The sequence below is a fragment of the Thamnophis sirtalis genome, unplaced genomic scaffold, assembly GCF_051295495.1.
Source record: "Thamnophis sirtalis isolate CommonGarterSnake01/CBP01778 unplaced genomic scaffold, rThaSir2_p1.2 scaffold_6, whole genome shotgun sequence".
NCBI classification, from domain to species: domain Eukaryota; kingdom Metazoa; phylum Chordata; class Lepidosauria; order Squamata; family Natricidae; genus Thamnophis; species Thamnophis sirtalis.
The window spans coordinates 75187912-75332090 of record NW_028261386.1 but is presented as its reverse complement, the minus strand read 5'-3'; the positions used below and the strand labels follow the sequence as shown (position 1 = coordinate 75332090).

Here is a 144179-nt window from a genome sequence, read left to right as displayed (position 1 = left end):
TATTTCGTGATTGTTTTTCCAGTTCTTTTTCTTCGATTCTGGCATCTCCTGTGACAGGGATATCAATAAGCTTCGGCAATCGACAATCATGATATCTGCCATGTTGTGTTCCAAATAACAATGAACGACAATGACGTTCATAATAATAATTATTATTATTTTATTATTATTATTATTTTATTATTATACAATTGTATCACAGCGGCCAGTTGTTTCGCCGGATTTGGCATTGGACACCCAGATTGTTGGGGGCAATAAGCAAATAATACTTACATTATGAACTGCCCAGAGCATGCCATAAAGTGCTGTGGAGTGGTATGTAAACCTAAATGCTATTGCTATTGTTTATCTTTATGTGCCTGTTGATGGCTGATTTGTCTAAGTGCCAGGCTTCCAGGAGTTGTCTAACATTTTTGGATTTGGCTTAGTCTAGAATGCTTATGGTTTCCCAGGTAAATCTATGGTTAAGTGTGTTCAGGTGTGGTGAAATTAAAGAGTTTTCATCATGTCTTTTGACTATAATTTGGTGTTCATGGATGCACTCTTTTAGCCTTCTGCCTGTTTGTCCTAATAATCTAAAATTAATCAAAGATCTGTTAGAGGCAACTTACCTATCAACAATAATCTGCAAAAACACAACTGAGACACAATATACTTTTCTAAAAGATGTTGGATATAAATAGGAGCAGGATTATGCAGAAAAGTAAAAAAAAGACACACATGGGGAAAGATAAATTCAAAACTGTGCATCCGGGAAATTAATGTAAGAGTCTCATCCAGGAAACGGGCATTTTAACAAAGGCAGTCAGCAGCAATATGAATTGAGGAAGAGAACAACTTTGTACATCAAGCAATTAAGGAAGTTATGAGATTTTACTGTTAATTAATAATAGTAAGAAAAACACAGCCAAGCTGGAATTCCGCCTTACTGACATGGATATCAAAATGAACTTTTTTGATCTACATATCCTTATTTACAGATGTTGCAGAGGCAGTCACTGAGAAAGTGTGAGCTATCATACCCCTTTTGCATTGCATTTGTCAGCCTTCCAGGACAAGGAAAGCAAGACCAGAAAAACTTTGAAGTTTCTCTTCTCCATGCAAATGAATCAAAAGTTACGATTTCAAGAGGTGAAATCTCTACCACTTATTTAAAGCAACGTCCAGAGTGATTTGGGGAGGAATGCTGCCTTGACTTCAACAAGATCCTCACTTGAATTATTTTCTCTTTCTCCCCAGATACGTAGATGGATAGATATATAATTGACTTCAATAGGCTTTGCCAAGAGATTCACACAAGTCTTCAATCTGTTCAGCACTTTTGGTTATCCTACAATCAAATTAGCAGTCAAACCAGAAGTGTTTGAGACCAGGGGTTGTAGTATAGGCAGTCCCCAATTTACAACCACAATTGAACCCAAAATGTATGTTATTAAGTGAGAAATTTGTTAAGTAGGTTTTGCCCCATTTACGACTTTTCTTGATACATTTATTAAGTGAATCGCTGCAGTTGTTAAGTTAGTAACACGGTTGTTAAGTGACTGTGGCTTCCCCATTGACGTTGCTTGTCAGAAGGTCACCAAAGAGGATCACATGACTCCAGGACACTGCAACCGTCATAAATGTGAGTCAGTTGTCAAGCATCCAAATGTAAATCACGTGACTTATGACAATGGTCATAAATGTGAAAAAGGGTCATAAGTCTCTTTTTTCAGAGACTTATGTTTAAGTTTATGTTTAACTCTTTTGTTTAAGTTCCTTAAACAAATTGTTGTAGGTCGAGGACAACATGTACACTAGACAGAGAGTCACATTTACCAATACAAGGAAAGAATGCAAGAACATACAATAATGTGAAATATAAAAAGAGAGAGGAGAACAAGGGTTAATTTTTTTTAATACAAGTTGTATTGCATTTTTTCTTTTTTCCATCATACATACTTTATGGACAGTGTTGACCAGGTCACATTTTATACATCTCATTTATAATCCTAGTTTCAATATATTCTAATCTCCCCCTTTCATCAATATTCATCTCTTTTATACATAATCTTTTATCTTTTTCCATTAATTCATTACATATCATTACTAAAACCCCTTTTCTTTTTGTCTTCAACTAATTACTATTAATTCATCTTTACAAATTAATCATTTTTAACCATAGCTTCACTATACCAACTTCAATAATATTATTCTCTTTATGTATTTATCTTTTCTTATTCAATTTTTACACATAGTTAACATCACTGTACAGCCTATATTTCATCTTTTTTACAGTTTTTTCAGATGTTTATCCTATTTCTTCTTTCCAGCAAATATCTCACGAATTCCCCTTTCCCAATCATTAACATTTTAAATTCCCAAGATCAAGAGACCCATGATGGGTTGGGATAAAACTCCATGCAGTCATAATAGTCGTGACAGAGATAGGATTGATAGTGAATGTGAGGAACGCTGTTGTTTTCCAGCCAGATTATTTAAAAAAAAAACAACAACCACTTATTCATTCTACCCCCTCTGGATTACACAGTTTAACTCAAGATCTGGGCCCTTATTTTTATCTAATCAAGCCTGGAACCCTGGATGGAAAAGTGCTCCATGGGCAGATGTGAACGTCTTGTGAAAAACTAAATTGCAGTTAGTAAAATAAATCTAAATGGTTTGTGTCAAAGGATATAGAGCACTCACTTTTCTGTCTTTCAGCAAGTAAACGAATAAGAGACACTTGACCCTTTTAAGTATCATCTCATGGCAATAATAATCTTTCATGCATATTTATGTACAGCACTTTGCTTTTATAATGGGTACTTGAAACGGTGTTATGCGAAGTGTGGCAAAAATATTCCTAGGACCCAATATCTAAAATGACTCTGGTGTTTCTTGCATATCAATGAAACCTGTCCCACAAAATTTCTGGGACACGATCCACATACATGACTTCTACATTTCTGTACATAGAGCTCTTACACCAACATACTAACATGGATTTCTGTGTCAGGAAGTATCCTCCTCCCTCTTCAAGCTTCTTTTTCTGGTGCAGAACTTTCTGTCATTAATTATGCACCCAAAAGCAAAATCATATGACTTCCTGACCTCGGTAACATAATTATCTTACTGACACTTACAAGAGGAAACACTGTTTTTATTGTTAATTAATACTGCCAAATCTGGTTATGCAAATCTGGAGACAGACATTCCAGCTAGTTAAATGTGTGTAAGAGGGAATGACTGTCCATATCACTTCCACTTTTTATATGTGGTATATTATTGGAAATCTTTATTTCCTGCAGAGGATAAGGATGTGGTCATTATCAGGAGAATGTGTGTGCAGGTGTCTGTCTGTTTGTCTAGCTATCTAGCTATCTTATCTTGATAGAGTTTGAGGGGGGGGAACCCCCAAAATACCACAAAACATATTTAATAAAACTAAAGAAAGAGCAGATGTACAGTACATGTGCTGCAAGAAACACAATCAGCTAAAGACTTTGGCGGACAGTAAAATATGAACCCTATCTGGGCTCCGAATAGCTATTTTTAATAGTTTCTGTAAAGAGCAACTGTGAGGAACGTAGAAGGAACTTCTGAATTCTTGCCTTGACCACATTTTATTCTATCTCTTGGCACAGGAAGATTCATCAGACAAAGTATTACTTCTTGATTCTTGCAGTTGTTACTCAGTGCTGTAATGAATTTAAAACCTGCTATATCTGCCATACCTCATTGTTAATTAGTTTTCTATTTATTTAGCAGATCTAGAAGTGAAAAGCAATCTATTGCAAGCGAATTGTTTGACTTTTATGCTAAGTAGGCCACATTCCAATCCTCTGATGTTAAAACTAGCAGGAGGCCAACTTTCATCTTATTGCCATGTCGAATTAGCACCCAGCAGACCATGGATACAAAAGCTCCTCTCTTCCACCTCCGCCTTTGCTGGCTTAAAAAACACCGGCATGCTCTTATGAGGCAATACAAACAGACACTAGGAAGCAATTTGCTGTTCCCATTTCATTCTTCTCTCTTTCCCCTCCTAAATTGAGAGGTTCACTTAAAATTAGAATCCATGAAGCACAAGCATTGGGCAAGAGCTATGGTTTCTATATTCCTTTTGATCTACATTTGCTTTGTCATGTAAATTTTAAAAGGAAAAATAGAATAAGAGATATACAATAAATGCTGGGTGAATAGAAGAAAGGAGATAATTCCCTGATTCCCCCCCCCCCCATACATGTTGGGGCTCTGGGAAATGCAGACCCACATGTAGAAGTCACCTGATTAGGGAAGGATGGGCCGAAACATGTAGCCTATGGTTCAGGGCTGCGATCACATTAAGCTTAACGGGGCTTATTTCTAGGTCATTTGGATTTAGAAAGACAGAAGTGGCAAATTAAAAACGTGATTCGGATTATAAAATGGAAGTCATACTATTTCTTTCTTATGTATATGCTCACCTTTGACTATATAATACGTGTCTTATCTTAAAGATTGCTTGGATTTTCTCTTCAGAAAACTTTTAAGGAGGTCACTTAATGATACAAAGGGATTTACCATGAATTTTGCTGGTACCATGAACTTAATAAATTACTGTGAGACAGCAAGGAGAGGCTAAACTGGGAAGAACTTTAGATATAAATGACTAATGGATAGGCGGTTCTAAGAAGATTATCTCATAAATGCCTACAGAGACTCTCAGTCATCCAGGTTATAGTTATCCCAAAGTTGCTGTTTCAAAAGGTAAATGGATTTTGTGTTTCCTTGAAGACATTTCACTCCTCATCCAAGAAGTTTATTCAGTACTGACTGAATGGTAGAGGATGGAAGGATTTATATTCCTTGCAATTATCTGGTTGTTACCACTCTTTCTGAGAATCGTTGAGGCCTTTTGGAGGTTTATTAGAGAGGGATAAAGTCCTTTCAGCAGTTCCAAGAAGGTTCCAGACCCATTTGCACTATTCAGGTGACCTTAAGGACACAAATAAACTTCCAAGTGATTCTCAGAATGACTGTGAACAATCAGATAACTGCAAGAAATATAAATCCTTCCATCCTCCACCATTCAGTCAGAACTGAAGAAGTTTCTTGGATGAAGAACAAAACTCTTCAAGGAAAAACAAAGTTCAGTTGCCTTTTGAAAAAGCACCTTTGGGATTTACCTCATAAATGGCATCTCCGTCTCATTACAAAAAGTCAAGGAAGAAAAGATTCAGAATGTTAGAAGAATGTATCTGCCTCAATGAACTCATTAATAAATGAGAGCTGGAAGTTAGTGCCATGGTTTATAAGATTTTGTACTTTAATGCAAATCCTTGCATTGAAACATCTTACTGAAATTAGAGAATTCTGGCTTCTTTGATTGTGCCTTGTTACAGGGGCTTGAGAGTAGGCTTAGAGAAACAGCTTTTTTAGATTCTGTTTCCCCTCCATACCTCAATATTCATGTTCTTCAGTTAACAGTATTTGTCTTCAGCAGAGTATCTTCAGTTGAATATCTTACAATAAATTAATATTTTAAATTAAGAAACCGGCCCCAAATCTATCCCAAAGAACTTATAGGATCTCACGTAATAATACCAAGTTCTCCCTTAGAATCTCACAAGATTTCTGCCAATATCATTATTATTTCTCTATTTTATTTTTTTATAGGGATAGCAATTGAAGGTGTCATGGACTCCTGGATACATGTAGATACCATAATGTCAATTAAGAATTATATTAGAGAATACACATATTGCAACTGAGCTAACTGAGAGCTATTAGCATACTGAAGATTAGAAAAAAGACACTGATTATACTTTTTGTGTCATCCAGTAAGACTGAATTATCATTAGTTTAATAATCTCTCTCTCTCACACACATACATATTATTTTTTCTTTACTTCAGATATACATCTGCATTCTATCACGCACTGACATTTTTTAAAAAAAAACACAAAGATTTCCTCCATATGCAGCAAACAGATGCCAGAGACTGGAGACCTTGCTTAATCAATGAATGATAACATATAGTATCTGTAAAACTGCAGGAAGAAATCTGAATTTCAGCAAATTTCCATCTAGCCTGGTTTTCCAGTTTGATCAACTAGAAAAAAAAAGCCAGTTGAGCATAAAACTCCATCTGTTATTATAGCCTCAATGAACATGTGCCTAGCAAAAAAAAATTCAAAGGAACATTTGAGAACTGTTACTGGGGGTGGGCAGCCCTGAAAATTAGAAATGTCATCATCTGAGTAACAGTCAAGGCTTACAATAATCAGTAAGGATTCAACTTTCTGCAGATGTCCTAAAACAGTCAAACAGTATGTGGGATAAGACAAGTACTTTGCAAATGATTTATACACCTGTTTGGATGGCATAACATCAGGTAACTTTGGATTGTTCTGTGGGTGAATGCTGCTTAAATTAGGCCTCCCTTTTGCAGGAGCAATTAATTTGCTTATACCAAACTTAGTTATGAAGATGTTCCACCAAAATGCTCAAACCAGTGATTGGTAGATACAGTCTGCTGAATGGCAAGGGCAAGAGAACTTTAGAAACAACTTAATAGGTCTTCGAATTAATGTGTGTGAAAGATTGTATGTATCCACCATTGCACATGGATCTTAATTGTCTGTTAATAATATATAGTGTTTCTGTTAGAACATTATTAGATTTAGGCATATATATATATATATATATATATATATATATATATATATATATATATATATATATATATATATATATATATATATATATATATATATATATATATATATATATATATATATATATTTTACAAATCACTATCTTTAGAGCAGGGGTGTCAAACTGGTGGCCTGTGGGCCGGATGAGTCATGCAGAGGCCACGCCCACCCCAGCTCCACAAAGGGAAAATATCACAATACATCATGTGACACCGTGAGTTTGACACCTGTGCTTTAGAGGGTAATATGCAGAATTTGTACTAGGATTTTTTTTTTGAATCAACTAACTCTTCAGCTCCAGCCTTCCAAATATTTTTTACAATGCTAGTTTGGTTCTTCTTACCATCCCCATGGCCTCATTTGCTGAACAGAAGACAAAGATTACCACCTGTTAATAGCATGATGGTGTTATTACTGACTCAAATTCAGATGTGACTCTATTTTATCCAAGAGAAAAGATCAATTAAAATGCTTAATACTTCACAAAAGCCTCAGTCAGAATAATTTCTAAAAAGAATTATGGTTTTTAGAACTATTTCATGTTGGGTAGAATGAAGGCAAATATGGTTTGGAGATTATGGTGGTTGAGTATTATAAATTCAGAAAGATTCCATTTTCCTGACTGAATACATCACCCAGCAATCTGCCAGTTTTCACCTGTTGCTTTTGGCTGACCAGGAAAATATACACTGCTACTCTTTATTATTCCTAAACAATTCTCATGAAGAGCCAGATATCAGGATTTGTCAGGGAGGTAAGTGTAGTTGGTTTATCAGGGAGTGTGATGAAGTGTGTGATTTACTGGGAAGTTATGTAGACTAGACTAGAGTAGAATAGAATAATAGAGTTGGAAGGGACCTCGGAGGTCTTCTAGTCCAACCCCCTGCTCAGACAGGGAACCCTATACTGTTCCAGACAAATGGTTATCCAATCTCTTCTTAAAAACTTCCAGTGTTGGAGAATTCACAATTTCTGGAGGCAAGTTGTTCCACTCGTTAATATTTCTAAGTGTCAGGAAATTTCTTCTTAGTTCTAAGTTGCTTCTCTCCTTGATTAGTTTCCATCCATTGCTTCTTGTCCTAATGATGAAGTCACGGGGAATTGATTGTCAGAGTAAGATGGGTAGTATATAATTTTAATAAGTGGAAAGCAGAAGAGCTGGATTGGAAGAGTCCCTTGTTGAGATTGACAGCTATAGAAATCCAATAAATAAATAAAGTGAAGTAAAATTCAAATTGAGCACTGGGTGCTTTTAGGACTCATATCCAGAGGCAATAGTAGCAGATACTTCTCCTCTTGTCCAGAATACTTTTTACTCTTCAAATATGGAGAGCTGCACCTCTCTTAAATCTACCTGATTTCCCACCCATGGCAAAGCTCTGTCACTTGAATAACCAATTTACTGATATGAAAAATTGACACCTTGGGCAAGACAGTGTCACATCTGTGGAACGTACTGAGAATGCACATTATCTTTCAGCTTTACAAAATGGATATTGTTGTAGTTCAGAGTAAATCAGGGAAGGCTAACATGCTTTAAAAGTTATAATATATAGTCTTGGCTATACCTTTTGTGTTTTCTGAAGCAGGTGTTGGAGATAACATCTATTCAATATTTTGTATGAATTCAAACACAGAATTCAAACTATAGTACTTTAAACTACCTTTGGAAATTCAAAAAAAGGTACAAGTATTGTTGTTGTAAGATCATTTATTTATTTCCATAACTTTTTCTTAAAATCTTTTAAATCTTTTTATCCTTTCCCTTTCCTTCTACAAAAAGTTTATAAAACTGAAAGTTTCTCTCACAGCAAGTTTGGGTTATTTTTTTTTCTGATACATTTGAGGTGATAGAATAATTTATTGATTTACTTATGAAATAGTATACCCAAGCTGCTCCAATCTATAACAAAAAGCTTTATTTTGTGTTTTTAATATAAATATATGACCTGTGAACTTTGAACACAATTTCAGAATGGTACAGAAACAATAAAGCTATTTATTATGGGATCTAATCACATGTTCTTTCATTTTCTCCAATAAACCTTTTGCAGAAGCATTTGTTCATAGATACTTTATAAGGCTGATGTCTCTATGAAAGGTAGACTTTAAGCAAAAGTCTAGAGTGCCCATGTTCTAGATAACTTCTGGAATGATGGTGGACACAGCACTGGTAGGAAACAAAACCTTTTTATGGGTCACCATTTACTGGGCTGACCAGATGACATATATTTTCTTTTTTCCTTTGTGTTCTTTAGTACTTTCATTCTGTGAAAATGAAAATAGTTGTCCAGTGGTGGGATGCTACCAGTTTAACAATGGGTTGGGTGAGCGTGCGCTTTGTGCACATGTGTGTTTTTGCACCCGTGCAGCATTAAAAATAGAGCATTTAGAAGCTCAGCTGCTTACCTTCCAAGTCAGCAACAGTAACAGCTTGGGGGAAAATTAGCTGTGCCGCATGATTGAGATGAGCTAGAAAGCAGGAAATAAAGGACAGGATAGAGCAGGGGTCTATCAGCAGGAGTGGGCGGGCCCAGCTGATCATTGAAGTGAACCGGTTCACTCCCAGCTGATTGTTGGAGCTACCGGTTTGCCCGAACCGGTAGAATCCCAACCCTGTAGTGGTCCAAATGGAATTTTAGCAGTAGGTTTTTTATAACATGGCATTCTTAATGAAATATTAATGGAGAAAGAGGGAAAAGCAGTACTTTCTGCCATTCTCTGATGAATTCGCGAAAGGAAGAAAGAGGAATGGCAAGGTCCCCATGGAAGAGAGAAGCACTGCATTCTCAAGTGGGAAGTGAGTGGTCGCATAACATGGCATAGGCCAGGATGATTGGGAGAACTCTCCAAGAAGTATAGTAGCCAAGGAATATTTTACTTTATGGATCAGATCCTCTTTGGGAAGTTACCTGAAGTTCATACATATTCTGTTACTTATACTGCAATGGCAGCAGAGGTAAAAGGAGTTAGGAAAGTATGCAATACACACAATACATGTCAATGAAAAAAGATACAAGAGCAACTGTATTTCTGTAATTGACAACCCTGTAGGACAAAACAGCCCACTGAGTTCAAAATTAAAATTAAATTAATTACCATTAATTTGATTACAACACATGTTTAATGATTACCTGTCATTTAGAAATTATTTAGTGCAGTTATAATTACAATTCCAGTTGTGGGCTGCTACTGCTTTAAATTAGTATGTTTATATAGCCAAGGGCCACCTCACCTACAGTTATTCATTTTCTATTATTTTAAAATTATAACCATAATTAAGATCTGAATCTTGGCACCATATACACTTTCTTTTATCATCTTCATTTATCATATTTCAGCTTGTTGAATTACACTCTATAAAACTTGGGGGGGAAATGATAGATATAGCATATGAGAACATATCAGCTGATCCTCCTAAAGGAATTAGTCATTTCATTAAATAAACTGACTCTAAACTGGCGTCTGATAATTTCATCTGTACTAAATTTTATTCATTTTTCACATTTTTGTACCACCAATCTGGCTCAGGGAAGCGCTCATAAATTAGATTCCAGAAGCATCCTTTTTTGTTATATTATGCTAGATTTCTTTTTAAAAAGGAAACACTTATTATATACATGCTCTGTATATATTAAAGCAAAGCAAATGTTCTTCTACTATCTTGAACATAACTATGTCTGAAGGACTTAATGAAGGTCTAGCACTTCTCCTAGATGAGATTTTAGTCACATAATATGTACCTATTTAAGATACTCTCCTTCCAAGATAAATATTTATCAAGGCAAAATGGTAGCTGCGTGTTTGAAAATGATGTTTAAAAGTTACATTTTTATGTGGTCCTATAACAATATTAATCAAACTATTTGTGCTGACATGCCTTACACAATTTATCAAGCAAACATTTCTGCCCAAAGGACAGTTTGAACATAAACTAAATCCCACTTGTATGCTTCCTATTACTTTTAGAAATAAGTGCTGTAAATTCCTATAAGCCAGTATGATCAGGTGCAGCACAGTTTTACTATCTTAAAACTGGAATTTTAGAAACAAAAAAAAATAACAAATCCAGATGTAAAAGGCAATAAAAAAGCAAAATAAATAAATTGCTCTAAGCCATGGTTTAATCATAATTTGCAGACTAGCTAACTATCTGTGCTCACTTAATTCATTAAACTATAAATACTGGTTTGTATTCTTTATAAGGTGCATGATTGAGTAATTAACATTACATGCTACTTCAGAACTAAAAAAAAAAAAACCTACTGGATTTATGAACCCAATCAATAAGCACAGGTGTTCAAATTTCCTTAGGACCTTTGCGAGGGAGCCCCAATTTAGGTATCTGAAGACCAATTGCAGCTACTGAATTAAGGTGGTGCATATTGAGAGGCTTGACATTTTTAAAAACAGGAGTGAGCAATCTGTGTCTCACCAAATGCTCTTGAACTCTTGGGTTATCTGGTTAAAACACAGAGAAAAGTAGGACAAAAACTATGAATATATAAAAAACAAGAACAATCGTATCCAACTATGGACTTCCTTTCTATATGAATTTTAGTGAGGGGATTTTCAAATTTATATTTAGAATTCATTTTTTTATTTAAACAAATTTTCAATAATTCTTTATTGAAGAATTAAATGCTTTAATTCTTGGTATTAACATTCTTGACATAATATATGCTATACACACTTAATATAAGGTATACATACTTTATCTTATTCTTCTAATTTTTATAGCATTTATTGGGTTTATTCAGCTTAAATGTCGTAGAAATAATGTTAAATAAACACATAAAGCATTGAAAAAAGGGGGAAATGCTTTAATTCTTGGAATTAGCTTTCTTTTATAACAAAATCTCCATAAAAGAAAAACAAAAAATAAATTATATAATTAGCACTCAGCTTCTCACCACTGACATTTGTAGAATTACATTATGCAAACGAATTCCACTTGTGTTATTTGCAAGGTTGAATTGTCTTTTGATAGAAAAATAATATTAAAGTATGGTAGTAATGCAAGCTTCTAAGATTAAGAAAAAGCATTTCATTTCAGATGTATGGAGAAGGCTAATAAAAAGTGTTGCCCAAAATAAAACTGGGAAAATTAAGAGTGTGGGTAAATCTTAATTCAAGCCAGAAGTGAGTCAATCAATTCTATATGAATTAGTGATGAAAAAGAAGAATCTCAGTACATTTTAAATATATAAATTATAAGTCATTATTACTCCAAACCATGTGGCAAATTTATTTTAAATGACATATCATATTCAAAGAACATTCAATATGCTTCATCCAATTTGGCTTTCCTGTATAGACTATATGTGAATTTCACTCCCACATTCTCAACTAGTGTGATTGTTGCTGAGAATTCTGGGAGTTGAAATCATTCATGTGGGAGCTGCCCAGGTTGATGAAAACTGAAGCAGATTATCTCCAAAAATAACTTGTTGCTTCCTTGAAAGTCCCAACCACCAAAGCGGGATGCTTGATCACTTTGTATCATCTGGGGGTCTTTTACACCTTACTTCTAACTCATCAGGAAGCTAGCTTATTGTTGCTCTTGCTACAAACTCCCTGTGTGCCACATTATACTGAAACTTAATCTAGCTTGAAGTGATTTTTCATTCAGGAAAGCCCTTAGCATGGTAAATGAAAATGGTAATGTCAATATTGAGACTGATGTAAATGATAGGGTTTGAATAAATGAAATGTAGATCACTTTAGTGGATCCAACTACATATGAAATTAGACAACTTGAAAACAAACTACAATGAAAACTGGTACATATTTATTAGGGCAACAGACTTTGAAATCCCCAAAGACAAGAATATAAACAGCAGGAGTCAGTTAAAATCCTATTGCTTTTCAAGAAGCAGTGAACATTCTGCCATATCTAACAAGTATTTAAATGGTAACACGGAATACTTGTTTTAACATTTCCTATCCTTCCAAAAAGGGAACAGTGAAATTTCCCAGCTTCTTGCTCTTAGAAGGAAATAAAAGAAATGGATTGATGGGCAGAGCTGCAATGATAAAAGATGGACAAGATTAATCTTGAACAATTAAGTACTACTGCAGTTCCAGTGTTTTAATGCAATGTATTCAACCTATCTGTACCACTCAGGTTCTGCACTGTCAAAAAAGGTTTATATTCAAATATATATGTGCAAAACCAATTATTCAGTGGATAATTATACTAAAGTAGGAAACTGTTGCAAAATCCTAATAAAATAAATACAAAATACTTCTGTATGCAGTGCCTTATCTTATCAAAGGTTATGCCCTGTGATAGAATTCACCTTAGATATAAATGAGTGAGAAGGCAATGAAGATAAACCAGTCACCTAATCTGATTGTCAAATTAGGCTACCTATGGAGCCACTATTGGAGTTTTGAAGGGAGTAGAAACATGAAGACATAGGAAAGGAAGAACAGAAAGAAGCTGAAACATTCAAAAAGGAGATGAGGACAGTAGACATATCTATTTAGAGAAATGAATCCCTTGGAAAGTCTTTTAATTAAGTGTGACTAGATATTACATTTAAGGTATGGGGTCATAATCTTTCATGAGCAAGGGAGAAGTTACATATAATTACATTTGTCCAGTGATGTTGATGTACATATCATCTTTAAAGGCAACTAAGTTATTTTAGAAAACAATCAATATACGATCTACATTATCTATGTCCCCTTTGTTTTTTAATATATTTTTTCATGCACACAACTGAATTTTCTCTGATTATTGGACAAATCAAACTAGAGACAGCTTTACCGTGTAAAGTTTCTATATTAATAGGCTGTATTGTTTTTTTTTTCCTGAACAGATTCAAATCAAAAAGATTTTAAGCTTTTACATTTGCCTGACAGATTCTCTTGGCAAAAGGTTTTAAATTTGTTTGCCTCTCTTTTTCCATGGGAACTGTTTGGTAATGCAGACATTAAAGCTGACAAAGCTTTGTCTGTGTTTTCCCCCTTTGCTTGGTTTCTGTGTCTGTGTGTGCAGGCATGCATTCATTAACGTAATTCTTCAACCTTCAACAACAGTGCATCATAAATGAGGGGGAGGGGAGGACCTCATAAATATTTAGATTCTCCTGTCTACCTTCCAAAGCAAAGGTGGGGGCAGAGTGTTTGGTAAGGACCTAATCAGAGTTAATCTGCATGTGAACCAAAAGAAGATACAAAAGGATGAAAAGATGCTGGAAACTAGTATGCAAACCCACTATCTCTAGAGGGTTATTCATCTTATTCTTGCCATCTCAGTCCCAGCCTCACTGCCTAGTTGGATTCTGCACATGACCAACAGCTTTGCAAAGAAAATTTGGCAAGAGAAATGTGTATTTTCTTCCTCCATGTGAAGCACCCTTTCCTAACCCGGCACCCTCCAGATGAACTGAAATCAGGGCACACTGATTTGTCAACCAGAACTATCTATGATAGAGGATCTAGGTTGTTTGTTTAAGGATTACAATTTGGATATAGGCAGCAATTATACATTTTTTCTAACAAGTGCCTTTGTTAATGTTTCTCTTCCCCCACCCAAAAAAATCAAAATTCATAAATGTTAAGATCCATTTAAATTCATAAATCTGAAGATCCACAATACTTAGAATGTCAAATACAATTTACAGAAGTCCATTATTTTACATCAGAATGGAAAAGATAAATAAAGCTCAAAAGGTATCTTAATAAATGTGCAATTAAAATTTTCTCATCATAGAAGTTAGTATTTTATATAATGTACCAAGAACAATGAACAAATAATCAAATATTGTCTGGAAAATTAAAATTTTCTGGAAATGAAGTCAATTAAATTATGCTTGAAGAATCTTTTTGCTACAACATTATCAAAAAGGTTTGTTAAATAGATGTTTTATCAAGAGAATTGATGGAAAATTATTTAGTCAGGAAGCTCTAATTTTATCTTTTCAAACTACTGGATTTGTTTCCATATTTTTCCATGCCAGCAGAGATATTGCTGCAAGAACTTTTGATTCCTGAGAGAAAGCAAAGTGGTTTTTGTTTTTTTTGTCTGGTGCCCTCAATTCCATCTTCTAGACTGTCTTTCTGACTGTTGGGACATTTCTGGAAAACTTAATGAGACCGTAAAAATAAAGAAGGAATTGTTAACCATCACTTCCTTTCTACACTCCAATCTTGGTCTCAGAGATAATTGTGTGTTGCATTAGAACCCTTCTGTAGAAAGAAAGGGAAAAAAATCAATTTATAAGAGGAAGGCTCTAGATCAGTGATGGGCAACCTTTTTGGCGTGGTGTGTCAAAAATCGGCAAAAAATCAAGCATAACTCGCGTTGTGTGTCACTTCGACAAAAACATAATTTTGCGCAATTTATAGTTTAAACTACAAAAATGTATAATGGCGCTCACAGTTCCCGTTGGCACTCCGCTGTTCCCTGCTGTGGTGCGGTCGTAACCGACAGTCCCAGGAGTAGACTCTCTGTGCCGGCCTGACTGGAGAGAGGCGCGCACTGTTCCCGCGCTCCTCTCCTGCGGGTCCTCCCTCGCCGCGCTGATGATGTGTGTGCGCACGGCACGCACGCCTTACCAGCAGCCCCTGCGCTCAGAAAGGGGCGGCGGCGATACAGTAAGTGAGTGTGGGCGGGGGAGATCACACGTCCCGCCCCCCCCATTCCTCCAGCACAGATTCTTTCATCCTCGGCGGCCGTGCAGGAGCCGAGGATGAATCGCATGAAATCCTGTGCGTGTCACCCCAAATGGCAACGCGTGTCAGCACTGACACGCGTGTCATAGGTTCGCCATCACTGCTCTAGATTAAAGCCAGTTTTAGTTTTTGTCTTTTCAAATGATACTTGCTTCTAATGGGGAGCAAAAGGTTATCCCTACATTTTTTGTGTGTTATTGAAACAAAGATAGAACCTCAGTGCTTATGATAGTTTGTTTCTAATGGATAGCATAGTCTTTAAACAAAACTAAACTTTTTAAAAAGTTTTTTGTTTAAAAAAGGAACTTGTTTTTGTTCAAGCCACAGTCCTTCATAGATAAGCCTTTAAAGATTAACTTTGTTTCAACATAAGCTAGAGTTATACTTTTTTCTGAATCTTCATGAAATACATTTATCCAACACAGATCTCACAGTTTTCCCCAGGAGAATCAATATATGTATAGAAAACATAATAAAGAGTTTTAATTACTCAATTCTGAATACACTTTATAACATAGTTTGGAAAAATCTTATCTATATGCTTGCATTTTAATTTTTATTCATAGAAATGAATATTTTATTGACTGATTGATGGTCTTTTAGATTGCAGTAATCTATGCTGACTCCTGGTAGTTTACATTAATAACAGCCTAAAGTATATACAATATTGATATAAAATCCAGACTATAAAAAGTGAGGTAACTCAACATGTGTAAATGAGCACCAGGATGATGTTATTCAATCTCGAAATTCCCTCAGGAACAATTCCATTTTCAATAATTTACTGAAAGCCAGTAAAGTAAGGAGGCTGGACTCTCAAAGGGAGACCATTGTAATGTATGGGTTCCCTGATTTTTCTACAGATTACTTTTATATCAAGAAAACAGTCGTATAAGCTTGGTACGTCAGTTGCGTCCCTTCCTGGATCGGGATGCTCTGTGCACAGTCACTCATGCCCTCGTCCTTTCTCGCCTGGACTACTGTAACGCTTTCTACATGGGGCTGCCCTTGAAGAGCACCCGGAAGCTTCAACTGGTCCAGAATGAGGCTGCACAGGTTATCATGGGGGCACCATGTTACACCCCTTTTAGGCAGCCTGCACTGGTTGCTGGTTGTCTTCCGGGTGCGATTCAAGGTACTAATTATGACCTTCAAAGCGCTCCATGGCTTAGGCCCAGGGTACCTGCGAGACGACCTACTGCCAGCCGTAGCCTCCCATCGTCCAGTGCGATCCCACAGAGTTGGCCTCCTCAGGGTGCCGTCAACCAGACAGTGTCGGCTAGTGACCCCCTAGGGGGAGAGCTTTCTCTGTGGGAGTGCCTTCTCTCTGGAATGAGCTGCCCCGGAGCTTCGTATAATCCCCGACCTTCGGTCCTTCTGATGCACCCTAAAAAGTTGGCTTTTCCAGCAAGCCAGCCTGGCCTGAACAAAACAAAATAAATTATTGATCACTGTTAATTTTAATTCGATTTTTTTTAAAAAAATGTCATTGTCAATTTTAATTGGGTTTGGGATATTCTATTTAATTTTTTTTAAACTTTTGTATTATGTGTTTCTTTTAATGTTGCACGCCGCCCTGAATCCTTGGGAGAAGGGCGGCATATAAATCTAATAAACCTAAACCTAAACCTAACATCAAGCACTTTTGAGTTAAAACCAGCATTTTGAATTGTACTTGGCAACCTATTAGTAACTAATAGTCACATTATAGGTCATTTAGGATTATGACAATTCTGATTTATCATACAGGCCTCTGCGTTTTGAACCAACTGCAGTGTCCAAATGATCTTCAAAGGTAGCTGAATGTAGATCTAGAAGTCAAAACGACTATTAAGTGCACGAATCAATGTTGATAGGACCTCTGGCTCTAGGTAAAAGCACATGTGACCAAAGACCCACCTGGCTTTCAACCTCTCTAGCAGTAGCTGAGAGTTCATGAGATTTTCCCAACTTGTAAATCTGATTTTTCAAAACTACTATCATATTCAGACTCATTATCAGAGCTGATGACAAGATGAAAGACATTCTAGACCAGCAATAACTGAATCTAGTTCAAGTTCGAACTTCAGCGGCTTGTAGACTCTTAATTTCCGAGACTTCTATAACATCTCCAGCTTAGCCTGCAGTGAAGATGTAAAGTTGTATGTCGTCATTATTGCAATATCACACCTCAAATTGTCACATAGCTGAGTACTGGCTGACTTCTCCCTTTTTTAAAAATTTGATTTATTTGCTGTTCGTTTGCGGAATGTTTATTATTTGACCTGCATAGGCACCCATTCTATGTTCCATAACTTTGGGCAGGTCACATAACATCAATATAAGCCTAGAAACCACAAGAAAACCTGCTTCAAAAGCAACACTTCCCCACATGTCCACTTGCAACTGTACTGAGCTCCAACCTCACTACCTAATGCTTACAAGAACCGTTATCTCTTCAAGGCCTTCTGGAAGGCTAGAAGGGTGGGAGCCTGCCAGATCTTTAGAGGGAAGGATATTCCATAGAGCAGAGGCTGCCACATAGAAGATATGCTTCCTAGGTGAGATGTGTGCCTTTAAGGGAACTGGAGTCTATCCACCTTATCAGACCTGGTGGAAACTAGATACCTCACATGGTATTAAGTCCTGCAAAAAACCTGGCTCTATACCATTCAGGGCCTTAAAAGTGATAATCAGCACTTTGAATTGTACTGGGAAAGAGCTTGGACTCCGTATCTTGCTACAGTAGCCAACTTCTATAACAGAGTTTCTAAAGCTATGCTCTGTACAACCCTAGTATTAGAATGGTCTTACATTATGTCAAAGAATTGTCTGGAAGAATTGATAACTACTATGCTATGTTTGCTACCTGAACATAACTAAGGGACATGGGTGAAAAGTTTTCTTAATTTAGGATGAACACAACAGGGATTTTTTTCCATAGGATTTTCATTCATTTAGTTTTCAAGCCCCAACAAGAATCGTATCTTTGAATGAAGGCATGCTAGCAGATCTATCTTGATATGTTACACTAAAAGAATTTTTAAACATCACCAGAAGAATTTTGAACAAAAGATCAGAGATGAAAGGCAATGGAAGTCTTACTGTTTTCTACCACATATACTTGCAAAAGTGGGATTTCACCACTCAGTACAATCCAATACTGAAACTAAATATTAATGCTAAGACTTTAATAAATCTGATATTGATGAAATGTTTTTTTAATATAATCTCATATAGCCAATTTGGTGTAATGGTTAAGGGCTCAGGTGAGAAACCAGGAGACAAGACCATCTTGTCTTAAGCATGAAGCCAGCTGGGTGACCTGGGCCAGTCACTCTCTCTCAGCCCTAGGAAGGAGGCAATGGCAATCCACTTCTGGAAAACTTGCCAAGAAAATTGCAGAAACTTCTCCAGGCAGTTGGCAGGAATAAAAAACTGACTCAAATAAAACACACTAACACACACAAAACATTATACATTTCATTAAATTTTATAGCTGTGTGAAATATAAAGAAAAATAAATATTACAATAAGTTTTATTTCAACTTTTAGGTTTTGTTTTTTTTTAAACCACATTAAAATGCTGGATATTCTGGGATGAGAGCTGATGTCGCGACAGCACGATGTGCAATCTTGGTGCTCCGAGATCGCAGTCGAACTTCTGCTGCTAGACGGTCCATTTGCACCTAAACCGTCCCGCAGAGACGGTTATTGAGAAGGGCACCTCTTGCTGATCTCAGGGACATCGCAAAGTCCCTGAAAGATCCAGGAATAGCCCTTTTTTTCTGACGATAGGAACACAGCTAATGAAGCTACTGAAGTTAGGACAGCTCCGGAACGGGAAGAAAGCGGAAAGAGAAAGTGTGTCAAATTGGTGAGGAAATTTTATTATTAGAGGAAGAGACTACTCAAGAAAAAAAATTAAGTTAACACTGAAGACAGAAGACTGTAGGCGGTGAGATTGACTTGCATTGAACTTAGTGTGTTATCCAGTTTCTAATTTTTTTTTTCACGGATGGAACTTTTGCAGGGGCTCCCTATTTTTTAAACTGAATGGATTCTTTCTTCTTCTTTTTTCACTTTTGCTTATACCTATGGATTAAAATTCTCCTTTTTTATAATGCTTGATTTGATTGTTTTTGATCTCCATTTAAGGGTTTTAAGCTTGCAATATAAAGAAGATAATAAGGATTATAAAGAGGGTTGTAACAACAGGAGGAAAAGCAGTTACACTGCCACTTAGAGGTTGGAGGCTGGACACATTGTTTTTTCTTCTTTCTCTTTGATCACTTGAGATTCAAGGTTCTTTCAGTTTGTTTACTGACAGTGATAGGATGAGCACAAGTTGTTTATACAGGTGTCTTTTGGAAGTTCTATCAGTAGCTATTGGAGGGAATACAACATTTTGACTTGAAAGATAATAAATGAACCTGTTTGAAGTTTATTAAAATAGCCTTGATCAGATTTTTAGCAATGTAGAAAACCACATCAACAGCAAGATTCCCACAATATACTGACTTTGGGTAAGTGAAATGATCAAAATGAAGCAAGACAGTTCATGGTTCTGTACTTTTTAAACTCTATTTGAATTGGTCCATGAATAAATATTTAAAATATACATAAAAGTAGATAACTCAGTACATGACGTAGCCCTCATCTACCAGCATAGTCTACCACTATTATTATTATGTCAGCTAATTGGTATGTTTTTAAAAGATGATTGCACACTAGAGCAACATTCTTTTTTAGTAAGTAAGAAAAGGAAGGAAGCTAAGAGAACAAAGCTGTGAATTTGGTCACGCCCAGGGATATGTGATCATCAGATTTGGTGCCAGTCACATGGGGAACTGTCTCCCTTTTGTCGCTATTTCAATGAGAACAGACTAATTCCCTGGCAATCTGGGCAGTTGCCTAGTTAAGAATATTAAACAATACTCTTGAAAACATCTGAATCCTCTTGAAAAGAAAATGAGAACAGCATTGTCTATGCAAATATATAAGAAGTAAATCTATATGAAAGTAAAAGAATGTGTTGATAGTTCTAATAAAAAGCAACAAATAAGTAAAAGATACCGCTTCCTAAGTCATGTTTATTAATTAATCAGCTGAAGTCTGAAATATTGTTCTGAAGATATTTTTCTGCTTGACATTTCTTTTAACAGGGCAAAAGAAAGGCCAGTGGAGTGATTCCAAAGCAGACAGGATGAGATCAGCCCATTCACTATTAATTCTTACCTTTAAATCATCAGGCAATATCCCATAGTACTTATTAAGAAGTGAATAAGTCGATTGAAGGACTAAGGAAACAGGTCTAGGATTGGATTGTGATATACCTAGTTTTCAAGATTTGAAACTAGCAAGCAGTGGCAACACATTTAATAAATCATGCAAAAATGGGGTTGCTTTATATGTTCTTTTAATATACACAATAAATACAGATTCGCTCACAACTGAGTCTGATTATGTGGATGGGTGAGCAAATACTTTTGGCAATATAGTGTATTCTCCAAAAGGAGAAAAAGGATATGTTAATTCAACCAAATTCCTTTTCCCCACTCCCAAAAAAAACCCATATAGTCAATAAAGAAATTTGATTACTCCCCCCCCCCTAAATTTTAGAATATTTAAATTAACAATAACACTAAACAACATTAGTACTTATTAGTTCTTGGGAAAGAATGACATCATTCTGATTCAGAGTCAAAACAATTAAATTATTTCTAATGGAATGTAAAAATAAACTTAAAACATTGGTATTGCTCCATGTGGTCAATTTTATCAATATCCTTGTTAAAATACAGAAAAGTGGACAAGGGAATTCATCGGAATTTGTTACAGCGTTTTTATGCATCAGGTTTCACTGAAGCACACTGTCAATAGAACTACTGATTAAGCTTCCATGGGGAATAAAACCAGGTGTTAAACAAAGTGAGCCATTCTTCCAGATAAATGAGTGGCAGGTGCTTGGCAAGCCACTTTGAAATCAATCAGATTTTATGAAATATGGGGCTAGCGCTAGGCTACACCCATAATACAACCTAGCTATATATAAATTAGATCGCCTCTTCCATATCTTTTCATAAGTCCCTTTCCTTGCTGTATTGAGTTTTGTAGAAAGAGAAATCGGGCAGCTGTAAATGACAAACTATAACGAGGATGAAAGTTAAGAACCAGGAATCAAAGTTTTTGCAAGGGGCCCATGAGAAGTGTAGTAGTACTGGGAGGGGGAACCCCCTCTAGTTATTTAGTTGAACAATAGCGTTAACAAAGGTTAAAAAAAAAGAGGAAAAAAGAGCGGAGGCACGTCTTCTTTGCAGACTATCTCGAAAACGGTGAAAATAAGGTGCAGATTCGGCTGACCCCTGCGGCCCTCCGAAGGAAAGAATTCATCCAAGTCTGGGCGGGAAGTTGGTTTCTAAAGATACTGGCGAGCACAGGGAGCCTTAGGCTTTCATGGAGACTTCCAGGCGGCTGGGAGGCTCCAGCCCCATAGCTCAATTCATCTCGGCGTGATTTACTAAAAGACTAAGGCGGCTAAGCTAAACCTCCGTCGTTTGAAGAAGAGAAGGGAACGGCCACGGCGGGGAGGCTTTTGCCCGGCTCCTTCCCGGCTAGTGAAGAAACCCCGAAATTGGGGATTTTTTGTAATACTAAAGAGAGTTTTCCCGCCTTTCTGTTCCCGGCGGTGAAGCCCTGCGGCTACTTAAAGCGTTGGAAGACCGCTTCAGCCGCCTCGGTGGAACTTCCCGCAGGAAAATGAGCCTAGGTTAAGAGAGGATCTAGAAGTTACACAGCCTTTCACGGGGGACACCCACCCCGAAGGGCACCCACGCGTGCCGCCGCGCCCAAGCCCGCTGGCGTGCAGAGGAAGGGGTGCGGGATGCCAAGCAGACGGGAAGGAAAGCGAGCCGCCCCTGCCCAACTTCCCAGTGAATCTCTCAAGAAGCGCAACGGCCCATGTCTACTCCGCGAGAGGTCCGGATCACTATCCGATGTAAAAGCATTGCCTTCCCACGTTAAGCGCTCGGATTAGGGACCCCCCCACCTCCCGAGTGCGGTAGGAAGACACCTCCCGAGTGAATGAGTGAACCAAACTTTGCATGAGAAAGCGCCTACGGCTTCTCCGCTCACTGCCTTAATAGCCGCGCACTCCTCGTGCCCTCGCCGCTAAGATACTCGGATAATCACCCTTTCTTGGTGCCCCCCCTCCACCTCCCGCGACCCTTCGTCTTGCCTTCTTCCCTCTCGCGCAAGCGCACAATGCTCATTTCGACCCCGCCTCTCCCATTTCAATCCTTAAACCTCAATATAAGGGGCCGCGGGCCGGCGCGACACAATTGGAAGCGCGCGCGAGCGCGCACCCTCGTGCGAATCGCGGAGTGTCAAGAAAACGCAGCGCGCTTGCGCCTCAGAGAGCAGCGCCACAAGATTTCAACCCCCTCCCACTAGCACCACGTGACCGTGCCCCGCCCCAACACCGGATCTGTGAAGTAGCCGGGAGTTTGTTCAGTTTCTTTCTCGTGCGGTCGCGTACGGGATTTCTGTACAAAGCAAAACAAAACAAAAATCGGGGAGGGCGGCAAACCGTGAGGGAGGGGGAAGGGGAAAAGGAGGGATCACGCGCACGCGCGCTACCACCTCGCGCCTAAAAGTAGTACGAGGCGGGTGGCGCGAGCATTCGGAGGCGCGCCCTAGCGCGCCCCGTCATTTCAAAGCCCAGGCATATCACACGGGTGTGGGTGGGTGTGAGGGGCACGCTCCCTTCCGTTACAACGCCGGCCGTCAACCGAGTCCCCAGTCACTCACAGACAAGCGGGAGGGGCGGAGCGGATCTGCCAAGTGGCGCCGCTGCCGCCACTACCGTTGCCGTCGCTGATTAACGGCCGCCCCGCCTCTGCTCCTCCGCTGCCCCCTCCCTGCCTCTGTTCCCTCCCCTGGCCGCCGTCGTTGCTTGCTGCCGCCGCTGCGAGCGCCGCCTGAACTGAAGCGAACTCCAGAGCGAACTGAAGAGGAGGAGGCGGCAGCAGGAGGAGGTGAAGGCACCACGGCGGCGGCAGCGGCGGGGCTGAGAGTCGTAAGCCTCAAGCAAACGGCAGAAGCGGGAGGGGAGGGAGGCGAGGCGGCGCGGGAGACGAGGCGGAACTGCCACAAGCAGCAGCAGCGGCGGTCGGAACAACAACAACGGAAGCACCGCCGGTGGCCGGGAACAGCCTTACAGTACACGGCGGCAGCAGCAGCAGCGGGGACTCCTCGGGAAACGGCCAAGTCCGCCGCCCCTTTGCCTGCCTCCCCGCCTCCCTCCCCGCCGTGGAGACAGACCAGGGGGCAGCAGCGCCGAGGAAAGACAGCCGCGACCAACGTCTGCGTGTGCGGCGAGAGAGAGGAGGGGGAACTACCGAAGACTGCGCCGCTTTGGAGAAAGGCATCCAGTGGGAGAGGCGACAGGAAGCGGCGGCGGTGGTGGAGGAGGATCACTGTACATTCGGGGTAGTGGAAGAAGACTAGGGCGCAACCCTCCGTGGTGGCGGCGGCCGAGGAGGGTTTGGGGTGGCGGTCATCGAGTTCTCCCCTTTTATTTTCCTCCGAGACCCGCCGCGGCGTGCTTGTGGCTTCGTTGACGAGACCCCCTTTTCCCGCTTTCTTGTTTTCCTAAGGGGGGGAAGAGGCCTCTCCCCCCCTCAACCCACAAACACACCCTGTTTTTTCCCCGCCTGGCGTGCACCCAGTGCGGTGGTTGGACGAGTGCTGGTGCGGGCGCTCGCTCGCTCTCTGTTTGGAATATGGTTGGGGAAATGGAAACGAAGGAGAAGCCCAAGCCGACCCCCGATTACCTGATGCAGTTGATGAACGACAAGAAGCTCATGAGCAGCCTCCCTAACTTCTGCGGGATATTCAACCACCTCGAGAGGCTGCTGGACGAAGGTAAAACGCAATTACAAAAACTCAAAACGGAACACCCCCCCCCCAAGTAACTCTTCTTTGTAGGTCGGAGGGTGAGGGGGAAAATGGTGGCCCCTGTCCCGGCCTCTCCGCGGCATAGATCCGCTTTGCCCTTCCCGTTCCTATCCTGCAAATGGGGGCGGACTAGGCTCTGCGCCCCCTCAATGGCGTCTTTTGGCTTTGCCTCTTTTGCCCATAAACAAAGAGAAGCGGGAAGTCTACACGCAGAAGTTTTGGCCTTTGGGGAACGGTGAACTCTCTTCGTCGTTTTATTTTTATTTTTGTGTAGATACTTTCCAATCGGCAAACTTTAGTGTATAAAATTATATTTTGTAGAAGAAAAAAGTTGGGAGAGGAGAAAGTTTTTTTTAATGGGATTATAACATTTTGAGTTCTTAAATCTTCATTGGAAGTATGAAAGGCAAAGTAGGCCCGATAGTACGTTTATGAAATACTTTTAAGCAACTTAGTCTTTCAGCCTAAACTACATGGTTGATTCTTATTTTGAGGTTGGGCGGAGGGACATGAAAAAAACTGGAGAAACTTGAGGGCTCAGTTTTTATTCAATATTGAGCTGGTTGTCGGCCTCAAAAGACAAAAATCTGTTAGATCCGCGAAAAAATATTACGAACTTTATTAGCTTCCACCGTGAAGGACATGCTGGGTGATTCTCGATTCTCGATCAAAAGCCAACGCGAAAAGTGTTTTTGGAGTCTCTGAATACCCGTTGGTAGTTTTAGGCCGTGTGCGTAATCTCGATCTCCTCCTGCCTGTAGTTGAGTTCCAAAAAGGTGCAAAGTGAATAACTTTGCAGACCGAAGTATCTGCTGATTTAGGTTTCCGCAGAATAAGTAACTTTAAGTGTTGTAATTTTTAAACAAATTATTTGGTTTGAGAATTCAGCTAGAAATATCACAAACAGTATCTTCTTAAATATACAAGTTTTGAACGTATGTTATATGTTCAGTATAAAATTCAGTCAAAATCCACTTTTTAAAAGTTCACATCATGAAACTTTCATATTTTAAGAAGATAGGGAAGCTTGCTGACTATCAGCTTTACCATTTGTGAATTAGACTGATAGTGCTTTTCAGCTTCGTTTGAGATGATTTAATCTTTACTGTTGGAGAAACATATTCACAATTGGAACTGAAATGTGACACATATTTGAAACATTTTTGGGTTCCTTTGAAGGATATTGTTCAAATAGCAGTTAATTAGAGTGCATTTGGTTAATTCTAGTTTGGATGAAACTAGATAACATATTCTGGATATCAAGTAAAGTTTGAGTATAAACATTTTATGGGAATAGTTTAGTATAAATTTGTCTAGCAGTTCCTTTTTAAAAATAAGTGTACTTACTACAACACTAACAATGACTTTAAACATTTCTGGAATCATAGGGGAATAGAAACATACATCTTTAAGAAGAGCAAATGACAATATTTTTGTGTGCCTATTTCAATAATATATTAAATCATGGAATCTTTTGAATGCTCTTGAAGCTTTGAGCTGTCAGGTTTTTTTATAAATCCAAAATAAGGACTGGGAAATCTAATAATTCAAAAGTCAAACTCTTTGCTACAACATGTTTTTTTCCTGTATTACTGTTAAATTTTGTTCGTTTAAATCCCTTTAAATCCTGTTTTCTTGTTTGCATTGGCTTCTGGGTGGAAGAACTGCAAATGTTGAAAACTTTCTGGAATGTTAAAAAAAATGTCCTATGCAAATAAGTGATTTAAATGTTTTAAGAGATGAACGCTAAGGGGCGCCAGATCTTTCTGAGAAAAAAAAAGATTAAGATGGTTTTAAACCTTAATATCAAATCAGTGTATTTGTGCTGTATTTAAGACATAAGAAATTAACTTTAAAACACAAGCGTATTCACATAACTTATTTTGATTTTTTGTTGCTTGGGTTAGTGATATTTCTCTCCCCTAAAATATTGCAAAAAGGTTTATACAATTGGAAGATGTTAGGAAGAATACATAAACTGGTATTCAGTATCACTTGCAAATAACTTGTTTTACAGGAATAACATTTTTCCTCAACAGATCTTTAAGGGTGGGTTTTTTTTTGAAGATTACATTTTTTGGAATGCTAAAGACTAATAATATAATACTGTATTTCTGTGAACAAGCAGGGAGAAAGTAAAATACCAAATTTACTTATTCTGCAATTTTCACTTAATACTATTGGTATTTACCCTAAATTATCAATATTTAGTTAGCTTATTTCAAGTTTAAAATAAAAAAAATATTTTAATGAAATCCTGTTTATAGCTATTGAAAAAAATGGATATTTTTCATATTTCCAAATGTATATATGAATGGATGTACTTTTGGAGCATAAACATTTTATGTTATGCACCTTTTTATATTCAAAAGTAAAGACGGAAAATAATAATGATTTTAATTGTTTAACATAATCTATAGCTGTTTCTATAAATGGATGAATATATCTAGAAGCAAAGGTTTTTAAAAATGAAGCAATTTCTATTGGTTTATAGTAGCCTATAGAAAGAAGAGGAGGAGTTTTTCTGAGTTTGAAGCTATAATTCCATCAATTACATCTTAAAATTATTTAAAGCATATTTTAAAGCTAAAACCTTTTCATTTTTGAAAATAGAAACCTGTTGATTTCTATTTTCTTGTGTCCTTGTGTTATGAATATTTATAAACTGAATATTAAGTTCCAGTCAATGATCCAAATCTTTCTTGGCAACTGAGAGAAAGATAGAGGGAGGGAGGGAGGGGAGAGAGAGAGGGGGAGAGAGATTGCTTTATGTGTATGATATTCTCAAATAATTAAAAAACCAACCATCTTAAGTGGGCTTTCAAGTTACTTTTTTCAGAAAAATGAGCAAGAATGCAATATTACATTTATAAATTTCTCCCCAGCCTTGAAGTGTGTGAGAGATGAATGTTTGTTTTTCATAAATTATAATTGAAACATGTCCTCTTGACCTGTAGTATTTATTTAGCTTAATCTTTATAACTACACTCACTTGCATTGATAACTAATGATATATAAAGCACAATAAAACACTTAACATCTAAAAAATAGGATTTTAACAAATTGTATGACTGTTGTGTGTATTCTTAGCTAACATTTCTCATAAATTATTTAAAATTGGTTTGTAAAGATATAACCCTGAATTTTTATTATGAATGAATCATAATTAAATGACATAATACGCAAAAGAAAAAGTGTTATTACCTTGAATATGATGTAATACATTTGACAAAGATTAAGCAGTCAAAATCACATGTTGCAGCAATTAATTTTTCAATTTAATCCAACAGCTCAATTTCCAAATTGGTACCACATTATTTCAGATCTACTGCATGTATGAATTCATGAAGTCCATTTTGAGCCAATCTCTAATATATTAAACTGAAATTAATTTGGTTTTAAATGAAATATTGACAGAGGCTCAAGTTTCCAAATTGTTCTAGATTTTTCAGCACTTTTACAGTATGTGAATTCTACAGTGTAAATGTGTAGTAGCAGTAGGCAGCCATTTTTAATAATTCCTGAAAGAGATAATACTAAATTAGGTAATATGTTACTGAGTTTGAGATATTTTAATTAGAATTTTTAATTTTATAATCTATAATAAAAAAATAAAAACTACTGTATATGTCAATAGGTAACAACTAGAAATTCCAGTGAATATATATTTAAGCACAGCATACAAGAGTTAACATTAATTATGTTTCATTCTATTACTGAAACTCCTCATTGCTAATAATATTACATATTACGGTAATTAAGTATATTACTGTCAGTTGAAAGAAAGCTATAATATTTCCTTAGCAATTTTTTCTTGAAATTTTCTCCTATATTTTTGTATTTTATATTAATATATTTATATTTGAATATCAGTTCATTTACTAAACAAGAGAATTGCCAGTTTTATGCAAGCATTCTGGAAATAAGTATTTTATTCCATTTAAGGCATTTATTTTACTTTCCAATACTGCATTCATGAAACAATCCTAATGATTTCCCTAGTGATATGATTTCTTTGATAGAATTGTTAAATGAGAGAAACAATATGTCTCAGTTAAAGCAATTACATTTGTGAAGAGTCCAGAAACATACCTATATCACATACCTGTGAAAATTGCAGTGCCCAGTGTTTCTGTACAGATTTTATGTTGTTTTAAACTTATCACCTATCAATATATATTTATAAAATACAGAATTATTAGAAAACGTACGTAGTTATTTGGTGTGCAGGGATATGATTTTTTTTCTTGATGTATACTAGTAAATTTTATTTATTTGAATGTAGTACACAACAGCAAATTATTTCCAGTGTTAATTTAATAATAGTGGAAAGTCTTGGTAGTCTGTATTCAGTATAATGTTGTATATGATAACTTCCTTTGGGTTTACAGAGGCTTCAGGGTTTTTAAATTTTAAAGTTAAAACCAGCATATTGGAAAGATAGTGAAATTATGTATAAATTGAAAATAGTTTCATTAAACCCAAATTATGTATTGAGTAAATCAGAACAAGCCATTTCATACATAATTTCTGATAAGGTTAGTAGCTACTTATTATAGAGCTATTGGAAAAAAATGTTTAATGATTATTTGGCACTTTTGTTTGAAAGTAAATAAACATTGTTTCTTTTTATAAGTTCATGTAATTTAGAATATATAAGCTTATGACAGTAATGGCAATGCATTTTAAATGAATATAGTTTACTGTAAACTATGTTCTTGCATTTCAAATTCAAGATTTGTGGTTCAGTGGCTTATTCATATCATTGTTTCCAACTTTAAGATACAAAATACTAACTTAAAGTTCTGTCTGTATAATATTTTTTAAATTTTTAATAGCTTAACATCAGATATAATAATATGCTTTACAAAAACAGGGTTAGATTAGTTTATCCTACACATATTTTTTTCTTATAAGGATTTTTGAAAAGATTGTCATTATCAATTTAAGATGAATATAAAATTATTCTTCCTGATTTGATATATCAATCATTTGATATGTCTGTTAGCTAAGAAAATATAAATAGAACTTTACCTCTTACCTTTAGATACACTTCGTGTTTTAGTATATACAGTAACAGAAGGAAGAAACAATAGAAGATTTTTTTATGAGGAAACAACTGAATAATTTGTCACTAAGGTCCTTAATTCTTAAAGCACAGATGGATGGCTACATTTTGACTGAGATTGAGAGTTGTATCTGTTTTTAGGGAATATTCACTGAACAGCAATCTACTATGCCATCCAATGGAGGGAGGAGACTTTTTCCAAAAGCATCTTAGTTTCTTATGACTTACAAAGGGAGGAAGTTAACAATAATTGAGGCATTAAGTATCATTGTTGTCAAGTATCAATTATTTGCATGAAAGATTAAGGAGGATACCAAGATTATAAATTATACTAAGAAATAACACATTCTGGAAGAAAGCAATATCGAACCATTTCTGTGCTGGTGCCAAGAAAATTACCTCCTTGCATCTATTTAATCACTAGCACTTGACTCAACTGTGATCTTAACCTTTTTTTGTTTAAAGTATGATAATAAGATGGGAAAAAGAAATTGTTAGGATAAACAATCTCACTGGGCCTTCTCAAGCTTTTCATGCTTGAAACCTCTTATTTGGTTTCTACCCATTGTATTTTGATATAGATACTGCTTTGAATACCCCTATAGAGGTGTATTGCTAAATAGAAGGAACTAAATACATATTTCTGTGTTATGTTTCTTTCCTGAATGAATTATTGGAAATTTAAAATACTATGCATTTGAAACTGGTAGATTATTAATTGTGAATTTGAACTTCAATGCAGTTAAATATTACAGACAGAATATGAAAGAAACAATGTTTGCTTAAATCTTTTTCATCTAGAATTGTAATTGTTGGTTTATTCAGCCCTCACAGAGGAATTAAAAAATAAAACAAATCAGAAGATTCTTGTGAAGCATGCAGACCTCTTCCCAGAATTGCCCAGCCTATGTAATGTGAAAAGTGTCTATTTGTTTATCCTTTTTGGACAGTTTTTTGAATAGTTTCCAGAATTTTTATTACATTGGTCTTATGGGAATAAAAAGGTAACTTTATAAAGTCTTAGCTGCATTTTTCTAGAAGCCTCCTATAAACTTAATATTTCCAATTGCATATTTATTCTTTGTGTGTTGTATAGAAATGGAAGTCAGTATGTTATGTTTTAAATTATAGAAAACAGCCTAGTATAGAAGAAAAAAGAAATCTGCCTTTCTTTGTCAACTCCCTGCATTGTCAAACTAATTGTGGAGAAAATGATTTCTCAAGTTAGATTGGAGCCCATTGTTGTCTATACAGAATCATTTCATTCTTCTTTATTAATTTTGAATTTGAACAAAATTTAACACATGTTTATCCTTTCCTTTAAAGAACTCAAGGCAATGCAAGGCACATGGCTCCTTTTTTCATTTTACCCATAATTCTAGCAAGATTCCAAGGTACATTAGGCTGAGAGGGATCACTGGTGAATGGTTGCTTGGGTTGCACTCTCATATAGGGATTATTTGGGTGTAAGTTTCCATGAGGTTAGTGGTGCAGTTCTAAGAAAACATGAGGTTAAAAAGTGAATAATTAGGGATATCCAACTAGCCCTATTCAAGAAAAACATTATTAACACTTTGTAAAAATCGACTATATCTGAAACTGTTAAGCACAATAGTTTAATCTCACCCTACAGATCTTGATTGCTTCCAAAAATATTAAATAATGAATTAGGCTCTCTTCTAAGAGAGAAATTAAATGCTTGAACATGTACATTTATATTTGTCTACAGATTTATGTAGCTATTTTTGTAATATTATATATAATCCCATTTTTTTAGAAGCTGAATACATAATACTCCTTCATCTGTTTTCCTGCTATTATGACAACTCTGGATTAAGTTGCTCAACTTACATTGCTACCCATAGGTTTATTGGCCTTATCAAAAGTTTTAGGATTTATAGTATTCCATAGCACTGAATTTATTTTTCAGAAACAAGACAGGCTTTTAATTGTTCATTGCAATGCAAGTAGTCTAGTGATTAAGGCACTAAGCTGGAAAGTGGGAAACTGAGTTCTAATTCCACCTTAGCCAACTGGATAATTTTGGATCGGTTACTATTTCTTAACCAAATTTGCTTCACAGGAAAGTTGTTGTGAGGAAAATAGGAGGAAAGTGTGTTGGATATGTTTGTCACATTGAGCTATTTATAAAATAATGAAGGCGGGAATAAATAAATGAATGAATAAATCAATAAATTACCTGATTCATTTAAATTAATGCAGGTATCATGTCTTACAATTTGCCTCTTTTGCAATTAAATCTTAAATCATGCACAAAAATGATTTAGCAAACAAGGGACAGGGCATAGACATGTATTTATAAAAGGTATTGGGGAACTAGAATGGACAAGGATGAAGGAAGATTAGATAGTAAGTTACAAAGTTTAAAGGTTGTAAACATTTTGGATTTTCCTGAAAATGTATACTAATTGAAAGATTCCAAATGAAAAGTAGACAGATTAATCTTTTGTCATAGATATTCAATAGTTTCAATTACAATCAAAATAGATTTGGGGATAAAAATGCATATGAATGGAATTTGAATGATTAGATGGGAAAACATCTTTCAGAAAAAAAGGAAGAGAGGTTTTTTCCCCCCACCTCATCACAGCTCACTACATACCAGTGATGGCTAACCTTTTTTGGTCCCATGTGGCCAAAGCATGTGCAAATGTGCGCATGTGTGAACGCCCAAAATGCAATGCAAGTGCCCCTGTGCATGTGCCCACCCCTGCACATGTGCCATGACCCACATGTATGTGCCTCATCCCCCTCACCAATTTTTGACTTCCAGGCTAATGCAGGAGGCTTACCAGGCCCAAAATGGGGCACAGTGGGCCTCATGTGGTGCCTCCGTGCCCTGTTTTGGCTCCCAGGTTGGTGCAGGAGGCTTTCCAGACCCAAAACAGTGTGTGGAGTTCTCGTGTGACACCCCCATGCCACATTTTTGCTTCCAGGTTGGTGCAGGAGGCTTTCCAGATCCAAAACGGGATGCAGAGGGGCTCATGTGGCACCCCTATGCCCCGTTTTGGCTTCCAGATTGGTGCAAAAGGCCTTCCAGGCTGAAAAATGGGGTGCAGGGAGCACATGCATGCACACAAACCCCCAAATGCACTGTGAGAAGCCCCCATGCATGCACCCCTTAATGCATGAATGCGCACATGCACTTCACTTCATGCATGCACATGCACCCTCCCACATGCATGGCAGAGATCCAAAGATCAGCTGGCCGGCAGGAGGCACATGCACAGTGGAGCTGGGGTGGGGCAACGGCTGGCGTGCTCACAGAGTGGGCTCTGTGTGCCACCTGTGGCACACATACCATAGGTTCGCCATCACGGCTATATACCATCTAAATACATTTGAGAGGTTTTCCTCTCAAATATTCCAAAATCAATTTTACTGCCAATATTCTGAAATCAATTTTAATTGATTTCGGAATTTTGGCAGTATGTTGCAAAAATATGTTTGGAGGACATTATTTAATACATTCCCCTACCTTCTTGCAGATTTACTATATTTGTAAACATTTTGTATAATAAACTGGAATTAAATACTGTAGAGAAATCTGTTTATTTAAGTTGAATTACTATATTGTGCTATGATATGATTTGCTTAAGAATGTTTTTTTTAATTAAATAGCAACTGGTAGGGAATACCCAAAGTACTAATCTATTGGTCGTAAACCACAACAGCACTTAGACTTATATACCACTCCATAGTGGTTTTATAGTACTATCTGAGCAGTTTACACAGTCAAAATATTGACCCCAACAATCTTGGTCTTCATTTTACTGACCTTGGAAGAATGGCTGAGTCAACCTTGAGCTGATCAGGATCAAACTCCTGGCTATGGGCAGAATTAGCCTGCAATACTGCATTCTAACCACTGCACCACCACAGCTCCCGCAATGATTAAATTCAACTGGACTTTCAATTAAATTCAAATTGAATTAATTATTAAAAATAATGAAAATTAGATGTCTTTTTAAATCAGATTTTTAAAACTTAGCATTTTGTAAAAAAAAGTGAAGCTAACAAAGAGATAAACTTCTAATATATTGTTTTATATTGCATATGACATGAGAACAACACTGCACATATTCCAACTGATAACTGGTAACTGATTTCTATAGAAAAATGCAAACTCAATGAACAGAGAATTTGAGATGATGAAGTATTATAATTTTTAAGAGTTGGTGATGGTTGTTCTATTATATGTCGTATATTTCACAGCAAAAATACCTTACAAAATATTCACTGTAATAAATTGGACTCAGGGTTGTTCAGTTCCTAATGATCAAATATGTATTTGCTTACCTGGTACTTATATACTTACTTTTTTTAAAAAATTAAAAGCTGAAAAATATTCTGATAAAATAATTGCTTACCTAGTATATAATTTTTTTAAAAAAAAATTAGATTTGCATACTGCAAATACCTAGGGAAGGAAGTTAGCACCCACTCCTCTCCTAGAAAAATGAAATATCCTAGGAAATATCGAAAAGGCAGAATGTTATGTTTCCCTAGATGAGAAGTGGAGAAACATGTTTTTTTAGACAGGAAGCAGACTCACTCTTAATAACCCCCACCTTCCTCAATAGTTCACAGCAGATGTCCTTAAGAGATAGCTATATCTATTCATAGGGAAATGCCCTCACCCAAGATTCAACAAAGGTAGAATTAGCCTTCTACCCATCTCACCACATGGCACCTAGGGAGATTACATGAAGATTCAACTAGCCTGAGACAGTCTACATTAGCGAAGACCCCCGCCCCCTGGGAATCTTGGGAGAAATGTATCCCACAGCCAATAGGATACATTTCTTACACAGGAACTTTAATATCAAATGAGAAGAATGTCCATTTACTAGACACTAGAATTATGTATGATGTTTTTTCAGTGTGTGATGCGGGAGGGGCTACTTGTAGGCTCGAGACAAGGCGAGATTCAGCGCGTCTGGCAGTGCACCCTACAAGTAGCCCCTCCTGTATCACACTGAAAAGCAACATTCAGGTAAGGACCAATGTTCGTTCTAATTGTTGAATAAATTATAATTTAAATCATTAAATTGAATCTTTTTGATAGGTACACTACTTTGGAGCATGTTGGAATCTCAAAAGCTCAATTTAGGTATTTGTTACACTTTTTGGATACTTGGTAGTAGAAATCCTGTTTTGGTTTGTGTCCCATTATTTGGAAACTGAAAAATAATTGCTGTATTTTTCAAAGTATAAGACACACCAAAATTTGAAGAGGTAAGTAAGAAAAAAAAGTTTTTGTCCTCCCTGGCCCCCAGAAGCACTCTGTAGGCTTCAGCAGGGCTGGGGGAAGGCAAAAATGGCTCCATTTTTGGAAGCATTTTTGCCTTCCCCCGGCCCTGCTGAAGCCTGCAGAGTGCTTCTGGGGGATGGAGGAAGGCACAAACGCCTCAGTTTTTGTGAAATGGGATGTGGGGGCAAGACTTTGGGAGTCCAGAAATGGCTATATTCGATGTATAAGATGCACCAACATTTCCATGCTCTTTTAGGGGGGGGGAAGGTGCATCTTATACTCCGAAAAATATGGTAAATACTTTTTTGAGCTTGATTCTTTATAGTAATCTACCTCTTACTCATCTATTCTATTTGGTAACTACAAAAGTATTCTGCCAAATGCGTCTGGCTATGTAAATTCTTGTATAGTATACAGTCCTGGGATTCCATGATCGTCTCCATCCAAATTGCTTAGCTTTTCAAGATGAGCCAAAGTCAGTTAGGTGTTGCTCCTGTTGGGCCAAACATAGTACATATTAAACTACTTTATATTGTCCAGTGTATGGCTGAAATAATTATCATTTTAATAGTGAGTAGTTAAACTTCTTACCAGAGGATTGTCTCTGTTCTATTTTAATTATACATGTAGATAGTATTTCAGTTCCAAAAAAGTAACCTTAGGAAATTAATGGGGTTTATTATTTAGATGCTTATATTAAAAAAATCCCAGTCCTAATTTGGGAGAATCTCAGCAATTAGTTTCTAGTGAGTTTAAAGTACATTTTACATTAAATATACATTATACATTCCCATAGTAGTACATTCCCAAAAATCTGAGTTTTCTCAGTTTAGTTTGAAATGCCTCATTCTCATTTCAGGATTGTTGTTGTTGGTGAGAAGTATACCTTCAACTTGGTGGCATATCTTGAAGTCACTCTTAAATTATCTTTATATCTCCCGAGATATTTGTAATGATATGGAAGCTGTATCTACCCAATTTATTTCAATTCAGCAGTGTATTATAAAGTTGCAGTCATCAGTTGTGAAGTATTTATGAGCCGTAGAAAATGCCAGTCATACCATAACAGTCTTTGTTTTTTAATTTGCAATTATCATGGCTAGGAGTCAGCAATCCTTTCTAATCTAGAGGAAATCCCTTAATCCAGTACATTCCCATGTGCTTGTCCCCAGTGTAGGTAATTGATATAGATCAATGTTAATTAGCATTTGAGCATCTCAATTTGTAATGTCAGGAAGAAAACTATATGGAGTCAATCTCCAACAATTGTCCTTGAGTGGAGAGTAGTATAAAGATAATAAAAAACTGATAGCATGTAACTATGTTTTACAAATAATAATATAACAGGACTTTTAAATTTCACCACTTTTTTTCAAGTTAAAAAAATTGAGCTGAAAGCAGTTGAGTTACTCTGCAAGAAAGTATGTTCAATAGTAGAAGCAACAGATTTTATTTATACAAGGATGAACAATTAAAAATTAAAACTTGATTCTCTCTTTTAACTTACATGTGACTGAATTTGGTCACAAACACTTATAGCAATAGCACTTAGTTTTATATACTACTCCATAGTGCTTTACAACACATTCAGAACTATTTTCAATATCAACATATTGTCAACAATCTGGTCCTCATTTTACTGACCTTGGAGTCAACCTTGAGCCAATCAGGATCATTAGCCTGCAATACTGTGTCATCAGGGTTCCTTATCTTGTATTAGAAGAGAATAAATTGTCCCTAAAGAATACTGGTGAATAACATTTAATTTCCTTGTGGATTAAAGTTAGCAGAGTAAATTATATGATCATTTAAAATTTTGACCGTGGCATTTCAACTTGCCAAAAAAAATATCTTAAAATACATTCAGTATTTTTAATGTTACATTTATGTTTGTTTAGACTAATTGAATGCTGTGAGACTAGGCAGTTTATTGCATTATTGGAAAATTATGCTTTTGTGAATAGATGCTACTCATTGAAAACAACATGTTTCAATTAATGGAATTATTTAAAAACTATTAGCTCAATTAAATATCTTTTATTTGAATCCTGACAAAACTTTTGGATTTTCAGGGTTTAAGACTACAATATTAGCTATTTGTAGTGCCATGATCGCAAGTTGCACAATTTTTTGAAGAAATTGTTGAAGAAATTGAATTAATTGTGAATGGTGTTTCTATGTACTTGTAATACAAACAGAATCTTTATATAGGAAGCTGTGTAAATAATTGTATCTTCCCCAGTTCACTGTTGTTGACTTTTTGTTAGTTTAGTTTATTAGATTTAGTCACTATTCAATTCAAAAATTGCTCTGGATTAGGGTTATCAAACAAATAACATTAGAAACACAATGCACTATAAACAAGATAGCATCTGACTAATCAGTACATGCACGTGTGCGCACACACATCCAGCAAGGGAAGCCCATTCAACCCCAGAGAATACTTAGTTACTTCATTTACTTGGATAAACTAAATATCTTACTGTTTTTTTTCCTGGCATTGTCCACTTGCTGAGGTGTGGAGAATCTGTCACATACACACAGACAAACATTTATGATCTATCACTAATGTTCTGCTATTTACTAATCAAAATGAAAAATTGATATGGAGGAACTTTTGTATTTTATTATTTAGACTACTTGCTGATATTAGACTACAAATGTTTTTCTCTTGCGGCTGTATCCAAAATCAGTCTACTTCAATTAGTTCAATTAGAATTTCTCCAGGCTTTTTTCAGGCTTCCCAGCTTCTTTGCAGCAGGTATGACTAATTGTGAATGTGTAAAATAAGGAAGGAGAATCTGATTTTTATCACAATTAGGCAACCCATGATCTGTTGGGTTAACTTTTCTTAGATATTTCTTTAATAGATTCCTCAATGTCTTGAACAGTGGTAGAACCTGTAATGTATAATTCAGTGAAAAGTTGGGATACATTCAGAAATGTATTTGTCTTGAAAATGCCCCATGTTGAACTGTGTAATACAGTCAACATAGGAAATGTTTTATGACATTTTATGTTAGGTCATAAACTGTTTTATGATAATTTTTATGTCATAAAAAGTTCTATAAAGTTACAACATTTCAATTCCATGGGGATCCAGGATTTTGGGCACATTCTGTAAGTTAGCCCATTTGAGGTACCTTAGTTCAAAATTGTATCTCTATGATACATTGTTTCATCCAGTTAAAGGTTAAAGGAACAAAAGTTTGAGTAGTATATATAGATACAGCAGTTTATAGCCTTATATAAACTGTAGGAAGTGTCAAACATAAGTACACCTTTTCTAGAAATGTTTAGTGTCCTGATACAATAAATTGTATTGTAAATAATTAAATTGCATCATTTTGACAGGCGAGTTCAATAAAGAGACAAATACTTCCTATGCACATCAGATCTTGCTTCTGCCCTTCATGAATAAAGTCTGGTAAAATTGTTTTCAGACAATATAGTTGTATACAATTTATAGTCATTATTATATAAAAATATTGGTTGATAACTTCTTGTGGAACTCAGCTCTTGGGCCATTTTAAGTATGCTGTATTATTCCAGCTGTCAGTCTTTCCATTCTATAAAATAATACTTATTTGTCACAAAGATTGTAAAAGTTCACCTTTAAAGCATTAAAGGTAAGAAACTGGCAGCGCATCTGCACCAGGTGCTTTTCCTCTTCAAGCCTTTTTAATAGGTTCACATACTCCCCTGATGGTGCATTCAAAATTTGCCTCTGGTTCTCCATTATCTTCAGTAAATTTGACAACTTGAATTGGATATTCTTGTGAGAGTTCTTGAATATATGAATCAAAACAGGACAGGACATGACATGGATACCCACTGTCTCTATTCCTGTTCATTTTAATTCTTGAGGTACTAAATAGAATATTAAAGAAGAAAGAATCATAGGTCTGTCTGTCTGTCCGTCCGTCCAGCCAGCCAGCCAGCCAGCCAGCCAGCCAGCCAGCCAGCCAGCCAGCCATAATGGAATTAGCAGATGTCCTGCTCTTGGTGTTGGAAAATCCACTAGTGGGAATATAAAGATTAATGGGAAAATTAAAAGGATAGCAGGTTTTAAGATCAATGATCAGAAGTCAAAGATGTTAAGAAAAATATCAAATTAAAATGTCAAAAATATCAAACTATGGCCAATACCTGTTTTGGCAACTGATATTCAAGCAATGGTGAAAATATATATCTAAACTTGTATGGCAAGGGAAAAAAGATAGATTAAGTATAAAATAATTTGCAGCTTATTGTTGGGTCTGGATTAAAGAATGGGTGTTGATGAGAAACTAACTTAGAATTAGAAAACCACAACCTAAGGTTTGGATGGCACAAATACTTATGGTATTATAAGTTTAAAATTAATATACATTTTAAAAAAATCATTTTATTAAATGTGGCATATTAAGAATATGGAATTTAAAAAAAACCAGGTTGTACCAAAAACACTTCTGTGGATCTCAACACATGGAGCATTCTGTAGAAAAGAAATAGCAGGAAAAAGCCAATGGTTAATGTACCAGAAATGTTTGGAAAACCATCAAGGGGATTATAGAAGAATATAATTGTCAATGGTTTTCTCATTTACGGTTATCAGAAAGATCCCAAAATAAAAAAGATTTATGCTAATAGAGCAAAGAGAAAACCAATTTGAAGTACAATTGTGTATTGATGATGAAATGTACAAACAAGGGGTCAGCAACCTTAAACACTCAGAGTCACAAAGATCCTAATTGGAAGCCCCCCAGTCAATTCTGGAGCCTACCTGAAGTCTGGTTCCCCCACCTTAGGGTCTTCTCCTAGTGTGATGTCCTTTTTCCTCTGCTGACCTGAAGTCCATTTCTCCCAGCATAGAGTCTTCTCCTAGTGCAGTGTCCTTTCTCCTCTACCTGTCCTAATCAAAAGCCCTATCAATTGTTGAGCTGACCTGCAAAAGGGAGCCACAGCAGAGGGAGAAAGGAGCCACATGCGGCTCCAGAGCTGCTGGCCTCTGGTATAAACCTTTGTTAAAATTTGAAACAGGAAGAACAGGTTACAGAATGTATGATAAAATGGGCTAAGAATTTTGGTTTATAATATAAAGATAAATAAATATGTAACTAAATGGGTTGAAATTTACAATGTTTTAATAGAGTTTTATAAAATGATGAATTTTTATAAAATTATGTAGTATTACTAGATAATGCCGGAGAAATTAACTAGAATGTATAAAGGCTTCTCTTTACAAACTACATTTTAGATCCGGCTTAGTGTGGCAAACGTTTGCTTCTGTAGATCTGGTGCTTAGTGGTTGTTCACATGCTGCTATGATCAATGCCTCAGTGCTGTCTTTTAGTCAGTGCTGTCTTTTGGTAGGATTTCCCAGTTTCTGCCACCTTACATATCAGTTTATGGTACATCTTATTCAAGATCTTGTTTTGCCATGGCAGTTTTCCTAGTTGATCTTTCTCCCATGTCTGCTGCTGCCTCAGGCATTCTCTCAGCGGCTCATTTTTGGATGCCATTGTACTCCTGTATGCTGTGAGTTTCATTGGTACAATAGCTTTGACGCTTACCAGATACTGCCTTCCTCTTTCTGGCTGGTATAATCTCTTGAGTGTTGGACCTGAGGTGGAAACTCCATACATTCTGAGAAGTTTCTGAGTCTTCACATTGGCAGCTTCCATGTCCTGCGATGACCATCTCACTATACCAGCAAGGTGTCTGAAGACTGGCAGGCCACACATGCTGATGGTCTGGATCCTCCTCTTTCCATTGAGCTGGTTCTTCAAGACTTGTCTTATCCTTTGATGGTACTTGGATGTCATTGCTGTCTTCTTGCCTCCCTATTGTGGTTCCCATGTGAATGTGGGGCTATCAAGCTACTTGTAGTTGGTACACATGTCTGCTTTGTGATCACTGGTAGTTCTAACCCACCATTTTCCTTGTCGACTACCATCTAAACCACATTTCTCAATGTTCTCCCTGTAGTTCTGTGTCAAGTAGATTCTTCACTCTTGGCATATAGTTTGATGCCATGCATGTAGAGAAGATAGCTAAACAACTTTTTAAAATGTTTGTAAGCTGCCCAGAGTCCAAATGGGTGGCATACAAGAAAAACAAACAAACATCCCATTGTCCAATGATATTAGTCCCTGTTGAATTGCGGAGATAGAGGACAACTGCAGAGAGCAACTACTTTAATCAAAATGATCCCATCTGAATAGGAAAGGCAACTAGTAGTACCAAGGTTGTTCACTTTTATGTAAGGCTTATTAAAGATGATACCGTAAAATATTCCTTTTTTGCAAAGAAATTATAGGGGAAAGCTTAGAAGTCTTTCGGTTATTGATAACAGGAGTGCAAATTTCCTGCAGTGATCATACTGTGTGGGAGTGTGCACCAATAGAGAATACTCTGGTGGGCTAGTATGGAGGGCTTCAAAAATTTCGTTGTTTGTATTTAAAAGTCTAATTCTGAAACTATTTTTAAGAACTTAACTATAGTTAATTATAAACACTAGTGTAATATTTCTCTGGACTAGTGATCTTTATTCACAAAAATAAGACATATATTCTGCACTTGTATCTTCATAGAACCTAGCAAAACTTCCCTGCCTTTAAGGGTGTCAATATAGTTCATTAGATATATGATTGTATTTAAAAGTTTGATCAGTTCTGAAATTATTTTTTAAGTACTTAGCAGCAAACAAATTTAATAAAATAATTACAAATGAAAGTTTTAAAATTTTACCAGTTCAAAGCATTGATTGAGAATAGTAATCAACTGTTCTATCTTTACACATTTGTATATTTTTTATTTCATTGAAAGAAATATGATTGATTTGGAGAAGCAGATTCTTGATGTGTGGAAGTGTGGATGGATTAAGAAAGCTAAAAGGCAGTAGAAATTAACTGAAATCTATTATGATAGCTTTCTCTCAGAATTCCAGTGATGTCATTCCCTGAAGTGCCATCCCCATTAAGTGGATTGGACTAGGAACTCAACTCCACAGGAAGGCTAAACAAAAGTACTTCATTGAGATTAACTATAGTAACAGACCTTTCATGTCTGAGTGGGCGGTACCTCCTCTTTCTTCTTAGAATTCACTGAGTTGAGGGGTACATCTGAGCCTTTATGGAGACTTGGAGCTGGGAGGACCAAGCTGGTAATGATCCCCCATACTATACCCCCATCAACATAAGAAGGACAAGGCAAATCCCTTCCTCACTGATGCTGTTACATAGTTGGGTAATATCTGCAAGCAAACAACCAAGCTCAGACAGCACCAAGAGACTTCACAATTCAACCCTAAACTAAATTTATTTCTGACTATTAGAAATACATTCTCTTAGATTATATGACTAATTAAGAATTAGAGTAAGGGTTAATGTGAGGTGTAGGTAAGAAAATTTATAAATAAAAATTAAAAGGGCAGATTCATTTTTAATTTCTGGAGTGGCATTTTGCAGAGTTTATATATATATTTCAACAAAAAGGCAAAGGAAGAATTTCCAAGCAATGACATCTAATTTCACTTAAAGTTTACTGAATTACTTGCTGTTGGTTGTGTGCTTCTTTTTTATTTTTTTAAAAACATACATTATTGTTTTCTATATCCTTTGTTCTCTTTTTCCACTCATTATATAATTTGGCAGACCAAAACCAACCTGAACTCATATCCCAGGCTTTAGGAGACAAAAGTAACTGAGTGGCGACTGCTTTATTTAGAAAGATGCTGTTCTTAAGATTTTTTTAAAATCTTTCTCATCATTTCCCCCCAATAGCTTATAGAGTGCAATACATTTTTATAATAAAGATGATGAATTTAACAGCAAACTGGCAACTGAATGGAAATTACAGACGTTGATACTGGGAGAAAATTGCCTATAAAGCAACTCTGGGAGAGGAGGCTTTAAATTTATCCACCCATTTCAAAACTGCATAGACGATAGGAATTGCAGGATATTTGGTGGACTTCCTTAATTTAGAGAGAGAAAGTTTTATTTTTTTCTTTATTTAAGAATTTGAGAGTATATTAAAAGATGACCTTGCTATCTTACACACATGGCATTTTTCAGTTTTCTTTGTATGATTTTAAAAACATTTAACACTACAAATAATTTTTGTTGGGATCTTTAGGAAGTCTGATAGCTTGCAAACCTAATTAATACAGAAAATATTTTTTGTTATCAATGTTCAGGTTGATTATAGTCTTACAGTAAACAATTAATGATCTGATCTAATAGGTCTCTACACTCTTAAATCTTGCTGCCCTTGGGTGACCTTTGCTGTATTCCTTCCAATTCCTTCAGGACATCGTCATCGTTGAAGATTCTCAGTCATCCAGTTACAATTGTCTGGAACTTGAGTCATGTCAATTGAACTTCTTTTCTTTTTTGGTTTGAAAGGTTATACTGCTATCCAAGTAGCTTTAACTCAGACTGAAGAAGCTATATGAATAAAAAGCGAAAACTTTCAAACCAAAAAAGAAAAGTACAGTTGCATAACTCCCTGACAAGATGCCCCTGCTAGCCTGCTGTCAAGGTTCCTTCAGCATGGCCTTATGCAAGGGAACTACTGGTGTGCCATGACTTCTTTCCAAGGCATCACAAGAACAGCACATACAATTTGGAGAACAGCATAAATGGTGTTGTGAAAAAGGCATGCTGTGGCCAGTGGCTGTCTCTTATAATATCAGGCTGGGCCTATCTCATCAGTGGAAAGATGGTAAAGATCAGTGGGGTGCCTCAGGTTCTGGATTGTAGCATGGTGATTGCTTGGCACCAGGCTGGCTCGTCACGGCATGGCACTTGAGGCTGCTCTCCTTACTGATGGTACTGGGTCTGAAGTAGAGAGTTAGGGGTGTCTGGATAAGACTGCTGAAGGCCCAGGGCCTCTATTTCAATCCTAGCACTGCCACCATCACAGAAGAGTGTTGCTATAGGAGATAGGTTGGAGGGAATTGAATTGCTCTGTAGTTGTAAGTGTGGGCAGGCTATCATGCACACAAATTTTAATCATGTGACAATGGGGGAACACGTACAGACATAACTTCAGGCACAGAGTATAAATACCATTCATTCAGTCCCAACATAATTTTGAATGATCACCGAATGAATAGTCGTTAAGTGAGACCTCTATATGAAGAAAGAAAGAAAAGTTTCCAGAATATATTAGGATATAGTAACAGCTTTAGAAGATGATAACTGGAACTCACCCTAAACAAGGTTATCTTGAGATCAGTGATACTTTCCCCCTTTGTGTCAAAATTATTTCATTTCACCATACACATTTTTTTTCTTTTATCAGTTTGTATTTTTCCTCTGGACTGTTAGTGCCTCCAAGTTAAAAGAAAACCCTGTAATTATGCACTACATCAGCAGTCTCCAACCTTTTTTGCTCCATGGACCAGTGCTGGTGATGGGTGAAGGTTTCACATGCAGCATGTTTCACTAGCTCCTAGGCATGTGCAAACAAAGCTTTACGTCCCACACACTGCTTGCATGGCCCAGTTCCCAGACCAGTACCAGTCTGTGGTCCAGGAGATTGGGGACCTCTCCATTACACAGTTTCTTCAGGAAATGTTTCTTTTGTATTTGAATAGTTTTGTCATGCTTGTTTCATTCATATTAGTAAGCCAATAGATTTAGAAAGCTTCTGAGTTATTCTTTTTCACAAATGCTTTGATCTGAAATGTTTGAAAGGAGTTAAAAAATTAAATGGTCATTGTGATTGAGATAAAATTTCATTTATTAAGGCATCAAGCTAGAAACCAGTTCTGCGTTGGGCATGAGAGCCAGCTGGATGATCTTGGGCCAGTGACTATCTCTTAGCCCAACTTGCTTTACAGGGTTGTTGTTGGGACAATAAGATGAGAAACATTAGGTATGTTCATTGCATTCAGTTTATACATACATACATACATACATACATACATACATACATACATACATACATACATACATACATACTACTGGGATATAAAGAAATAAAATAATGTGTCATTTTTATTGGAATTGTGGTTAATATATTGGCTAGATTTATGTATCAGTAAGGATATATAAGCTTGTCTTAATTTTGAGTCTATCCATTTTGGCCAGAAATGTTTAATGGTTAAGTTTTAAAATTATTTATCAACCCAAGCTATTGAAAAAAATTGACATGCTAATATATTTAGACAACTGAAGAAATAAAAATGTTATGCTTATAATCATTTGTTTCCAATATCTTTTTTCTTTTTTGTTTAGGTTATTGGCATAATTCAGATAATTGGTTATTAGTTGAGAATTTTCTTTCTGCACACTGTTTCTTTTTGTTAAAGCTGGTTATTTCTGTTATGATTGTTTCTCAGGAGTGAATGAATTTGGAAATAGTGCAGTAATGCATGTCATTTTAGTTATTTCTCCATTTTGTTTTGATTGAACTGAAAGCCTTCCAGTTCCATTCACAAGAAGCTGATACTAATAGATTTGAATCTTAATGATAACTGGACAATATTTGACTTATTATGGGATTTGTTTTACCAAGTGAGAAATGAATGTTTGCCAAATCATCATTTTGCATGCATCTGTCATCCTAGCCAATTACTATAAAGTGGCATATTAATCTTTTGTTAAATTCTGTCCTCTATGTTGAGGATTTAGAATATTGACTGTCAAATGATGACTTAGTTTGCCATATATTTGTTTTATTACTTCAATCAAATAGAGGTGATAAAGGCAAACACTCAAATTATTTTTCATTCTGTTGCCTTAAGTATTTCTAGAATATTAGATAAGCCTGGTGAATCTGTTTTTGTTTTAATAATAACTATTGACCTTGAACCCTGAACACAATATTAATGAGAATATACTTTTAAATGTTTGAGGTAATTGTGGATATTGTGCCTTTTTTTGAAACCCATTGCAAGTATTAAGTGTGTGCAGCAAGCTATTTGAACACAAAGTGGAGCCCCACTAAGTTTCTGCTGACAGTAGGAATGTGTGTGTGTGTGTGTGTGTGTGTGTGTGTATTTATTGTCCCTGATTCTATTGTAATTTCTTCAGAGACGAATTAACATTTCAGATAACTTTGCCAGCATAGTCATTGTCTTATGTTATCCAGTTAATCGGTTACTAGGGTGTTGGGAGAAAAAATTGCAAGAAACTGCAAGAAAAAATTGGGTTCACCTGCCTATTTTAGAATTTTATTTTAGAACCTGCCTATTTTAAAAAAGATTAGCAGCTTTTTAAAAAGATGCCTTATCATATGATTTAGTTTTAATAAGACTGCTCAGCATTTCATATTATTGACACTTTTTACTCACTAGTTTGCCACTCTTCTTTTGTCAATTGCTCTATTTACATACATTTGAACAAACTTTCATTTGGGGAGGAAATCAAAGGAGAGCAAATATATTATGGATTGTAAAAACTTCTCACAATAACCAGTCCTATTATCCTCTCTTGACAATTGGCTTGCCCATTCTTTTCTATATAGCCCAAAAGACTCCATGTTGCTTTTAGTGTCTTGCAAGCCTAAGTTGATTTTGCACTTTATCTTTGCTTTCCTTCTGTAAATATCATATACTGATAATCCTCTTGATGATTGCATGTATTTTCCATTTCCTATACATGATCCTTTACTTGTAGTGCAAAGAAAACTCTCCTATGTATTCACAATAGTTTTCTAAGCTGCTTCCCATTATAATTCAGGTATATTATCTGCAATAGTTTTCTAACCTGCCCTCCCATCCCCATTGTAATTCAACAACTTCAAGTACTTTGTTTTATTTGAAGAATTTATATTTCAACCTTTTAATCTAAGGATTTGTATCTATGCTATCATCTATCTTATCTAATATTCCTTTAAATCTGTTGAAAATGACTGAAATCTAGACTGCATATTTCAGATTATTTTTTTCTGTAGATGCTCAAACTGCAAGTTGATATGGCAACATCCTTCCAAAGTTCCTGCTCTGTTTACCACTTCAAATAACTTTTTCTTGTTGGTTAAGAGAAGACCTGGGACATCAAATCTCTTTGTCTCTTCTTTAACCTTCTGGAAAATGAAACAGCAAGATCATTGAATAATTGTTGAGCCTTGCAGTCATGTCTAGGTTGGTTTTCCAACAGATGTTCGGATAGATTTAAAATTTCTCATGTTTCTATTTCTGTAACATACTCCAAGTTTTGTTCCTGGCTTATTGAGCTGGAGAACACCCCTACAATGATATTTTTTGTTATACTCCCTTACATTTTTACCCAAAACTTTTAACTGAACATATCACTTATGTGCTCTGATAATTCACATAATAAAAAAGAAACTAAATAATATGGGGAATGGGGAAGATGGATTAGTTCAATAATAATTGAAGCATTGTCAAAAAAACAAAGACTGGAATTGTGTGAAAGGAATGGTAAAGCTTGGAAAGAAGAATGCAATCATTATTGAGAATGGGAATAAGCTTAATGAATTGGAAAAAAACTCCAATTGCTGGTAAAAGAGCACTAAAATATGGAATCGAAAAGGATGGGGGAACAATGAACCATAATAACAGATCTACAATGGAAAATACATTGTTACCCATCCAAAAATTAGTACTTTAGTGGCAATTACAACAATGATACTGATCCATCGTGAGGTTAGTGATTATAGAAACTGAACTGAAGTATTGTATGTCTTCTCAATTTGTTTATTTGTATTCTTTATTTTTTTTATAAATAACTCAAGATGGCAAACATATCCAGCACACTTTCCTCCTCCTACTTTCCCCATAAAAACAACCCTGTGAGGTGACTTGGGCTGAAGGAGAGTGGCTGGCCCAAAGTCACCTACCTGACTTCTGAGCTGAGGCAAAACTTGAACTCACGATCTACTGCTTTTTATAGCCTGGTACCTTAATTACTCAACCAAACTGGCTCCCAGGACTGGTGTTCACCAGATACATACTGCATGTATTTTATTTCCCTATAATTTCCAAACTACAGGTTTATAAATTATCAATAAACATCTGAAAATGTGGAAGTAAATGTCTGTTGGAAAATAAGTCAACCAAATGTGCATTATTGTGACGATAGATGGGATGGAATCTTAAAAGCCTAATCTGAACATTTTTGTTTACTTGCCAGTACCTGACTTCTCATGCAATGTTTAGTGTAAAATATCAATATTTTCCAGTGTGATGAGTAGAGAATCCAAGGAATGGGTTAACTCTGCCTTTCTTCTCAGAAACTGAGTCTATGAAACTTCCGGCCATGCCTCCCTTGCCTGTGCATATCCCCAGGTTTGACCCAGTCTGCGCTCAGAAGAGACGTGTAGAAAAGTGCTCTTAGAACAGAAGGACAGAGTTTTCCTTGGATTCTGGAAATTTCAAGAAAGGTCTCCGGCTCCGCATAAGCCTTTGTAAGGGAGCGAACGGCTAGGCTGGTTCCCCTGGTCCGTCTGGAATAACCGTTTGTTCCGACTCCAGGATAGAGCCGAGGTCTCTCATTGAGACCCGGAGCAATGGAGGGGACTGGAGTCACTGCCCAGCTAAATCCTGGTGCGTACTCAAAAGCGACTTGGAAGAAAAAGCCATAGCAGCAAAGTTCTTTTAGGAACAAGGCTGCCTTGCCCAGAAGGGCCATAAGCCAAAAATGGCAGATACTGTAACTCCAGGAATTACAAAAGTATGTGGGGAGGATCAGGGCTTCCCAATCCAGTCCCAGACTCACCCAAAAAACTCTGCAGGGCCAAAATCGGCCACTAAAGGAACAGCGGCCAGGTTACCGGCAAAAGCTCTTTCTTCCAAAAGAGCTTTAAAAGCAGAGGAGAAGGATGCCCACAGACAAAAGAATTGCCAAGGCTGACGGAAGCGGAGCAAAGGAGGGGGAAAACCATCCTGGAGAGGAAATGATTCACGTTTCCCGAGCTTTACCAGCCCAGCAGTTAAGTCAGCCAGTCGATGCAAAGCAACAGACTTCACTGTGCTCTCAAGTTGGGGCGCCAGATGGCTCCAGAGAGCAATCATCTCAGCCACTTTTTAGATCAGAAGGCAATGAGATTTTTTTTTTACTGCACTCTTGAATATACTGCCAGAAGATGGACATTGGGAGCTTCCTCTAAAGAGGATGAAGGCTGCAACAGTGACCATCTCTACACCCACAGCAGCGGGATTTCGCCCAAGGGAGAGTCAGGGGCCTGAAATTGATCAGATGAAGATGCTGATATCAGAAGACATAGCACAGGGCATTGCTGCAGGCCTACAACAGGGACGTCAGACTGATTCTATGGTAAATGAAGCTCCCATACATCAAGAACAATATCCAGCATCCCAGCATCAAAGAGATTTGGCACTCACTCACCCCCTTCCTCCATCAGAGCGGGATATTGCTCTCAGGAGATGAGGAACAAAAAGAGATGGAGCTTTCAGAGGATGAGGGGATGACACCCTGGCATTCTCAGGGCTCTTTCGTTTGGCCCTCTTTAAATCCTTATTATACAAGGCCAAATCCACAACACACTTGGGAGCTGACCCAGCTATAATGGAGTCAGCATTAGACCTAGTGGACTCGAGTGAGTTGCTCTTTTCAGAGCCAACCACAGAGAGTGAGGAAATCCCCTCACCTAAGCTATTCTGGGACGTAATCCAAAGACAATTGACTTAACCAGGAGTTTGTCCTCCCTCAAGCAGGAATGACAAGAGATTTTATAATGTGGCCTTGGACCTCTGAGGACTGCAGTCACCAACAATAGATGACCCAGTGGTGGCCTTAACATCCTCCACCATTCTGTGTAACGATGCAGAGGACACCCTGAAGACAGAAGATAGAAAACCGAATCTGACCCTCCACAAGGTGAATCAGGTGGCTGCCTTGGCGACCAAGGCAGTAACAACTGTCTCATTCTTCAATAGAGCCTCCTTGCTTTGGCTTCCCCTGGAGACCTCTGCTCCAACCAGGATCTTAACAGTCTAATAGCAGCTATGGAATTCTCGGCTGATGCCACCTTGAATGCTGCAAAATTTGCTTCCAGCTCCATTGCCTCCTTGGTGGCGGTCAGTCGCCTGCTATGGCAGGAAGACATGAAATATAAGTGGAATCTGGCCTCTGCTCCCTTCAACGCTAGCAAGGTATTTGGAGAGGCCCTAGAGCCCATTCTGGTGGGGATTAAGGAGAGGAGACAGGTCCTGCCTTCCCTATACTGGCAAGCTGACTGCCGTCCCTCACCCTATTTCCGTAGGCATTCCTTTCAGTCCACAGACATGGGGTTTGATACCCTTCACCCCCAGAGGGGGTACTTGCACACACGAGTGACAGCTTGTCAGATCCAGATTCAGGGATAGAAGTAGACAACAATTCCAAGGCAAGCAGCCATTTTGGGGCACAAGTAGTTGCCCTGTCCGCCGCTTCAAATGACGACAGATCCAGCCCTCCCATTGGTGGCCAACTAAGCCGATTCACCAACCAATAGGAGGCAACCATGATGGATACCTGCGTCTTGATCATGGTGAGACTAGGCCTCAGCATTGAATTCCTCTCCACACCCCCGAGTTTCTTCATACGTTGCCCCATATCAAAGGACAAGACAAGAAAAGTCCTCATGGAGACAGCTTTTCAACACTTTCTGAAAATCCAAGCCATTCAACCGGTCCCAAAAGGCCAACAGCGACAGGGGTTCTACTCCATCTTGTTCGTAGTCCAAAAGATCTGAGGGGTTGGAAAGCAATTCTGGATCTGAAAAGACTGAACAGACATCTAATTTACAGGAGATTCAAGATGCAGTCTCTCCAATCAATATTGGAGATCATCTGAGAAGGCGACTTTCTAACATCTGTAGATCTGATGAAGACATACCCCCACGTGCCTATTCTGCCATCTCACCGGCGGTTCCTACAGTTCCACTACGCAGGCCGACATCAGTACAAGGCACTACCATTTGGCTTATCCTCAGTGCCCAGGACTTCCACCAAATTGCTGGCGGCACACCTCGGGGCAATTCTGTCCAATGTTACCTGGATGATATATTGATACAGTCCTCTTCTCCCCTCCGGGTGACAGAGTCACAATCCAGGTCCTTCAGGATCATGGGTTTTCCATTAAAAGAGCCACCTGGCTCCGAGCAACAGATTGCAACACCTGGGAGCGGTCTAGACACCATGCTGTTTGAGGTCTCCCTGTCACAGGAACGCCAGATAATCTTACAGGCCCTGGAGAACTGGATCCTAACAAAACAAGCAGTGCCTTTGGTCCTCCTATCACTACTGCTTGGAAAGATGGTATTCTGTATCTCCATTGTCCCTTGGAGATGCTGGATCACATGTCGCATGCTGGATCCTAGCAATAGTTTCTCCTACCTTATCAAAGTCTAGCAGGAGCAACTCATTCACCAGGGTCTAGGTGCAACCGAAAGTTCTCTGGTCCTTTGTGGTGGATGTCTAAGGCGATCACCAAGGGATGCTCCTTCAGGCAGCACAGATGCCTAACCATCACCACAGTTGCCAGCCTCTTTGACTGGGGTGCACACCTTCAGTCCCTGATGGGACAAGGTCAGTGGACTCCGGAAGACCTGGAACACAACATCAATTGGCTGGAGCTCAGGGTAGCCTACCTGGCCCTCAGCAGGTTCCAGGATAAGGTATGTGGCCGACATGCTGATCCTGACAATGGGGCCACCAAAGCATATATCAATCACCAAGCAGGCACCCATTCCAGGTCCCTCATGCAAGAGGCTGAACAATTAGGTCTCTGGGCGGAAAAACATCTTCAGGGCAGTACAAATCTCGGGAGTGAAGAATGTGCAGGCAGACAGGCTCAGCAGAACCACAGTTGACCACTCAGAGTGGCGCCTATATCTCCAACCCTATTCAGGAAAATCAGAACAGTTCGGCTCCCCAATCCTGGACCTATTCGCCATCCTGTCAAACAGCCAGTTGCTCAGGTTTTTCTCCAGATTCACAACACAGGGGGCAGAAGAAATCAATGCACTCCACAGTCCATGGCCCAAAGGACTACTATATGCCTTCCCTCCTCTTCCCCTTATCCCAGGGGTAATCAGGAAAGTTCTGACAAAGAGAGCAGAGGTCCTCCTTCTGGCTCCCCACTAGCCCGACAACCATAGTTCACCAACCTAGTATACTTGTCCGTGTTCAGGCCCTGGAAGATTCTGAGGACAGAATTTCCTTCAGCCAGGGGGGCATAGTTCATTCGGAGCCATGTCTTCAACTGACCATCTGGCACTTGAGTGGAGAGCTCTGAGACAGGACAATTTTTCCAACAGGGTCATCCAGGCCTCTAGAAGGCCATCCACTAACAGAATCTATGTCACAACTTGGAAAGCCTGGCTGGTACACTAAGGGCCACATCGATCCCATCTCCGTATCGGTGGCCCAGATTCTGGAATTCCTTCAGAAAGGACTGGATAAGGGCCTGTCTCCCAATACCATACATAGACAAGTGGCAGCCCTGTACTCGGTGTTATGATGCGGAGATCTGAAGTCCCTCACTCAACATCCTTTTGTGCACAGTTTTATCAGAGACACAACTAATTTAAACCACTGGGGATTCACAGGTATCCCACTTGGGACCTGCCCAAGGTCCTGCAAGCTCTCACCTCAGTTAAGGTAGCCTTCCTCATGGCCATCACCTTGGCTAGGCAAGTATCGGAACTAGCAGCTCACTCTGTGAGAGAGGACCTATGCATATTCCATTCAAACAGGATGGTGCTGCGGTTGGATCCCTCCTTCCTTTCCAAAGTGAATTCTTTGTTCTAAAGGGCAAAGGAAATAATCTTGCTGGACTTCTGTCTGGGCCTGATCCGTACCCTGGACATTAAGAGGGCCCTCCGCACCTACATCAAGAGAATGATTTCTCTTCGAAAAACAGAGTCCCTGTTTGTTTCCTTCAGGCTCTCTTCATTGGGCAACAAGATTACAGCATTGACCATAGGTCGATGGATACAGGCATGCATCGCCAAAGCCTACAAGCTTCAGGCTCTTCAGGCTCTACCTAGACAGGTCACAGCCTACCAGAAGCATGGCCACAACAGCTGCGTGGGCAAAACAGGCCTCTATCGAGGAAATCTATATAGCATCAACATGGTCCTCTCCATCTCCATTCATAAGAAAGATGGATGCATTCACCTCATCTGAAGCGGCCTTTGGTAGAGGGGTACTCCAGAGAGTGCATGCAGACTTGGAGATCCAGGACCAGACTCCTACTGATCCTTAAGACAGCTGGATTTGGTATGTCCCATTCCTTGGATTCTCTACTAAGCACACTGGAGAAAGAGTGTTGATCTTATCTGATACACTCCTTCTCAGTGTGCTGAGAGAGAATCCAACCCCATCTTGGTGATCGTCTGGTCCAAAGTACAGGAGTGACCAAAATCTAGACAGAAATGGGTCAAGTCTATTACAATGCCTTCATCGAAACGAGGGGATATGCATAGGGAAGGGAGGCATGGCTGGAGGTTTGATAGATTCAGTTTCTGAGCAGAAAAGCAGAGTTAACCCATTCCTTGGATTCTCTATCAGCACACCAAAAACTACCAGGTCAGGTAGTTTTATAAAAGAGGTGGTGTAGTTGGTTTATTATTTTAATTAAAACTAGTCTTTTAACTCTAATGTTTAGAATTTTAGTGTGTTTTACTTTAAAAAATAGATGTGATTTAAGAGCAAACACATCTATATGAAATAATATGGGGTATTTCCATAGTTCGCAAATTTCCTATCTTTTACCTGTAGATCTGTGTATGCCGTGGTGTACCCAGCCTACAAACAATTATGTTTGTCTATTGTAGAGTTACATTGCTTGAGGTGGTATTTTCTTGTTGAAATTTGATAGCCCAGATGTAAATCTTCTGAATTCAAGCTGATGTAAACATGATATAACTTTCACTACTAAGTTCCTTTGTGGATCAGCAAAAGTTCTCCAGATCTTGATATTCTATATAATATAATCAATATTGTTTAATTCATATTTAAGGAACAGCCATTGCTAATGTTCCTATGTATTTTCTGTATGCAATGGCATATGGATATATTTGCTGGAGGTGTTTTGTTTTGTCAGTTTTGCCTTATATTACAATTTTCTTTGTCACTAACTTTGTGTCATTAGCTTTGATACATTCAAGGTAAATATTAAATCGATGTTTCTGAACCTTAGCAATTTTAAAATATGTGGACTAACTCTCCAAATTCCCTAGCCAGCCATCTTGTATATGTATTATATATTATATAAATGCCTCAGTGAAGTGTGTCTTAAAACTTTGTAAGTTCTTAATACAGTAAGTTAGAATTAATCTGGGACTTCCTATGACTGTTTCTTTTAAAATATTAGAAAAACCATAAAATTAATATTGGAATAAAATATATTTTATTTCTGCTGTTTATTTTCCTCTTACAGTTCTATATTGTTGCAAATTTTAGATATACAAACATGCATATGATAACTTATTTCTTCATTGCCTGAAGTGGGATTTGTTTAAACAAATTCTTAGAATCAGCACAGTGTATGACTAATTTTGATATTTGATCTTGGTTGCTGTGTGTGCAAAGAAAAAAAACTTTACAAAGCTAGGTTGAGAGGAAAGTTAGCAGAATCTTTAGTACATTTTTACTTGATATTTGAATAATTTTATCTGGATTACCCTGTTTCCTCGAAAATAAGACCTCCCGGGATAATAAGCCCAATTGGGTTTTTGAGTGCCTGCACTAAAATAAGCCCTCCCCAAAAATAAGCCCTCCCCAAAAATATTGCAACACAGCAGAAGCCATGAGGTGACCACACTCGCCGCCTTCTGCACCTCAAAAATAATAAGACCTCCCCGAAAATAAGGCCAAGTGCTTATTTCGGGGGGGGGGGAAAGAAAATAAGACCTGTCTTATTTTCTGGGAAACATGGTATAAAGGATTTGATACATTTTTATAAAGCTTGTAAGTTGGTGATAGAGCTTTCTATTTTAGCAATATTAGAAATCATTGGTCAAACTCCTAATCTGTTGGGTTTTGATGGAAACGTTGCACTTATATATAATATAATGTAAGAATTTAAAACTTGACAAGGCCATTTATACATAAAATGATAAAGCTGAAATGTAGTAAATACTGATCTTCAGCTTGATAATCCAATACTTCTACTAACTATTATAAATTGACATTTGAAGGGAAATAATTAAGAATGTGCAGTTATTTATCTTACAAAATGATGGGGCTGATTAGAACAACCAGCCAATGAATGGTTTAATATTTTAAAATGAAAGAAAATTATATAAGCTAACTAAAATATTCCTGTACAAAAGGTTGATAAGAGGAAATAATTAGTTTTGAAATATTTATATTTGTAATTATGTAATTAATTTAGATTAAAGTTAAGTTTGATAGAAACTATTTGAATTTTTGTTCAGTCTAAAGAAGAAAATAAATGTTCTTTCTATTCCTGCAGGGTCTTCTCAGATACTTAATTGCATTGAGAAATTCATTCATGCAAGATAGGTTGCTTATTTATTAACCGCTCAAAATGTTCATATTTGCTTACCCAGATACTTTAGACATGAGATATTATTAAGGCTAGAACAGAGATTGATTTTTGGTGCTAAGTTGTTTTATGTTTCAACCAAAAGTAAAAAACAAAAATATATTTCGCTGCCAGTTGTTGTGGAACTTTCGATCTAATTGTGATATTCAGAAATCAAGGCTACCGTAACCAAAATATTAACTATCCACAAAAATGGAAAGGGACTTTTAGTGGGGAAACAAAAGTAGCCAAAACAATACACTCCCCGTATCACAAGAAACTTGATCAAGTGCAGAGCAATCTCCGAGGGTACAATTCAAAAAATATAAAAATCATTATAGAAGAACTTTAATCAAGAAATTCAAGAAAGAATAAGATGCTCATTAGCCAGGGAGTAGAATGTTCTCTTATGTGTGAATATTTGAAAAAGTCATTTTGGAGGAATAAACATTAAATAGGAATAAACATTTTCAGCATATTTTTGTAGATTCATCATCTTCCTAAACTTGTCCAGAAACTTGTTTCTAACATTAAATATAATTTTTACAGGAATTTCTCCAAAGCACCCGAGGATAGGAGAAGAAGCAATGGGTGGAAACTAATCAAGGAGAGAAACAACTTAGAACTAAGGAGAAATTCCCTGACAGTTAGACCAATTAATTAGTGGAACAAATTGCCTCCATAAGTTATAAACACTCCAACACTGGAAGTTTTTAAGAAGAAATTGAATAAACATTTGTCTGAAGTGATGCAGGGTTTCCTGCCTAAGCAGGGGGTTGGTCTAGAGGACCTCCAAGGTCCCTTCCAATTCTGTTATTCTATTTTATATCTAAAAACAAACTTAAAATATTTGTTGAAGGATGGTTCAAAGTCACAGAGGCATTGAAAATAGAAAGACTTACCATATGCTCAAAGTTACGACTGTCACACCACCTCTGGGGTCATGTGATTGTGATTTGGGCACTTGACAACCAGCACACATTTACAATGGTTGCAACATCCTGTGATCCTGTAATTGCAATTTGCAACTTTCCTAGTCTACTTCCAACAAGCAAACTCAATGGAGAAATCACGGATGGTTGCAAATATCTAATATGTTGCTTAATAACTGGAGTAAAAAAGAAAGGTAAAGTTGGATGTGCAGTCATGTGATGTCTCACTTAAAAACCATACTGCTTAACAACACATGTTCTGGTCCCAGTTGTGATCATAAGTAAAATATTACCTAATCTGTTTTATTTAGATTCCTTTACATTTGGAGCTTAGTTGATTCTTTACCTCTGTGGGAAATATCAGCTATCAGAATAGTGTCACCAGTGTAGCAAAGGTTATTGATGTTTCTTCTTACAATTTTAAATCCATTTCTATTTTCACCCAATCCAGCTTCGTCAGAATATATTTAGCACATAGATGAGTAAATAAGAAGAATATATAGTTTTGTTTTACTCCTTCCCTAACCTAGAAACAATTTTATTACTATTTTGACCATTTTCCATTCAGACTGTCTCTTATCCAGTGTGTGCGTTTTGGATGAGGACAATAAAATGTTTTGGCATTCCCAGTTTCCTAAGGACATCCCACAGCCTGACATGCTCATTACAATCAAAGACCTATGTATAGTCAGTGAAGCACATAATTACTTCTTTTTAGTTTTCTTTGTTTTACTTAGTTATCCAGTATGCATCAGAAACAATCTCTTACTCCTCAGCCATTATTAAAACAAACTTGACTTGCTAACAGCTCCTTTCTTTGCAGGGCTGTAATCAGTGGTGGGTTGCAGGCGGTATGCCCTGGTACAGACGTACCGGAGCCTGCCCAGAGCACTGGGTACCATTCCGATACGGTGCTCCAGAGGGACCACCCACCTGCCTGAGCTCCTTACCTGTCTTTTAAAGCCTTCGGCGCTTCCACGCACACGCATGATGCGTACAGTACCTGCACGATGCTCTGCCGAGTAGCTGGAGCGTCACAAGGCTTGCGGAGGCGTCGCTGGCAGATACGACACATGCGCGTGCTGAGTGCGTGTGTGCGCATACTGGGTGCGCTCATGTGGAGGACACTGGGCCCCGTTGCAACCATACCAGTTGCAATGGGATCCTGAACCCACCACTGGCTGTAATCTACATTGGATGATCCTAAATTTTATTTTGCTAGCATGTGAAATTAAGGGCATTATTAGACGCCTTGCCTACTATTAACTCTCTCTTCTGTAGTATTGCTATGTTGACATCAGGTTGGTTTGCCATTGCGTTGTTCGCCAGGTATGTTGGACTAGTTTGTTTAGAAAAGTTGCTTGCCATATTTTTATACTATAGATACTTCATCAATCGGTGTAACTTTTTGATTAGAATATTGACATCTTTCCTGTATAGAATTTCAATAAATAATTTACATCTCTGATCTTTGAATCAGTTGCTATCTGTCCCTTAGTGTCCTTTAGCATACAAAAATAAGGTTGGAACCACCTTTTGAATTAGAAGATCTTTTGGAAAACCTTCCTTCTTTTTCCAAGTTTGTTTCACTTGTACAGATATTTATCTAAGCAACAGAAAGTGTCTGAGTGACTTTGAACTAGTCACTCTCTCATACATCAACCCACCTCATGGAAGTGTTCTGGGGAAAATCTGTATTGTTAATCTAAATAAGTGTTAGTTTGCTTTTGAATTGAAGACTGTTAGCAATGAATAAGAAATTGGATGTGCAGAAAGTGATTTTCATGCTTTACTGTCAACCTTTCCTTTTTTTGCATCACTATCATATTAAAGAGTTGTTCATTCAGTGATATTAAATCATTGATTAAATGTTTCCCAAATATAGTCTTTGCTTTATCCCTCCTGTTTATGAAAGAAACAGCACTTTTTGTTTTTCATATGCTGCAAAGAATTATAGTGGGATTTACTTTTCCTGCATAGTAGCATCTGCAACTAGACGTTTCAAAAGCTTTAATGTAGCCACATCGTAAACAACAGTAATAGGATGAAATATCCTCTTATCTTCATCAATAGCATGTTGAGTACCATCTGACTTCAGTGGCCCATCACTCAGCACTTACATCAGCAATCACTTTATGTTGTCTGCCCATGAGATTTTCTTGGTAAAATACAGGAATGGTTTATCCTGGCTTTCTCCAATGCAGTATGAAGTGAGGCCTTTACGAGCAATCATCTGCCTCCAGAATCTCCCTATATCACTGTTCTGTCCAATATGACTGCCTGCCTGCTTTAGCTAGGCAGCTGAGATGACTTTCGTGCTTTGGGAGCTTCTGCTGGGAGTGTATACTTTAGGCATACATTCCTGGTTTTCTTTGGTTATCCCACTGGGGAATAGGCTCACCCTCATCAGAATGTGACTCCATAGCAGGATTGGGTGATGGTGTATTTCTTATGATTAATATTAAAGAAAAAATATTTGTGTTTTCCATTAGACAAATCAGATTGTCCATTCCTCTAATAAAAGTTATTACCTTCTATGATTGAACAGCTCCATTGGATGAACTTGAACTTGAACTTGAACTCTTCTAGTGGCATGAAAAAAAAGCTCCGATACCAGTTCTGTTCCTACAGCCTATCAGAGCAGTTCCCTTCTATGAATGGAGGGGACTTCCATAGGCAATTCTTTCACTCCATCCACTTCAGGAGATTGCTTAAGGGCTACAATTGGAAGGAATGGGATTGCAGTAGTTGAGCGAAGCAGTCAGAATGCAATCACCTGTATTGTGAATAATTGACAGGGAAAGCAGAAAGTTCTTCTGCTGCATAACGGTGAATGGGAAGGGGTTGAAGGTCTGTAGGATGAGTGCTTTGAAAGCCTGAGAATCAAAACTTTATCCTTGTGGTTTTAAACTCAAAACTCTTCATTCGGAAGACTACAAGTGCAAAAGCAAGTTTATATAAAATCTCAGAGAATGTCTGCTTCCCAACATCCATCTGGTATTCATCTGGCTAGTGTACTTGCAGCAATCAGCAAACAGCCTGGTCAGCTTCAGCACGTTATCACAGCCCCAGCATGTGGCTCTTCAGGACTCCATTCCATTGCGCCCACCACCAGTCAACAGCTGAGCTGCTGCCCGCGCAGGGGAACACTGAAGCCTTTGCTGCCGAGCAGTTGATTAGCAGTTGGATTGGCCTTCCAGAATACTGCCAATCGGCTGTGCTAGGTGGTGGGGATTGTGGCCGCCTATTTCTGCTGCTCACCGTCGATCCCTGCCGCTGCCTATCATGTTGATGTTGGCTGGTGGCCACGATCAGTGGCAGTGATACCCACCGCCTACAACAGCTGATCAGCTGCATTTTGGGAGGCCGATCCAACCGCTGATAACTGCTCCAGTGTTCCCTGGTAGTGGCGAATGGCAGCAGCGGTGACAGGTGGTGACCGGGCAGCAGCAAACACCACTGCCACACCAACCCTCTTCCCCTCCTAGCTGCAATATTCACTCTATACGACACACAGACATTTCTACCCATTTTTTTTGGAGGGGGGAGGGAGAAAGTGCAACTTATGGTGTAAAAAATATGGTACTTTGCTGATTAAATACAATGTTCCGTAGAGATGGCAGTTAATAAATTATTGTTCCAGATTTTTTTATTTTGTTAATGTAACACACAGTATATTTTTCTCCTACAGAAATTAGCAGAGTACGGAAAGACATGTATAATGACACATTAAATGGTAGTACGGAGAAGAGAAGTGCAGAGTTACCAGATGCTGTGGGACCTATTGTACAGCTACAAGAAAAACTATATGTGCCTGTAAAAGAATATCCAGATGTAAGTACCAACTAGTCAGTTAATTTTTTTTTATGGTTCATGTGATATCTTTGTAGTGTCTTTTCTCATATGACCTCTGTTGTACAAATGTTGTGATCCAAGAATGGTGTTCAGAGGTAAGCCTGTATTTGCTATTTATGGCTTCATAGCAAGTGTGATTTTGCTTTTTTTAAATGGTAAAGTTTGCAAACATTTTACATTTATCCATAACCCTACAGTATTACTACCTTCAATGATAATACTTACAAAAGACCTGTTAACAGATAGAGATTGCCATTAAATAGCCACAGAATACTGTGTCTCAGTGACAAGTTTTCAGGCTGAATGGCCATGGTCTACGTCTGTGATGGCGAACCTGTGGCACACGGAGCCATCTCTGGGCATGTGAGCTTTCGGACCAGGTCAGCTCCACTGTACATGTGTGCGTGCCTCCTGCTGGCCAGTTGATTTTTTTGGTCTCTGCTGGGAGTTGCGCATGCATGCGTGGGGGAGGAGTCATGCACACATGCATGGGGTGATGCAGCGCACCCCACTTTTGGTCCCAGGAGGCTTCAGGGAGGCCTGCTAACACCAAAACGGTGGTGGTGGTGCTCCCCCCCCCTGGTGCTAGCAGGCCTCCCTGAAGTCTCCTGGTACCAAAAAGGGGCAGGTGATTTTGTTCTGGTATTTGTCCGGAAATTGTGGCTCTCATTTTCAGAGGCTTAGTGAGCTGTTTTGTGGCATATATCCCAGCAGCTCACAGGTACCTCAAATAGGCAATTGGCCTCTTGTATTTGAATTTGGTTGATTTGTACCTTATCCATGTTACAGGACTCCAAGAAAGCTACTTCCTGATTGGTTTCTTCTCCAATTGACCCATTTTGAAGTTGAAACACCAATTAAAATACAGTTTCTTCTATTTAGCTGTTCTGCTCTAAATACTGTATAAATAGTGTACTGGTGCATACATCATTCTTGCTCATTTTTGTTATGATAAGACTCATTTGTTTTTGTTACCATATGTTCACCTAAAATACAACACAGCAGAAAATGCAACTGTAGCCTACAGGTCCTTTACAAAATATTTTATGCCTTATTCTTGGTGTGGTTTTTCATGATAAATAACAGTGGTGTTACATTTTCTCCAGTTGTACACTGTCTGCATGACTGAGGGATGATAAGATTCTTTCACAATGGTTTAGTAGCTTTTTCTAGTTCCATAAACAACAATTTTCCAGAGCAAACAACACTTTTTCTGAATTATTCTAAGAGCTCTTGTGATCAAGCAGTCAGTTCTAGAGTCATGAAAAGTAGCTCTGTTAGTCACATCAACACATATGTATATTTTGCGCCTTCTCAAACTGACATCATATTGTCATCTCATTGGAACATCTGTCCCAACTTACTCTCTCAAGAGAGCTAATTATTATAGTCTTCAATACTTTTCCAAAAATGACAGTGAACATTTCTGAAGTATATTCAAGTAAAAATTCCAAAATAGACTATTTTGCATGGTTCAATTAGAATATCCTTATCTTGGACTTAAATGAAGCTCTTAATGCATTAAAGACCTTATTGCATTATTGCAGGATTTGGGATACATAATTCTAAAAGATTCATGAACTTTTCTTTCACCATAGGGTAAGGACAAACATAGCCTAGCCTGATAGGTAAATGGCATTTGATAACAGAATAACAGGGTTGGAAGGGACCTTGGTGGTGTAATCTAACCCCACACCATTCCATACAAATGGCTATCCAATCCCTTTTTAAAAGCACCCAGTGATGGAGCACCCACAACTTCTGAAGGCAAAGTGTTCCATGGTTTGATTTTTCTCACTGTCCTCAGTTCTAAGTTGCTAATTCTGTGATTGGTTTCTAACCGTTGCTTCTTGTTTTGCCTTCTGGTGCTTTGCAAAATAGGATGACCCATTTTTCTTTATTGCAACAGATAATTATTCACTGCCCCTTTCCCACTAATGATATAGTACTGCAAGAGCTGTGCTTCAATTGTATTGATATAATATAGTGAGCATATACAAACTTCAAAGTTTGATATCTTTAAAAAAGGGTATTGTACAGCATTCTTGATGATAGATAGATAGATAGATAGATAGATAGATAGATAGATAGATAGATAGATAGATAGATAGATAGATAGACAGACAGATAAACTATGGTATTCAGTAATGCTATCGTTTAATTAGAAAATGACACATTTAATTATATTCCTTGTTTAATATGATTCAGTTATAGAATTATAATATATTGTTACTATGTTTCAATTTGATTGAGTGTCCAGATGATGCTTTGATTAACATGTCAAATATTAATGTAGGGAGATTTTTTTAAGGAACACATACAGTAGCAGTATATAGAAATATTTAGAAGTTGATCCAGGCTTACTGATACCCACATTGTCTGTGAGTTGTCTGGAATAGGAGAGTAGTTGCATAATAATTTTTCTAATATACTCTACCTACTTCCTGTCATGGGAGAAGGAAGTATTGTTTTGGGGGGTAGGTACTATATATTCTCATTAATCATTTGATTGAACTTTTGGTTTTTTAAAAAACTGCTTTACTTTATCTTCATTCTAATAAAACAACACTCAAATTATACTGCTGGTTGTGAACTTGAAAATCTTATGGAAGTACATTCTGCAAAATACGTTTAAAATAATGCTGTATATGTGGTCTGCGATTTCAAGATAGTGACACATTCTAGAAAGTTGTGAGAGAGTGAAATTCTGGCTTTTTGTTAACTAAACTAAACTAGTTGAAACTATTAATTAGGGTGACTTTTCTTCAGAGCAGGGACGTGCAGTCACTAGAGGCAGGGGAGGCATGGCCTCACCAGTTATGAGGAAAAGGAAAGCATTTTAAAGATTTTTTTAAATAATTAAAGCCAAGGTAGTTGCTGCCAGATTCCAAGTGACTTGGAGTCTGCTTAGTGTTAACTATAGGAGGAGGCGAGAGAACTATGGGCCTCTTGTGCATAAGGAATTTTTCGCCTTTTAAGAGTTAAGCAAGGGTTAAAAAGCGAAAAATTTCATATGCAAAGGAGGCACGTGATTCTCCCGCCTCTTGATCTGGAAGCAGCGACTGCGCAATCTAGCAGCAGGAGCCTTGCTTGTAAAACGCGCCTGTGTGAGCAAGTTCAACTCTCCACTTTGCATCGCGGGAGCCACCAAGAGCAGAACCATCAGAAGACTTAGAGGTCTCTTATTTCAAAAACTCTCCCTTAAGAATGATTAAGTCTGCATTAAGACATTATTGTTATTATCATCCCCGACATGGGAAATTAAAGCAATCTGCATATGGAAGCCACTTGGGAATTTCATAGCATAATACTTACTTTCGGAAAGCCCTGCCGAAGCCCCAGCACTGTGTCCGCTATAGAGCGGGATGCATCCTGCATGAATGGCGGATACAGCGGCGGGGCTTCAGTGGGGCTTTTGGAAAGCTGCGCCAGGGCTTCAGCGGGGCTTTCCGAAAGCCCCGCCGAAGCCCCGGTGCTGGCAGACATAGGGCGGTAGACATATGGTGGCTTTTGCCCGCTTGCCTCACCAGTCATAAAGCTCACCGCATGTCACTGCTTCAGAGAGTATATTCAATATTTTTATTTTTGTTATTTCACTTTAATTTTGTTTTACATACCATAGTTCATAAGGGAAATTATAGTGTTGCTAATGGGATTTTGCCTTGGAGCAGGTGACAGTGATCAGTGTCTCTTCCATAGGCGAGTAGTGTATCTCTGACAGTTGTCACAAAGTAGGGGATAAAACACTGGAAGCCTTGGACAAAGCTGACTTAAGGTATTCTCTGGGGATTATTCAACATTAGATTGACTTATTATTAAAAGAGAGCTGATCAAGCATGATAAAAGTCCTGCTTATGTGTTTTCTCAGTTAATAGTACGATCAGCAAATGAATTCTTTGGTGGAAATGCTTAGCTATGTGAACTATCAACTTTGAGATTGGTCATGCTAATCTGTTATACACTATAATTTTAAATATTGCAGCAGAATATATAAAAAACAGGTTTTTGTAGCTTTTTTACCATGCTGTGAGTTGCATATGTATTTAAGTGTAGAAATATTTTTTCTAGCAATACCGTAAGTTAGAGCTACAGTCAACACTCCAGCAATTCTTTTGAAGGACTTTTAATGGAAATAACCAAATTGTTCATATTCTAGTTTTATGGAGCATGCATATTTTTCTAGATTAATTAATTAATTTGAAACAGAACAGTTGCAGAAAATTTTATTTTTAATAGAGTGAAAAGTTAATTATTTTAAATTAATGTTTTTATTGTAATTGTAAATTGTTTAAAATATTATTTTCAAGTTAAGAAATGTGTCAAATGATAACTTAAAAAATCTTATGGTCTTCACTACTTTGAGTTTAAAAAGTATCAGCAATTGAAATAAAACCTCTGGATAATCTGGAAAAAAAATTATGTTAGATAAAATCCTTTTATAGAAGCTCCATAGATTAAGCATTCTCAGTTATACTTTGTGACAGGTGTGGATTGTTTGTATGTGTTTGCACATTTGGAAAACTTTCTTATCTTTATTTTACACATAATTATGTGTGAATAGTGCAGTTGTATTGCTAAGGATTCAGTATGTTTTTGTTTTAGTGTACAGATCTAGCATGTTTTTTTTTCTAAACATTTAGGAAAAAATAGATTATATCTTTAAGGATTAAAAGATTATTTTTCACTATATTTAACACCAGCAGATAAATATATCAGTAGTTGACTCTTGCATTGTGTTTAACACCAGCTTTGTTTGTGACCAACAATCCACAAAAATAGTAACATTCCAAGAAGCATTTATGTTTTTGCCAAATACAAATATTGCCCCACCTTGAGGTTCCTAAACTTTCTAAAACAGACCTTTGTCTTACAACTTGACTCTCAAATTTTACCACGGCATTTTGTTGCCATGGCCACTACTTTGTCTACTATATCTTGGAATATTTTTTTAGACCATCAGGATGATGTTATTGTATGTTATAAATTATTTATTACTCCAGAAACTTACCAAAATATTCCATTCTCCAAGTTCCAAGTTTTGTTGCATATATATTGTAATAAAATGACACAGCGTTTCAGATTTATAAATAAAATAAAATCTGCTAAGAAAGACTAATATTTAAAGAGGCATTTTTAAAAAAGAAAAACACATGCTTACCTATTTTAATCTCCAGTTGATTCTATTTGTGGTTCGCTTGATGTTGCCTTAATAGACTTCCATGACAAATTCAACTTAGTGGTGCATGAGTGAAGTTTGAATCCTTACTATCTCAATCTGAGGTTCCTTTGGGGCTTACAGTTGAATCTCTTTGTAAGTTACTTACCGTAGTTTCTATAGTGTTTCTCTTTGATATTTCATAAGCCTTAATTCACTAGCAAGCACTAGCGGTTCACCGACAAAAGGGCGTCCAACAAAACCGCGCCTGACTAAAACGCAGTGACAAAACCGCAAGTTCTAAACCGCGCCGATGAATGAGCGCTGAATCGCGCCAACAACAGCACGGCGACAGAAGTGCGCTGTGAACCTAAACCTAACCCTAAACTTAACACTAACCCCAACCCTAAACGTAACGCTAATCCTAACCCTAAACCTAACCCTAAACGTAACCCTAAACCTAACCCTAACCCTTACCTTAACTTAAATCGCCCTTAAATCACCCTTCTGTTGACGCGCTTACCTTAACTTAAATCACCCTTCTGTCGACACGCTGTTGTCGATGCGCTGTTTTCGGCGCATTGATGACGTTGCGGTTTTAGCGACGCGGTTTTGTCGGCGTGCTTTTGTCGTGCCCGCTTTTGTCGGGTCATGAGCACTAGCAAGACATATTTTCCTATTAGTATCCATTTATATCTCAAACTATCTATAGGAGGAAGATTGCACAATTAGAGCATTTTGGCTGTAGCAGATACAATTTAAGCACGTCCATTTATCCTGTAGAATCTTCTTGCATAGGTGCAAGGTAAAAATCATGTATCACATTGACAGTTTGAATCACATGACTTGATTTTAGTAGACATTAAAAAGACATTATTCTTTGCTTTTTATTTCTAAATACAGAGATATGCATTATTTCATTATTTATGGGTTAGATGGTACCTTTTGTTTTCCATTAAAATTATTGGTAATAATTTGAGGAGGGAGGGAGAGGAGGGGTGGAGGATTGATTTACTCCCATTTCAGAAACATTTCAAGGGGATAAACAGACACATAGATAGATACATAGATACTTTTTTACAGAGGTCCAATGTATCTAATACTTATCTCTATGTATTCAAATAAGTAAATTGTTTTATTTTATCCCTGTTCAAAATTTCCCTTGAAAATTTTCAGCTTAGTCAAGGGCAATATTTATCTACATTTATTCTATGTGACTCAGTAATGGTGATTGGAACTTATTCAATGATCCAATGGAGATAGATTATTGCCTTCAAAAACTTTTTGAGTTTCAGATTTGATTCACTAGGGTAATTTTCAAATACTCCTTATCTCATTGCAGTGCATGTCAATATTCAGTCTCATCTCCAAATTATATGATAGAGTTGCTATGTACTCTTTTCATTCTAATCTATATTTGTTTAGATGTTTCTATATTAAATTCATTGCCAGATACTTACAGGGAGATGCTTCATGAATTCTGCCGACATTTAGCCAGAGATATTGCAAGGAGAATTTACAGCATTTCTCATGTTTTCTGAGACTATAGAAATGTCTTCTTTTCCATTCTTTGTTTTTTTTTCCAATACATAGGTGCAAACACAGAGTTCTTTCTTGAGAATGTTATAAGTTGTAGGTGGCAATAAAATGTGTAAAAGTTACCTGATTGGTTAATACCATGAACATGCTTGGTTTTGGACTTAAAACACACTAATAGCTGAATATAAGATCTATTAATGCAAATCTTTCTGAATTCAGTGAGATAAAGATAACCTAATTTACAAGATTTAAAAAAAAACTAGCTACTTAGAAATAAATCACCAATAAATATATTTGACTGGAATATATGTCTCCCAAGCTTATGCTTTATGGCTGCATATTGTCCTCTTAGTAAAATGGCAGTGTCAGCTAAGTAAAGAATGTCAGTAGACATCAGAAAAAAGGATAGTTATCAGAAAAGAAGGGCAATAAATGAGATCAGAGTTAAATATATGTCTGTCACATTCTAGCAGCTGGCTTATACCCTGCTGTTGTTGTTCAAATACACTGGCCTTAAAAAGGAAGCAAATGTATTGTAGCCCACATATGAAGAAGGAAACAGCTGGTGGATTTATCATTCCTCTTAACTGACAGAGAAGGTCAGACTTAAAAAAAAAGATGAAGTGAGTTTTATATTCTTTCTGGAACAATTTAAAGATGTACTACTGTATATAATAAATATATTTCCCTGTGTTCTACAAACATAATCATGTATTCTCTGTAACCTACTTGATATTGAGAGATTCAATTTATAAATATAGGTTTCTTTTTAAAAAAATTACCACAACTAAGTTTTCAGCTTTCATACAAGAAACAAAGAATAGCATTATCTTGAAGTAAGTTCAGTCAGTTATGAGATTGTTCCTGAAAGGAACTTTCAGTAGTTTTAAAATTGGGGATAAGAATAAATCAAATGGACATTTGCATTCATGTATGAGTCTAGTAGATATTTATGTCATTAATTATAGTATCTTAGGCATACCACCATTGACTCAGTGACTAATATGTATTCTATACTATGGAAACGTTATATCCCTATACAAGAGCGGAGAAGTCATAGGCTACATGTAGTGATCCATTATCATTTTCATGTCCCAGATTGGAGGTGGTCAAATTTTTCAGTCTGATTTCAAGAACTTTAACAAGAATATTGGTAATTTAAGACTTCAGAGACTTAAAGGCACTGATTTTAGGTCTCTAAAAAAAAGCTGTCACACCACATTTACAGTTTTGGTCCCGGTCCTAGTCTATTTTCAGAAATCTATCCTTATAGAGTTCCAAGTTTCTTAATACAATTTTTTCCAACCTTTTGTTTGAGCTGATATAACAAACTCTGGTAGGATGTTTGGGTCAGTAGGAAGATGAATTCTATGTTTAAACTCCCTGGTTTCTACTTTCAGAGTTGAATTATGTAAGGTTATAATGTAAAAAGTAAGGTTTTAAAGAACTTTGTTTTTAAATAAAATGTGATCAGTAGTATAACAAACATTTCTTACATAATGGTAAATCTGGAGAAAAGACAAATTCACACAATAGGGAATATTCCCAATTTTCCACAAATAGCCTTTTATTTTGTATTCATTTATTAGCAAAGGTATAGTTTCCCATCTACCAGAAGGAACAGGGAATGGGCAACAGAATAAAAGCACAGTGCACTAAAAACAAAAAGGTTATCTAAAACAACAGTGTTAACAATTAAACTCATCAATCATCCATTCCATGCAAAATCCCTTAAAATTCTGGTCTCAGTGCTGCTTTTCTGGAGGCCAACAGAATTAAACCCATGTGTATCTCTAGGAAGTTGTTCCATATGGTAGGCACTGTGACAGAGAAAGTATCCTTCTGAGTCCTCACCAGGTGCCACTTTTTACCAAGTGGCCCAGAGCACTCCACACTGCTTCCTCTAGTAAAATAAGCAGAACCCATTAGGGATAAGCACATAACCTAGGTCGTGCCATGTAAGGTTCTAAAAGCTGTAAGCAAACCATCACTTGGAAATCTATTGAGAACCAGAGTAATTTACACAATAGTGGTGCTACTTGGGCAAACCTCAATGTACCTTACTGCTGCCCATGCCTCTGAATTCTGCATTAGCTGTAGCTTCTGAACATTTTTCAATGTTAGCCCCATGAAGATCACACTGCAGTAGTTTAACTCATGAGTAATTATGAGCAGTGCCTCTCTCTCCACTAGGAATGGCACCAATCTGGGAAAGGGATCAATTGATACACTAGTTTCTGCAAAGTAAATCCTTGCCACAGCTGCCTCTTGCTCTTCAAGCAGGAGCTACAAGTTTGATAGAATTCTCAGATTATGAACCAGCTCTGACTGGAATGTGTCATCCAATCCAGAGTTAAAGATAGCAAATTACTAGATACAGGACACCCTAAAACCTATAACTACTTGATCTTATTGAGATTTAGAGGAAGGTGGTTCCCAGCTATCTCCGGATGCAATAAATTTTAAAATGGTCCTAAATTCTACATCTAATATGATAGAAAATGAAATGTGTTGAGTTTTCCAACTACAGAAGACATTAAAAACTGAAACAAGCATGTTGCTCTCTTATTTTTTACCTCAGAGTAGAATGATAATGTCTCCTTAGTGGTGGAGATAGCATCCAGGAATGGGTTAACTCCGTCTGTCATCTAAGCGGGCTGAGTCTGCAAGTAGTGATGACACGTCTCCTCTGCTACCTCCTCCCAGCTTGTAGACTCAGTCTATCTTAAGACAAGCCATATGTTTATTCTCTCTTCCATTCCTGAATACTTCTCACCTTTAACAACAGCATAAAGGGAAAGAGAAGGTTTACTTTGGAGGCTGGCTCCCAACTGATCCAGGTACAGCAACCTCCCTTTCCAGTGGCAAGGGCTTTGGCCCACTCTTGCTGAGGGCCACGAGGTGGCAATTCAGCCTTGCATTCCAGGCCAATACAGGGCAAGCGCCCATGAACGAAGCTCCAGAATGCTGATCCTCGGACTGCAGGAAGCAGTGGCTATCGCTGCATCCCAGGCCAGGTCAACGCTCATGAGTGTTTACTCCATGGCAATAGCCCCAGGTCTTTCCAGACCTGGAAAGAGGATTGGATGCCATTTTGAGAGCCGTAACGAGGTAAGCCCTTGGCACCATTTTGAGCAGCTGACAATGACATTTGCCCTGGGAACCATTAGCGTGGTGTGGGGCCCCTTCTGGAACCTTCAGCCTTGCTGATCTGGGCATGCAGATTGCAGGGCTACAGTGCTTGCCATATGGCATATTCAAAATGGCGGACGCCATTCAGGATCAATCAGCCAGGGTGTCAGAAACCCCTCAGATGTTTTCCCCTCACGGATATAATGTGGCAGGGTCCTCGGGATCGAGACCTGCCAGAAAAAAGATGTCAGGTTTTCATCGCCTGCGGGCTTAACTTCACAGCAGATGCTTCCAGTGGTTTCTCCTACCATATCAGAGGGCCAGCGGGAGCTGCTCGTTGGTCAGAGTGTACGTACCACCTAAGATAATCAGGTCTCTGGGGTGGTGGTTGTTCCTGGCCATCTCCAGGGGTTGTCAGTTCAGGGAGCCGGACCGCTTGATGTTGACAACAGATGCCAGCCTCTTTGGTTGGGGAAAATACTTACAATTGATGATGATTCAAGGTCTGTGTCCCAGCCAAATCTGAGCCACAACATAAATTGGCTGGAACTTCGGGCAATCCATCTAGCCCTCATTCACTTCCAGTATTGAAAAAGCACATTCTGGTCCTCACAGACAACATGGCCGCAAAGGCCCATATCTATCACCAAGGGGGACACACTCCAGGTCCCTCATGCAAGAGGACAAACAACTGGGTCTTTGGGTGGAGACACATCTTCAGTCCATAAGGGTGGAGCATATTTTGGGGGTGGCAAAAGTACAGGCAGACTGGCTCAGCTGAGCTTCAGTTGATCATGCAGAGTGGTGCCTGCACCTGAACCTGTTCCAGGAACTGACAGAATGGTTTGGATCTCCAGTAGTCGATCTCTTTGCAACCCCAGACAACAGCCAACTACCCAGGTTCTACACCAGATATGTAGCTCCAGGGGCAGAGGGAGTGCATGCCCTGCTGGCCGTGGCCTCCAGGACTATTATGTGCCTTCCCTCCTCTTCCACACATCCAGAGGTCATCAGGAAGATGCTGGAGAAGGAGGAGGAGCTCTTACTCCTGGCGCCCCACTGGCCCAAAAGGCCTTGGTTCGCAGAAAGGGGAACCTTTCTGTGATTCCACTCTTGAGGATCACTCCAACCAATATTTTGCTCAGTCAGGGGTCTCTGGTTCACCCGGACCCTCAGTGACTCAAGTTGCCAGCCTGGTGATTGAGTGAAGTGTCTTGAGTGAGGACAATCTGTCCACCATGGTCATCAGGACGATCCAGGCATAAAGACAGTCTTCAACCAACCACCTGTACGATGCCACCTGGAGAGCCTTTTGCTGTTGGTGCTCACTTAAGGATCTTGTCCCCACAGAGGATTCCGTTCCTTGAGTCCTGGATTTCCTACAGGAAGGACTTGATAGGGGACTGTCCTCTAATGCTCCCAGGAGGCAGGTAGCAACCCTATCTTCAGTTCTGACATGTGGATCACTGGAATCTCTGGCCCAGCATCCTTAGATCTGATGGTTTTTAAGGGGTGCTACTAACCTAAAACCCACGATTGTTCACAAATATCCCACCTGGGACTTGACCAAGGTTCTGAACTCCCTCACTGGGGCCCCTTTGAACCTTTGAAGACTACCTGCCTATGCAATGACGTGCAGTGAGCTTCATGGCCGGTGATGCAAGCGCGAAAGCCCCACTGAAGCCCCGGACACCACCAGGGCCCTGCCGCCACTTTAAAGCCCGGGTGGCAAGGCTTTAAAGTGGCGGCAGGGCCCCGGCGGCAGGACTTTAAAGTCCCGGATCGCTGGATAATTGGGTGGTGTTTTTTTTAATTAAACAAAACACGCCTTTTTAGCATATCGCCTCCTTGCTTAGATTAGAACGTTCACCCTGTTAAAATTATCTCGACAAATACCAAACTGTTTCACCAAATACGATCAATTTTATTGAGAAAACACCAGCTGGAAAGTCTGTGTATGTGGGCCTGCTATTTTTTTTTAAAAGCAATTGTCCTGACCCTTTAGATTTGAAATAGACGATACCTCACCGAGCATGTCCGGCTGCTGTGGGGAAGACTGCTCCTATGAGATCCTCAGCCGGAGGACCAAATTTGGGGAGAGCCAGCAGGCTCACTTGGGCACTCCATACGGAGGTTGCTGCCATTGAGGTGCTCCTTCCACGCCCTCCGAAATAACCCGCCCAACGTAAGCGTGCCTTCCTCGTGGCTCCTCTTGACCAACACACAATTTCTTTTTCCACAGTCACTCAACTTCAAACCTGCAAGGCATGATTTGCTGCTCCCAGATCAGAAGGTGGGAGAATCACGTGCCTCCTTTGCATACATAATTTTTCGCCTTTTAACCCTTGCTTAACTCTTAAAAGGTGAAAAATTCCTTATGCAAAGGAGGCACATAGTTCTCTCACCTCCACCTACAGTTAGCACTAAGCAGACTCAGTCACTGTGACAGCAATTACCTTGGCCTTTTTAATTATTTTAAAAATTCTTTTCTTTTCCTCATGGTGAGGCCCCGCCTCCCCTGACTGCACGTCCCTGTGCCTACGATACCTTACCTTTAAGGTAGCATTTCTGGTGGCCATCACATCGGCCAGGTGGGTATCGGAACTGGCAGACTTGTCAGTTAGACAAGACCTCTGTGTGTTTCACATGGACAGGGTGGTGTTGCGGCTGGACCCATCCTTTGTTCCGAAGAGAAACACATGGTTACTCCCAGGAGCCCGGGAGCTGGTGCTGCCAAACTTCTGGCCTGAACAGTTCATCATCTGGAGAGAAAGTGGCACACACTGGATTTGCAGAGGGCTCTCCGCATTTACATCAGGAGGACCTCTTCTCTGAGGTGCACATAATCTTTATTTGTCTCCTTTTAACCAGCCACGATGGGCAACAAGGTGACCCCATGTTCTTTGGGACGTTGGATCAGGGCCTGCATATCAACATAGTTGATAAGTGAGGACTGTATGTAAAAACTCTTTCATGACTAATCAGAATTTTTCTTGCCAACTTTATTGTCTCCAAATCACCTGGGTCTTTTTGAGCATTAGTCCTTGGTCATATGAAATCTGTTCCTTTAAGGCTATTGTTTCTGCAGAAGTCTTCGGCCAATATTCCCAAAGAAACTTGCAAGTTTGTCACCTCCAGAAACCTATCCTTGTATCATTTATTGGAGATAATGGTCTATCTTTAAATAATACTCAAGTCACCGGGTAATCACCAATTTGTTCCTTAAGGATCCTTTAGGTCTTAGATATCTACTGTATATGCTTAAATATAGAACTCTAAAACTTTTGATAGCTAAAATAGTGAAATGTATTTTTTAAAGTGATATACAAATATAGATGCTTTCCTTTCTCTGCCTCATCCCCCCCCCCCCTTTGGGTTTAATTTGAAGTCTAGACTTAGTTGTCTGTACAGGATAAATAGTGTCTCCATTTGTCAGGGAGGATTGAATTGGAGTGGGCACGTGCGCACGCACAATTGTGGCACGCCATAAGCAAAAGGTTCACCACCACTGTCCTAGCTTGTAAGTACTGGATATCTGCACTCACTGAAATTTTTGTATTTACAATTCCTTTAACATGTTCAATTGTTTAATAATTATGGTAACTGATATATTATAATCTAAGCATCTGTTGTAATTTACTATATCCACACTAGCTTTTTTCTATTTTCTAATGTATTTTTTAACTTTAACAAAGTTTTTTTCATAGTTTTGAAGGAATAATTCAGAATGATAGGTATGTGCTAGGGCAAAGTTTTACAGAATACTGGGTGTTAATTATTTTCATTGTGTTCTAAGCAATTGTTTTTCTTCTTTAAAATTTCAGTTCAATTTTGTTGGAAGAATTCTTGGGCCTAGAGGGCTAACAGCTAAACAACTTGAAGCTGAAACAGGATGTAAGATTATGGTCCGAGGCAAAGGGTCTATGAGAGACAAGAAGAAGGTAAGTTCATTAAAAAATAGCAATTGATTGTCAGGAAAACTTTTTTACAGATAGCAGAATTTCCAATATAATTAACTGATTAAACTAATAAAATACTCCAGTTTACTATGTTACTAAATTGTGTAGTACTTTGGAAAAAAGTTCTTTGCTTTATCCAAATGGTTTGTACATATATATGTTATGTGTCTTGAAGGAAGTCTTGAGGCTTTGCTTACTTATAGGGGATGTGTGTGTGTTGGTGGAATGTTTACTGGGATTCTGTAACATATATCTGTACCCCTCCAAATGTGGAGGGAATTAAATTTAATATTAAAAAAGAATTAATGCAATTTTATTTTCAAGAATAGAGTAGCAACTCTATTTTTTTAAAAAAAAGAAAAATCTGCCTGTTACAACTTCATAGTATATTTGGATTATGCAAAAAGCTTCAAGAAATTATATATTTCAGTAAGCCCTAATATAAAAACTGACTGGACTAAGAAATAGCTGTTAACAATCATGGTCTGTAATCTTGGCCCCTCCATTATACATTTATGATTGAGATGTTCATTGCAAAAATCCTAAAGACAATATCTTATTTAGAAATAGAGCTCACTTTTTCTCTACTTAATACCATCACTCATTCACGGTTATAACCCTTCACTGAAAAACAGATGAAATATTCTGGTTGGTTCTTTATATAAAAGAGTTGTTATATTTTGAGAGTTTGATATGAAACATAGTTTTTTAATCTCAAGACTATTAATTTAATTTTTATATCAGAACTTTAAGGCAATAGTATTTAGTTTTCACTTTATAAGAATATATATATATAAATATACAAAAGTATTCAAAATAAAAATTTACATTTACAGAGTACTGATTACTATGTGAAATATAAAATGTAAGGCTAATATATAAGATAATTTAGAAGATAGCTAATTTTTATTTTGACTATATTTTTAGATACTAAAGTGAAGATGGATTATACTGTAGCCTAAATATGAGCTCAGATCCTCCTCCTCCTCTTTACTTCTTTCAATTAATGTTTTCCAATAAACTTCGTATTTTCTCTATCATTTCTTCAGTGCCCTAAGAGCATAATTTTATCTGGTGGTAGCAGAGGCGGGTTACTCCTAGTTCGGCCCGGATTGGGCAAACTGGTAGCGGTGGCGGCAGGAGGCTCCACCCACCTGCCCGGATGCTTCTGTGCATGTGCAGAAGCGTCGCACACACTCAAGCGAACCTGTAGTAAAAAAATGAAAACCCACCACTAGCTGGTAGCATCAGCAAACAACATCTAAGCTTAGAGACCAGTGGTGGGTTGCAGACGGTACATCCCGGTACGGGCGTACTGGAGCCTGCCCGGAGCACTGGGTTCCGGTACGGTGCTCCGGAGGGCCCACCCGAACTCCTTACCTGTCCTTTAAGGCCCTCGGCGCTTCCTTGCACACACATGGCATGTAAAGCGCTTGCGTGCCGCTCTGCCAAGCAGCTGGAGCATCCCGGAGGTATGATGCATGCGTGCAGTGCGCGCGTTTGTGTGAAGGGCGCCGGGATCCGGAACCCATCACTGTTAGAGACATACATCTAACATACTGAACTTAGCTTGCTTGAATGGTGGCAATATCAACTACTAGGGAATATCAAAACTGGGAAGCAGGAAGACATCCTGGAAAATGGCACAAGTGTATTGCTGCCATTACAAGTTGACGAAGTCATGAGCAATTCCTTTTCACTTTGGGAGACTTATTTTCTGATCAGCATCAAGATATAGTTAAATTCTCTTGGTATGTATATATGATATGTGGACTAGAACTGTTACACTATAGGAATAGTAGCTTCTCTCTGGGTTCTTTATGTCTTAAGACCTTGAGTGACATTAAAGCATGTCTTTCATTATAGCCTAGAATATTAAGGTTCACTGAGCGAGTGGATATATGGAAATTTGATAGCATTCTCTAGAAATATAGTCCTGTTACTCGTTGTATAAAAAGAGATGCTATGTAAACTTAAACATAAAATTTAAATTGTTTTCTCTTGTTCTGTAATGCTGCCTTTTACTCAATTTGTGAAAAATTTACTTACTAGAATAATAAATAATAGTAAATGTGTTAAAATTTTAGATCTATAATTTAATTGTAATAAAGTCAGTTATGAGGTTCTTTTTGAAAACACAATCCATTTTTCTTACCAGATGCTGTTAGTGTACAGTATGTCTTAAATGGTAATTACAGTGCATTTAATTTAAAGAATTTGAAAAAAAAAGACACCCTTCAAATTTGTATAGCCATCCATCTTACCAAAAGCTACTCTGGGTGTTCCCTCCTAAATACTTTACAAGGACCTTCGCCCCTTCACTTAGGGCTTCTTACTCTTCAGATCTATAAATCATTAATTCGTTTTATTTCTTCTTTCAGCAAAAAAAATCAATATAAAATTCTAGTCATTCAAAAAAAAGTTTTTGTTGTTTGTTCTCTGACCAATCAGATCAGTTTCTCCAGTTCTGCAAATTTTGATATAATCACAATCTATTCCTCTACTATGGGAATTTCATTATTCTTTCATTATTGTACATACAATAATCTTGTTGCAGTTACAATCTGCAGAATTAATGTACTATAAGTCACAATAAAAAAGTTGATTTTCTAGCAGTATTAATCCTTAAAATCATTTGCAACATTATATGAATTGGTACCCAGAATTTCTTACCTTTCTCAGAAGTCCACTATGAATATAAAACATCTCCTTGTGTTTGCACATGTCCAGCACTGGTTTGAAATACTTTTATAAATAGTTTTGATAATTTTGTTGGTATCATATACCAACACTATATCATTTTATAGAAATTTCATCTAAAATTATGACAGTGTAAGTTAATATCAGTTTAGTAAATAGCAATGGCAGTGGCACTTGCATACAGCTCCATAGTGCTTTACAGCACACTCGGTGATTTATAATGTCAGCATATTACCCCTACAATCTGGACTCTCACTTTACTAACCTCAGAAGGATGGAAGCTTGATTCACAGGCTTGAGCCTGTCAGGACAAATTGTGGCTGTGGGCAGTTAGGCAATATTACATTCTAACCACTGTGCCACTATTTTACCTCCATTTTCTGTCAAATACCCCTCTCTATGAAGTATCTTGCTATATTTTAAATGTTATATTTGCCATTTCAGATACTTGGTGTTCAGTGGTGTTCTTGAATCCAGCCTCCTTGTATACAACTAAATTTAGATCCAGTTCATACTATCTTGTGAATATTGTGTATTTTCTTAATAGTATGATATTTAAAATAAGACATCTGGCAGATTTATGGGGGACATTTATCTTCTAATGAGAGGTCTCTGTATGCAGAAGAAAGAGAATAGGATTGATTGCACACAGTCTAAAATTTCAAAGCGCTTCTAGATTATTTGCATGCCTAATTACTGTGCATTCAAAATTAAGTGAACTATAGCTGCTTGGAGCTGGAAAATGAAAAGCAATCTTTTATGGAGAAAATAACACATTTGTATGTTCGCCTTTCTATATTTTAGAATTAGATTTTTTTCTGCATGTGTAATAATAGTGTCTAAAAATATGCTTCTGTATTAAATGAGTGAATGGGGTCCTGAAACATCAGCTTTGTTTTGATGTAGCAAAGAAAATGATGCTGAGAAAAACTTAGCAGTGATGTGCATTTTGGTGATAAAGGACTATGTCAGAATAGCAATTAATTACCTTCTTTGCTTGATATGGAAAACTGGTCCATATTCACCTTCCTAATCCTCGGGAGTATTCTGTTCAAATGCTTCTATTGGTGAAGGATATTAATACACATTTGAGTTTGCTTAGATTTTTATTTGATTTGTGTGACTCCAGTATATAAAGCAATTACATTTGAGTTCTTGATATTTTGTCTAAAGTACATGGGAAAGTAGTAAAAAGAATAGTTTACATATGTATATAAGGAAATCTTCTAAGTTAATTGAAGAACAGCTCAGTAATTATGCAGTTAACTTACAAGGTTTCACTGCACAGGTAGTCCTCGAGTTATGAGTATAATGGAGTTTGCCCATTCTGTTCATAACCGAGAATTAGTGGGAGTGAATCTTGTACCTTCAACGAGATCACTGCCTCTTTTTGTCCACACATTCACTAATCAAATGTGAGGTTCGTTAAATGAACATGAGATATTTCAGGGTGGGGAAGGCCATTGGGGGGGGGGGGCTACTGATGGAACAGGCCACCTGTCTAAGACCATCTAAGAGGTTCCCGTCCCACTGAAATCCACCATGCTCTCAAAATTGCTTTTCCTTCCCCAACCTGCCATGCCGGGTCACTTACTTTGTGAAGATCTAACAAGCAGTCTCCTCTCCAGCCTCATGTGCCCCTTCAAAGCTCCATCAGATAATCTTTATAGTAATCATATAAGGCAGGCTAATGTTTTTCTATATGTGGGCATGCTTGTGTGATAAAGTGGCACACTATTATATTAGTGTCTATTAAAAGAAAATATAGTAATAATGAACTCAGTTGAGTATAGCAAGAATGGGCTATTGAAATAAGCAGGATGTATTAGTGTATTGGGAAGATGCTGAGGTTTGCAAAAAAAAAAAAGGCCTAAGGTGATTATCACTTTTTTCCTGACCCCCAAATGAAGTCTGAGAATGTATAATAGTATCTTATTTTCAATTGAGTTGTGTCATGATAGCAGTACAAAGTGAGAAAATCCTTAGATCTCAAATTATTCTTTTGTCTTTCTTACTCAGTTAAATCTCTAGAAAGTTTTTATGTTGAATTCTCCCTGTTAGCAATAAAAAAGTACTTTTTGGACATTTGATGATAATTGTTAGGGTTTTCAAAAATACAAAATGCACAGTGAAGCATACAAGCACACACACTCATCTGATTCTAATATTGTCTGGTAATCTGACTTGTTGCAATTAAGGTTAACTAATTAAATGTGATCTTTCATTTTTCTAGGAAGAACAAAACAGAGGCAAGCCCAATTGGGAACATCTGAATGAAGATTTGCATGTATTAATTACTGTGGAAGATGCTCAAAATAGAGCAGAAATCAAATTGAAGAGGGCTGTGGAGGAAGTAAAAAAATTACTGGTACCTGCAGTAAGTAATATTATTGACATATTGATGTTTGATATATTCCTTAAGGTTATATTATCTTCCATATTACATTGTATATAGTGAAAGGAAATATGTTCAAGTAAAATATTTTCCATCTAAAGCATTGTTGGTATATGATGCACTGTAATATATAAATAAGATTGAATGTAGGATATTAATTGCTTTTTCAAAAGCAACTCTCTGATTTGAAAAAAGCAATATATAACCAATGTATACTTAGAAGACATATAAATAGGTTTATAGGAGAAATAGGAATATTTCAGATAATTTTTACTATTGCCTGGAGAGCAGTATGAGGCAATTCACTTATATAGCATCCCATCTATTTAGTAAGTGTCTTCTAAAATTATAAAACTCAGTTAAGTTGTGGAATTTTCGGAAACAGTTTGTAATAAGGAGGGCTATTAAGAAAAAAAATGGTTAGGCATGGCATGACGCTTGTACACTCTGTAGTAGTATCATTGCAATCTATCTATTCTATCCAAGTGGGTAGAAAGAAGGTGCATCAGATCTCGCTAGGTTATATAGTACTATTGACTAGCCATAATTTTGAAATTTGATTTAATAATTCATCGATGCAACATTTTTCTTGTTATAAAATTGTTCTACTGAACATAGATATCTATCAGAAAAATGTATCAAAGAAGTCAGTGTATTGGCTGTAGTTTATTTACTATATAATAGCTTTTTATATCATTTATGTTCCATAAAAGACCATTTTGGAGCTGGGGATATTTCATTCCTAGTATGTGCATGAGCAGGATGTTTGGTTATATAAATTTTATAGGTATCATAAAGAAAGAAACATGCAGAGGAAGAAAACTAATGTAAAAATACAAATACAAAAATACAAACACAAATTCTGTTTGCTTAATATAGAAGGAATATAGAAAGAAAAGTTCCTTAGAGACCCATATAAAGTTGGAAAATGTTTTTCATACAAACTCATATTAGAAGGATTTTTCTAAAATTATATATTGTATCTTAATAGTTGTTACTAACTATAATAAAATTATTAGAAAGATATAAATATGTCTTTGTTATACCACTTAATTAAATTAAATTCTGATGAATGCTAGGTTCCGCAGCGCCGGGCGGATTAGTACAATAAAAAAAGGCAGAATAGGACCTATAGTGGCTAAAAATTCTGAGGCCGCCTTGCAGGAGTCTTCCTGGGGCTAGAGACCTTACTGGCAACCCGGACAAGGCCAGCACACCATCTAGTGGAGATTTGCATAGGAGCCAGGCAGCGGTGATCCAAATGGCCCAAAAGCGCAGGAAGCGGAGGCTTTAAAATGGCTGCCGTGCACATCAGGGGAAGAAAAGAACTATCAACCGCCGACAGAGCCAATGGAAGGATCTCCTGTCAGGCGGTTCCTAATTATGTCCGACAGAATGGAGTAGGGAGAAAATCCTCGCTCCCTGTGTCAGCCAGCAGCCGCAGGACAGACACACAATCAATGGCCTCACCTTAGCTGTGTGTGTTGCGGAAGACAGCTTACCCCTGACAGCCTGTTCCAAGTGCTTCACTAAGACGAAAAGGAACTAAACTAAGTACAAACAGGAAATTTACACTCCTAAAAGATAAAATACAGTATCTAATATAAGGTTGGAGATTCCAAGTCCAAGGAGTGTTGGAGCTCCCCAAATTGCATCCTTATCGGGCCAGACTTAGTTGAAAAACTGGCTTCAGTAAGGAGCAGGAGGCGTGGCCAAAGAAATTGAACTCAGTCCTTGGGCAGATAGACTAAAGTTAACCATGGTTGGACTCTCCAAGCAGCACACAGGAGAATGATACAACTCTAAAATCAGTTCTGAATAGTCTTGCTTGATTTTAGTCAATGAGTACAATTGAAACTGCATGTAAAGATGCAATTTTAGTAAAAATTGAAAGCCAATGTGATTTAGTGGCCAAAGATACCCTAAATTCCAATCTTCCCTTAATCATGAAAATTAGCTGTGTGACTTTTAGACAGTTATACTGTCTCAATCCTATCCAGAAATAAACTAATTTAGTTCCATTTTTGGTCTTAAATGGAAAATGTTCGCTTTCACATAGTACACATAGTCATTTGTAACTAAACTGAACTCAGCTGTAGATATATTAAGCTTAAAGTATAATTGTGCTGATGTAATTGTTCAAATCTAGAGGCTGAACAATCACTGTGTTTTCCCGAAAATCAGATGATCTTATTTTCTTTTGACCCCAAAATAAGCGATTAGCCTTATTTTTGGGGAGGTCTTATTATTTTTGAGGTGCCGGAGGCGCCAAGTGTTGTTACCTCATGGTTGCTGCTGTGTTGCAATATTTTTGGGGGGGAGGGCTTATTTTAGCGCATGCTCTCAAAAACCCAATTGCGTTTATTATCCGGGGAGGTCTTATTTTCAGGGAAACAGGGTAGCTGTGTTAAACTTTTAATTAATGTTTGTCATCAGAGTTAATTTTAAGTTGGTTTGAGTAAGGATATAAAGATGAAGTGTGCAAAAAGTATTTTTGAGTTCTAATTGTAGATAAATTTGCCAATATTTTTAATACAGTTCATTGTTTATTATTGATCCATAATTTGAGTTTTACACTCTGTATCCTTTTATTGATGTTAATATTTTAATATATATACAAAATATTGCTTTATGTACATGTTACAATAATTTTTTTTCTTTTTTTGCCATTTTTACTTGGAGGGAAAACAGGGTTTTATTTGAGTGCCTCTATCTAAATGTTCTTGACTACATGGACAATCATAGAGAAAATGACTGTCATGTTAGTAGTTCAAAATATTAAGGCTATGATTCTTAAACTGCAGCCATCAAGTTAAATTTAGAAATCTATTTTTCACTCAGATCTTAATTTGTATTGATTCTACCAATTTTTCTTTGTAAATGTTGAGGTATAAACTTTTTAGTTTGATTCAGGAAATATTATCCTTGGTAGGCATACTGTAGGATAAATTGATATTAGCATCTGTAATAGACATAGCTTGTTGAACAAGATATAATATTTAGCACAACATTAAGTTGTAGACCACTAGTTTGCCAGCTGCATTGGATTTTTCACTCAGATTCATAAATTGCACTGAGCTAAAAGGAAAGTATGGCTTAGCATTTGAGCCCAAATACTGATTATAGTAACATGAAAAAAGTGAACTATTGTATCTAATTCCCTGGTCAAGGAGCCTTTTGTATAACAAATGAAACCTACAACAAAATGTTGAATGTATCTTTACCTACTTGCAGAATTATGTTTAGAATTCTGCCAAAAACCAGTTTATTATAAATTATGTAAACAGTTGACTTCATTCTTCACCTCTCAGTTGTTATTTTCTTTCTCTCTTTTTTTCAAGTATAACTAAACATTGTGCAGTTCTGGAAACTATACACAATCTGTTAAACTTCTTTGACATGATATAGTGTCCATTTGGATATAAAATATTTTACGATTCTGTTTTCTTTGGTGTTTGTCCAAGTATGTTTGTTCTGCCCTCTTGTTTCTCTAGTTTAATTTTGATTCCATATTTGATATCACCAAATCATGTGAGTTTACAATTAGAGGGAATAATAAGTATCAATACATGATAATTATCAATACATATTGTTTTGGAAGTTCAAACAAATAATTGCTTATGCTGTGTTCAAATAGAAAGTAGTTTATACATTTTTAAGGGATTCTACATTATTTTTTTCCAGAGAAAATCATATTCTATAACTTTCTGTAAAGATATAGTCATTCTGTGTCATCATCACACTTAGCAATTTTAAAAACTACTTTTGTCAATTGGTCGCAGTTCTTTAACATTAGTTCCCAGCATATTTTAAAATTTAGGAGTTCAATATTTGTTGTAGATTATGTTTCATCTCTAGTTGATCATACTTTTGGACATGAAGAAAATTTAGACCTGATTTAAAGAGGATTTTCTTATTTTAACAGAATTTCTTCCTGAATAATTTTCTCCAAGGGAATTCATTAATTTTGCAACATTAATTCATTTAATCAAGTAAAGTGGTAAAGGGATCAGAAGTCTAGATGGTGATTGGTAAGCAGAAATTGAAATTTCATAAAATAAAGTGATAAAGTGAGTGATTCCAGATTTGGGAGTTGGTAGAATTGAAGGTTTTGAATGAAAATGTACTTCAAGGAACAGGATTGTAGTTTGTTGGTACTCCTTGGTTTAGTTTTATTTCTGAAGCCTAGATATCCACAGCAATTGACTTTCTTCAGTTCTGGTTATTTGTCTGTTATGCCTTTTCTTAAATAAATATAGCCTGACCACAATGCCCATGCTGTAATGTCTTAGGCTATTCTAGATTACTATGCACATTCTACATAAGGCTGATGGAAATGGAGATAATATTATTTCACTTCTCAAGAATCTGTTATAGGGGATATCTCTTTATATCAATTTACTTCAAAGTATTGGTGCTCACTTAAAAAATTCAAAATTCTTAGACCTAAGTACTTGTCAGAATACCTCTCATAATGTGTACTGACCAGCATACTGAGATTTGTGGCGTGGATCTCGATACTACTGTTGGGGAAGTTAGCAAGAATCATGTCAGTAATGGTTTTCTTACTTTAGACATCTCTGCTTTTTTCTGAAGTTTTATTAAGAGGTTAGATGCACCTCTTTATGACGATCAGTACTGCAAAGCATATAGTCCACAGGTCACCTGTGACCTGCTAAACAGCCTTGTGTACATTTTTAAACATTTTTAAAATTGCGTACATTTGATTTTTATTTTTACACTGTATTTGAAAAATTAGTTTGATTTTATGTTCTCCTTGTTATTCTAAAAAGATTATATATTTGTTGTGCAAATGTTTTTTTAAAAATTATTAGGATTTTAGATCAACTACATAGATTCTACGTTGTGACAGTTTTCATTGGAACATAGCTGCATTTTCAGTATTGTTCTTTTCAAAATTAATCTTGAATCCATACATTCTGATACTTGTGTGTCAACTTTGGGGTTAAAGCCAATGGTGATTTAAAAGGAAGGTTTGAGTTTGAGGCTCTGCTTATTTATGAAGTTTGTTGATGGGTCTTGTTCAGACTGCTGAGTTGTTGTGCAAATGAAATATTGCAACAAATTCTTTGAAAAGTGGCATACAGTGTTAATATTCAAGAAATAATTAGCTTCCTCTATGATAATTGTACAGGGAGTTAAATTTGCACTTTGAGGATTGTATTTAGAAAAATGTGTTTTCCTTGAAAATACTTGACAACGGTATATGCTTTACAAATTTGATGGCTTTACTCAGTCACTGTTCTTCCAAATTTAATCTTTCAATTCTAATTTCACAATTCTTACTCTAATCTAATTTCTAATAATGACACAACTGTAACTGATCCATATTTTCTGCCCAATTCAACCTGTGACTGGACAGGATTATCTGCATGAGAAATGGAGGTTGCTTTCCTGTATATAGAGTTCTTCCTGAGTGCCATTGTCTAATCAATTGTCTGTAGTGTTTCCCTTTTTGGGAAATGTTTAATTAGTGAAAGATAAGCAAGGCAACCAAATACATTTGTTGAATGGAGCTTCCTGTGTATTTGGTGACTAATGTTCCCAGCAGTTAATTGCTTGGGCAGGGTGACTAAGGAAGAATTCTCCTAACAGGCAAGGAGCTTCTTCTTTCTAACTCCAGTTTTTGTGTCATGTTCCAGGTCTTCCAAAGGTTGATAAGTTCCTCCCCGAAAAAGTAAGTTGGGCTGTAATTTTTCTGATTTAAAAAGTTGTAAAAATAAGCAACTTTTATGGGTATTTTACCTTTTTATAAGACTATAAAAGTTTGGTTGTAAACATGAACTTTATTTTATGAACTGTATAATTTATACAGTTGCAATTCCCTGAAATTGACCCGTGAAGCTAAATATTAATATATTTGGATCATATTGTGATTTATTATAGGTACTTGATAGTAAATACTGACATTTTGGAATTAAAAAAAAGGAAACATTCATGCAAAGACTAGATAATAGGGAATTCTGAAAGGTGTATATTTGAGGATTTAAGGCAGGGGTGTCAAACCTGCGTCATCATGGTGTCACATGATGTATTGGGGCTTCCCCCCCTTGCTAATCCCTGCATGGGCATGGCCAGCGCATGATGCATCTGGCCCCCAGGCCATGAGTTTGACAGCCCTGATTTAAGGGATCTAAAATGATAGTCATTTCTTCTAAGGAAAGTCAGAATTTAAATTATGTTAATGTTGTAATTTATTATTTTAGACATTGTTGTATTCAAGTATTTATAATTCTACAGTATGACTTTTTTCTTGTTTCAAATGCAAGGACTATAATTATATTTCTACTTTTGAATACTTTGTATTTGGAAATACTGTAAAACATGTAAAACATGTATTTTAATGTAGCCCAGTGTAAAGCCTGTACTTGTACATTTGCTGATTAAGAGTATGGCTCAAACTATATTCTTGATTCTTCTTTGTATATAATGTGTTGTAAAATGAACTCAGGATGTAGGATAAATACAGGTTTTTCAATAGTTTTGTCAATAGGAATTGTCCATAAGACATGAATGGTATAATAGTAGTATCTTGGCTGTTGTCATTTCAGAATATCTTGTCTTTGGTGATAACAAATAACTTAGAGTGGTTAAAAGGAACAATGGATTCTTTCAAAAGTTTATTTATGTTGGGAGAATGAAAATTAAAATGGCAAAGTTTCAGTATAAGCAAATATAATATTGTTCATGTCTCTTTGTGTCTGTCTCTTTCACTCTCTCCCTCCCCCCTCTCTCTCTGCATGCGCACTACACCCTGCATCCAATGGGGTCTAAGCTAATAACTGATAAAAAATGATATTGGGATTAGGTTGGTTTGCTTTATAAGAACATTTACAATGCATTTCTGGTATAAAAATTGTATTGGAAATAAGCAGATGAATTAAATTGAATTGGAAAAATCATCATACACTTAGAAAAATTTGGGGGAATTCTGAGTGTGATTCTGATTATTGTACTAAGAAAGATGCCAAATTGGAGAAAATACTGAGGAAGGCAACATAGATTCTGAGCAATTCTGCTAGCATGAATGATTTCACGTTTGGGACTGTTTTTTAAGTGAAAATAAGTAAATAAAGGAAAAAAAATATTTATGAATGGTCTGGAAAATGCATAGGAAGATTTTTTTTATTGTTTGTAATGAAATTGAACAATGGATTTCAACAAAAATGAGAAGATGTGTGTGCATTGCCTGTTTTAAATCTTTTAATTGATCTTTGACATAAAGATAGGCCCTTAGAGCAGTTTATAACACTGCCTTCTTCAGTTTCCACTCTGTAATGTAAGTTGGAGTGAAAGAAAGTGGCTGGTCAAAAGTCACTCAATTCCCTAATCCAAGAGTGGACTGAAATTAAGATTCTTAAATTAGGAATAGTGATATAGTTTATGCCCTTTCCTAACCAATGAGACAAGAAGATAAATAAAAAAACACATTTTGAAGACTTGTGAACTCCTCATATCTTATTTCCAATCATAAAATTTTGATATATATATGGCCTTTATCTTAAATTAGGGTATGTTTCTGTAGCCTTAATTCAAACTTTGGTCCAGCTGGTCTAGCTGGTAGCACCTGGTAAGGGCCCCTTTCGAGGGTTACAGGAGAAGATGACCAACAGGTTTGAAGGTGGAAGAGGGCTCTATGCCCCAAAGGCAGATAAAATGGCAGAACCATCTTCTAGGAGAAGGGAAACCTCCACTGCCTTGTGGTTATATCTACTACTGGAAAATGCTTCAGGAATCAACCTTGAGGCAAAATCCGTGATTGTGACTGTGTATAATCACGTTCTGGTAAGTCCTCTGACACAACTGGAACCAATTGTATTGGCTCTGCTGTTCCACTGGACTATTTCAGCGATGTGGAGAGGGGGGGAATCTGCTGCTTGGGTAACAGTCTATCCTATATATTAATCTACGCAGGCCTCGTGCTCTGGAGAGGACACTCCAGCTTTACATATAGCATTGAAACAATATGGAAAGTGGCAGTTACCGGTTATAAGTCTTTGCTTGATTGGCATAGAGTGTGACGCCAGGAGCCACTTTCGGCGGTGGGAGAGGTCATTGTATCTCATTGGGCAACTACTGCCCGCCTTAAGCTGGGCAGCCCCCAGCCAGTAAGCTGCTGCCCCACCACAGTCTGCTAACCTCACAGGGTGCATGGGGCTTAGGGTCAAGCAGATCAATAACTCTACACCATGCAACAACCATAAGAAAACTTTAGCCCGAAAGCTGGGCACTTGGAATGTTTGGACAATGACCCCCAGCTTTTCTGATGATTTGCAAGAAATAGATGTACATAAGACAGCTGTCACTGACATGGAGCTGGACATCGTTGCCCTCCAAGAGGCAAGGCTGTCAGACTCGGGATCTGTTAAGGAGATAAACCTCTCATTCTTCTGCCAGGGAAAACCATCAAATGAGACTAAGGAATAGGAGGTTGGCTTTGCGGTCAGAAATATCCTACTACGATTCATTACTCCACCTGTTGCAGTAGAATATTAGAAAATATTCAATTTTTTGAAGTTATTTTGAGAATTATTTGAAGAATATAAGCTACCTAAAGTCATTTGGGAGTGTATGGCATCTGAATTTGTCAGATTAATAAAGGTAGAGTTGTGATTTTTTTTTTTGATACAGAATTGGGGATTGGCCAAGAGTAGCTAAATGGGGAAGCAGTAAGATAGCTAAATATTATTGAGAAAATATATCTCTTCTGGAAGAAGAAATATTTGATCTCAGGATTTAGCTTTTCCCTTTCTGAAGTCATCCAGGGTTTCAGTTTTCCTATCTGGAATAACGTAAGATCAGAGTTAGAAATGAAAGATTTTCAAGGGTTTGGTTTGTTCTTTTGAAAGACTCTTCCAATGCTGGTATTTACAGTAGCATTATTCCTATGAATCATTTCATCCTCAACTTTTTTATGCATGCAGATGAACCGTCTTGAAGGATTTGTGTTCAGGAAAATAGAATAAACTTCCTGTTTATACAAACTACTTTCCCCCCTAAATTTATATATGTGTGTGCTGAATAAAGCTTAGTTAAGATGCCAAAATCAGAACTGCTTACCCCACTAGGAGCTATTCTATTTATTCTAGTTTGCTCTATTCATTTATATGCCACCTCGGTGACTAGATAACTATAGACAACTGATATGTTAAAATAACAAAGTACAAATAATGTGTTAAATAAGAATCAAGCAATCATAAATATAGTTAGGGAGAATGGTTATAACTCAGTTTAGAGTTATAGAAAATCAGAATGCACCTTCAGGGTTAAGGTTAGGGTTGGAATTGCCTCATTTTGCCCTAGTGCATTGTGTTTTTCCCAGTTCTGTCAAGTGGGTTTTGAGGCATTGGGGAAAGAGCTGATCATCCTGCTAACAGGAGCATTTTTTCTCTGAAAAATTGCATTTTATTTTATTCTAAACAACTTCTGTATAATTCATGTTTTTGAAAATATTTGCATAGAAATTACTGAAATTATTCAATTGCAGATGTGTCCTTCTGACTAGCAGTTCCCAACCTTTTGAGTGCCAGGGACTGGTTCCAGAGAGGGTGGTTTTTCTGTAGACAGGGAGGTGTGGTTTTGTATTGGAAACTTTTTTCATTTTTAAGAAATTTCACAAAATCACATTAAAAATCAAAAAGGTTTGGCAGTTTCAAAAGTGTAACCCAGGTAACTCAGGTGTTCCAAGTTATTCCAAGAAAGATAAGTACACATGTATTGGTTTATGTGCAAGAGGGGATGAATTAGACCAGTGATGGCGAAACTTTTCCGCACCAAGTGCCCAAACTGGAACACGTGTGCGTGTGCACCAGAGCACCGGAAACCCGAAGATCAGCTGGCCAGTGCACATATGCCTGTTTTTTGGCCATCTGGGGGGCATTTTCAGGCTGTTTTCTGGTGCTCTGGTACCCGCGAAGACCAGCTGGCCAGCACACATGTGCGTGCCAAAAACCAGAAGAGCAGGTGATGACGGTGCACATTCCCACAGAGAGGGCTCTGCATGCCAATTCGTGGCACATGTGCCATAGGTTCGCCATCACGGAATTAGACCACGTACAACACACATAATAACGTAAAAAGAAAAAAAAAGATACTGGCTGTGTAGAGCAAATGACACAAATATTTAAAGAATATTTTTTGTTTTATTTGTAGCTAACACAAAATACACTTTGTCATATACTTGGGTTAGCCAATAGTGTTCACAAAAATCCGTTGACCTTTTTTAAAAATAAAAATAAATCACAAATTTTCATGTGTTTTCCTCATGCAGAAAATGATACTGTACAATTTTAAAAGGTAGTTTAATTAAATTTACAGCATATTGCAGAAGCTTTTCTTTCTTAATAATCTAGTGTTTTGGCTTTTTTCTTGTTGCATTCAATTAATAAGATGTTTTTCCTGTACAATAAAGAGGATTGAACTAGTTGATCTTCGTGATCTCTTCTAAGTCTATAATCCTCTGTAAACATAAATCTATTTTCTAGAATTGCTATAAAGATACAAAGTATGCTAGCACCAGTGGATTTTAGTGAATGGAAGTTGTAGGCTTTCATCTCAACCAAGATAAACTATGGATTTGGCTAATGAAAGGAATAAATTCAAAATTTGCTCATAAGCCTTGCTTCTGGAGGATCTGTCACACATTGAATGAGTGATAGAATTAACCTTGCTTTTAAATATTGGTTAAACTATGTTTTAATAAAAGTTATTTCGTAGAAGTAGTTCTTGGAATTGATTTTCTTCAATATATGTATTATTTAGCAGCAGTGATTGTACTGTTGTCATAATGAATTTGGAGACACTCCAAAACCAGTGTTAAGGAAATTTAAACTGTGAATACATTTCTGAATAACCACCTTATTTCACGTAAGTGTTTTTGAATTTTTATGTCAAAATTTGTAATCAAAGACCCATTTGGTAAACTCCATTAAAATACTATAATGGATTATATATTTTGATATATCTTTGTAGAGCAAGTACACAGTTGGTAATTATGTAATTAATATTTAATATATTTGACAAATTAAAAAAACTATTACAAGTAAAATTGTTTTCATGGTATTTCTAAAATACATTATAACATTTTAGGTTTTGGCAAATATGACAATTAAAAAAACCACAATGCTCTTGAATTCCTTTGAATACTATATTATGATGCCATGAAATGTTCCTTTTTCCAAATCGTATTACACTAAAATACAGTATTTTTGATTATTGGGGACAAATGGCAATTGTGATTATGTTATGCTTTAACACAATGGTGGAATTCACTTAACTTCCCTACCAGTTCACAAATGTAAGTGGGCGTTCGTTTTGCTCGCCCACACCACATTCTGCGTATTTTGCAACTAATCAGTTTCTTGAAGGAACAAACATGCAAATATCAATGGCAGACAGGTAAACTGTGGTAACAGCAGGATCAGAGGCTTTATCTTCCAAGCTTTTGGACGCGTGCTGGAACCCATTAGATTGATAGTATTCCATTACTGGTTCGGCCGAACTGGGAGCAACCCACCTCTGGTTTAAGTCAATTTAACCACTGACTCAAAAATCTAAAGTTTTATTTAGAAAATACAGTTTAAAATGCTTTGTTTTAATAGACACACACACACAGAGTATGTATGTATGTATGTATGTATGTATGTATGTATATGTATGTATGTATGTATGTATGTAGATAGGTAGATTGATTGATTGCAATAATCGAGTCTTCCTAATCAGCAGTTATATGAGTATGTAGCCCTAACGTGCAAAAAGGTGTTACTATTATTTCTGACCATCCAAGGCCATTTTAATCTGAATGGAAAATATGTTTTGGGACCCCAAGGACAGTAATTAGCAGTCACTTCAGAGTGACAGAGCAGAATTACCATTGTAATGGTTTAGTCTAAAGATAAAAGGATTGAATTTGGGTCTCTCTGCTTGCCAAACGAAATCAGTTGCCATGGGATTTTTCAAATAGGCATTCCCTTGAGTGATTTGAAGGGTATGAATAAACTCATAATAAATTACAGGTTTTAAAGGAGCAATCTTTGCTGTCTTCGGCATAGACTGAGCAGCAAGCAGCATGGGGGCTTTAAAGAAAATGCTTACATAGAGAAGTTGAACCATGCTTCAGTGCAGGCTATTTGGCTTATTAATGCTAAACTTTCTGCTTAATGCTATACAGTATAGCAAGCCCAATTCAATACAGTTTGTATCAATTCCTTTGAGTAAAAAAATCTGATTGCTGTCGATGTAAATTAAATTATCTTGCTGAATTAGATACCTTTTTAAGAAATTACACTTAAAAGATCTTTATATTGTTTCGGCAAACATTAATTTGATTTTAACTTTCCCCTTTGCATGTAATAGTTATTAGACATGCCAAATGTAACTGAAGGATACTAAAAGCTTTACAAGTAATCCTTGACTTAAAACAGTTTGTTTAGTGACTATTCAGAGTTACAATGGCATTTTAAAAAGTGATTTATGACTGTTTTTCCACACTTAAAACTGTTGCAGCATTCCCATGGTCACATGATCAAAACTCAGATGCTTGGCAAATTGGTTCACTTCCAATTTCGTGTCATAACTTCCCAAATTGTACTTTCTCGTTGATAAATTTTCCAGAGATTCTCAGGAGTGTTAAACATACTAATTTTCTTATAGTTTTTGCATTTATTTTATTACATTTGGCTTTATGTAAGGGAAAAGTAATGCTATTCTTCCATTGATAAGATAATCTTCACATTTGTTAATCATGTTGTAAAGACATTCCAGAAGAAAACTATATTTTAACTTTTATGCAATTACACCATCTGCAACTACAACTGTACAATTTTTAAGATTCTCACAGCAATTGTGACTTCCTTTTCATCATTTTTCAATAACATTTTTAGCATGTGTAATGCATTACTACCACACCCATTCAGATTTCTAAATTACTTGTTTCAACATTCACTAAAGATGGATTCTTCCCAATCATTGTATAAGTTTTAATTTTAATCATATTTGCTCTACTAGATATTTCATGTATATATCATTTCCTAAATAGTTGGTTTATTGGCATCAAAATTGCTCTGTACTTATTATCTCTTTATCTGAACTGTTCCTAAACTGTTCCTGTTTGACTATTTACAGTTATTTTTTCTCCTTATGCATCTCATACTTGTTTTTACAGTACAATAATTCTCCATAGTTGGTGAAGATAGCATCCAGGAATGGTTAACTCCATCTGTCATCCAATCGAACTGCGTCTGCAATCTGTGAAGACACACCTCCTCTGGTAGCTCTTAGACTCTTAGACAGCTTTTAGACTCAATCTATCTTAGGACAAGACGTGTGTTTAATATCCCTTCAATTCCTGAATACTTCTACTCCATCAATAACATCTGAGAAAGGCTTAAATAGGAGGCTAGTTCCCAACAGATCAGATAGGGCAGCCTCCCATTCCAGCAGCAAGGATTTTTGCCTAATTCTGCTGAGGGCCATGAGGCCATGAGTCCCAGGCCTCAAGGAGGCCAGACAGACCTATAAAGAAATCAACACCATTTTCAGAGTTGCGATGATTGGCACCATTTTGAGAGCCGCGAAGACAAGGTGAGAACTTGTCGCCATTTTCAACAGCAACAAATTTGCCTGGGGACACATTAGCGTGGCACAGAACCCCTTTTAGAGCCTTTCAGCCTTGGTAATCTAAAGGGCTGAGATTTCACTACCCATATTCTGCAAGGCTGCAGAGATGAGGCTTGTGCCAGCAGTGCTTGCCACATGGCATTTTAAAATGGTGGACGCCATGCAGAAGCCATTAGCTGGGGTATCAGAAACCCCTCAGCTCCCCTCCCCTCACAGAGAGCAGATGGCATGGCCCTCAGGATCGAAGCCTGCCAGGAAAAGACAAGCCTCTGAGCCCAGGTTGAGAGGGCATTCCAAGAAGGCCTCCAAGGCCACACAGCGAGCGCAGTCCCGGCGCCAGAGGGCCTTGGTTCACAAATTCACCAAGGCCCAGAGGGAAACAGCCAGGAGGGCCACAGAACAGGTCAGGCCTTACCCTTTCACATTACAGCCTCGTACCAGCAACAGTCCTTGGCAGGCCACAATGTCCACGGACAGTGAGGCAGAGCTGCCTTTCCCTTCTTGCCTGAATGAACCTCTGGAAGATGGTAGTTTCAGCTGTTTTTCCTCACATAGTTGAACTACTTCAGCTAGGGAGCAGCCAATGAGGCACAGGGCCTCTACTGCAGAAGCAACATTCATTCTTACTTCTGTAGGCTTCCGCCTCAGGAGTCACCAAAGGGGCTTCCCCTCCCAGCATGGCAGCCATTATATCAGAAGTCATCAAGCAAGAAATTACTGCAGGATTTCAGCAGAGAGCAACTTCAGAGGCCTTAGACAGACACAGGTCCACACCCACAGGGAGCCCTGGGAGCCCCAGGGGTTCATGCTCCCTCTAGAGTCCTTTCATTCTGCCTCTTCCAGCTAGGCCTCGTTGTCAGGAGAAGAAGAAGCAAGCAGAGACTCAGAGCTATCGGATGACGAGGGCTTAACCCCTGATCAACCTGCCTTTGTGGGTATTTTCTGGCCTTCCTTATTCAGGTCCTTTCTGTTCATGGCCAGAAAAGTTGCCAATATGGGAGCCAGCAAGGCAAGACAGGTCACTGAAACACCAAGTTCAGTAGACCTGGCAGACCCTCTCTTCTCAGAGCCTGCAGTAGAGAGGGAGGTAGTTCCATCTACCAGTTTATTCCTGGATGTAGTGCAAAGACATTGGACATCCCCAGGGTCGGGACCCCTTCCCAACAATCAGGATAGATGGCTCTACAACATAGTCTTAGAGGTCCCTGTAGTCGACGCCCCTGTAGCAGCATTGTCAGTGCCATCAGTTATGACAGGTTTGCCAGAGGAAGCCCTTTATCCGGAGGATAAATTCAGAGCATACCTAGTGAAAGGTAACCAGACCACTGCCTAGGCAGTAAAGGCTTCTATGGTGGCCTCCTTTTTCAATAGAGCTTAATTGCTCTGGCTGAAACAGCTTCAGGACAGGATTCCTCCTGGGGATATTAGATCACACCAGGATCTTAACAAAATAAAGGCGGCAATGGAGTTCTCTGTGGATTCATCCCTGAGTGCAGCAAGGTTTGCATCCAAATCTATTGCTTCTTCTATAGTGACTAGATGTCTCCTATGGCTCTGTCAGTGGTAAGTAGATGCCAGACATAAGTGGAGAGTCATATCCACTCCCTTCTCAAGCGAACAATTATTTGGGAACTCCATAGAGCCACTACATTGAGTCCAGGGATAAACGCAATATTCTGCTATCTCTCTATTGGCATGTTGAGGTTCAACCTCCTTCCTACTTTCACCACTCACCCTTTTAAGGGTTGGACGGGGGGATTCAACATCTCCCGTCCACAGAGACAACTCCCCTCCAGGCAGGGTCAGCAGCAGGACAGGGCAGGTAGAAGCAGCCAGTGGTTTCCACACAAGAGATCCTTCAGGGGTGGGGGAGGTCACTCCTTTCGACGTAAAAAGTGACTGCCTAGAGAACCTTCCCATTTGTGGCCGATTGGTTTCTTTACCAACCAATGGGAGAAGATAACCACAGATGCCTGGGTCAGGGAGACAGTGAAATTTAGCCTCTCCCTAGAGTTTCTCTCCACCCCTCTGAGGTTTTTCAACATGTGCCCCATGGAATTGGCAATCTAGCACCTTCTGGAGATCCAGGAGATCCAGCCAGTTTCAGAGGAGCCATAGGGCCAGGGATTCTACTCCCTCCTGTTTATCATCCCAAAGACCTGGGTGGTGGTGGTGGTTGGCGAGCCATTCTAGACCTCAAACGTCTGAATCGCCACATTGTCTACCGGTGGTTCAAGATGCACTCACTCCAGACCATACTGGAGGGCGCAGGAGGAGCAACTTCCTCACAGTGGATCTCACAGGCATACCTGCATGTGCCCATTCTTCCCGCCTACAGGCAGTTTCTCCGCTTCTATGCGGGGAAGCATTTTCAGTACATGGCCCTCCCCTTTGGCCCCTCATCAGCCGCCAGGGTGTTCACCAAGCTGCTTGCAGCATTAGCATCTCCATACCAGGCAAGTCAGGATCCATTGCTATATTGATGAAATCCTACTCCAATCCAGATCAGTAACCCAGACAGAAAGAACTGAGAATCACCCTTCAGGTTCTACAGGACCAGGACCAGGGGTTCTCCATAAATCTGGACAAAGGCCACCTCAACCCGACAACCCACCTCCTCCACCTGGGGGAAATCATAGACACTACAGAGGGCATGGTCTACCTCTCCCAAGAGCGTCAGTCCAGTCTTCAGGACCTAGCAGACCGTCCCGCTGCTGCTACTCTCCAACTGTTGGGGGAAATGGTGTCCTGTTTCTCCATCGTACCGTGGGCTCGGCTCCACAGCAGATACCTCCAGTGGTTTCTTCTCCCACATCAGAAAGCCAGTAGGAGCTGCTCATCGGTCAGAGTGCAGGTACCGCCAGAGGTAATCACATATCGGGTGGTGGTCCTGGCCATTTCCAGGGGCTCACAGTTCAAGGAGCCGGACCGCCTGGCATTGACAACAGATTCCAGCCTCTTTGGCTGGGGAGCACACTTATAATCAATGATGGCTCAAGGCCAGTGGTCCCAGCCAGACCTGAGCCACAACATAAATTGGCTGAAATTTTGGGCAGTTCATTTGGCCTTTGTCCACTTCCAGGAGAGTGTGGCCAACAAACATAGCCTAGTCCTCACAGACAACATGGCCACAAAGGTCCATATCAACTGCCAAGGGGGGGGGAACACTCTGATCCCTCCTACAGGAGCAACTGGGTCTCTCCGAACAACTGGGTCTCTGGGCGGAGACATATCTGCTGTCCATAAGGGCAGAGCACATCTTGGGGGTGGCAAATGTACAGGTGAACTGGCTCAGCCGAACCCCAGTTGATCACACAGAGTGACGCCTGCACCCAAGTCTATTCCCGGACTTGACCAAATGGTACGGACTCCTAGTATTCAATCTGTTTGCCACCCCAGACAACAGCTGCCAAGTATGCAGTCCCAGGGAAGAGGAAGTAGATGCCCTGCACTGTCTGTGGCCTCCAGGACTGTTACATGTCTTTCCTCTTCTTCCACTCATCCAGAAGGTCATCATGAAGATGCTGGAGGAGGAGGCAGAGCTCTAACTCCTGGCATCCCACTGGTCCAGACGGTTCATGGATCTGTTGAACCTTTCTGTGGCTCCCTATTGGAGGATTCCAGCAACCAAGTTTTTGCTCAGCCAGGGGTCTCTCGTCCACCAATTGACCGCCTAGAGATTGAGTGGAGGGTCCTAAGCACAGACAATCTATCCATGAGGGTCATCAGGACAATCCAGGCATCAAGGCGGTCTTTGACCAACTGGATATATGATGCCACCTGGAGAGCCTTTTGCCGCTAGTACTCAAGCAAGGACCTCATACCCTCTGAGGCTTCCATTCCTCGAGTCTTGAAATTTCTCCAGGAAGGACTTGTCTCCAAATACTCTCAGGAGACAGGTAGTGGCCCTCTCCTCTTCTAAGTTGCGGGCCTCTAGAATCCTTGATTCGCCACCTTTTGGTTTGACGGTTCTTGAGGGGTGCCACCAACCTCAGACCTCCAGTTGTCTACAAATATCCAACTTGGGACTTGACCAAAGTGCGAACTCCCTTACCGGGGTTTTGAACCCTTGCGGACTACCTGTCTACACTACCTTTCCCTCAAGGTGGCGTTCCTGGTGGCCCTCACATTGACCAGATGACTTTCGGAACTGGCAGCCTTATCGGTGAGGCACAACCTCTGTGTGTTCTATTCATACGGGGGTGTGTGTGTGTTGCAGCTGGACCCATTCTTTGTCCTGAAGGTAAACACAAGGTTTCACAGAGCCCAGGAGCTTGTGTTGCCCAACTTCTGCCCTGAACCAGTCCATCCTCTGGAGTGGAAATGGCACACACTGGATGTGCGGAGAGCCCTCCGTATCTACATTAGGAGGACCTCTTCGCTGAGATGTAGGTTGTTGGATCAGGGCCTTCATTGCAAAAGCCTACAAATTGCAGTCATTACCACCACTAAGACATATTACTGCCCACTCTGCACTCCTGTACAGCCACGACCGCGGCATGGGCAACGCTGGCCTCGATAGAAAAGGTCTGTTGAGCTGCCACATGGGCCTCTCCATTCCTGTTTATCTGCCATGACAAGTTGGATAAGGCTGCCTTTGGAAAGCGGGTTTTACAGACAATACACATTGCTCAGGAGGCTTCGGCCCAGACAACGGCCCACCCGTAAGGACAAGCCAGGCTTTGGTATGTCCCATTCCTGGATGCTATTTCCACCAACTATGGAGAATGGACATTGGTCTTACCTGAGACACCCATTCTCATGGCGGTAGAGATAGCATCCAGCCCCACCCAGATACGTATCCGGTCCTAGGCCTGAGAGGAGACATTTCTTCACTATCACACCATTACATCAGTCTGCAGCGATGCCTTCGTCAAAAGCTGGCAGAGCTACCAGATGAGGCGTGTCATCACACCTTGCAGACTCAGTCCAATTGGATAATAGATGGAGTTAACCCATTCCTGGATGCTATCTTCATTGTCCAGAGAACAGGCTCCTCAGGTAAGACCAACGTCCATTTTAAAAATATTATTTCTTTCACTTTGTCATTCCAAAAGGAATCCCTTTTCATATAGTTAACTCCACATATTTCTGTAACATTTCATCACATAATTGTTTGTAGGATAATTGTCATTTAAGCAGAGCTCTTGGTTATATCAGAAATGTTATGTGGTCAGAGTCCATCTGAAAATAATATATATTCTTTCCATGAACAGCAAAAAAAACCAACAGCCCACCATTCAAGATCTTTTACGTTTTTATCATAGTTTTATAAAGTAACAAACTAATCATGTCCTAAGGAATTTCTGTTACCATAAATTTGTCATCCAGTTGCTCTTAATAAATAACACTAATGCATCTACAAAACCAGTTTCAAAACTATTTTTTCACTGCCTAGAGTTAACTGTAAACATGTTCAGTGTTTGAATTAATGTGCTAAAAATTTCAAAGGATAATTTTCCTTCCCTAAATCTTCTATTTTGTTATGTGAAAATTGTCTTATTGAGCAACCCTGGGTGGCTATTATTAGGTAAAATATGAAATTGTACTGTGTAACATTATTGTTATTAATAATAGTTGACACTAAGAATTTAGAATAAGAGCCAATAGTGGATAGTAAATATGGTATTTTATGTTGTGGAGAGCATACCCTCTTTAAAGGTTGCAGAAAGGTGATCACTCCTGGGAAGAAAAAAACCTTGGTTGCAGAAGATTTTAACAGTGGAAGGCATTTTCCATGTACAAAGTAGCTCTTAAAATAGCTTATGAGATCTTCATTCTGAGAACTCCCATAGAGAATAAGATTCTCTATATTCAGTATCTGTGTCAGGTTATTTAATTGTATATAGTTTTTACAACTATTATGCAAGAGACATTAGGCCTTTTTCTGTTTAAAGTCAGATATGAATTGGAACTGATACCTCTTTCTAGCTTTGCATGTAACCCTAGGAAGACCAATGAGATACCTAAATTGCTGTGTTTTCATTGTAAAACCATTGATCTGCATTTTAGTCCAATGATGTGTGTTTGATTCATGTTACTATGAATTATTTCAGGTATGTTTTATAAATTATCCTATAAATACCTATTAGGTTCTTTTTTAATCTTGGCGGTTGGAAATAATATACAGTATATGGGAAGCAATGGCAGACTATTGGGAAGTCAAAGTCCGTGGCAAAAAAAGGATCCACTGAATTAATCAGCTCTCTGAACTACTTTGCAGATTACGAAGAGAACCTTCAGAAGGACATGCTTTATTATACTAGGTGATTTTCATTCAATCATCAGAGAAAGAAGTTTTATGTAACTTTAAGAATTAAAGGAAAAACATTATTTGAAAATAAGCAGCAAAAGTGGTGATAAGATTGTTCATTTTGAAACTTTTAAGCAGACTAAGGGGCCAAATTGACTGGTGATAAGATTTTGAAATAATTAACAACATACTTGGTGTGATTTGTTTAAAATCCTATTAAAATATATGAATGTAATGTAAGAAATCTTTTTCTGGGAAAAGGTTGTGGATTAGAAAGAAACATATAAAACGAGACCTTGAAAGATAGTTACTAGAGGGAGCCAGAAAGAATTAAGAATTATAGTTAAAGGAGAAGACCCATTACAGAATGGAAAAAAAAATAACTCTGGAAATTATCAAGGCTATTAAGCAACAATGAAGTCAGAACTTTCTCTTAAGATTATCCATAACTATAAAAAATTGTTCAAAAAATGAGAAAGGAAAAGAATACTGTTGAGAATCAGACTATTGGATATGGATAGTAAATGGACAGGATACAATAATGATATTGACAAAAATGCTATGCAAGACTTTAAAATGAAACTGACTGATGTTTTAATAACTAAAAGGGACAGACAAATAAATCAGAAAAGTAACGGATGTGTGGATATCAACTCAGAAAAGTGACTTGGACACCTTTTTTATTTGAATTTACCAAAGAGATGTATTGTAATTATGAAGGCATAAAGAAATGAGAAAGAAAATGAAATCAGTTTTTAGGACACTATTTAAAAGGAATACATATTAAAATGGAAGAAAAGTGTTAAACTTGTGAAACAGATGTTAAAAAGAGGAGATGAAGAGAAGAGGATAATAAATTAATTTATAGAACAGTATTTGAAGGGATTAAATTTCAATATGTTGTTTCTGGTATTGTAGCTCAATATAATTTTTCTTGATTAAGTTTGAATGGTGAGGCTTTAAAGATTTGTTTATATATAAGTGATAAGACCTGGCACAAAGTTTTTTTGTTTAGAGAAAATAATAAGTTACTGTGAAATGGAAAGGAATATGAAATTAATTTACTTGTTTAAGGTCAAAATACAGTTATTTCTGACTCTTAATAGATTTGCTGATTAAGAATGAATGATGAGGATTTATTATTTATTAATAGATAAAAGATGAGATATGGGATAGAAAGGATTTTGGTTGAAATCTTAGAGAAGGTGATGTTGCTGAAATTGTACTTGTCTTGATGAAGGGACGTGACATTTATATATTTTTCTTTATATATTTTTTCTTCTCCCTCTACCTTTTAAATTTTGTCTGTACTTTTTATTTTTTATTTTATTTAAATTTTTATTTTATTTTTTTATTTATATTACTTTTTTCCTTTTTTTCAGGAATTTGTATACTGTATACTGTGTGTGTGTTCGTATTATTTTTTTCTTTGTATTTTTAAACGTCAATAAAGTGTGTGTGTGTGTGTGTGTGTGTGTGTGTGTATGAATGATTATTAAATGGGCTTTATTTACAACTATAAGAAAGCAGCCTGATTTTTTTACTTTCTGAAACAGTGCTGGATAATTAAATCTAGCTGAGATGCTAGATTTAATGCATCTATGCAAACATACATACATATAGAAAATTATTCCCAGCAATATAAAGAAGACAAAGTGGAACTGAAGATTTTGAATGTAAAGTAGCTGAGTGACACATCTGCTCCTTAGAGAGAAGTCATACAGTTTTGTTTAGTCCTCTGTATTAAACTGACTGTAAAACCTTTGCCAGAAGTAATATGAGCCAAGACAGTCCAACAGAAATAGCATTAACATCTCATCCTGGAATCTACAGGCTGTCAGCAATAAAAAGCTGCAGGAAAATAACTTGCTTAGATTTACACTGAAAGTCATGTTGGCATAGTTTCCCAGACTGGAAACTGGGAAACTATGAGTTCTACTATGCAATTGGAATGAAGCCAGCTGGGTAAATTTGGACTAGTCACTCTCTCTCATCTCTAGGAAGAAGGCAACCACAAGCCACTTTTGTTCTTCTTGCTAAGAAAAGTGCACGGATAAGTCCATGCAGTAACTAGGTGTCAGTGTTCCCAGGTAAGCCAGTCACATCCAATTATGGATTCAGTCTAGATATTGAGAGAAATTTTCTAACAATAATGGCTATCAAACAGTAGAATAGGCTATTTCATAAAGTGGGAAATTCTCCTTCACTGGAAGTCTTTAAAAGAAGCTGAATAACCAGTCTTTAACAAATTTTGCACCAAGTACAGAATTGGACCAGCAACTTCTGAGAGTCTTTCCTGCTGAAAATTTCCTGAAGTATAGATAAAGGCTTTATCTAGAGAAGTTCATGGTCTCTACCCAAACTTTACTAATGCTTCTTAGATTATATTGTGTTTGCTTAGCTATTTTGGGGCAACAGCACACTCAAGAACAAATCTACTGCCAAAGTACTGTGCCCAACAAGTGACACTCTTTCCTTTCTCTGTTCTTTGCCTCTCGCAGGCAGAGAGTTCCTGAAATGTAAAATTCAGTCACTCTGTCATGGTCATTCTCAAGAGTTGGGAGTCAGGATAATAAAGCATATTTCTCACTCCATCATGGAAGAGGTTGCAATAGGAGTAATTAAAAAGGACAAAATCTCCACCTCCTGACCCATCCCTGAACCAGTAGTTTAACTGTTATCTATAGAGAATCAATTGGAAGGCTTGTACTGTATATAATAGCTATAATGTTGCTATTTCTTGTAATGTAAGCTTCTTCAGAGGAAAATAAGCTATACCATACCTACTTAGCAGTATAGTTGCTTCATGGAAATAAACGGCTTTCATACATTGCTTACAAATATATAAAATGATCAGTTGGCTGTGTGATATATCTAAACACTATTTGAATTTAATAGTTAACTTATCCATAGTTTAATATAGCTTTGCAAATCAGCTTCCAAAATACTCCAATTTTCCCATATTTTAATTCTAATACAATCTGGATGCAAAGATGTATATATACAAAGATGTATATATACAAAGATGTATATATAGAATACATCACTGTTATTTTACCAGACCTTCTATGAATAAAAAGCAATTAGTTAAACATTTTATAGGCCAGAAATGCAACTCATTGTCAGAAATGCAACCAGCTGTTTTCTTCAGCTCTTTCTAAATTAGGTTTCTATGCTGCACATTCAGGTAGAGGCATTTTAGCACACTTAGTTTTGAAGGCATATATCATTCATTACTACAATACTTTGTATTTATATCCTAAACATATGGAAGATAACCTTGTTCTGCCACCTGTTACAAGCAATGTAGCTACATACTGGAGCCTTGAAATGCATATCATTCTGTTGCAAATCCACTGTGTTTCTTTGCAGGGAATAAGTGAAAAGGCTTTGCATTCTGCACTTTCAGTGCAGAAAATTTCTCCCAGTTTATTACATTTCCCTGTTGGTTATAAGGGACGGGCTTCTCTTTTTCCCTGGCCAACACAAGAATAAATAAATTAGAAGTGTTTATAATCTGAATCTGCTACAGTCTGCTATCATATTGAAATTATTGTATAATGTTCCAAAATCAAAATTGTTTTTAAGAAAATCACTCTGTGTGCCATGCTGCTTCATGACATTCTGTGATTGGTTTGGTGATTTGGTTAGTTGTTTTTGTTTTTGTTTTTAAATGCTTCCATGCCATGGAGACCTGAAGGATTGTTTGAGGTAGGCAATACAGTAGGGATTATTTATAATAGTAATGTAGAATAACAGACCATTGAAAGCCTCTCTGTATTTTTCTCTGTCCTACCATATATTAAACAAAATCAAGGCAATATTGTTTTGAGTTTCTTTCTCACACTTTTCTTTTTCATGTCGGTGTAATCTTTTCTGCAAGTTTCCCCTTAACAATTCCTTCCTTTCTTCTCTATTTCTATGGCGAGTTCTGTATTCTTTTACATTATTAAACAGCATAAATGTCATCATTGCTGTCATTGGGTGAAGTCAGTTAGGAGGAGGAGGAGGAAGAGAGGGGGGGATAAGGGAGAGCCAGTGAAACACCTGTTCAGCAATTGCAAAGCATTTTTGGCCATGATAAAAAAAAATGCCTGCCACATAAATAAGTATAATTGTTGAAATATAGCTATTTTCCCATCTTTGTTGTGGTGAATTCAAGAGTTGTAATAAAAACCATCCTTGTGAGTTTTGTGTGTGTTCAACTTTCTTTTTCACATTGGTTGATACATGCAAAGAAACGCTTTTTATAGAGTGTTGCTATGCTTCTGAATTTTCAGATTACAATGGTGAGCATTACAATGAATGCACTGTGAATTTGATAGAACCTTCAAGCCAACAGCCAGATAGTATTTTTTGCTGTTATATTGTGCATGGATTGTTTTATTAATCCATTTCTTCCTGTTCAGTTCTGTGGTTGTTTTTCTAGGCGGGAAATCTACAGGCAATCAATCAATCAGTAAAAATAGATTTTATTATTTGCTATGGTTTGTAAAATGTTATTTTAAAAAATCCCTTGAACACTGCTTTTGTAGGATTGATGCAACATTTGTAAAATAAAAACTAGGTTACAGAATTTATATGATGATTCATAGTATCCCAAAAGTGCTCATTAGTAGGTCCTAATTAAACTAGAAAGAAATGGTAGGTGTTATGTTAAATAGCTCTACCCAAAACAGCAAAGCAACTTCAAAAAAGTTATTTAGATAAGAAAATATTAGATGCACAAATAACTTCATAGGTGTGCATACATGAATGTGAACTAAAAGCTCTCTGAAATATGAATATCTTACCAACTTATTATACGAACTTAAGTTTGTACCTAACATATATACCTGTTCTGACCCCCTCCTCCGTCCAGTAACAAATGCCGAGACAAGCTTAGCTGGAATGCCACAACACTTTATTAGCAGGATTATAAATCTTGGTGGCTGAAAGCCCAAACATGAACGAATAGATAAAGAACCTTGGCAACTCCGACAGATACAGATAACAGCTTCTCCAGCATTGATAATTAAGTTGAATCCTGCAAACAGACTCCTCACAAAGTGCCTCCTTTTATACTAACTTGAGATGAGCCTAATTACAACCACCTGAATCCAATTATTTTTTGTATCTGTGTAGTTGTTCTCTGCCCGCCGTTGCTGGACATCCAGAACCATGTTCACCAGCCAGTGGTTTGAATACATTTCACTCCTTCTCCTTTCTAAGCTTCTCTTATTTCAGAGTCCTCTCTGATACTGTTTAAAACTCCAGCTGGGATGCAACCTACTGTTCTATAAAAGTTTTCTATAAGGTTTTGTATTCTCAATTTTTTAATCAATAAAATGAGTGCAAACTTTTTTATTTGGGCGCCCTTATGGATACCTAGTGACATGTTGGACGTAATTCAGAAAAATTAGTAAATAAGAGATTAAAGAAATGCAAGTGGTGCTTGTTTAATGACTGCCCCCTTTAGCGACCATTTGAAGTTATGATTTCATGGAAAAAGTAGCAACAACAATAGCACTTAGACTTATATGCCACCCCATTGTGCTTTACAGCACTCTCTGAGCAGTTTAAAATGTCAATATATTGCCCCTAAAAATCTGGTCCTCATTTTATCAACCTGGAAAGGATGGAAGATTGAGTGAACCTCCAAGCTGTGGGCAGAGTTAGCCTGCAAAACTGTGCTACCAGGGCTCTTTAGTAACTTTATTATTGATCTTTGCATGACTGTTGCAGCATTCCTGAGGACATGTGAGGCGATTTTGGCACTTTGCAACCTGTGGGTATTTATGATTGTTACTGTGCCTACAAAAACATGATCACTATTTGCAGGCTTCATGGTCAGCTTTCAACATACCTATCAATGGAGAAGAAAGCAGTAAACTCACAAGGCACTATCCCACAGTGTCTCACTTAACAACCATGGGGATTTGTTCAACTGCATCACTTAGTGACAAGAGTTGCTGGTTCCAGTTGTGTTTCTTAAATGAGGACTATCTGATCCTGTTGTCTGTTCTATAAGTCAATTCCATTGGATAAAATCAATTTCCAATTATAAATTCATGTAATAATGAACCTTATCTTACCCAAAAAATAAAAAGCTAATTAACTAGGTGCCTTGCTGCTATATGGACAGCAAACAAATGTAATAAATAAATTGTATCAATAAAGGAGAATGTTTGAAGCTCAAAGTTGAAATGAAGGGGTCCTTGGTGCTCTCTGAACTTGGTTGTTTTCTTGCAGATGTTTCATTGCCCAAACTAGGTAACACCATCAGTGCTAGTAAAGAGTAAGGTTTGCTCTCAGTTTATATTCTATGGCTTGCCCTGTCAGTGTTGGTGGCCTTAGAGGTTTTTTGATTGAGCTGTTTACTGTTGACTTTTTTCCTCTTTGTTTATTTGGCTTTACCTAGTGAGGTCACTGAGAATTTTCTTAATCAGGTTCCCTAATTTTTATATTTCCTTTTAGTTTACTGGGATGTAAGTTTCTTTATCTTTTAGTATTTCTTTTGCTTTTTAGACATAAATAATATCCATAGATTATGCAAAAGAGACAATCAACAAGCCAAAAAGGGAACAAAAAATCTAAACACCTCTCCCCCAGCAATCAGCACCCAGATGAGCATAGATTAACTTCAAGAATAACATCAGACCAACAATCAAGTAAACAATACTCAAATCAAGAAACTGCCAAACAAGCCAACAGTAAACAGCCCAACCAAATAACCTCAATACCACCCCCACAAACACTGACAGGAAAGCCACTATAAACCCCACTCCTTACTAGGACTGATGATGTTCCCTAGTTTGGGTAATGAAACATCTGCAATAACCAAGCTCAGAGATCACCAATGATCCCCCAATTAATTATTTGTTAGTAATATACCTAACTTTCAATGTCAACCAAAAATAATATTTTTTGTAAATTATTTAAAAAAAAGTAACCCAACTCACCTCCCAGGGTGGTTGTTGTGGGGAAAATAAGAGGAAGGCGTGTTGGATATGTTCACTGCCAGGAATTAACCATAAACATAATACAGTTGAGATACAAATTAATAAGATGAATAAATTCTTTCCTGCTCACTGTATTTTAATATACTTGGGGCCTGAAATCCAGCCTTCTAAAATTGGTTGTTCAAATAGGGTCAGCCAGAATTTGAGCATTGATGCTGTGTGTCTTGCTGATATTCACAGTTTTCATAAACTGCCAATCTGTGGTAGGTGGGAAAACAGTGCAGAACAGAAGGATTTCTTAAATATGCAGAAATATTGTTTGTTTGATTTGGAAGCTTCTGAAAAGCTTGAGTGTAGATCAAGCAAGATTTTCTACTTTTTAAAATAGCAATCTACTTCAGTTAGAGTTAACTATTTCAGTGTAAAAGGGGAAGGGATATATAATACTGTTCCTTTAATCCTTTTATTTGTGATATTACATATAGTTCTTGACTTATGGTCATTTGTTTAATGACAGTTTAAAGGTATGAAGGTGCTGAAAGCAAAATGACTTGCAGCATTCTGGGGTCATGTGATTGCCATTTGCAACCTTCTCTGGAAGCTTCTGACAATTGGGGCGGGGGAATCCAAATTTGCTTAATGACTGTAGCAAGAAAGTTGGGCGCAACTAACTTAATGACCCCATTATTTATAAACTGAAGTTGATTCCCAATTGTAAGAATTAAGTTGTGAACTACTTGTGTACCTCATTAATACCACACCAAATGTCCGATTATAGAAAGGAATTCTATATTTTAAATGCAATTTGCTTTCAGGTACCTACCCTGTTTTCCCAAAAATAAGACCTCCCTGGATAATAAGCCCAATCGGGTTTTTGAGCGTATGCGCTAAAATAAGCCCTCCCCGAAAATAAGCCCACCCCAAAAATATTGCAACATAGCAGTCATGAGGTGACCATGCTTGCCGCCTCCTACACCTCAAAAATACTAAGACCTCCCCAAAAATAAGGCCAGGTGATTATTTCAGGGGTCAAAAGAAAATAAGAACCCATCTTATTTTGGGGCTACTATAAGATGAATTTGGGGGGCTCATGGCAGAAAAAGGCTTATCATAATAGACATGACTAATGAGGTCTGTGTTTTAATTATCTGTCACTATAGTGAGTAAGAGATCTGTGAATGAAGAGGGGTGCATTGGCAACTTTGTAGAGCAGGGATGTGTACTTTTAGCATAATATTTATGTCTAATTGAATCTAAGGAATTGAATCCCCACCCCCCCCCCACACTATTGTAGCTAGTGCATTGCAAAATGCCATTAATTTGGATAATGAAGCAGCTGTATTATTTTCCTACAAAAACATGGTATAACCCACATAATGAATTTAGTTTTAACAGTAGCTATCCCTCGGTATTTTTATGATAATCATTAACATTTTTAAACATCTAGAAACTTTGCCTCACACATCATGCACAACATATTATAGCAAGTCCCCAGATTAAGAATGCCATGGTTTAAGGACTATTCAGATCCAAATGAATAGGCCGTTACTGACCAGTCAACACTGATAATAGACAAGGACCAGAAGATAGCATGGGTGATAGATGCAGCAGTGCCAAATGAAACAACATCAGGAAGAAGAGGTATGAGATGCTGGTGAAGTACCAGGTCCTGAAGGAGGAACTAGAGAGGATGTGGAAAATAAAGTGGTCCCAGTGGCAGTAATAGTACTTAGTCTGTGACTCCTAAAGTGGGAGAGTAGCTCCAATAGATCCCAGGAACAACATCTATCCAAGAAGAATGCAGTGCTAGGAACAGCTAAGATCCTGCCCAGAACCTTCAATTTCCCAGGCCTCTGGTAGAGGACACAAGATTGAGGAAGATACATAGCAGTTAGACTTATATACCGCTTCATAGGGCTTTCAGCCCTCTCTAAGCGGTTAACAGAGTCAGCATATTGCCCCCAACAACAATCCGGGTCCTCATTTTACCCACCTCGGAAGGATGGAAGGCTGAGTCAACCCTGAGCCGGTGAGATTTGAACAGCCGAACTGCAGAACTGCACTCAGCTGAAGTAGCCTGCAGTGCTGCATTTAACCACTGCGCCACCTCGGCTCTACATACCACCATAGGGATGAGAAGGGATTTATTTATATTTACATAGTACTTGGATCATGAAACTCTATTCCAAATTTCCTATGCTTGGAATAAAAGAGCAGATAAAACTTATCTACCATATTTTTCGGAGTATAAGACACCCTCCCCCCCCAAAAAAGAGGGTGAAACTTTGGATGTGTCTTATACACTGAATACAGCATTTTTGGCCTCCCGAAACCCGACCCTTTGCAAAAATGGACATGCAAAAGATTTGGGAGGCTTGCAGAGTGCTCCTGGGGGCTGGGGAGAGCAAAAATGAGCAAAAGACAGACCATTTTTGCTCATTTTTGCCCCCCCCCCAGCCCGCAGGAGCACTCTACAAGCCTCCAAAAGTCTCTGCATGTCCTTTTTTGCGTGTGCAAAAAATGGCCTGTTTTTTTCTCGTTTTTGCCCTCTCCCCAGCCCCCAAGCGCAATCTACAAGCCTCCCAAAGCTCTGCATTGCCTTTAAAAAAAAAAAAAAACAAAGTGTGCAGAGGGTTTGGGAGACCTGCAGAGTGCAAAAACCTTTTTTTAAAAATTTACCTCTTCAAAATCATGATGCGCCTTATACTGCTGTGCGTCTTATAGTCCAAAAATATGGTAATATGTATATGTTTTTAGTGACAATTCATTAATAATAGAGTAGAAAACATTTTAGATTTTAAAACCAGGTGTACTCTTCCCATAGCAACAACAGACACTTTGAGAAATGGAGCAAGCTTGCCAAAGCTTGACTGGTTAATCTGAAGCATTCTGGATCATCTCTATATAACTACAATATTTGAGTAAACATTAACTTTGTATATAGCTTAATAGATTTTAAGTTTAAAATAAAACGTCTAGAAAGATGGAGCATGTTGTGTCCATCTACTGTTTTTAGAGATCCTTTAAGAAGTTTAGAAATAATAATTTTTAAAGGATGTTTTTATATTTTTCAATAATATGTATTTAACTAGTTTTCCTTCTCAAAATCAGGAATGGGGAAACTTTTTTACCAAGGACTTTGTTCCTTGAGAATAGTCTCTTGGGGGCCCTGAGATGGGCAACATGAAACAAATGGGAGGGAGCTCAGTATTAAAAACAAATGGGAACAGGCACTTTCTCTTTTATCTCTTCCTTTTCCGAATACTTTTTCTTCCCACAGAGCGGGCTGAAGAAAAGGTAGAGCTAACTTTGTCAGAGATGTACACTGAACTTTTGATAATTGTTTCAAAACTCAAGGCGGTGAACACACACAACACTCCTTCCTCTATTTTCCCCCAGCAACAGTCCTGGGAGGATGGAGGGATGATAGTGACTGGCCCAAAATCACCTAGCTGGTTTTCATGGCTAACGCAGGACTTGAACTCACAGTCTCCCGGTATCTAGCCTGGTGCCTTAACTACTAGACCAAACTGGCTCTCTCTATATATACATATGCATACATAGTATGCATAGTATGCATAGTATCCTTTTCATTATGCAGTATTTTTTAAAAAAAAAAAGTTAAAAAGGGGAATTGAAGACAGGAGATAAGAAAAAAGGAAAGAAACTCTGACTAAATCCAGTTTATATTAAACCTATTCGCTACAACTTTCTATGCTGTTCTGTCGTTCAAAACTATCCTTGCTTTGATCATGTCCATACACCAATTCATACTTAGTCTTTTGTTCTTTAAACTTCTCAGTTTTCTCTTTGAAGATCACATTAACTCCATTGTGCCACTAGTTTCAATTTCTTCCCCTTCATCTCATTTACTCCTTGCTGCTTAAATTTTGCCATTAATGAGAGGCCATTTTAAGATTTCTCTTCCATGAGAAGAATTGGTGCGGGCAGGGGGAGATTAAATATCAGTATCACAAACTACAAGAGGGATTAAACATGCCTAGTAAATATAAGTATCTAAAGCCCCACAAAACACATTTCTAATAATTACTATTTTTTTAAAAGAAACAACCAAATGATTACCGTATTTTTCGGAGTATAAGACACACCTTTTTCCCTCAAAAAAGAGGCTGAAAATCTGGGTGTGTCTTATACACTGAATACAGCATTTTTTGCTTTCCAAAACCCCATCCCCTTCACCAAAATGGCCTTGTATAATCTTTAGGAGGCTTTCAGAGTGCTGGGTGCTAGAGAGGGCAAAAATGAGTGAAAAACGGGCCATTTTTTTGCTCAATTTTGCCGTCCCCTAGGAGCACTCTACAAGTCTCCTAAAGGCTATTCATGCCTTTTTTTAAAAAAGAAAAAATGGGCCCGTTTTCACAAAAAATGGGACTTTTGGGGAGGTCTGCAGAGTGCAAAAACTTTTTTTTTAAATTTGCCTCTTCAAAATCTTGGTGCATCGTATACTCTGAAAAATATGGTATATAATAATATATTTTTCTGATCATTGTTTCAGATTACGATATATCTATCTGATTGATTGTGATTTCAAATGCTTGCATACGTTGTTTTGTTTTAAGCTAAAAGAAAAGCATGCAAAAGCATTGTTGCTGATTTTATTGAAATCAGCTCATTCTCAGTTCATATATACACACATACAGTATTGTGTTTGTTTTAGAAGAATGAATCTTTAAAACTGCTACAGTCATTGTACCAGTTTTCTGTAATTGCCAATTTAATAATAGCTGATTCACTAAAATGATGTGCTTCCTTTCTATTGTATTTTTACAGAATTTGATTTAAGCAGTTTCATTTAGTGTTTTAGGCACCAGGCTAGAAAACAGGAGATCATGAGTTCTAGTCCTGCCTTAGCAATGAAAGGCAACTAGGTGACCTCAGGCAAGTCAGCCCAAGTCATTTCACAGGGTTGTTGTTGGGAAAATATGAGGAAGGAATATTAGATACGTTCACCGACTTGTGTTTTTTTTTAAATAAAAAAAAAGATAGGCAAGATATAAATAAAATAAAATTTAAAATTGGGAATTGGTGAAATGCTGCAATTAAGAGTATGTAGTTAAATGTTCTAAGGATAATATTTACATTTATTGGTGATTGGAAATCCCTTATAGATTTTTGCATAAAAATGAAAAGAAAGGAACTTGTATTTTATGGTTTTGATGATTAGACTGGATAGATTATAGAAAGAGGAGGGTCATGATGTAACTTTAGCGAATGAGGTTAAAATTAACTGTACTTACAATTGCTGTGAAGAATATAGGAAGCCACATCTTTATATCTTTTTACATTTTTTCCTTTTTTATCAATGTTCTTTTTTCTTATTGCACTTTTTGCTTTTCTTTTTGTTTTCCTTCTATTTTAGTTTGTATTTGTTCTTATTGCTGTTAAAACTTTTCAGTAAAATACTTTTTAAAATAATATATACTTAAATTTTTGCATATTAGTAACCCTAATAAATTATATTTTAGAATGCATACTAACAATATCTATAATACAAGGAAAAAATAGTTTACTATTTGTACTTTGGCCTGTTGATATAGGAATGCTTCGTATAGTTTAATTTTGTAGAAGTTATATCCATTAAAGTTTTCATAACCAAACTTGGCTTATAAGTAGCAAATATGCATGGATTATAATTTTGAATAGGTGTGCTTGTAGACTTCCCTCATGGAAGCATTGGTACTTGTATTGCAATTTGAAGTTTGTTAACCATTCATTTGAGAGTTTTCATTTGGGACTTAAGAATCATTACTCTTCCATTTAAAATTGAATGGAAGACAGATTCAGCCCTTTACGCTACTTATTTTGTACAACTCTGATTCAATAAAAAGTTTCCTATCCTCTTCCAGGTTTGTTTTACCTTTGAAGGAAAGGATTTCATGCATTGTTTTATACATTGAAATTGCTGTCCAGAAGAGAGCAGCCTCTATTACTTTTTTTTTTTTTAGCACTGTCACAGTATAGTACAATTGCAGTGGCGTTTACCTATTCTTGAAATCTAATAGGTGCATTGGAAGGTGCAGAATTTTGAATTTTAAAAAAGCATATAAGAAGTCATTATGTGACTAGAGCAGCATCAACATCAATTTCCTTTATGTAAATGTGTTTCAATTTCATATATCACTTAGAACTTGTATCAAGTTCTTTGCAATTGTGCTATGAGATTATAAACTGCTTTGCTAATAATGTACTTCATTTGTGCAGGCAGAGGGAGAAGATAGCCTTAAAAAGATGCAGTTAATGGAACTTGCAATTCTGAATGGTACCTACCGAGACGCCAATATCAAATCACGTAAGTCCTATAGTACTATAGACATTTTCATATGTGTACAAGAATTTCAGTTCTTTATATAGCAAATAGAAGCCGACAAAATATGTTCTAGTTCTTTTTGTCAGTCACATATTTTATAGCTGTTTCAAATATCCTTGGTGCTCATAGAGTACATTTTGTATTTGCCCCATGTGTATTATCTTGCTTTTCAGAGCATGCACATCTCTGTTCATATTTTTATACTTCTTAACGTATACATTGGGCAAAGCTTGCTATTGAAAGAAAGGTATTGCACATATTTTCTGGCATATCTTGTTTTTTCTTAATTAAACCTTCACCAAATAAATTCTCTCTCAAATGTGCTTTTTTTCAAGAGACAACTGGACTTTCCAGGTTTTCTGAACCTCTTGAGAGCTGAAGAAGCTTCTTGGATGAGAAGCAAAATGTCTTCAAAGAACAATCAGAAAGTCCAGTTGCCTTTTGAAAAAAGTACCTTTGGGACAACCATCACCTGAGTGACTGAGAATCTCATAGACAAAATACATTCTGTTTAATTCAGCTATGGGGCAGAGACTTGGCACCTTCAGGAACGTAGTTCTCTTATACTTTAGGGTGAGATCAGACCGTAGTTCATTCTGTGTAGTATTTTGTTTTTCACTTCCCCTCATTTCTTTTGCTCTGAATACTGAGATCAGTCATATGATAGTAATGATGACTTTGTAAACAGTCTTAGCTGATTCAGCATGTTTTCACAAATGCATGTATTCAGGGATATTTGAAAACTAAATGCTTTTCACTTACTGACTGGATTATATTTTAGTCATGTTGAAACATTAACAGGCAAATCATTGCATTTTGAGAATAAGAATGGTTTATTTAACCACTAATAGATAATAAGAAATCATACTTCACATCAGTGCTTTTTTATATTCAATGAATCACAAAATTGATAGAAATAAAAAGTTTTCTGGTGTATGATCGGGCCTACCACAACATTTAGTCTAGACTGTGCCTATAATAGATTCATTTTCTAATGTACACATAGTTGCACTATAATATTAATGGTCTCCAACTTCAGTAATATAGTACATTCAAAGCACATCTTAGTACATTCTTCTCATGCTCCAGATTGCCATTAAGAAAACATGTTTAAATGTTTAAAACATTCCTAAAACTTTGATGTACAGATTAGTTTGTACTTGGCCTTGATCACTGACAATCACCTGTGTTTCCTGTTGGTCCCGAAAGCTTTTGTTTTGAAAGTAATTTATTGATCAACATATGCTGATTTTGACATGTTTTTAGTAATCAGTTTGATAAGTTATGCTCCAGAGCAAGTGCTTGATCTCTCATAGGTTCAAGAAGTAATGTTGTCATGCCTTAAGGTATTTTGCTGTTAGGTATAGAAATATTTCCTAAATGTATCATAAGGCATCACCATCCCCCTCTTCTATTTATTTGCTTTCGTTGAACTACAGCTCAGAATTATGCCTTTCTTTGCCTTCAGAACTGATTCATTATCTATTCGCTATTGATCAGTCAATAGTTTTATTGGTTTAGCTGCATCTTAAATTTCAAAAATTAAATAGTAAACACACCCCAATTGCTTTTTAAGTTGGTAATTTAAATATATTGTAAAATATATACTTAGCAGTATTTCACTCTGTTTTGATAAATTATTAAAAGTAGGCATTAAACCCAGGAACTCATGGCAATTTAAATATTTTTCAAATAGTGTTAACATATATGTATATTAACATAAATGCTCATTTTTACTTACAGTTTATTATATTTTAGTTTTTTTTATATTACCAACCTGTCTTTAAAGAGAAAAAAGTTACAGAATTGTTTTCCAATTATATTAGATGGGGGGAAATGTAGCAAACGTTTTCTTATCCTTGTCACCACTTGTGCTGTAATTGTTCAGAAAATGGGCAAGAGATACAAACAAATGTTGATACTGTACTTGCTCACTTAATAGAATGTTTACTGGTTAAATTGCAACTGAAAAATGTTACATTGTATATCTAAGCTTCACTGAATTTCTGTGGATTCTGAAATTTCACTTTTTAATATTCCATATGCAATTACAACAGTATTTTCTTTGTTTCCTGCATGCCTCTCAGTCTCATGCAGTCTTGAAGGCATAGGTAATGAAAAATATGTGATCTACATTGAGCTTTTGTGCTGTGTGTTATTTGTTTTAGAAATATATTCTGCCATTTTAAATTGGCTTTTATTTTGCATGTTCATTTTAATCACACTGGGAAATGGAAAGCTGTTGCTTTTGAATGGTGTGCTTTGGCACTGTGTGATCAATGCATGTACTAATGATTTCCTTTTATTTTTCTTCTTTCCTACTTTTCTACTTTCCCCATCTTTTCATGTTTTGCACTGCTGTCTCCATACTTTCTTCTGAATTTCTTTGCTTACTGTAGCAGCCCTTGCCTTTTCTCTTGCAGCAACAGCCCAGGCTCCAAGGATTATCACAGGGCCTGCCCCTGTTCTCCCACCAGCTGCCCTGCGTACCCCTACGCCAGCTGGCCCTACCATAATGCCTTTGATCAGACAAATACAGACCGCTGTCATGCCAAATGGAACTCCTCACCCAACTGCTGCAATAGTTCCCCAAGGACCTGAAGCTGGTTTAATTTACACACCTTATGAATATCCCTACACACTGGCACCTGCTACATCAATTCTTGAGTATCCTATTGAACCCAGTGGGGTATTAGGTAAGTTTCTCCAAGACAGTTTAATTGAATATTATAGGTAGCATGGGTTGTGCCCCATTATATTTGGTGAGATTCTGAAAGTATTTTTGTTTTACTGTCAATGAAATATGCCTCCCTTTTTAAAACAACTGTGTCCCCATATAATAAGGATATTCGGTTTGAAGAATTACACTTTTTTCTCTGTAGAGGAGATTAGGCGATTGAAATACCTGATATTCTTAATACTTTGGTTCCTTGGTTTTCAGCATCAAGACTTTATTTTAGTATCACTTAGAAAAAGTTAGTGTTAATTTAATATTGCTGTTTTTGTTCATATAACGTTTTTTACTTTTTTTCCTCTGTTCTGATATTAAATGTATATAATGAATTATGTTGTTTTATGTCATTTTTAATACTTGACTGAAAGATAGTTACTGCTGTTGATTATATTCAGGAGCAAAAATATAGTCCAAGTAAAACACACATAAAATCTCATTTATTTCAGTTTGAGAAATTAGTTGCAATGGTCTATCCGTTTATGTGAAAGCATGCCTGATTGAACTATATACAATATATTGCTGAATACATAAGTTATCTACCTAGATTACTCTTCCATTGAAATCTATGGGACAGCTTAACCATTGGCTTTTTGGATCCCCGGGCATTTGAAATCATGAATCAATTATTTAATTCCCTATCTTAATTTTTTTAACCTAAAATTAAGCCTGGTTGCAAAGCAGTACATGTCATGCCTACATCCATACTTCCCATTTTCTCTGGGATTGAGAAAGCAGCATAGCTATTTTATATTTCACTGTATTTAAAAGTGCTTTTGTAATACCAATTCTTCTACTATAATTCATAACATATCTTTTACATAAAATAGCTTTTACTGTAAATGAATTACAATTAACAATAGTGTTAAGATTAGTAATTGTATATTATATGCTAGTTCACATTTTCACTTCCTTTGTGAGTTTTTCTAGGTGACAATATTTTCAGGAACACTTTAGCGTAAATAGATATATTTATTTATAATCACCAATAAATGCTTCTTTTCACATTACTTCATTTGAATCAGCCTATAGTAATGAATAACATGAATATAGCATTTCCATAGATATTCATAAGATACCATCGTATATAATTAACTATGCAATTAATTTATGTTAATTAAATTTTAGGGCTAGACTGTTGGAACTATGCATATAAGGGATTTTTTAAAAAGAATAGAACATCCTGTAATTTTTAATATTTTAATTATAAAAAATTATTATTTTTTTGAAAAGTGATTGCTTTTGTTTGAAATGCTTGCATGCTGTAATTTTAGATATCTATGTCACCTATCATAACTTAAATATAATAATATAGTTTTATACGTAGTATTATTTTATGGCTAATTTTCAGATAAGTTCACTCTTACTAAAGATTTACTAATTTAAGTTAATGTTTACAATTGTATGTAAATATTCATTTTAATTTTGACACTATTATGTGATGAAGTTAATAGTAATCAAATTTGAAATAGGTGATAATACATTTTATGAATATAAACATTATAATTGTTTCTTACAATACAATATCAGAGTCAAGACACTGCTTCCAATGTGAAGAACTGATCATTAAAGTAAATGCCATCTAGTACTTCCTGCTGTATTGTGAAAATTAAGTATAAGTCTAATAAACTATGTGTTAATAAATATTGACTCTAAAATGCTACGTGTTAAAACTATTATTATGGAAATATGCATCTTTATTTTTAGTGATGAATGCCAGCAAGGCTGTGCAAATTATTTGAAAGATTTTCTTTTCATTATGTAAGAACTTTTATCCATTCTAATTGTTAAAGCAGCTGCATCTTTTTTTAAGTTCACAAGCTGTTCTCAGCTATTTTTGCATGCATGTGCATGCCCATCCCTTTCATTCCCCTTCCAATGAGTCCACTTTAATTGTTTGAGAACTTGTGCTTTGTATGTGCCCCTTTTGTTAAAAAAAGATAGAAAACTATTTCAAACAATTTGTAAATCCCTAATTTAATAATATTTTCAGCAAAATATAAGGGTTTAAAAAGAAAAGCAATTTAGGAAAAATGTGTCAATAATTTAGGGAACATTAGAAAATAAATTTATGGGAAGGATTGACAGTAGCATCAAATCTTAGTTGACTAATATTTAATTCCCTTTTATCTTTAGGTATGGCTTTCCCAACGAAAGGCTAAGAATTCAAGAATGGTCTTAACTGAACCTCATCAGAGCTGACTTTTAACAAATGTTTAGTTTTCAGCAGCCTTGAAAAAATGTAGCCTAGCAGTCAGTGACTTACTTGCACTTTTTTTGCACATAGAAATAAAAATGCTATTAATTTGATGTAGCCTATGCTATGGCAAGGTAGCTGTGATTTATGAGTGTATGGTAGTATACTGACTGCTATGTATTCTGTACTATTTGCTTTACTAATCACCTAATTCATTGCAGTTCACAGTTATTGACTTAGTTTTTAAAACAGTCTTGAGGAATCGTGTTATATATTTTTTAAAAATGGTAAAAACTGGAAGTTGTTTAAAAATTAGCAAAGAACCTTCAGTATTAAAATGGCATTATTTAAGATAGTCCTGCTGCAAGGAAGGCACTTCAGTGAATATGTGACTAGTAAAGCTCAATTGTGTTTGGGTCTAGTAGATTTCATGAAATACTGTAATCAAGTTTGTAAATGAATGGATAATGCAGGTTAAGGCCTGGATGTTTAAAATAAATGCAATATTAATCTGCACAGATATAATTCATATATTAAGGTTAAAATTTGAAACTACTGTGCCTTAACTTGTTGCTTTCTTTAAATAGTATTTTAAGAAAGTGATCATTTAAAATCCATTTTAATAAGCCTGCTGTTAATGTTTTATGAAATGTTTTCTAACTGTCTTGGTAATTGCAATTTAACTAGGTGCGGTGGCTACTAAAGTTCGAAGGCACGATATGCGTGTCCATCCTTACCAAAGGATTGTGACCGCAGACAGAGGTTAGTTTAGTTCTGCAGTTCTTGCTTATAAGAAATGCTTTGAGTGTACATGGAAATTTGCAACACCACAACTGGTTAATCAAATTCTCCTTTGACTGTTTTATTGATGTTTATATTAAATTGAAGTGAACATAACAATTTTATGGCAATTTAAAACTACTGTACCCTTTCTATCAAAAATCTATACACAGACAAACACACGGACACACACAAACTTCAGTGTATTGAGTATACAAAGTTATAACTTCCTTTGTGAGCACTATTATTTATTTCAAGTAGGCGTCATTTTATTGTTGGGTTGGTATTTGATTTTCCTATGGGACTTCAAATAATTTGAGATATATCAAATTGGTGTTGCAAAATAAAATGAATGGATGAGTGCTTAATAAGGTAGAAGTAAGTGCTATATGTATTTTTTCAGGAGAAAACTGAAGATTCATTTCCTCTCTGTTGACAAGTTGTTTGTGCCTTTGCCCTAAAATCTCTACATTTAACAAGGAGATTAAAAGGGATGTATCTCAACTTTGAGTAGGTTTTCCTAGCTTCTAGGATTTAAAAAATGCATTTAGAACTAAAATTCATTTTTTGAACTTACTACTTTTGATATTTTGATAGGCAAAGTAAAAAACATGCTTGGCTTGGTTATTGAAGGGAAAATAAATCTTCATTTTCTCCTTTATATCATGCAATTTACATTCCTTGTAAATTTATAGGCTTTTGAATGATGTCTTTTTCTTGTGAGAAGTGACTTCTCGGTTTATTGACATTGAGTTTACTACTGAAAGCAGTGTGACACTTCAGGAACATTTGTTCCACTGTAGTATTGGTTTGGTTTCTGAATTTGGCAACTCAGTTGTGATATCGATATACCTCCCTTAGTCATCAGAGGTATTGTGAGGATTAGATTAGAATGCAAAATTTTAATTCTTGGAGTAGATTTGTAATATTGCACTAGAATAAATTCACATAAGAATAACTTTTATTGCAAAATGATATTTCAAATGCTAAATAAATATCAGTGCCTTTATTTTTAACTTTTACCAGTTCTTCAGCTCAGAGCATAGGAGTTCATTGTTAGAAACATTCCAAACCAGATAGGTACTTTCTGCAACATTTCAGAAATGCCACATTGTATTTTCAAAGTATTTTCTTTTCTGAAACCCCACCCCTGTTTGTATTGAATCACCGTTATGAATGTTCACTTCTGTGAAAAATACCTTTTGTACATATAATGAGGGAGCAAGATCATGCATTCCTATTTCCATTCTTCTTGGATGCCACATGTGAGTATTGTTTAATGTGAAAAAAAATGCTATAAACCCACTTTACTTGATTCTCCTCTTTTGCCAATTATTGGGCGCATGTGGATATCTAAAGGTAACGGAATCAGGACAGATATATCAAGTGGAATGAGAAGAAAAAATAAATTTCACTGCTGATTGAGAGAATTGTACTGGATAGTTAATGGGCCAGAGAATCAGCTAGCTTTTAATACTCTGTATCTAGAAGTCTGACATTTGGGTGGTAGTTCAGTTTGTGATTGAATTTTGAATTGTATCTAGAGTTGGCAGTTGTTAGAAACAATGTTTTGTAGGTTTTGGGGAGATTTGTTAAAACTAATTTGCAGACATTGTATTAAGAGTCATATTTTTATTTTGGGAATATTTGAGAGAACATAGTAGTAGAATGTTATAATTATAGTTACCATTGTATAGACTATGGTGACGTTTTTTCTCCCTAATAATTAGTTTTACTAATGATGGTATATGATTCAGATACACATGACATTAGTGAACATGATGAATAATTCCAGATTCCATCAAACTCTGAGGTGGCTTTGTTTATTCATTTTGAATTGTGGACAATAGTGTAAAAGTGTAGAGTAGTATACTAGTTTTTGTCATTAATACATTTTTATTTATTTATATCACTTGGTTCCCCATTCAGATTTAATTTATTGTGTGCAACCAAGTTGAAAATTCCATTGTACTAACATAACTGGACACTGTATAGCTTCACATATGTCTGAAAAATTGTCCAGTTCAATATGCATTAAAATTCAATGTCAGTAAACCGAAGCACTTTCTGTTCATAAGAAAAACTATAAGGTGTTAACTGAAGCTAGCATATGCATTAATTTGATCTTTGGTTAACAGAGATTTTAAAAGAAGTATCCCATTATTGTCTGATTAAAGATTTTATTCTTAATGCTGGCTTATATGTAAGCATTGTGTTTAAAGCAAGAGCTCCCAACTTTTCAGAATTCATTTCTCTGAGAATGAAGCATAATTTCTTCTAAAGCCCCGCAATATAAATAATATAAAACTGAATTTATGTAACAGAGAGACTGACTGATTTAATTGTAATAAACTGTAATGGTGTTGCACACTTGACAAACCTGTGTGTACTGTAGATGGTCAGGGACTTGGCAGAGGATGTATCACAGGTGTACTGGTATCTTACCATAGCTTGCATTGATTTAAATACACAAGAAATGGCAGTGCTGAAACTATAACAGTAAAGTGTTTTTTCAAAGCCAATTTTCACTTAATTTATATCTACAAATTGTAATACCATATTAATCAAAATTGTAGTAAGTACCAAGAACGCTTTAAGATTCTGGATATGTAATACACATTTTTATAGTGGCAAGATAATGCCACATTAAATATTTATTAATTTTAAGGTGGTTTTTTTTTTTACAATATTTTTAACTTAAAACCCACTTCTCAGCATTTAAAAAAAATCAGGGAAAATAAGGTATCATTTAAGTTACAACAGTAATGGTTTTAGAGTTCATGAACTGTAGCCTAAATTATAGGCCATAGAAATGATGTAAAGCCAACCCAAGATGTAAGGCCTTAAAAATGTGCTATCTGTGAACATTGCACCTACTGAATTCATTTTTTTAAAATGGCACAACTCTTGACTTTGCACTGAACACCTTTCTCACTTTCATCTCCTCTGCTTTAGTCAATGGCAACAGTACAAATATTCTTATCAAACCTCAGAATTTATTAGAGATAATAAAGCTGTTGAATGAGTCTTAAAATTTGTACTACTGTAAAGTGGACCAAGTTGTTGAAGGAGAATGAGAAAGAGAGTAATTAAAGAAGAAACAGCTCAAGAAAAATGGGAATGATAACTTTCCACTTGAGAACTTTTTTTATGTTTTATTGTAATATTTGTGTGTTTTGGAAAAGAAAATAGTATTTACAGGTGGCTTCTTTTAAAATATAAAAATATAAAGCAGGAATGTATATGAAATGTCAAATTTTATTGTATTTGCAAAGTATTAGCTTTGAAAAAAGAGCTGTTTGTAGTTTTTAAAATGCCTTATTAGTATCAATTAGATTTCCTATATTTTTGATGTAACTAGAGCATTTTAAATATAGAATTTTAAATGGCAGGACTTTTACAGTGTTTACATATAAGTGCATTTTCTTAGTGTCCTATATGTGTAAGATAGGATTTTGTTTTTTTTTTTAAAAGGAAAAAGCTCCCTAGAACATTTGGGCTTTTCCTGTTTCCCATGAACGATGCCTACTCTTTTAGACTTCAATTTAGTATTGCTTTGTATCATGAAGCCAAGAAGTTCAGTGTTGATTGTAAATAGAATCATTGAAAAGCAATAAAATTTATTGAACAAAAAACTTGTTTGGCCGGTAGTTTGTCAAATCAAATGTCAACAAATCAAATTTCTTAGATTCATTTCTCTTAACTGTTAGTTATTAATAATCACATTCATCATTACTAGTTGCTTTGATTGCTTGCACATGGGAGAATACTAATGCTTAATAGCAGTCAGATACTGATATGGTGCACTGACTGTTCTCAATTCTTTTATCAAGTTCCAGAAATTGTTCATCATTTTGTTTTGTTTTGTTTTGTTTTTTCTTTCATTGACTGCTACTAACCATTAGTTATATTTTTATTTCTATTTTTCCTTGTTAACCAGTTTTGTGGGGACTGGGCTTCTCCTTCATATGTTCAAATCATGATACTAGGCTGTCATGATTTTTATTGCATTCTGTAGATGGTGTCAAGCAGTATGTCAGAATTAAACATGCTTGTTTTTATTAGTTGTGATTAGTTTTCATGTTGTCATTAAGCCGTCACTAGCTGAAACTAATCTCTTCTCTATCTTTCTTTCTTTTTTGTTTTTTTGTTTTTTGTTTTTTTTGTTTCTAACCACCCAGCCGCCACCGGCAACTAACCTATGACCTTCTGACCTCTGAACTCTTCACCCAATGATGACCTGACCATGCCTGCCTGCTGATCAGTTAACTGGTAATCGCCTTTGCTTGTCTGTCTTCAGTGCAGCGAGCTGAGGCATTTGTCCGTTCGTCTTACCATCTAACAAAAAGACAAAGAATTTGTTGTCCTCCAACTCAGCTTTTTTTCCCTGTTTGGGTGAAAGTGGTTCTAGAACCTGCACTGAATAGTAGTAAAGCAATAAGGTCCAATTCATCCTTCCGCACTGATCATCTTTTAGTGTCCCACCCTAAAAATGGTAAGAAGGGCCTCATTTAAGAGATGGAAGCAGATGTCCCTTAACTCCCTGATGTCAGAGGCAGTTACTGTGAGACTTCTAGGAATCTTTCTCTTCTCATAAAGAAGTCAAAGCTCTCTTTGAATGTACTGTGTGATGATGCATCATGCATGAACCTTTGGTCAGGGATATCATTGGTGAAGGGATTCCTAAAAGTATTCAAAATTTGACATGCAGTGTAATCACTACCAATGCCCTCAAAGGGCAGAAGATGCAGCCTTTTTTATATTACCTGCCAAATTGGGTGTTTTTAAGAGAAAAAAAAGTGCCATGAAAGATAGGTTACTGAATTTTTGAACCACATCAATGCATTAAAAGACAGCAACCCTATCGAAGCTAATGCTGAGATACAGTTCTTTTACTATACATCAACTTCCTTTTAAAAATTACATGAGTACAAGGTACATGCATTATGTGTCACATTACTGGGCAAATTGTTCAAATATTTTTTAAGCCTCCCTGTATAGAGTAAATTCATAAGGATATAAAAGCCATGCTTGCCTATTTGCTGTATACATGTAATGAAATTGTAGATAAAGTGTAGTGCATTGAAACAAATTGAAAAAAAAGTAGATACTTTTACTATACAAGGGTGCTGGTGCAGAAGAAATATATATTTTTGGAAATGTAGCATTTTATACTTTCAAGTGTTATAAAAAAGAAAAAAGAACAAAGAAACCCTTTATTTCATTAAATGATTTTTTCTGGTGGTTGTCGAGAAACAAAAGACCAAAAGAGCCTTTTTGTCTTTCTTTTTTATTTTTTAAGTATTGGAATAAGTATAAAGAAAAGAAAGTGCCTTATTTTCTTCATGGTCATTTAGTCAGGTGTGTCATATAATCAGCTCCTCCCTAAGACAGCAAGTTAATGCATGCCACTCAGTCCGCCCAGTATGTGAAAAGAAGCTGTGAGGAAAGACAAATGAGTTGACTATTAAAATTACCTGGTTTTTGCCACAGCATGATGCAACCTTTCCAGATCCCAAACTGTGAAATAGAATTGTTCCACCAACAGCCAACCGCAATATTTTTGTAACACGTTCCCTCTTCAATTGTAGACAATATATTTTTATAATACTTGCTCAGCCTTAAACCAAAGGGTTCTATGATGCAGTTTCATTCTAAATCAAATTATAAGATAACAATAGTTATAGAGTAGCAAGTGTTTGGGTTTTTTATTATTATTTAGAGATCAGTTACCTTTTTTTTCTGATTGAACTAGATGCAAGAAACTACAAGAGAACTTAAACTTGCTCCCATATAATTTCATCCATGACTAAACCAAACATTAAGATTGAGCATGTTATAAGTTTTGGATGTTTTAGCTGCAATGCCAAGTGCGTATGGATTTACATAATTTTTCATGAAACTTCTACTTGAGGAATGTTAACTACTGGTTGCGCTTTCCCTTAAAGGAGGAAAATCCAGCTGTGGTTCAGTTTGATTTTTTTTAAAGAAGTTTGTGTGGCTGAATTAGTATTAATTAACACTAGTGTTTATAAACACTTTACGCACAAAAGTGGAGTGTAAAATTAATGAGCAAGTATCAACATGGTCACGGCTTAGAAGCAAATTGGCAAAGATCAGGTGATACCTTGCCCTTTACATTGTGTCAGCTTATTCTCCTAAAAACCTTCACAGTTTCCAAATCAAAGGTCAATAGTAAGTTAGATAAAGAGGGCTTATTTTTTAAGCATCTGCATGGTGACTTTATCAACATTATGTCTCACCTGGAAACAAGTATCAGTTTATTTACTATGCAATAAACATTCATCTTTTTGTACGCAGCTAGCTTTCCTTTTATTCTGCCACTGGCTTTGTCTTCCTGTTACATAACATTTTTGTTGTTGTTTTTTTATTTGGTTTTACTTTTGGTATATGCTGTGCCATTTTGATTTTTGTTTGGTTGAATAAACTTGCGACACTCAAACATTTTGGAGAGAGGATTGCTATAACGTTACCAGTATTTGATCCAGTTTCATCTCAACTGTGATAAACCTGGACATTTTTAGATGCTGATCAGAGGTCTCTTCTAGGGAGAAGTGTGACTTCTAAAAGTAATATTTGTTCTGAAAAAAAAAAGTTTTAAAACTTGGTTGATAACATTTTGGATCAACTTAAAGCATGACTTTTGAATCTCTGAATGCCTTGGTTCTCAGTATTATCATCCTTTATTGAATTTTTCTTTCTTAAAATATGTAGTTTAAGTCTTTTTTCTGACAGTATTATGTAATTTTTAGAGTGGGTATATGGGAGTGTCGCTTGTATGTAACCGTACAGATGACATGTATTTGTCTATTCTTTTATCTTAGTTTGATGCTATGTATGTAACATAACCAACCTATTGCCTATGAGAAACATGTAAGATAATGTATTTACAGCCATTGTTACAAGTTTATAATGTATTTTTCTATCTTGTTTTATATGTATGTTATATAACATTCAGAATAATTTTTCCTGATTGAGAAAAGGATACAAAAATGCAACACCCACAATTTTGATAACTGAAAATTGCTAATTGTTTTGCAGTACTTTATTATTATATTGGGAGTGTTGTCTTTCTTAGGCTTTTAGTTAGCTACTGGATTGAATACATTAGACATATTTGGGTTTTAGTTGGGTTTTTACATAGCTTGCATTTTAATTCTTTGGTTCTTTGCTGTTTCTATTAACCCATAGCATTATTTTAATAAATGTTATAATACCAACCTACTAACTTTGGACTATGTCAGTTTATTAACCACTACATGTTTAATTGAATAAACAAGGAAGGACAGAAGAATGTAAGTTATGAGTTCTTGGACTAACCCTGAAGAAGTGACCACAGATAACACATGATTTGTTTTATGTTGTTTGTTTGGCTGACATTCTGCACACTACCATTGAATTGGCTTTGGTCATATTGGACTTTTACCTTATGGGTAAGTGCCAGTAGAGTGGGGAACAAGTAGCATATTTGCAGGTAATCTTCTTTTAGAGTCTTGCCACTCGCCTTTCAGCATCTGCATTACTAATTCCACAATTTCCTTTTCTAAATTAATCACTGTCACCTCACAGCAAAAGGGCAAAGATACCAATATATTGGTATACAGTATGTGCCCAAAGAAACCAGTTTGATTCTTTGTTGAGCCTTTATGCTAAAAACATTTAGTTTGGTGTGAATATTCTAATTAAAATGACAGTTCAGCATCTCATCTAAACAACATTATTGTGTACATTTCAAAAATGTATTTAAAGCAAGAAACAGACCATTAACCTAGCAGGATCCATATTTTTCCCAATTTCATTGTGATCCTAAAGATGATTTTAGAAGCAGTCTTCAAATGACAAGTCTCAGGTAACTGTTTCTTAATAAGCAGTTTTAAAATTGTCGGTTCATTGCATCTCGGGCAGAACATTTCTTTTTTATATCTGTGGTTTGTAGTATTTAAATGACATCATAGTACAGGTCGACATTATTTCAAATCATAGGTAATTTTCTAATTACTGCAAAAGGTGTATAAAATATCCTTTTTGAAAAAGAAGTCTAACATTATTTTCTATGCTTATCTAGGAGATAATTGCTTGCAGAAATATGTTGTAATAAATTATTCACATTTTTCATGAGTAGATAATGGTTACAAAAATATAGCTAATACGGCCTATTCATCTGTTTTCAAATTCAATTTAATATATTTTATGGGAGACCTATTTATATGAAACAGCATTTGTTCAAAACATTCCTTTCTATGATCCACTTCAGAGAATTTGGCTTAAATTTATATCCATTTATGTCAGATTAACAAGGCTTAATTTTGAATACACATACATAAAATTCAGCTGTTATAAGCACAACATGAATATTGTTTTTAAAAAATGAAGTCAAGCCTTTTCAATTTTTAAGAAAAATAAGATTTGGTGAATACAGTGGCATATGAATCAGTATTTCTTGCTGAAATATGTAATATATTTGAAACACTTTATTTCGTAATAGTGTGCAACATAATCTTAACTCATCATTTATTAGAAGAGTCTGGATAAATATAACAATTTACCAGCTATGAATTATTTAATAAAAGAGAAATTGAAATAAAAATGAAGCAAAGCAAAATGTCCCAATATATTCAAGCCTATTCTAAAAATATACACTAGGATTGGATTTTGTTCAATATTGTAGGATAGAATGTAATAGGAATAAATTCATAAACAATATGCATGGATGCATACCTATTTGAAATCATACCAACCATACACTAGTAATACTAAAAATTGGGTATTTTTTTATAGCTACCACGCTTTGTTTTTGATACAGAGGGAAACAATCCAAATACTGCGGTGGTCAAATAGTATTTTTTTTACAAATGTGGAATGAGAAGCAATTGACAATTACATATACCTAAATTTGCCTAAAACTTGGGAAAAAATACATATTTTATGATAACTTTCCATAACATCAGTCAGTATCCTATATGATTTGATGAAATGGCTGGTTCATTATGTTAATTAGACAGATAATAGACGAAGAAAATTTATCTGAGTTTATAGGATCACCAGTCAACAAATGTAACATTTCCACATTTTTAATATCATTGGCTCCCTTTTCTAACAAAAAAATATTTTCAATTCTTTAATAAATTGAAAATAAAAGTCAAAAGTTTTGCTGTATCTAGAATGAAAATAATGTAAAGAATATGTTATTCATAACGGTACTTTTGATTTTGAAAAACAGCCATAATGTAAAGCTTAAAAGAAGTCAGGTACTTTAAATTATTTTAAAGTATGTTAAATATTAGATATTTTGTTTAGTACTTCCATTCAGAGCAAGAATCCAGCAGAGAGTTGTCCCTGGAGGATGAGGAAGTACAGTTTTTTCCAGTTCCCCCTTCTCCATTTCATTTCCCCCAGTCTTCTATACAGTAGGAGCTTACTGTAACAATGTGGGTGATGCATTGGTTTCATGGGGTAGGAAAGTGATTTCCCCAATTAAAATTCGAACATTATAGTTAAGGTAAATTGACACTAAAATTGAAGTTGAATTTAGGCTGTGATTTCTCTAATAAAGTGTAAATTAAAGCAACTACTGTAATTTCATTTGATCAAGTAATAAATTGCCAGTATTGTTCTCTTTAGGAAGCCACAAAAGCATTTATTATTGGTGGAACAAATATTTCTAGAATTCTAAACATTTAGTGTTAGTAATAGTTCTTCAGGCTTACATTTGTAAATCTCATTTTTTCAGCCTATTAACTAGGGGACCATTGAAATAATTCCTGTTGGAAACATTAATTGAGAGTGGACAGCCATTCAAGAGTCGTGCAGTGAAATCATCCACAGATCATCTTACATTGGCATAAAGCTTATAATTACATAATCTATTGATTTTTTTAAAAACACCTCTATCTGAAATTTCATATCTTTTTCAGGTATTCACTATTGCCAGTCAAATATTTTATGTAATGCTCAATGTTGAATCAAACTGGTTAAAAAGGAACTGTGCTCCTGGTTCTTTTTATGTTGCCGGCTAACTAACTGCAGGTGTGAACCTCCTGCCTCAGAAGTGAGTAGTTGAGAAGCACAGATTATTTATTTGCAATAATCAGTTCTTGATACTGGATATGATGGCAGTAATTAAATCAGAGTTACTCCCAGAAGAAAGATTTGCATTTGAGCAACTAATTATTAGACAAAATATTTTTTTAAAGATAGAAATATCCTTTTTAGTGGTATTTTTTTAATTGTGTCCATGATATAACTTGTATTAGGAAAAATGGATGTTGCCCAAACACATGTAAATAAAAAACATCACACCTGTAAACAATGTGCAGTGAAACTGGAAACTATGCTTAGAAGCCAATGGACAACATACAGGGTGCTATTACTTTTATATTTTGACAAATCAAATTTTGTTCTGTATGGAACTGTATGGCAGAATAAAGAATGTACATTTTGCACTCTTTAACTGTCATTAATGATTTTGGCATTTTCGTATATCCCAGATTTCTATGCCTGGCTTCTTAATAGTCTCTCACTTTAGATTATATATCAGCAGCTTGTATCAGATTTTAAACACAAATAGAAATGTCTGTAATAACAGGTTCCTATGGAGGTATTTTAAAACCAAAGATAAAATGATGTGAAATCCAGTGTTAACAAGAATAATTCTGTTTTGCATCGTTTGTGAACAACAGAGAAAGGTAATGTTGCATTTATCCCATGGAATATTAAATTGTCATAGGTGAATGTTATATATTGCAAATGAAAAAGTTACACATTTTCTTACATTATAACACACAATTAGAAAAAGTTTTAACAATTCAATAAATAGTTCCTCCTGAATTGTCCCTCCCTCCACAACCATCACTATCTATCCATTTTTGAATTTCTATTTTGATGGTCTAGTTTCCTTTAAAATGCTACTGCAGTAGGAATGTGGGGAGGGTGTATTAAAAAGGACATCAGTAGTTCAACCTAAGAAACTTAAGTGTGGACATTTTTAACTATATGAGCTTTTTCATTCAGTATGGTATGAACAACATATGGTTGCCCTTTAGGGTCTTGCTTTCCAAAATGATCTTCGTTTACTTAGAGTGCAACCTTGCATTTCAACCCAGAAGTTGGTTCCACTGAGTTTAATTAAACAATTCACAGGTAAGTATTTAATGGATGGATGTTCCAAGTTGCTTATTCTTTTCTATAGAATTTAAGCTTTTCTAGTTTCAGTTTTTTCTTTCAGATGGTATTTATTCCCAATGTTCATCACTTCTATTCTCTTAGCTATCCTTACCATTCTTAACACATTTAAATATAAATTTCTAAAATCTATTCCTGTATTGAATAATGATTCCATATTAATAGGAAATGGAGGATATGTGTATTTGATGGCTCCTTATAGTCTGCACTGTAGATTACAGTCGGGAGTTCCACATGCCCTTTGGTCAGAAAGAAAAGTAACCGAGGAACCTTACTTTCTTCCTTTTGTCATTTCCTCACATCATAAATGATGCAGTTCATAATTTATCTGGTAGCTAATTATTTGTACTGTTGGTATCAATTCTGTCCCTGACAAGCCATTTTAAATCTGTTCATATAGAACACATCTCCTTTGCCATAATAAAATTGGTAACAAGATTCATAGACAAGCCTTTGATGCTTCTATGACTACCATAAATATGTATTCTTTAGCAATAGAATCAGGGATAAATGGTCTCAACATGTGTTTCCTTTTGCTGATCCTTACTTCCATTGTCCAACTTACCTTAGGCCACAGTTGATTTCCATTTCCTTAGATTGGCTGGCCTTTGCCACTGTAACTGAACTCTAAATGCAGCTGTAGGTAATTTTGTTTGAAGGATTTCAGCTGGGAGGGGGGTGGGGGGGTATGGGAAGGGAGATTTGTACAAAGATGTAAATAGAAGCAAGATTTAAATGTGCAAAAGTCTTGAGTGCTCATGAAAAGGGTGAGGGTAGTTTTTCTTTTTTTTGGTAGCTTACGAAAGGGTACTTGCTTTCCTGGCCACCTATATATGTTGTCTCACCTTGAAGGAGGCAGTCAATTAAGAATATAGATGGAGCCGAGGTGGCGCAGTGGTTAGGGTGCAGTACTGCAGGCCACTTCAGCTGACTGTTGTCTGCAGTTCAGCGGTTCTAATCTCACCAGCTCAAGGTTGACTCAGCCTTCCATCCTTCCAAGGTGGGTGAAATGAGGACCCAGACTGTGGGGGCGATATGCTGACTCTGTAAACTGCTTAGAGAGGGCTGAAAGCCCTATGAAGTGGTATATAAGTCTAACTGCTATTGCTAAATGTTGACAGCGCCACTTAATCATTGCATAGCTTCTTGCTTGCTTCTAAGCCCCCATATTAAAGAGATATTTAAGTGAAAGGTGGTATAGAAATGTGATGAATAAATGAATACAATTATTCTACTTTTGAAAATGTTTTTATATCAAGAGTACAATGGTTGGATTTTAGAGTTGTTATTTTTAAAATCAAGAGTATGGTTAGAAGATTTCTCTTCCAGTTTGACGTTCATTTAAGAAATGAAAAAGATTATTGGACTTTTTTCTTCCCATCAGTATGACAAAGTACTTCTGGCTTTCTTGTTTTATATTGCTGATAAGCTACCTATTGTTTATAAACAAGGTATCCTTCTCTTGCAACATTGGGATTCTGGTTGGCAGATTTTGGAAAGGAACAAAGTAATAGAGTCTTGAAAGAAGGCACTCTATTACGTACTAAGTCAATTTAGATCCTGAGAAAAATAAACGGGCATAGTCAGTGCAGTATTCCAAAATGAGAATGACCAAGATTATTTACTCAAATACAATTAATATGATTACGTGTAATTCATTTTGTCATAATTATGGTTTAGTGCCAATTATTGAAAGGGTTTTGGAAGCTGCATCCATTGCTTTGAAGGATCTAGAAGTTACGGACTGTAAATTTTATTTTTGAATGGAATCTTATCTGAACAGAAGAGCTGTCATATGTCAAACTATCAAAGAACTTCTAATATAGCCTAAATTCTTGCTGATAAATCCTTTTGGTAGCAGGTAACTGGCATAAATGTTTGGAGATGAGATCTGACAAGACACATCATAATATCTTAGTCACAAATCAGAACAGGAAACCTTAAAGACATTAAGAGAGAGGGTAATGAGTACTTATATGTAGAGGAGATCTGCTGAGGAAGACAGAAGGAGAACTGCTACAAAAAAAAATCCTAATCTTATAGAACTGTAAAAGACTTGAGTATTCTTATGTAATTATAGTAGATATAGGTAGATCTGGAGAATTATTTTGGCAAATAATTCTACTTTAAAGATTCTGTTACATTACCATAGTAGCAATAAAGTTCATTTCAAAAATTCAAGTAGTTTCTGCTTCTTGAGTTTGTTACTTTCAAAAGGCTTGGCACTTGGTAATCTTAGTCCCCACACTGGGATTCCCAGATACTGTATATCCAGGATAGCTCTTGCTTGGCTTGAAAAAGATAAATTTGATAGTAAAATATGTTTCACAGCTTTGAGAAAGAAAAATGGGGAAGAATAAGAAAGATTTATTATTGTGTGAAGCTAATAGACAAAAAGGCAAAATAGGAACAATTGAAGATTAAAAAAAAAAAGTTAATGTTTTCTACATTGAGGGGAACTTGCTGATTGTCCATAGAAACCGTAGTCTCCATTATCTTTAGAGATCAAGTAATTTTCATTGGTAGGTTCATTACAACAGTTCCTACTTCATTTTTGAACAAATTAAATGTGGTTTAAAATATTCGCCATTATTTTAAATGTTAAACAGGATTTCTCTGTTTCTTTCAAAACAATTAACGTTTGGGGCAGGCAGATATTTAAGATTTTCTCAACTCTCGGAGGCATTCAGTTATGGGTGTTAGTCCTATTTCTGTCTGTCTCTTATGCTTTGTCATTCAGAGGTCAACTTGTTTTTCTACTGCTTCTAAAAACTACTTTTGAAGGTGTAGAGTTTTAGATACTGTTAAGTAGCAACCTAGAGGGGACAGCCGCTATGATGTGTGGTGAGAATTGGCAGAGGAGCATGGGAATGCTGTCCGCACTGATCAGAGCCAGCAAACCCTGCATATTAGTTTTGATGACTAATAGCAGCCGCCTTTGCTGCTGGACATAAGTTGCCAGTGCTGAGTGACAGGCACCACCTGCATGTTTATTCTTGGTATCACAAACCTAGTCTAACAACAAAACAAGTTTTAAAGGCTGACATTTTTATGACAATATAATATCTTCTGTAAGTAGCTGTAATGTTTTGATGTTATTGGTAGAATATTGCCCAATAATATTTTCAACTTTATAGTTTACATTTTTATAGAATATTCTATCCAATTCAGAAAGTAATCAGTTATTGCTACAGTGTTACATGCAAATATGGAAACAAGAATTTAACTCATCAAATATTCAATTAAAATAAAATTGTTTTCTTTTTTGAAGAAGCTGAACTTTGAACTCTTTATCAGTTTAGTGTCCCATCTTTTGTTCTAAAACGCTTAATAGAAGAGCTGAGGTGGCACAGTGGTTGGAGTGCAGTGCTGCAGGCTACTTCTGCCTGCCTGCTGGCTGCCTGAAATTTGGCAGTTTGAATCTCATCAGGCTCAAGTTTGACTCAGCCTTTCATCCTTCTGAGGTCCCAGATTGTTAGGGGCAATAGGCCGTCTCTGTAAACCACTTAGAGAGGGTTGTAAAGCACTGTGAAGCAGTATATAATTCAGGTGCTACTCCTATTGCTAATAGTTGATTTTGCAATGGAGGGCAATTTTTCAGAATCAATTTTATTTAGATTCTATCAAGTCAGCTTTCACTTTTTGGTGTCTGCAAGGATTATACATATTCTTGTTATCCTGATTCTGTTTTATTGCTAATTTTGGTCTTTTCCAACAATATTTCATTTGATGCATCCAGCATATCCGTTGTCTTTCCCTTCTTTTCCATCACCTGCAACTCTTGTTCTTTTCCAAAAGTGTTATCCATTCTCTGCTCAGGAATGAGATTAAAATATTTACTGCCTGCTGGTGATAATATGACTGTAAATGACTAACATTGATGGGTCTGCCACAGTTTAATGCATGATATTCCTAGTTTTGTCCAAATTGAAACAGATGTTTGCCTATAAAACAAAACAGTGCAGATTGAAATATAACTGTGGCAAAGGATTAGAGTTTGGAGAAGGGAGGCATGGAAGTGGGGACAAGACTAAGGTTTCCTTGAAGCTCTGTGTACAGATATTGGTTGACAGTCCAGGAGCAAAGGCAAAAGAAATTGCTGGAAAAATCAGAGGACAGATAAATGGGATATACCCTGCTAGGTGCATGTTCCAAGTTGAATCCATTATAATAAGAAACATGTACACAAACCATTGTATAATTAACAGTTGAACTAAGCCAAGGGCGGAAAAGGAGGAGTTGGTAAGATTGTTGTTGGACTGGAGCACAAACCTTGCAGGCAGGAATGGGGTGATGTACTCCTATCTGTTTCAGGACCTTTCTATATTTTATTTTTGCCAAAATAAAACATTCTAGGTTTCTACTGAATCAGATGATGGTGATTATGTGCCATCAAGTTGTCATCAACACAGCTTTTTTACGTGAAGAATTTTTGTGATTATCACAAATATACCTGTCATGGATTTTTTTGAACAATTGTTTTATCAATTTCTATAGCCATCCAACTCAACCAAGTGATTCTGAGTGGCTTACAACTCTACAATTTTGTGGTAAGCAAACAAAAGTGGCCACACCTTGTTTCTTACATCAGGAAAAATATAGAGCTTTTGGGAGTCAGATGGCGTACAAATTGATGAATAATTTTATTCAGTGGAGTATGAACTCCAGTTTTGCTTTTGTTCACTATTGCCCATGCACAGCACATTTTTTTCATCGCTAATTCATTTTTGTGGGACAGAATAATAAAATAGGTATTTTGAGTATACTTGATTTGATTTTAATCATCTACCCCTTTTTAAAAACTCTACTATACTATTTTGAAAGAAAAAAACCTTAAAAAATATGGAAGAACTGCTAATCAAGTAATGGCATAATGAAAATTCAATCAATATATTTATATGGCAAGAATAATAATTATTTTTTTCCATATGGGAACATCTGGTGTGGAACACAATTGAAAGGCTATTTAATTTTTACCTAAGTGTAATTATTATTCATTGCCACAAAATGCAAGGCTCCGTTCATTTACAATTGTTTGCTGTAGAATGGGTTGTCCTGAGCCTTATTGAACACTAGTCAAACTTAATTGCTACACTTCACCATTGGCAAACATTGGCTTTGCATTTTTTTAAACTTAGAAAGCAATCTGCAAGCATCTTCCTCTTCCCTTGGAGTAGACAAATGCAGCAATAGGTAGTACTGCATCTGTCATGCAACTGCTGCATAGTAGAATCATAGATTGCCATTTATAATTCTATTTCATGTTAACATCTAAAGTAGTTTTAAGGTCTGAAGTTTTTTTCTTAGATTCCTAATGTTGGTTTTTTTTATTGTTTTTTTTAAAATATACATCACTTTTACATTCTCTTCAGTCAGGCAAGTTCCCAAAGTTGTGCATAAAAGAAAACCACATCCAGGAATTAGCCTTTGTTGTTTAATAATCTAAATCACAGGAGACCAAAAGGAATGGGCTGGGGGAACATATATAAAGGGATGGGGGAACTGCTTGTTCTCAGGTTTGCATAAATTATAAAGCAGGCTGGGTTACATTTCATGAGCCACACTTCCTTTAAAATGTTGGCTAAAGCTGTGGTGTATGGGTCATAATGTCACATGAATGGGCAAAACATGGGATGATTTGGGGACAGGTTTTGTCCTAGCTAGCATTGCCAAGAGTGAGACATACTAGCAATGAATGACTAAAGCATATTGTTAACTTACAAAAAAAAAAAACCCTTAGCCAATCTTCAACCATTTGTAATCAAATAAATTGGCAAAAATATTTAGACATGGTGGAATCTTGTATATGCTTATTCAGAAATAAATTCATTAGAGTTCACTGAGGCATTCCAAAGGTGTAGATTTGCGCTTTTCTAAAAGAATTATTTTTTTCCCAATTTATATGGTCGTTTCAAATTCATGACAAATTCAAAATAATAAAAATGATTAAAACAAAATGATTTTTAAAAACCAATGTGTACATAGTCCACAGCCAAGATAAACACAAATATAAATCAGCACAACTATTGCACAGGATCTGGTGCAATTTCCTCTCCAGTCTGAATTTTGGAGGAAAAAAAAAACTGCCTATGAAAGTGTGATGGAATTGGGGTAAGCTGTTTGAATTCTGTTCCCAAGGCTGGGCTTCAGGTTCTGCTTCTGACTTCCACAAGATGATGTTTCCTATTAGTTCAGACATGGTGTGAAGAGCTTTATAAATCATTACCAGCACCTCGAACTCTACCTTGAAACACATTGGAAATCAATCCAACTCTTGAAGCAAGAGATATGCCATGTGCTGATCAAAAAGCATGCATAAATGTCCATGCAGCTGTTGGGGGTCAGCAGCATGGTATTGTCCTCATTCTCCTCCCTCCAGAGCCAGTTCCAGTTGGTATTAGGGTGGGGTGGGTCTACCTCCCAGCTATTCCTGGGTTTGGTGCTTCTCTCCTGTTTATCTACCTAAAGCTACTGGGTGAGGTCATCTGGAATGAGGTACTTTCAGTGTACTAATGATACTCAACTTTATATCTCCATCCCAGGTTATCTGAGTGGAAATTATGTCTCAGTTTCTGGAGGCTTTGGGGATCTCTAGGGGGCATATAATAGGCTTCAGCTCAAGCTAAGCAAGATTGAGTGGCTCTGAGTTTTGGACCTCCTGGTTGCAAGGATCTTTGATTCTGGTTGGAGTGCTCTTCAATTGCAGCATCATGTAAAGTCCATTCAGGAGGTGACCATGATATAGGTGACCATAAGCAGATCCTCGTTCCAAGAAAGGGTACAATTTCTACACAAGCTGAAGATGGGCACAAAGGCCATCCTGACCACAGCTGTTACCTTATTTTCTAAGAGGAGCTATAAGTCCAGAAGGACTCAAATTGCACACTGATTCTGTTTGGAATACAGCAGCCCCACCCAAAACTTACAATGAAAAGCTTCCAGAATCAGTCCCTAATATGCAAAGCAACTCACTCTTGCTAGGGTTGAATTCAAACCTCTGCAGCTATCAAAAAAAGTATTTTCATAACATCACTTGGGCAGCCAGGGATGGAAAAGCAAAGTTGGGTATCATCAGCACACTGATAATATCTCACACTATGCCTTCACCCAATAGTCTCATGTAGATGTTTAATAGAAGCAGGATGAATTCTGACCCCATGGCACCACACAAAGCAGGGACCATGGGCAGGCTCTCACCCTCCAACCAAACTAACTGGAACCACCATAGAAAAAAAGGGGGGCAGCATAACACACCCAATCCTAGAAGTTGATCTAGAAGGGTACCACAATAGATGTCAAGGCATCAAGAAAAGCAACGTTGGATGTTCCACTCGCATACTGCTCTCATCAGTGATCATTTACAAGCATGATGTGTGCTATTTCAGTCACAAACCCAAACATGAATTCTAACCTGACCGGGGTCCATATAAAAGGGAAAGGTTAGAGACTGAAAAAAAAAGTTCAATATCAATGGCTTCTTGAGAAAGCAGCACACCATTGCCTTCTTAAGAAAAGGTAGGACCGCCCACCTCCAATGGTTTGTGTTTGTCCACTGACATCAGAGTGAGTAAGCTCCAATTCCTTTCCATTAAACAATGTTATTAATCAGACCTAGGAAGTACATGTTCTCTGTCATGGCATTTTCCTTCTGGAATACCAATTCCCCCAAGAAACCTTTATGGCTGGTGACATTATGAAAGTCTTTGAAGAACTGACTGTGCTCCTAGACCTTGGAATAGGAAGAGTGTTGAGTTCCTGTGTTAGTCCTTCAAGATACACCAGACTAGGAAACCAGAATTATGAGTGCTGTTATTACTTTTATTATATTGAGAGGAAATTGCAAAATGGGTACCGTATTTTCACGACCATAAGGCGCACCGGATTATAAGCCGCAGTATCAGTTAACGTTAATTTTTCAAACTTTTTTCATATATAAAGCGCACCGGGTTATAAGCCGCACTTTTTTTTGCAACATTTCCCCCCACTGCCTGCATTCCGTTTCCTAGCCTGCCTGGCCACTCGTTCATTTCGTTTCCCCCCCTGCCTGCATTCCGTTTCCTAGCCTGGCTGGCCACTCGTTCATTTCGTTTCCTAACCTGTCTGCCTGTAAGATAATAAATGACAGTAAAAATATAAAGCATAATTATTCTTTTTCTTTGCCATTCTTATATTATTATTATTCCATTTGGAAGGTTATAAGGTATAGTTTAAAAGGCTTTGAAATCCCCATTCCCTCCCCACTCCAGGGGAAGGATACTATGAAATCCCCATTCCCTCCCCACTCCAGGGGAAGGATACTATGAAATCCCCATTCCCTCTCCACTCCAGGGGAAGGATACTATGAAATCCACATTCCCTCCTCACTCCAGGGGAAGGATACTATGAAATCCACATTCCCTCCTCACTCCAGGGGAAGGATACTATGAAATCCACATTCCCTCCTCACTCCAGGGGAAGGATACTATGAAATCCCCATTCCATCCTCACTCCAGGGGTAGGATACTATGAAATCCCCATTCCATCCTCACTCCAGGGGTAGGATACTATGAAATCCCCATTCCCTCCTCACTCCAGGGGAAGGATACTATGAAATCCCCATTCCCTCCCCACTCCAGGGGTAGGATACTATGAAATCCCCATTCCCTCCCCACTCCAGGGGTAGGATACTATGAAATCCCCATTCCCTCCCCACTCCAGGGGTAGGATACTATGAAATCCCCATTCCCTCCTCACTCCAGGGGAAGGATACTATGAAATCCCCATTCCATCCTCACTCCAGGGGTAGGATACTATGAAATCCCCATTCCCTCCTCACTCCAGGGGAAGGATACTATGAAATCCCCATTCCCTCCCCACTCCAGGGGTAGGATACTATGAAATCCCCATTCCCTCCCCACTCCAGGGGTAGGATACTATGAAATCCCCATTCCCTCCCCACTCCAGGGGAAGGATACTATGAAATCCCCATTCCCTCCCCACTCCAGGGGTAGGATACTATGAAATCCCCATTCCCTCCCCACTCCAGGGGTAGGATACTATGAAATCCCCATTTCCTCCTCACTCCAGGGGTAGGATACTATGAAATCCCCATTCCCTCCCCACTCCAGGGGTAGGATACTATGAAATCCCCATTTCCTCCTCACTCCAGGGGTAGGATACTATGAAATCCCCATTCCCTCCCCACTCCAGGGGTAGGATACTATGAAATCCCCATTTCCTCCCCACTCCAGGGGAAGGATACTATGAAATCCCCATTCCCTCCTCACTCCAGGGGTAGGATACTATGAAATCCCCATTCCCTCCTCACTCCAGGGGTAGGATACTATGAAATCCCCATTCCCTCCTCACTCCAGGGGTAGGATACTATGAAATCCCCATTCCCTCCTCACTCCAGGGGTAGGATACTATGAAATCCCCATTCCCTCCTCACTCCAGGGGTAGGATACTATGAAATCCCCATTCCCTCCTCACTCCAGGGGTAGGATACTATGAAATCCCCATTCCCTCCTCACTCCAGGGGTAGGATACTATGAAATTCCCATTCCCTCCTCACTCCAGGGGAAGGATACTATGAAATCCCCATTCCCTCCCCACTCCAGGGGTAGGATACTATGAAATCCCCATTCCCTCCCCACTCCAAGGATTTCCCACCCCACCCCCTCTTAGGGAAAGAGGAGGTGTGGGACAGATCGTGGGATCGCTGGTTTCTGAGCTTGATGGGCAAGGATTTCCCACCCCACCACCTCTTAGGGAAAGAGGAGGTGTGGGACAGATCGTGGGATCGCTGGTTTCTGAGCTTGATGGGCAAGGATTTCCCACCCCACCACCTCTTAGGGAAAGAGGAGGTGTGGGACAGATCGTGGGATCGCTGGTTTCTGAGCTTGATGGGCAAGGATTTCCCACCCCACCACCTCTTAGGGAAAGAGGAGGTGTGGGACAGATCGTGGGATCGCTGGTTTCTGAGCTTGATGGGCAAGGATTTCCCACCCCACCACCTTTTAGGGAAAGAGGAGGTGTGGGACACATCGTGGGATCGCTGTTTTCTGAGCTTGATGGGCAAGGATCCCACTATCTTACTATTTTATTTTTCTTTATGTACACTGGTCACCTTACCCAAGGGACGTGTGCCTGCTTCAAGTTTGAGCGTACTAAGTAAAATTGGGGGGGAGAGACCCAAGGGACGTGTGCGTGCTTCAAGTTTGAGCGTAAGTAAAATCGGGAGGGAGAGATTTTCGATCTTTTTCCATATATAAAGCGCACCGGGTTATAAGCCGCACTGCCGGTTTTTTATCAAATTTTAGGATTTTCAGTGCGGCTTATAGTCGTGAAAATACGGTACAATAAATTGGGATGATGAATCAGAAAATATTCACAAATCTCACCCTTGATCACAGTTCTGGCTGAAGAAAAATATATAAACTGTATGGATGAGGCAGTTCTTTATAGAAGTACCCAATATAAACAAAATGAATTTAGTAGATATATCAACCTGAGGATCATGCTGGCTATAGGAACAATTGAGAAGGGGCTCTGATGTATACAAATTTTAACTCATGTTTTAATGCTCGCATCATATTTGTGTCAGAAGCAATGAGGCGTTTCCAGGTTGAAAGGATTAGCCAATGACATCACCATTGCCCTGGCAGATGCCCAGTTGGGGACTCTTCATGTCCATGGCAGGAACTGGAACAAAGGGTGGGAGCTCACTCCCACCCCACAGCAGCACTCAGGTTTCAAATGCGGACTTGCTAGCCTCCAATCTGGCATCCTAACCATGCGAGCCACTGCGCTCCTCATGTTTTATTGCTGAGGAACTAGACAAGGATGACAAGGATGTACCTACCTTTTTGTGACTCAAACACTATTTAGGCCTTACTTTAACAAAAAAACCTTTTTTCAAGATTCTGTAACTGATGCAGCTGTGTTTCAAACACATTAGAATTCACTAATCACAGAATACCTTGGTTAAATGCCAGAGGTTTCTTAGTCATTATAACATCCTGTAACCCTCCTGGTGGTTAATACAGTGTAAACAACCCATTTGGTACATTGGAAAGACTTTTTAGAGGAGTAATTTGGACATTATAAGCTGGAAATGACTAAAGGTATTTGCATATGCATTATTGCTTTGTATGAGGCTAAATTAGCTTTCTTTCCTCATTCTGTGCGAAGATGAGTTTTTGGTACCTTGTAAGTTTGCCTATTGTGATTCTTAAAGGAAATTAATCCAATAAAACCTATTACTTTACTCCTTCTGAGGTGCTCACATAAATTAAGCGAGTATAATTGAAATTGAGAAGGAGGCCAGCCAGGCTGTTGACTTCACACACCTATGGACAAAGAAATATTTACTAGCACTAGAAGATAAGAGCAGCACTGTCGTTCACTTCCTTTTTGGGAGGTAGGTCTTAGCCTGATAAATTCTGTTTGGTCCATTTCTTATGTGTCAGTGCACAGCCCCTAAAACGCATAGTATATTTCTACCACTTCTTATCCATCCTTGATAAGGAAAAAATTTGGTATGGAGGGAGCAGTTGCATAAGATTTGAGGCCCATCCCTCTGAATCAAAGGAAGCTACAGCTGAAAAGATAGCATTCACTAACTACCTCAAATGTACTCTGATTGAATCCAAACATCAACCCGAAGTACATACCTAGGCTTAATTCATTTATGACTGTTTGAATGATATCATCTTCTGAAGCCTCCAGGTCATTCTTTTCATGTAATTTGGGTACCTCCCAGAGTATGGCTCATTCTTTGTTCTTGTTAATCATTTTGGAGTTAACATGTGCAATATGATGTCCCTGGAGATTGTTGTGCCACAGATACCTCCTTTAATATCCACCAAAATTAAAGAAAAAGTGTGGTACAGCAATTAAAATGTGGACTAGGAGACCCAAGTTCTGTTCCATGTCGACCCTCTGGATGACGTTGAGCGAATTGTTAACTCTTTGCCCAAATTGCTTTTCAGGGCTATTGGGAAAAATGAAGGAGTATTGTATCACTCCTGGAATAAAGATGGAATAAAAATCTGACGCATAACAAAAATGTAATGGGAAGTGATATGCTGTAAAACATAACAGGTATTTTTTATGAAAAGTAGGTGACACCAACACAGAATTTTGTTGGGTTCAGTAGGAATGATACAAAGTTGAATTCCAGTTAGTCTCTGCATACAATTTGGAGCCAGAGATTCTGTCTTTAGACTGCGAAACTCTAGTTGTTAAATGGCTGCACAATTATAATTTCTTCTACCTTTTTGCTGCTATCTGGGGTGCATATGGATTTTTGCAACCCAAAGTTAGTAAGTTCTGTGAAAGTAAATGTTCCCCTTTCACATATATGCTAGTCATTCCCGACTCTAGGGGGTGGTGTTCATCTCCGTTTCAAAGCCAAAGAGCCAAGCTCTGTCTGAAGACGTCTCCGTGGTCATGTGGGGGGCATGACTAAACACTGAAGGCACACAGAATGCTATTACCTTCCCACCAAAGGTGGTCCCTATTTTTCTACTTGCATTTTTCCGTGCTTTTGAACTGCTAGCTTGGCAGAAACTGGGACAAGTAATGGGAGCTCACTCCGTTACGTGGCGCTAGGGATTCAAACTGCCGAACTGCTGACTTTTCTGATCAACAAGCTCATTGTCTTAGCCACTGAGCCACCGCATCCCTTTAACAGTGTGTGGTACTGAGGCAAAGCAGAAAGTTGTAAGGAAAAATAAAGGGCCAAAGCAATCTTCTGAACCCCCCCCCCCCCCGTCTTGGTGGCTTCCAATGCCAATTCAAAGAGTAGTGGTAAAAGCACTTTAAGCTCTTGGCGGGACAATTTGAAACCTATTGGATTATTATTTCTTCATCTCTTCTGCTTCTGCCTTGACAGAAGTGGAGGGGGGATTTTAAAATCATATTGTGTTGAAAATCTTGCAGCTCTCAAGACGAAAGTAGACACAGTTGATATCCTCTGCCCTGCAATTATTTCTCTTTCTGACAAAAAAATGCACGCATTTTGATGTCTATGGCAATTCTCAGTCATCCAGGTCATGGTTATCCCAAAGGTGCTTTTTCAAGAGGCAACTGAACTTTCTAGTTTTTCTTTGAAGACATTTCTCATCCAAGAAGCTTCTTCAGCTCTCATTTTGATATTTCTGTGTTATAATCTGTGGTTGTCCTTGAATCTGCTAGAATCAGATTGGTATGCTCTCAGTTTGCAAGCTTGAATCAAATAATGGCCTCTGTAGATTTTGAATTGAATTGAATCAAGGCTGTTTTGCTCACTGCAAGTAGGAAGGAGTCTACAAAAAGAAAAATGCTAGAGGGAGGGGTTAGGAATGCACCAATCAGTTTGAGTTTTGGTAAAAAGTACCTCAGTGTTTTGTGACTGGAAAAGCCAACCATGGCAATCATTTTATGAGAAACCACACAATGTGCTCTTAAGTTTCTAAATGTGAGTACTAGCCAAACAAGGTTTTTTGTGGCTAGTGTAGATCCATACAGATGCACACATACACACACTACTCATCAGGAAGATCTCTAAGGAAAAAAAGAAGTAGAGGGCACCATTTCATTGAGACTTTCCATAAATAGAAGCAGTTGTGATGGGGTGGCCAATTCAAGCAGCTCCTGAGTAATGCGATGTGGATAAATTCTGAATGTGCAGAAACTCTGCAGGAGGCAGCAAGAGAAGTCAGCATTCTCAATGGATAAGAAACAGTGCTGCTTACGAGAAGGCCTGAATGGTTTATTTGCAAGAAATGACTTGCCGACATCCTGATCTGGAGCACAAACAGAAAGCAATGGAAATTGAGAAATGCTTCACATCTACTTCTCTAGCTCTGAAAAAGAAACCAGTGTGTTTCCACCTGTCACTTCTGACCTGATCCACCAACAGTAGTAAATTTCTATAGTTCCAAGTTCTGTGTTGCAATACCTCTGGCCACGTTTAATGTATGATATTGATATGGGTAATGCAGTTCTTTATTAGCCTGAGTATTCACGCAATACCTGAGCATGAACAAAGTGAAGATTACTGAATTATGAAATATGTAGCCTAGTTTTCAATTATAACTAAGCATTAGATACAGAATCTATAGGGCTCACGTGGATGACTCCCTGGACCAGAAAAATGGGAATATTTTTTGCTGTCATTTCAACTAACTGTAGTTCCTTATTGAATCTGAATCTACACAAACTGGCTAATATTACACTGGCTTTGTAAAACAAACCAAATCCCTGGCTTGCGAGTCTAGTTTGTCTTACTAAATCATAGTTAATAATTAAATTAAAATTGATAACTGTAATTTGAAATAGAAATTAAGGCTTCCAGCTTTCTCACTGTGCTATACTTGAGGAACATAGGAAAGCACCAAGAACTTGACCTTATTTTCATATTTAAGCATGGATTCACTTCCTAACGCAGTTTCTTCTAGCAACCTGGGTTGCTAGAAGTATGGAGACACACAACATTTTCTATGTTAAAGGTTTGTTTTTTTGGTTCAAGCTCTACTTGTGATGATTTCATGAAAGTGCCAATGCAGTTTTCTCAGGCAATAAGGGAATGCTTTCCATTATCTTCTTCCCAAGTATTTTTTTAACTTCCCATTCTAGTCTACAATGCTAGGATTTCATGGTTGCCTTCCTCCTAAGTATTAATGGCTTCTGATCCTGGTTAGTTTTTCACGATCTCTCAAGTTGATCTATATTTCAAGATTCCTTTGCCAAAATTGTTGTACAGCTTTGATTTTGGCACATCTAATAAAGTCCTGGCTTTGAAATGTACACAAACAGTAGACTCTGTCATGAGAATTGTTGCTCTTCTTCATGTCAATAACAGGTTAAGGGTGAGGAAAATGAATAGTACTTCTTGTCTTGAAGCTGAAAACATACACAATTGGAACAGGGCAAAAAGCATTACATAGTTCTTTACCGCTGTGTATTTTTTCCCCTTAAAAATGCCTGCAATTATGAACCTGTAGATTTTAAAAACAAATATATGGCAATCTATGTTAGACACCCTAAACATATTAGAATATTTGAAGAAAGAGTTGATTGGATGTTGCTGGAATAGACAACCTAGCACCCCTAGAAATATCTTCATCTGTTCAATATACATGTTCTAAAAATCTGAATTTAGCATGCTTCAAAACAAACATTCAAAATTTGCTGCGACACTTTGGACCACACAAAAGTCCGATTAGAATGGCAGGCAGCATCAAGGAAGGGAAGTTAATGAGAAATCACAGCATTATATAGGAAGTTTTTTTGGTGACCAGAAAAGTCATCTGTGGCAGTCATTTTGTGAATGGGCCTACAGAGCGCTCTCAAATCTCCAGCTTAAAAAAACTTGT

At 37.2% G+C, this 144179-nt stretch overlaps 1 protein-coding gene across 8 annotated transcripts; it reads left to right on the top strand.

Moving 5' to 3' along the window:
* The first annotated feature begins 23325 nt into the window (after positions 1-23325).
* On the top strand, positions 23326-124881 carry QKI (QKI, KH domain containing RNA binding). 8 transcript variants are annotated; one of them, XM_087718203.1, is made up of 9 exons: positions 23329-24269; positions 59725-59867; positions 73539-73655; positions 78607-78750; positions 111823-111910; positions 114016-114039; positions 114352-114624; positions 117544-117618; positions 121111-121282. In XM_087718203.1, exons 1-9 carry the CDS (start codon positions 24128-24130, stop codon positions 121152-121154), a joined length of 1050 nt encoding a protein of 349 aa, XP_087574329.1. In that variant the 5' UTR covers positions 23329-24127; the 3' UTR covers positions 121155-121282. The 8 variants fall into 8 exon arrangements, 7 of the variants coding, with proteins under 7 accessions (XP_087574330.1, XP_087574331.1, XP_087574329.1 ...); XM_087718204.1 differs by lacking the exon at positions 114016-114039 and having other exon boundaries at positions 23326-24269; positions 114331-114624; positions 121111-121283; XM_087718205.1 differs by lacking the exon at positions 114016-114039 and having other exon boundaries at positions 23327-24269; positions 121111-121283.
* The last annotated feature ends 19298 nt before the right edge of the window (positions 124882-144179 follow it).

Excerpts from the sequence above, each read along its gene's own strand:
- QKI (XM_087718203.1), top strand. The coding sequence starts at position 24,128 with ATGGTTGGGGAAATGGAAACGAAGGAGAAGCCCAAGCCGACCCCCGAT. Across the intron at positions 24,270-59,724 it reads CGAGAGGCTGCTGGACGAAG|AAATTAGCAGAGTACGGAAA; the intron begins GTAAAACGCAAT and ends TTTCTCCTACAG. Across the intron at positions 117,619-121,110 it reads GATTGTGACCGCAGACAGAG|GAAAAAGCTCCCTAGAACAT; the intron begins GTTAGTTTAGTT and ends TTTTTTTAAAAG.